Source organism: Pipistrellus kuhlii, unplaced genomic scaffold, assembly GCF_014108245.1.
Source record: "Pipistrellus kuhlii isolate mPipKuh1 unplaced genomic scaffold, mPipKuh1.p scaffold_m20_p_50, whole genome shotgun sequence".
Lineage (NCBI taxonomy): Eukaryota > Metazoa > Chordata > Mammalia > Chiroptera > Vespertilionidae > Pipistrellus > Pipistrellus kuhlii.
The window spans coordinates 1,541,793-1,682,159 of NW_023425552.1; the positions used below are offsets into that span (position 1 = coordinate 1,541,793).

Below are 140,367 nucleotides of genomic sequence, written 5' to 3' on the forward strand. Positions count from 1 at the left end.
CCAGAGCATTTGTGCGCCAGGCCTCTAATCTATCTATATATATAAAAGCCTAAGTGACCATCCGACCGTTTGCCCAGTAGCTATGACATACAATGACCACCAGGGGGCAGACACTCCGACCAGGAGACGGCACCTGATTCCTCACGGAAGTGGCGATAGGTCAGGTCCATGGTAGGCAAATTGTGGCTCGCGAGCCACATGCGGCTCTTTCACACCTTGAGTGTGGCTCTTCCACAAAATACCATTTTGAAGCAGTGGCATTAGAAGAAGTTTAAAAAATTTCTCTCTCAAAAGAAATTTCCATCGTCGTCCTGTTGATATTTAGCTCTGTTGACTAATGAATTGCCAACCATTGGGTTAGGTTGCTGCTCAGGCACTGTCGGCCCTGAATCTGCTTCACCTGCACCCTGGATCCATCGGGGGATGTCGGAGGCCTGGTGCATGGATTCGTGTACCTGTGGGGTCCCTCGGCCTGGTCTGTACCCTCTAAAAATCCGAGACCCCTTGGGCGACGTCAGAGAGCCAGTTTGGGCCCAATCCCTGCAGTCCAGGCCATGGGACCCTATGGGTGCATGAATCCTTGCACCAGGCCTCTAGGAGGATTATAAAATGCTGATAAAATCTTACCAACTGAATTATAAAGGTGGTCTAGAGGAAGCTTATGTGGACAGAAGTAGGTGGTCTCCTGGAGCCTAGAAAAAGGGAGTTAAAATGCCATAAATCATCAGGGCCCCGCATTATCCCAGGAGAGGGGTTGGTGGGATATAATGAGCCTATCCCTTGGCAGAAAGGGGAGCTCCAGATGGCCATAGCTCCCTGTCCCAGGCCCATCATTTCCTTGGCTCTGATCCCAAAATCTCAAAGTAGACTCCACATAACTGGCTCCCTATGAAATCTCCCAAAGGGACAGAATGTACTCACTAAAGCAGCGTTTTTCAACCGCTGTTCCGCGGCACACTAGTTGTTGCCTGGTGTGCCATAGGTGCAGACAAGACAAGAATTTTATAATTTTTCACTATTTTGTTTACTTAATATTTCATAATAAAGTAATTATAAAATACTTTCTTTGTGTTTATTTGATTCCTGTTCAAGAGAATTACTTTATATATAGTCAATATAGGCACAGAGTTAAATTTTTTAACATTTTCTAATGGTGGTGTGCCTCGTGATTTTTTTCATGAAACAAGTGTGCCTTTGCTCAAAAAAGGTTGAAAAACACTGCACTAAAGGATGCCAGGGCGCAGTCTCATTGGCGGGTGTGTTCTGGAATCAAGTTAATAAATCTGGCATCTGATTTAAGAAATTAGTTTCTGTCAACTGTCCAGCCCAATTCCATTTTCAAAAATGGCAACTGAAAGGGATTTCTGAACGCTGTTGGGTTAAGGGAGCCAATCGGGACCATGCAGACTCCACTGTGGCAGTGACCCTGAACTTGTGAACACACAGCTGGCCTGGGTTACCACCACACTCTGGACTAAGCCTCAGGCGTACCTCTGAGAGGATGAGATAAAAAGGATTACTGATATCAGGCTCTGCAGAAGGGATTTCCCGATAGTGCAGTTCAGTTCCTTCAAATTACGGTGACACCTCTTGGATGGAAATTGAAAATCTAGGTTCTTACATTTCTTTTTAGTCTCTAGGCCCGTTTAAAAAAAAAAAAAAAAATCTGGTCCTGCCGAAACCGGTTTGGCTCAGTGGATAGAGCGTCGGCCCGCGGACTGAAAGGTCCCAGGTTCGATTCCGGTCAAGGGCATGGACCTTGGTTGCGGGTACATCCCCGGTGGGAGGTGCGCAGGAGGCAGCTGGTCGATGTTTCTCTCTCATCAATGTTTCTAGCGCTCTATCCCTCTCCTTTCCTCTCTGTAAAAAAAATCAATGAAATATATTAAAAAATAAAAATAAAAAATAATAATAATCCGGTCCTAGCTGGTTTGGTTCAGTGGATAGAGTGCTGGCGTGCAAACTGAAGGGTCCGAGGTTTGATTCCAGTCAAGAGCACATTCCCTAGTTGCAGGCAAGGTCCCTAGCAGGGAGCATGCAGGAGGCAGCAGGTCAATGAGCCTCTCTCATTGATATTTCTCTCTCTCCCTTCCTCTTGGAAATCAATTAAAAAAAAAAAATGAAGTGGGAGTCAGGGTAGGTTCCAGAATGCATATTCTGCACTACAGTTAAAGGAACCAAATTCCTAAATTTGTAAGAGGGTCACGGTTCACAAAGACCCAGAAAAGAACTGCCTCTAAAGTTGTGAGTTTTTAACTGTTTGGAATTTGGAACAACACAACGGTGTCACTTACACGCTCTGGTTCTCTAATTCCTTGCTGGCAAAGGAGGAAAGGCTCACAGAACTACGAGTCCAGGTTTTGCTTTCTCAGGTTCTGTCAATGTAGGCAAAACAAGGTGCAGGCCATTAATTAAAAAGTCCGTTATTGCTAAAAAAACAAACAAACAAAAAAAAACAACGCTAACCATCATCGGAGTCTTCAGGGAGCCGTAATCTTTTTGCTGGTGGAGATTCTTGCTTCGGTGTTAATAGCTGCTCGCTGAGCAGGGGGGTGGTGGCTGAAGGCTGGGGCGGCTGGGGGAACTTCTTAAAATAAGACAGCAATGACCTCTGCCTCGCCGACTGACTCTTCCTTCCGTGGAGGATTTTTCTGTAGCACGCGACGCTGTTGGAGAGCATTCTGCCCGCGGTGTAACTTCTTTCGAAGTTGGGGTCGATCCTCTCCAACCCTGCGGCTGCCTCGTCCACCAAGTTGACGTAGTATTCCAAGTCCCTTGTTGTCATGTCAACGATCGTCGCGTCCTCTTCGCCGGGAGCGGCCTCCATCTCCAGAAACCGCTTTCTCTGCTCATCCACCAGCAGCAGCTCCTCGTCCGTCAGAGACCGAGCGTGAGACTGCAGCCATTCGGTCACATCCTCGGGCCCCACTTCTAACCCCAGTTCTCGCGCTAGTTCCACCGCCTCTGCGGTCACTTCCTCCGACGAAGCCCGGGACCCCCCAAATCCATCCGCGAGGGTTGGGATCAACGTCTTCCAGACTCCCGTGATGGTGGAGGCTCTGACCTCATCCCACGAATCGCGGATGTTCTTGATGGCATCGAGGATGCTGAATCCCTTCCAGAAGGTTTTCAGTTGACTCTGCCCCGATCCGTCGGAGGAGCCGCTGTCTGCGGCAGCGACAGCCTTGCGGAATATATTTCTTAAGTAGTAGGACTTGAAAGTCGACGTTACTCCTTGACCCGTGGGCTGCAGGGCGGACGCCGTGTCAGCAGGTATGAAAACGACATCGATCTCACTGTACAGCTCCTTCAGGGCTCCTGGGTGAACGGGGGTGTTGTCCACGAGCAGCAGTATTTTGAAAGGGATCTTCTTTTCTGAGCAGTAGGTCTCCACGGCGGGCTTGAAATATTCGCTGAACCAGGAGGTGAACAGATGCGCCGTCATCCGGGCTCTGGCGTGCCATCTGTAGAGCACAGGCAGAGTGGCTTTAGCGTAATTCTTGAGGGCGGCGGGGTTTTCGGAGTGATAGACGAGCATTGGCTTCAACTTCAAGTCGCCGGCTGCATTAGCCCCTAGCAAGAGAGTCAGCCTGTCCTTGGAGGGCTGGAAGCCAGGGCTGGAAGCCTTCTCCTCTCTGGCTAGGAAAGTTCTAGAGGGCATCTTCTTCCAATACAAGGCTGTTTCGTCAACGCTGAAAATCTGTTGTGCGGTGTAGCCGCCCTCGTGAATTATTCTGGCTAGATCGTCCGGGTAACTCGTCGCAGCTTCTGCGTCGGCGCCTGCTGCCTCGCCTCGCACTTTACAGAAATGGCATCGCTCCTTAAACCTCATGAACCAACCTCTGCTGGCCTCGAACTTTTCCTCTGCCGCTCCCTCACCTCGCTCGGCCTTCATAGAATTGAAAAGCATCAAGGCCTTGGCCTGGATGAGGCTCTGGCTTAGGGGAATGTTGTGGCTGGTCTGATCTCTGATCCAGACCACCAGCACTTTCTCCATGTCAGCAATCAGGCTGTTTTGCTTCCTTATCACCCGCGTGTTCATGGGAGTGGCGCTCTGCATCTCCTTCAAGAACTTTTCCTTGGCGTTCACAACCTGGCTAACCGTCTGTCGCAAGAGGCCCAGCTTTCGGCCGATCTCGGCTTTGGACATGCCTTCCTCGCTCAGTTTAATCATTTCTAGCTTTTGATTTAAAGTGAGAGACGTGCGGCTCTTCCTTTCGCTTGAACACGTCAAGGCCATTGTCAGGTTATAAACTGGCCTAATTTCACTGTTGTTGTGTCTTGGAATAGGAAGGCCTGAGGAAAGGGAGAGAGGGGAGCAGCTGGTGAGTAGTCAGAACACAGACATTTATCAATCAAGTTCACCATCTTTTTTTTTTTTTTTTAATCTTTTATTGATTTTTTTACAGAGAGGAAGAAAGATAGAAACATTGATGAGAGACATCGATCAGCTGCCTCTTGCACACCCCGTACTGAGGATGTGCCCGCAACCAATGTACATGCCCTTGACCGGAATCGAACCCGGGACCTTTCAGTACACAGGCCGACGCTCTATCCACTGGGCCACACCGGTTTCGGCTAAGTTCACCATCTTATATGAGTATGGTTTGTGGTGCCACAAAACAATTACAGTAGGATCAAAGATCAACGTTCACAGATCACCATAATATAACAATGATGAAAAAGTTTGAAATATTGAGAGAATTGCCAAAATGTGTCACAAACACACAAGGTGAGCACATACTATTGAAAGAATGGTACGGACAGACTTGCTCATCACAGGGTGGCCATAAGCCCACAATTTGAAAAAAAAAAAAAACCACACCAAAATCCTGTATCTGTGAAGTGCAATAAAACAAGGTATGCCTGGCCCTAACCAGCTTGGCTCAGTGGATAGAGCGTCAGTCTGCGGACTGAAAGGTCCCGGGTTCGATTCCGGTCAAGGGCATGTACCGTGGTTGCGGGCACATCCCCAGTAGGAGGTGTGTAGGAGGCAGCTAATCGATGTTCTCTCTCATCAATGATTCTAACCTTCTTCCTCTCTGTAAAAAAACAATAAAATATATATTTTTTAAAAAGACATGCCCGTACAAGTCTTGATTATTCTTTCTCACTTTTTCATAAAATGCTCAAGGGTTTCAAAAAGATGCAGAGGCTGGTCCGAGTGCAGTGGTATCTACAATTAATTGATCACAGCCAGTTACAGATTTCTTTGTTCCTTCTCAAAAAGATGCAGAAAACATTTCTGCATAAAGATAAGCATTTTATGATATAAAGAGTACAAAATATATTGGCAAGTTTTCCTGTCACTTGTAAACTGGATTAGAAGCAATCCCTAGCATTCCAGAAGTGTTGCAAAAATATTATCACTTTAATGGACAATCAGGACAAAGTGTATTCAAGTGGGAGTCAAGGGACCTGGGTCCTAGTTGTCATTCTGCACAGTGTGATCCTGTGTGTCTCTCAGCTCCTGGATACCAGAAGCACCATCACAAAATGAAAGGGGCTGAGGCAGGTCATCTTTTTTATTTTTATTTTTTAATATATTTTATTGATTTTTCACAGAGAGGAAGAGAGAGGGATAGAGAGTCAGAAACATTGATGAGAGTGAATCATCGATCAGCTGCCTCCTGCACACCCTCCACCGGGGATGTGCCCACAACCAAGGTACATGACCTTGACCGAAATCGAACCTGGGACCCTTGAATCCGCAGACTGACGCTCTATCCACTGAGCCACACCGGTTTCGGCTGAGTCAGGTCATCTTGAACAGCCTGCCCAGTTCTGTTGCTAGTATTCTGCCATGCCATGAAACCAAAGCAATATGTTCCAAGCAGTATTCAATGTGTAGTACCTTAAATTTTCAACTCCTTTTTGGAGACCTGTTCTTTTTTAAATACATTTATTTCTGTGCATTGAACTGCATTTTCCTGGTTAGCAGCCTCTTCATCATTAGCAATAAAAAAAAGTTTCTCGAGGATGTATTTCTTTTTCTTACTTTTATTTATTTATAATATTTATTTTAAATATATTTTATTGATTTTTGTACAGAGAGGAAGGGAGAGAGATAGTTAGAAGTATCAATGAGAGAGAGTCATCGATCAGCTGCCTCCTGCACACCCCCTACTGGGGATGTGCCCGCAACCAAGGTACATGCCCTTGACCGGAATCGAACCCGGGGCCCTTCAGTCCCCAAGCCGACGCTCTATCCACTGAGCCAAACCGGTCCCGGCTCTTACTTTTATTTTTTTTCAACTTCCTTTTCCAATTTCTCCAAGACCTCTTGTGGAGTTGTGGCGGCCAAAAGCTTGACCACTTTTTCCCGGGATTTACCGCCCTGGAGTGAAAGGAAAAGGCAGTGTCAGGATAACATGATAAACTTTCTAACACTGTTAGAAACGGACCTCAGTTGTATGCATTGCGGACATATCCTTGGGGGAGGGGGATAATGTTTGTGTTTTTTGTTTTTGTTTTTTTAATATATCTTATTGATTTATTTTAGAGAGGAAGAGAGAGGGATAGAGAGTTAGAAACATCGATGAGAGAGAGTCATCAATCAGCTGCCTCTTGCACACCCCCCACCGGGGATGTGCCCACAACCAAGGTACATGCCCTTGACTGGAATCGAACCTGGGACCCTTCAGTCCGCAGGCTGACGCTCTATCCACCGAGCCAATCCGGTTTCAGCTGCATTCCAAAATTTTTTTTAAAATATATTTTATTGATTTTTTTACAGAGAGGAAGGGAGAGGATAGAGAGCTAGAAACATCGACCAGCTGCCTCCTGCACACCCACCACCAGGGATGTGCCCGCAACCAAGGTACATGCCCTTGACCGGAATTGAACCTGGGACCTTTCAGTCCGCAGGCCGACGCTCTATCCACTGAGCCACACCGGTTAGGGCTCCTCAGGTGAGTGTTTTAAATACATATATATATAAGAGAAAGAGATCCGTACCTTATCTAAAACCACATCGCTCTTCCTGAGCCCCAGGACCTTGGAGAGGTAGCGGCAGAGCTCGGCGTTGGCCTCTCCCTCCGACGGAGGCGCTGCGATGGCCACGCTGACAGCTTCGGCCGTCACATCTGCAACGAGAGCAGCCGGGCTTTATCCGTGAGGGGCTCTCCTCTGGGGAGTCAGAGCGTTTTATAAAAGAGTTTGCATTTGGCCAAAATCGGTGTGGCTCAGTGGATAGAGCGTCGGTCTGCGGGCTGAAGGGTCCCAGGTTCGATTCCGGTCAAGGGCATGTACCTTGGTTGCGGGCACATCCCCAGTGGGGGGTGTGCAGGAGGCAGCTGATCGATGATTCTCTCTCATCGATGTTTCTAGCTCTCTTATCTCTCCCCCTTCCTCTCTGTAAAAAATCAATAATACTGTGTATATATATATATATATATATATATATATATAGAGAGAGAGAGAGAGAGAGAGAGAGAGAGAGAGAGTTTGCATTTGCCTGGCACACAGTAGCTTTTTAATTGTTTGATGCAGAAATGAAGGATTCAATTCATCAGACTTAAGGGGAACATAAACATGATAACTATGCCTCCGATAATACAGAAAACAAATTCAGAGGGGATAAATAAAATGTTTTACGCTGACCAGGCTGGGCCTAAAGAATCCTGAGCAGCCGAGACTGGTTTGGCTCAGTGGATAGAGCGTCAGCCTATGGACTGAAAGGTCCCAGGTTCGATTCCAGTCAAGGGCATGTACCTTGGTTGGGGGCACATCCTCAGTCGGGGGTGTGCAGGAGGCAGCTGATCGATATCTCTCTCTCATTGATGTTTCTAACTCTCTATCCCTCTCTCTTCTTCTCTGTAAAAAAAAAATCAATAAAAATTTTTAAAAAATGGAATGCAGTTCTTTAGAGGTGGAAAAAGGCCTTTAAGATAATTCAGATCAATGGTTTTTAAACTTTCCCTCCCCACTCATAATTCCCTGCCCCCTCCGCTCCCCATAACCACCCGCCACACACACACACACACACACACACACTGCAATTTCCCCTGAAACCCCATTTAAGACAAATGTAAACACAGCTTCTCAGAAACCTGGGCTGCTTGCCTCTCCCTTCCCACCTTATGCGCTCCAGGCAATAATTAGAAAGCTTTTTAACTTTGTCCAATCATCCTATCAAATAGATAAAAGGCCGAAACCGGTTTGGCTCAGTGGATAGAGCATCGGTCTGCAGACTGAAGGGTCCCGGGTTCGAGTCCGGTCAAGGGCATGGACCTTGGTTGTGGACACATCCCCAATGGGGGGTGTGCAGGAGGCAGCTGGTCTATATTTCTCTCTCATCGACGTTTCTGGCTCTCTGTCTCTCTCCCTTCCTCTCTGTAAAAAATCAATAAAATATATTAAAAAAAAAAAAAAAAAAAAAAAAAAGATGAAAGAACTGGACCCAGAACTGTTTTATATCATTTTGAGTTAAAACTAGTTCACAGGGGAGTTGATGGACTCTCCCTCTTAAACTCTGCCAAAACATCTTCTTTCTTTCTCTGGCCAATGTCTCTAGTTCTGGAATAGGACAAACTACTAATAAACTACACGTTTATGTATCCTTTCTGATTTTTTAAAAAATATATATTTTATTGAATTTTTTACAGACAGGAAGAGAGTCAGAAACATCACTGAGAGAAAATAATCTATCAGCTGCCTCTTGCACACCCCCTACTGGGAATGTGCCCGCAACCAAGGTACATGCCCTTGACCAGAATCGAACCTGGAACTTTTCAGTCCACAGGCTGGTGCTCTCTCTACTGAGCCACACAGGTTTCAGCTAAAATATCCTGATTTTAAAAAAGAAAATATATGCCCTAACTCCGTGGTCGGCAAACTGCAGCTCACGAGCCACATGTGGCTCTTTGGCCCCTTGAGTGTGGCTCTTCCACAAAATACCACGGCCTGGGCTGAAGAAGTGGCATTAGAAGAAGTTTAAAAAAAAATTTGGCTCTCAAAAGAAATTTCAATTGTTGTACTGTTGATATTTGGCTCTGTTGACTAATGAGTTTGCTGACCACTGCCCTAACTGGTTTGGCTCAATGGATAGAGCATCAGCCTGCGGACTGAAGGGTCCTGGGTTCGATTCTGGTCAAGGGCATATGCCCGGGTTGCAAGCTAGAACCCCAGTGGGGGACGTGCAGGAGGCAGCCAATAAATGATTCGCGCTCATCATTTGATGTTTCTGGCTCTCTCTCCCTCTTCTTTCCTCTCTGAAGTCAATAAAAATATACTTTTTTAAAAAGGAAACTATAGCCAAAACCGGTGTGGCTCAGTGGGTAGAGCGTCGGCCTGCGGACTGAAGGGCCCCGGGTTCGATTCCGGTGAAGGGCATGTACCTTGGTTGCGGGCACATCCCCAGTAGGAAGTGTGCAGGAGGCAGCTGGTCGATGATTCTCTCTCATCGATGTTTCTAACTCTCTCTCTCCCTTCCTCTCTGTAAAAATATCAATAAAAATATATTATTTTTTTAAAAAAAGGGAAATTATACCACTTTTTTTCATCGTTTACACACTGGCTTTACAACTTTACATAAGAATGTAAAACCTGAAAAACGAAAAGGCCTCTAACTGCAGATGTAAAAAACACACCTGCCTGGATGGGATAAACTTCCAACGAACCAGGGCAGAGGGAAGAGGGAGGGGACCCCTGATTCCCCCAGGGCGCCCGCCCCAGGGTCCGGAGGTACCTGTCACGGCATTTTGCTTAGAGCCCGGTTTGGCATGGATGGCTATGGTGACACAGCCTTTGGCATCCACTGCCACGGGGCCCAGGGGAGGAAGTGGTTTCTCTGGCTCCTTGCTCTGGCTTTTGTCCTAAAACGACAACAACAACCACACTACAACTTTACAGGTTACAAAGAGTTTGCCGCCGAAACCGGTGTGGCTTAGTGGATAGAGCGTCGGGGCCTGCGGACTGAAGGTCCCTGGTTCGATTCCGGTCAAGGGCATGGACCTTGGTTGCAGGCACATCCCTGGTGGGGATTGTGCAGGAGGCAGCTGGTCGATGTTTCTCTCTCATCGATGTTTCTGACTCTCTATCCCTCTCCCTGGGAGCTCGGGGTGCAGGGAGGGACCGCGCGCAGAGCGTCACTCCCGGGGGAGGAGGAGGGCTGTCCGGCCGGGGGACCCCCGGTACCTGGCCGCGGGGCCTCGGAGTCCGCCCTGCAGAGGGGACTCCCCGGACAGAAGGGGTGAGGAGGGAGGGCGCAGAAGAAAGCCTCCTGGGGGGCGCCCCCCGACACACCCGCCCGCGGCCCAGCAGACGCGGCCCAGGGAGCCCCCTGGTGGCGGCGGGCAGGGCGGCCGGAGCCCCCACCCGCGCGGCCCGCTCCTCCCCCGCGCCCGCCCACCCCTCCGCGGCCGCGGGCCTTGCTACTGGCCTTGCTCGTCGCACCGGCTTTCTTCGGCATCGCGGCGCCCGCGTGGAGCGGGGCGGAGGCCCGAGCGCCAGGTCCCGCCCCGAGTGGCCTGAGCACGCGGCGGAACCGGAGCATCCTCCCGCTGAGGCAGCGGGGCGGGCGGCGGCGCCGGAAACGCCCTCTGCGCCTGCGCACACCGCGGGGCTGGCAGCGACGCCGGAAACGCCCTCTGCGCCTGCGCACACCGCGGGCCGCAGCGGCCCCAGAGCTTCGCCTCCGCTCCGGCGCGATAGCGACACCTATCGGTCGGCGGGAGCAAGACTCCTGGGATGGGGCGCAGGAAGCACCCACCTTGTGCCAGGCGCTCAGGCTCCTGCAGTGTAAGGAGCAGAGACTAACAGGTGTAGGGAATACTTTAAAAAAATTTTTAATATGTTTTTATTGATTTCAGAGCGAGGAAGGGATACTCATCACGGTGAGAATCAACTGGCTGCCTCTAGCACGCCCCCTAGTGGGAATGGGGCCCTCAACACGGGCATGTGCCCTGACTGACCTGGTTCAGGGTCGAGGCTCAACCACTGAGCCACACTGGTGGGGCAGGGAGTAATTTGACTTCACTGTGAAGGAGTTAACTGGGATCTGGAGGGCACATGACATTGACTTTTTGAAGGAAAAAAAACCACACACACAAAATAACTGGCTGGTAGTTAACATGATAGAGATAGCCTATCAATGTTGATAGGAATGAAGCCAAGAAGTGGGAGGGGTGTAAAACAGAGGCAGAGGGTGGGGTTCTGAGAACAAGAGGAGAGAATGACTCTCCTATAGGATGCCTTAGTCAAGACACCTTTTCTTTTTATATTTATTTTTTATTGATTTTTTAAAGAGGGAGAGGGAGAGTTAGAAACATCGATGAGAGAAACATCCATCAGCTGCCTCCTGCACACGCCCTACTGGGGATGTGCCCGCAACCAAGATACATGCCCTTGACCAGAATCGAACCTGGGACCCTTGAGTCCACAGGCCAACGCTCTCTATCCACGGAGCCACACTGGTTTTGGCAAGACACTTTTTCTTCATGAATGGACAGCCTCGGTGCACAGGTACGGGTGCTTATAGGTTTGGTGGGAGGAGCTGGAGCTTCCTGCATCAGCTACAGGAGGAGAGGTGTTAGGAGGGTAAAACAGATTGAAACTCAGGAGGATGGCAAAGAGCTGACTGCTGAAACCCTCCCCTGGCTGCACCAATGATGGAGTTGAACTTGGGAGATCATAAAATCATCAGGGCACCAATCTGTACACTATCATTTTGAAGACTTTGGACCCAGCAGCCAGGAAGTTAAAGATAAGGCGGACAATTGAATTCACCCAGGTGGGTGTGAGGGGGTTCCGAGTTATTGATGTAGTTAGTGATCAAAGGTCAAAAGTGGAGAAGGAAAAATGAAGAACCAAAGGTGGAGCCTAATTGGGTAGAAAATGAAGAGGTTTAATAGAACACAGCGAGATGCCGAGACCGGTGTGGCTCAGTGGATAGAGCATCAGCCTGAGGACTCAAGGGTCCCAGGTTCAATTCTGGTCAAGGGCATGTACCTTGGTTGCGGGCACATCCCCTGTGGGAAGTTGCAGAAGGCAACCAACTGATGTGTCTCTCTCACATCAGTGTTTCTCTCTCTTTCTCCCTCTCCCTTCCACTATCTCTAAAACAATACATGGAAAAATATCCTCAGGTAAGGATTTAAAAAACAATAGTAACAAAGAAACCAATTAAATTTAATATTCATTATATTATACAAAAACATGAAAATAAAGGCCCATCCTAACAACTTTAAAAAAAAAAAAAAGGGGAAATGGGGCACAAAAGCTGAATCTGTATTAAATAAAATTAGTTAGGTCATGACAGTCTCAATTAGAGCTTTGACAGTTGTGATGGAAATAAAAGGAGCACTTGCTACGGTGAATTATAAATGGTACCTGCCAGTTGTCTGGATGATAAAGACAGAAGGTAGAGGAGTCCTATAAAGAACATGGATTAGCTGCCTCCTACACACTCCGGACTGGGGATGTGCCCACAACCAAAGTAAGTGCCCTTGACTGGAATCGAACCTGGGACCCCTCAGTCTGCAGGCCGACGCTCTATCCACTGAGCCACACCGGTCAGGGCTATACTGAACTTTTAGAAGAAAAAGACACACGTAACCAAAAAAAAATAAATGGATAATATTTATTTTTTAAAAATTCCAGGGATGCCCCCTATCAGTAAACAGTCCCATTTCTTGCGCCTCCGCTATAGCTACCTTCAGTCACAATCACTGTTCAGTGCAACATACGGGAGGCATTTGAAATGCCTCAAACATTGAAAAACATGAGCTTATCGCCAGTACACCATCCTGTTTAAGGCAGAAGTGTTTTCCACAGTGGCTGGTGCAGTGTTTGCTGGTTAACCAGAACCACTCATCCCACAGCTCCTCCAGTTAATTCAGGTTTAAAACCATTAAGGTCATGAAACGAGGGAGAGAAAAAGTTCCCTTTTTATCAGCAAAGTCAAGTGACCTCTGCCACATGCTATCTCACGACCTTCTTATAAATACACCGTGAAATACAGCGAAAGAAATGTTACACTCATTACTATGCTGTGAAAAAAATTAATCCTATGTAAGCTGATACTTTTTGACTTGTGATTTTTAACACCTTCCACAACTCACACTTAATGATACATGTTTTTATAAGATAATTGCTTTCAGAAGAAAAAAAGAATGGCATTCATATAAAAATTCTCTTTTATAAAAAAGTGTATAAATATCATTCTGCCACATAGACGTCTTATCCTTCCTACTACGGCTGTTCCTATGACATTTGTGAGATCATGAATATTAAACATGTTTGGCGTCTTAGATACAAGTGTGTAGGTGACGTTGTATGGTGTCACTTCAGCAGGAGTGACATGCTGGAGATCTTTAAAACTTCAAAGTAGTTGTTAGAAATGTTAGTATTTCATTCTGTTTCATGCTGTGTAAGCTTGTCAGCTTAAGTGCTGTGTAAGCTTGTCACCTTAAGTGTTGACCTTAAGTGTGTTTATCTACTCACCACCACCATCACCATCTCAATGAATTCTCCATACAGACAGACAGGTGTAATGGTTTGGTTCAGTGGTAAAGAATCCAATCTTAGACCTTGCTTTAGATTCTTGATTTTATCCCGTTACTGTGAATTTGTACAAACTCCATTTGTAGTTGAAAACTGTACTGTGTAGCACGTTACTATACTATTACAAAATATCGTTTTCTGTAAAAGCATTGAAAAATTTTCTTGGGCATTCGGAAGGCCTATTTCTAGCAATATTCCAAATGTTTAACAAACAGGTATTTCAAAACTCCAAATAGAAGGTCGGTTTTCGTACTGTCTGAAATGAGAGGAATACGAATTCTACAGGAAACCTGACCCATGTCATCTCATAGAACCTTAAAAAATAATTCAAACAAAACAAATCAGCTATATCACAAAAATCTTTCAATTATGAAACTCTTGAAAGATCGCGAGTCAGTTGGATTTATGAAATGATACAAGATAAAGCTGAAATAGCTGTGTGTGTTTTAAACAAATCTAGTTTTCTTTTCCTCTAAGGTTATAAGAAAATGGAAAATCTGCCTTTCAATGATGCAGAGATTTAAATAAACATTTCTCTATCTCCACTTAGAAACTTTCTCATCTTAAAATCATAAATATTCATAACACTCAAATGTTTTGTGTGGCCAGTCTTTTTTATGCCGCTGATTTAGACTGGGTAGTACAATTTAGCCAGGATGTTTTAGAATGTTAAATTAGGTGTAAAATATTATTTCCGGTATTTGTCCGTCTTCTATTGAAGTGCCATTATTATTGCCAGGTGAGCTGAAAAAGAAGAAAACAGTCTTGCTGGCAGATGTTTCATGCACGACTTTCTTCAGTCCTTTCGTGCCATAGTGGGAATCTGAACCCTAAATGAGAACAAAAGGTCCATTAGTCATTTCCCTTTAATAAACACTCAATTTAGCCAAGACCGGTTTGGCTCAATGGATAGAGCGTCGGCTTGGGGACTGTAGGGTCCCGGGTTCGATTCCAGTCAAGGGCATGTACCTTGGTTGCGGGCATATCCCCAGTAGGAGGTGTGCAGGAGGCAGCTGATCGATGACTCTCTCTCATCGATGTTTCTAACTTTCTATCTCTCTCCCTTCCTCTCTGTACAAAATCAATAAAATATATTTAAATAAATAAATAAATAAATAAATAAATAAAATAAACACTCAATTTAAGCCGAAGCCAGTTTGGCTCAGTGGATAGAGCATCAGCCTGCGGACTGAAAGGTCCCAGGTTCGATTCCGGTCAAGGGCATGTACATTGGTTGCAGGCAAATCCCCGGTAGGGGGTGTGCAAGAGGCAGCTGGTCGATGTTTCTAGCTCTCTCTCTCTCTCTCCTTTCCTCTCTGTAAAAAAATCAATAAAATCTATATTTTTTTTAAAATGACAAAAACCAATTTAAAAAAATAACAATAAAAAAATTAAAATAAACACTTAATTTAAGATAGTGTTTTAATTCGATTGATGACGTACTTACTATGTTACTTTATACCTCCTGTATAAAATTTTATGCCAAGCCATTTAATGAAAATGGTATTGTTGCTACAAAGCTAATTAATGATCAAAATGACTGAATAGAGAGCTCAGCTATTAGAGAATAGTGAAGTGGTTTTAAGAAAATAGTTCCGTAAAACTCTGGGGAAAGAGGGGATGTGTGGGAGGGAGGGAGGGGGCCACCCCGCAAAAAAAAAATCAATAAAACATGTAAAAATAAATAAAATTAAAAAAAAAGAAAAGAAAAGAAAATAGTTCCGGCCCTAGCCAGTTTGGCTCAGTGGATGGAGCATCAGGGTCCCAAGTTCGATTTCGGTCAAGGGCATGTACCTCGGTTGCAGGCCCCTCCCCACCCCAGGCCCTGGTTGGGGGTCGTGCAGGAGGCAACCAATCCATGTGTTTCTCTCCATCTTCCCCTCTCTCTTCCACTCTCTCTAAAAGTCAATAGAAAAATATCCTCAGGTGAGGATTAAAAAAAGGAAAGAGAATAGTTATGCCCTGGCCAGCACAGTGTCATACTGATACATCAAGGTTGCAGGCTCTATCTCCAGTCAAGGCACATACAAGAAGCAACCAATGAATGCATGAATAAGTGGGAGAGCCCTACCTGGTGTGGCTCAGTGGATAGAGCATCGGCCTGCAGACTCAAGGGTCCCAGGTTCGATTCCAGTCAAGGGCATGTACCTTGGTTGCGGGCACATCCCCAGGTGGAAATGTATAGGAGGCAAGTGATCAATGTTTCTCATAGATGCTTCTAACTTTCTCTCCCTCTCCCTTCTTCTGTAAAAAATCAATAAAATATATTTTAAAAAATAAGTGGAACAACAAATCAATGTCTCTGTCTCCCTTCTTCTATCTAAAAAATCAATAAAGTGCTCTATCCGGTTTTGCTCAGTGGACAGAGCATCGGCCTGCGGACTGAATGGTCCCAGTTCCAATTCCGGTCAAGGGCATGGACCTTGGGGGCTGCGGGCACATCCCCAGTGCGGGGCGTGCAGGAGGCGGCTGATAGATATTTCTTTCTCGTCGATGTTTCTAGCTCTTTATCCCTCTCCCTTCCTCTCTGTAAAAAATCAATAAAATATATTTTTTAAAAATCAATAAAGTAAAATAAAATGTCTTTAAATAGCTGTTTCACTTTATTTCTGTCAAACACCTTTTCTCCTGCCCAAAGAGCTACGTCTGACGAAGAACCGTTGCTGTCAGAGCAGAGCTGTGCTGAGAGGCACCTCATTTCCCAGAGGCTCTCCCTCCCCCGTCCTGAGAGGCTTTCCTGTCACCAGCTCCGACACACAGGAGGAACCCTGAGCCCCGCATCCCCGTCTGGGACCCTCCCGCGACTGACCTTGAGGGTGGCGCATGCGGTGTAGCACACGTTGGGCAGGATCTCGATGGGGTCCTTGAACATGACCCTGAACGTGCTCGCGCTCCCGTCACAGCTGAAGCCGGTATCGTTCTGTCCCAGGGTTTGTTTCTTTTCGTATTCAATGATCTGTAATTTCAGAAAGAGAATTCCATTGAAGCTAAACCAACTATGACAAAGTCTCTTAGGGAAGAATTTTATAAAGCCCTTGGGGACGGCAGACTAGCCCTCTACAGCTCTGTGCGGTCACTTTGCTATCCTCATCTCTAACCGCCAAAAAGATGGCGTTAGACATGCTGTCAGAAAAACGGCTGTCGCCCATGGGGCCAGGATGAGAGATGTCAGATAACGGGCGTGGCTGCAGGAGAAAGGAGCTTCTGTTGAAGACATATGGCTTAGCAGCAGTGCTTTTTTTAATGTAAGGATTTTATTTATTTATTTAATATTTTATTGATCTTTTACAGAGAGAAAGGGATAGTTAGAAACATCGATGAGAGAGAAACACCGGTCAGCTGCCTCCTGCACCCCCCTTACTGGGGATGTGCCCGCAACCAAGGCACATGCCCTTGACCGGAAACGAACCTGGGACCTTTCAGTCCGCAGGCTGACGCTCTATCCACTGAGCCAAACCGGTTTCGGCAGGAATCCCCTTTTCTGAAACCAGATTTTTTAGATCAATTGTAAAACAGGACTCTCTGGGCTTAAAATGCCACTCAGAGGCTTTCTGATTCCTTTGGTAATTATACTGAAATTTGGATTTTGTCAAAACAATATCTTACGGTAAGATAGACAGTTTACTTCAAGATGACAGATAGTGGGAGGGTGAAGTATACCTGTATGTTCACTTGATAATCCGTGGGGCCATGAATAGATCCATATAAACCGAATCCAACTATCGAGATTCTTCTGTTAACTGTGAACCTGAGAGAATGAACCAGATATAAAATAACATACATGACTCAGTACAAATCCATGTCCTAAAGCAGGGGTGGGGAACGTCTGGCCTGGGGGCCACACAAGGCCCGAGAAATCATTGGGTCCGGCCCTGCCAAGGCAACAGGGGGCGTTAATTAAATGTTTGACCAAGTAGAGTGGGCTAACTTGTAAGTTGATGATTTTATATGGTCTACGAATGATGTTATAAATATCCAAATGGCCTTGCAGAAAAAAGTTCCCCCTCCATTGCCCCTGTTCTAAAGGTTCATACATTTTTTTAAAGATATTCATTTGTTTTAATAAAAAAATTTTATTGATTTTTTTTTACAGAGAGGAAGGGAAAAGGACAGAAAGCCAGAAACATCAATGAGAGAGAAACATCCATCAGCCGCCTCCTGCACACTCCCCACTGGGGATGTGCCTGCAACCAAGGTACATGCCCTTGACCGGAATCAAACCTGGGACCTTTCAGTCTGTGGGCTGACGCACTATCCACTGAACCAAACCGGTTATGGCTGAGCTTCAGTCCTTTACATGAATTACTTCCTTTAATCATCATAACAGCTCTATAAACGAAGTAACACAGTATTACTTTATTACCCGCTGTTTTTCTAGTTGAAGAAACAGACGTTTAGAGAAACCACCTTGCCTGGGTCAGATCCAGGTGTCCACTAACGCCCCCTTCTTACTGCTATGTTATACTTCCAGGACAGATCCTCATCTACCTGGACCAACTTTTTTTTTTTTTTTTTTTTTTTTTTTTTTATGCTTGTTGTATATTTATTTATTTATTTATTTATTTATTTTTTTTTTTTAATAAGTTTTTATTGTTCATATTATTACAAATGTTCCTTTTTTTCCCCCCCACCATTGCTCTCCTCCACCAGGTTCCCACCCCACCCTCTGCCCTTTCCCCTCTCCCCATTGTCCTCATCCATAGGTGCACAGTTTATGTTCAGTCTCTTCCCACGCCCCCCTCTCCCCTTTTCCCCAAGAATCGTCAGTTCACTCCCCTTCCATACCTCTGATTCTATTATATTCAACAGTTAATATTGTTCATCAGATTTTTTTTTAATTTCCTTGGTTTTTAGATTCACTTGTTGATAGTTACGTATTTGTTGTTCATAATTTTTATCTTTGTTTACCTTCTCTTCTGAAAGAACCCCCTTCAGCAATTCATATAATTCTGGTTTGGCGGTGATGAACTCCATTAGCTTTTTTTTATTAGTGAAGCTCTTTATCTGGCCTTCGATTCTGAGTGATAGCTTTGCTGGGTAGATTATTTTTGGCTGTAGGTTCTCACTATTCATCACCTTGAATATTTCTTGCCATTCCCTTCTGGCCTGCATGGTTTCTGTTGAGAAGTCAGCTGACAATCGTATAGGTGCTCCTTTATAGGTTACTACCTTCTTTGCTCTTGCTTCTTTTAATATTCTCTCTTTGTCTTTTGCTCTTGGAATTTTAATAATGATGTGTCTCGGTGTGGTCCTCTTTGGATTCCTTTTGTTTGGAGTTCTGTGCACTTCCTGGACTTGTAAGTCTAATTCTTTCACCAGATGGGGGAAGTTTTCTATCACTATTTCTTTCAGTATGTTTTCGATATCTTGCTCTCTCTCATCTTCTGGGACCCCCATAATTCTGATGTTGGTTCGCTTGAAGTTGTCCCAGAGGTTTCTTACATTATCTTCAATTTTCTGGATTCTCTTGCCTTCTAGCTTCTGTGGAGGAGTGTCTTCTGGCTCTTTATGTTCCAAATCTTTGACTTGAATCTTGCGATCTTCCCTTCTGTTTTTAGGACTCTGTAAAATATTTTTTATTTCAGACAATGTATTCTTTATTTCTTGTTGACTCCTTATTAATTCTAGTTGATCTCTTTTCATATCCTCATAGGCCTTATCCATCTTTTCTAGGAAATTCTTGAAAAACCTTGTAAGCGTAGATTTGAACTCTATATCCAGACGCTTTTTGTCCTCCATTTCTTTCATTTGTGATCTCTTTTGTTGTCTCATTTCGCAGTTACAGATGGGACGGGGTTTCAGGGTGGAGCCTGCAGCTTTGGCTTCTGTCAGCCCCGCCCTATGCGGGTCCTTCAGTGCTCGCTGCCGGCGCCTCTGAGAGAAAGGTGCCCTCGATTTTCGCCTGCTGCCAAACAGTCTATGCTCTCCCACAATGAGCCCGGAACTGGGGTTCAGTTCAGTTGGAAGTGGAGTTGGAGGTGGCGTTCAGAGCAGTCTGGAGCCCCAGTCTCCTTCCCGTCAGGGCAATCCCGCGGCACAGCCGACCGTCCTTTCTCTGTGCGCAGTGTGCACACCGCTGGGACCTCCTTTCGCCACTTCCCCGGGGTTCTGCCTTACAGCCCGGCTCCCTATGGATGAGCCTGAGTCCCCGGGGTCTGGCTTAAAACTGGGGATCAGAGCAGTCGGGGGCCCAGCACAGTCGGAGTTTTATCTCCTTTCCGCTAGGGAACGCCCGCCAGGCACTCGGCCTCCCTCCTCTCCGGCTCTGTCCTCTCTGCGCGCCGCGTCTCCGCGTCTCCGTACCTTGGCTTTTCCAGCTCCTCCGCACCTCCTTCTGGTTTTCTCCTTGCTTCTCGCTGTAGAATTTCCAGTCAGTCAACCTTCCTGTAGTTCTGGGCAATGTCCTTTTTATATTTTAGTTGTATTTTATTGAAATTGTTGTGTGCGGCTGCGGCTAGGTGTTCACCTGGGCGCAGCCATCTTGGATCTTCCCTGGACCAACTTTTAATGTCTTATCTCTACATTGCCTTCTTATAAAAAAAAAAAAAAAAAAAAAAAAAAATCAAAGCAATATAGTCTCTTTTTCAAAAAATAGAAAATGCAGTTAAACAAGAGGAAAAATATTTAAGATCCCTGAATCCACCAGAGAGAACCCCCCATTTATCCTCTGGCACATTCCCTTTCACTCTCTTGCTAAATAGAAAAGATTCTTTTCTATGAATATGTATGTATAATACTCGAGGCCCGGTGCACAAAATGTGTGCAAGAGTAGGCCTACCCTCCGCCGGGTGCCAGCACCGGCTTCCCTCTGGCTCCCGGGACCCGGGCTTCCCTCCGGCCACCGGCCGGCATCCAGGACTGGCCGGCACCAGGGACTCGGACTTCCTCGCAGCCCCAGATTCATCCAGCAGGTTGTCTGGAAGGATGCCTGGTCTAATTAGCATATTATGCTTTTATTATTATAGGTATTATAATTTTTACAATCGTGTCACAATACACATATTTTTATATCTTCTTTTTCATATAAAGGTAAAAGTTAGAACCAATTCATTCTATTTAATAACCCTCGCTTGTTAGATAATCTAGCAGGGTATGTTATTATGTAACAATTAGAGGCCCGGTGCATGAATTTGTGCATGGCAAACTTGCCCTGATGGGGCCAATCGGGCAGGGCCAGCCGGGGGAGGGGACGCAGGTGGTTGATGGGCCAGCCCCGCCCCCAGGTCAAATTCCTGAAGGTCAAGGGGACAATTTGCATATTAGCCTTTTATTATATAGGATGCCATGAAGATCATTTTATAGTCTTAATTATGCCTGAGAATAAATTCCTGGAAATAGAAACCCTGGGGGAAATGAAAGGCATTACCTTTTTTTTCTTTTCTTTTTTTTCTTTAGGACACAAAGTTTTCTTTTTATTGATTGGCTGCCTCCTGCACACCCCTCTACTGTGGATGGAGCCCACAACCTGGGTATGTGCTCTTGACTGGAATTGAAACTGGAACCCTTAGGTTCGCAGCTGACGAAGGACTATCCACTGAGCCAAACCAGTTAGGGTGACACAAACTTTTTTTTTTTTTTTTAATATATTTCATTGATTTTTTTACAGAGAGGAAGAGAGAGAGATAGAGAGCCAGAAATATTGATGAGAGAGAAACATCGACCAGCTGCCTCCTGCACACCTCCCACCGGGGATGTGCCCGCAACCAAGGTACATGCCCTTGACCGGAATTGAACCTGGGACCCTTCAGTCCGCAGACCAACGCTCTACCACTGAGTCAAACTGGTTTCGGCACAAACTTTTTTTTTAATTATTCTTTGGGGGGGGGGGCCCACACTTCCACTCAATTAAAATAAACATTATTAGCACAGAAGTCTTTATTTTCCCCCACTTATGCCATGAATTCATAGGGAATGGGCTCCAGCAGCTCAGGCTCCTTTCCATTGGTTCTCACAGAGGATGCCTCTCTGGGTGGAGCAGGCTGGCGCTTCAATTAAACCCAGGTACCTTTCTCTCTGGCTTCCTTCTTCTTCCGATCATTGTTCCTTCACACGTTTCAGGAAGCTATCTCGGCTCGCAGAGGCTTAATATGCTCACTACGTACATTCATTCTCTAGGCAAGAATTTTGCCCTTAGCTTGCTTGTTCACCGCAATACCCACTGCATGCTGGGTGAAATCGTAGACTCTTCCAGTGTTGCCATGGTAACATTGGGGGGCGTTCCTTTGTGAACAGCGCCCATTCCCTTCATGTCCACAATATCACCTTTCTCGTAGGTTCGCATGTATGTGGCCAGAGGAACAATTCCGTGTTTTCTAAAAGGCCTAGAGAGCATATAGCGGGTGCCTCTCCTCTCTCCCTTTGTGTTAGCATTTTGGCAAATTAGTCTGTGGAACCACGGCCACTGGGAGCCACGCGCAGGGCCGACCTGGAAGATGGCAGTTCCGGCCGGAAAGGAATAAAAGGCATATTCTTAAGGCGTTAGCTGGACATTATCAAATTGATTACGACACTCTACATACACAAGAAATTACAATCATTTCTACCTCACTCCTAACAACCATGACCATTTCCATTTCTTTTTGACGCTGAGAAATTGATTAACACATTCTATTCATCTTGCTTTATTAATGAGTTGATATATTTGCTCATAAGCTTACTGTCTACTAGATTTTCTTTAATGAACTACTCACTCATGTTCTTTCCCCATTTTTCCCTGAAAGACTATGTGATATAGTTACTTATGTTTTGTCAGTAATATCCATGACAAAAAGGTTCCCATTTGTCATTTATCTTTTGACTATATGTTGGTTTTGGACATAAAAAATTTTCATTCCTTGTAGCCAAATTATGATTTATGCCAAGTTTAAAGAGGCCTATCCCTCCCTCTGTCCCTGTTCCAGCATTTTCATGGCTTTGTATTTATAATATTAAAATTTTAATTTATACAATTATTGGTCGATGGAATCAGTAAGGATCTAACTTTATTTCCCCAGTTGTTAATCTTTCCCTCAGATGCTCATTTATGTTGGGGTAGTTTCTAAACTCTGTAACACCTTCCATATAACACTAACGAATTATAGTTTTATGTTTGACCCATACCACTCGTTTTTAAAAAGAACCATTTATCTTCCAGACAACCATTTACTCTTCTGGATAACCTTTAGGATAATTTTGCCAGGTCTTCCCCGATAAAAAACATGTGACTTCTGATTACACTAGTTAGTTTGGAAAGACACTGAGTCCAGTCAAAGCTCTCCATTTCTTTATAAAGGTGCTACACTGTTCATTTCTTATAGGATTTAATCCCATTACTTTGTTATATATTACTATTTTTTAAAATATATTTTTATTGATTTCAGAGAGGAAGGGGAGGGGAGAGAGAGACAGAAATATCAGTGATGATAGAGACTTATAGATTGGCTGCCTTTTGTACAAACCCTATTGGGATGAGCCTGTAACCCAAGTATGTGCTCTGAACCAGGAATCAAACCATGACCTCCTGGACCGTAGGTCAACACTCAACCACTGAGCCACACCAGCCGGGCATTTGTTACTATTTCAAGTGGAATCTATTTTTACTTAATATTGTAACTGAAAATGTAAACATCTTAAAATTTTTTTATTGTGGCAAAATATATAACAAAATATACCACCTTAACCATTTTACTGGTAGTTGTAGGACTCAGTGTCATTAAGTACATTCACATTGTTGTCAATCAAATCAAACACCCATAACCGAATTGGGATGACATATAGGAGCATCATTGGTCTCTGCGTGCACACATCGTAAGTGGCACTATTCTTTTATTGGTTCTAACACATTTATTTTTATCGATGCCGAGGCTGTTCAGGTGGACAGGTTGTTCTCCAAAACCACAAGGCGGCCTTGGTTTTTATAAAAGGCACTGATGGCGGGGCAGGGACACCGGACTTACTTCAGTCATAGGAGTCTTCCCAAAACAGCGACCCAATCAGCGCTCAAGCGTCCTGTCAGAATTCATGTGGTGAAGCACAGGTTTATAACTACGAGACTTGAACACTGCTGAAAACAGCAAGGTTAGCGAGCATCCCTTTCTTGAGGTTTTAATAGTCTATCACCTTGCCAAAACTGGTTTGGGTCAGGGATAGAGCGTCAGCCTGGTGACTGAAGGGTCCCGGGTTCGATTCTGGTCAAGGGCATGTACCTGGTTGCGGGCACATTCCCAGTAGGGGGTGTGCAGGAGGCAGCTGATCGATGATCTCTCTCATCAATGTTTCTAACTCTCTATCCCTCTCTCTTCCTCTCTGTAAAAAATCAATAAAATATATATTTTTTAAATAGTCTATCATCTTAAAGCAGTATTCTTTAGTATTAATGATTCTATGTGGAACGAAGGTGCAATTTTATCAAAAGTCTTTTTGACAACTACTGAAATCATCAAATTGTTTTTCTTCTTTGATGTGCTATGTGGCGAGTTATATTAATATATTCCCTAATTTGAGCCATTCTTTCAATCTACGAATAAACTATATTTGCTCATACAGTATTATTTTTCCAAGGTATTAATATTTCACATAGAATTTCTTCTTCTATGTAAGTGAGACTGATCTACAAATTTTTTGTCTTGTCAGATTTTTCTGTGAGGGGTATAGTTCTTTCAATAATTAACCAAATAAGCATTTTCTTCTTTGAATGCTCAAGGAAACATTGATTTGTTCCTTGAAGTTTGGATAAAACTCACCTGTAAAAACCACCTTGTGAAGGGACAGTTCTTTGATAACTTTTAATTCCTTCCGTTGTAATGGGCTTTCTTCTCCAGTCAATTTGATAAATTATATTTGCCTATAAATAATGATCCATTCCATCAAGACGTTCAATGTATTAGCACAGAGTAAACCCAGAATTAAAGTAAAAATCTTCGCAGTATCTGATTATATTCCCATTATTTCTAAATGCAAGCTTGTTTTCTTCACTGCCTTTGCCAGAGGTTTATTTATCTTATTGGCCTTTTTAAGGAGCCAGTTTATGGTTTTCTCAATCCTATTACTTTTAATTCATTAATTTCTATATTTACCTATCTCCTTTCTCTCTTTTGCTTTTTTTTCTATTCATTTTCTAGCTACTTGAGTTGAATGCTTAAATGATTTCTACTATAATTTATTTAGTAAAAGTAATTTTTATGACTGTTTCTTTTTGTAATATTTTGTCTACTTTGGCCTTTATTATGAGTTTCAGATATAGTATTCTCATTGTGAATGATTGCTAAATAATCCACAAATGTTTTTAATTTCCATCTTATTCCAATTATTTACAAGGGTCCTCTCTCCCTGGGAGTCCCATATTCGACAAACCTGTTATGAATTCCTAGTTTTATATAAAACTGCTCTTCAGTAAGTGAAAATCCACAGGCATGTTTTAGGAAAACTGGTACTTATGTCAATTTTGACATTTAACCTAAAGAAATGCAACAAAACAAAGATAACTTTCCTAACAGGATTATACACCTGAACCTTATAAGATTATTTTCCCCTTTCAAAGCTTTTATAAATGTATACGGAGATATTTCCTGGAGATATATATATATATATATATTTTTTTTTTTTTCTATACTGAGATATTTCCCATGCAATGTCTGTGCAAAGAAAAAAAACTCACACTAAACAGAGTAAGATTAAATATTAAATAAATTGCAGCCCTAATCCACAGTGTCTGACCAATTAATGTCTCGACCTCAGCTCACCCATAGAATCAAGCCTGTGTGATTCTTTTTTTTTTAATTTTATTTTACTTTTAAAAAAAAATGCAGTGAGTTATTATAGATATCTTAAATTTCCAACAGCTATACACTCTCTCTATTCACAAAGTTCTGTATGGGAATTTGGAGGCTGGCCAGTGGTAAATTATGTCCAACGAGACAACACTAGACCAGTACTATGATCCCAACTTAATCTTTGGCTGCGTGATGTTTGTGTGGATAGCAGGATCTGAATGCAAAACACAGACAGACACGGCCATCAGACACAGATGGAGACTATGCACACATCCCATCAGCCACGTGCCTGAGTGATGCTTACGTATAGAACGAGATGCTGGTTGATAATGGGGATAGAGCCGCCCAGCCCAGCCCAGCCCCCCGTGGCGTGGGGACCAGTATGACAGATACCTGATTCGATCGCTGGTCCCACTGTAGCCCCAGCGGCTCTCCACCTGCTGGAACCGGTTGATGCAGCATTCCTTCCCGCGGAGGCAGCACCGCGGCCGGTCGATGTAGTCCACTCGGGGCTTAGGATTGACGGTAAAGTGGAGAAAGAGATTCACCACTTCACGATCTGACAGAATCCCAGACTGAGCAGGCCCTGCACAAATACAAACGTAAATCCATTTGAGGCTGACCTACTGAAACGGACAAGTTAACATCTTGAATAGCCGAAACCGGTGTGGCTAAGTGGTTAGAGCGTCGGTCTGTGGCTTGATGTGGCTCAGTGGTTAGAAAGGTCTCGGGTTCGATTCCAGTCAAGGGCATGTACCTTGGTTGAGAGCGCATCCCCAGCAGGGGGTGTGCAGGAGGCAGCTGGTCGACGTTTCTCTCTCATCGATGTTTCTAGCTCTCTATCTCTCTATCTCTATTTCTCATCATTGAAGTTTCTATCTCTCTCAATAAAATATTTTAAAAATCGTTAATAAATCAGAGCTTCGATGAAAGCCTGGGTTTTTCTATCCCCTTCCTTCCTCTGAGTACCCCAGACTTTCGTTTACCAGAAAGAGCCATTCTCTATGGCAGGAGAGGATGGGGGGGGGGAGGGATAGACACGCTCACAAGAGTAGCCAGCGCCAATGTCCCTTCTCCGTTCCCCACCTAACACCTGTCTGAGGTCATAATCTGAACAATGGAATATATTTAGAAGTGGAAACACGATAGTGCTTTCATTGTGGGGTTCAGAAATCAAGAGGGCAGGAGCTAAAATGGGAAGGGCTGGGGAAGCAGCATATCATATGTCTTAGTCTCCCCATACAATGTTTCTGAGGACAGAAAGTTCCAAACAGCTTATCCAAGAGTAAATAAAGGCCGCTCCCCAGGCTGCTTTAAAACAACCTAAATAAGCCGAAACCGGTGTGGCTCAGTAGTAGAGCATCGGTCTGCGGACTGAAAGGTCCCAGGTTCGATTCCAGTCAAGGGCAGGTACCTTGGTGTTGGGCACATCCCCAGTAGGGGGTGTGCAAGAGGCAGCTGGTCGATGTGTCTCTCTCATCGATGTTTCTAGTTCTCTATCTCTCTCCCTTCCTCTCTGTAAAAAATCAATAAAATATATTAAACAAAACAAAAAAACTAAATAAGAGACTATAAAACTAAATTATAAATTTTTAAACTACAAAAACCAATGTGACAAACTAGAAATTTGGTTTAGGAAGCCATAAATTCAGACTTTAATGAAAAACCCTGATTTTTAAACACTACTAATGTTGCCAAGGAACTAACAATAAGATTTCATAATTCAAGACTATAATAAAATTTGCTTTGTTGAGAAAAAGTCTTCAGGTCATGAAAAGCATTCTCAGACATGTAGCAGTTACCTATATACCTAAGAAAAGTTGTCAGAGAGACAGGCCAGTTAACACAAGATTAGTCAAAACAAGCAACTTAAGAAATTCTCTCCTAAAAGAACTGGTGATGAGCACTAAAAGCAAAACAACCTAGAATTATGTGTAATTGTATTATTTTAGTCTGGAGAGGGGGAGGAAGTGAGAAGGGGGAGAAAATCAGGTACCATAAAGTGGTCTGGAAAGGCTGAAGGAAGACACACCATCCTAACATTCTTGTCTTAAAATAGGGAAGGTGAATAAATACTGTTTTATTATGAAATGGAAATTTATGAAAATTAAGAATATTATCTTAAAGGGCTATTAGAATTACCATATTTTTCGGACCATAAGACGCACTTTTTCCCCCCCAGAAGTGGGGGGAAAAAGTCCCTGCGTCTTATGGTCCAAATATAGCCTACACATATACTTAAAAAAAAAAGTTTTTTTACTTGCCCGGCTCTGTGTGGTCTCTGTGTGCTTGCCCAGCTCTAAAATGGTTCTAAATGCTGCTGTTTACTTTACAGGGTTGATTACATGTGTTTATGACTGTGATGTTGGGTTTTAATGCACATAAAATATTTTAGGACACTATTTGTTTCAGAATCTTTTTTTCTTCATTTCCCTTCTCTAAAAACTGGTGCGTCTTATGGTCCAAAAAATACAGTACACCCTATATAATAAAAGCCTAATATGCAAATCAACCAACCAGTCGCTATGATGCGCACTGACCACCAGGGGGCAGACGCTCAATGCAGGAGCTGCCCCAGCCCCCAGGCCCTGATTGGAACAGGGAAGCAGTCTGCAGGGCCCTCCTGGTTGCTCCGAAAATCGGTCCTGATTGCCAGCCAGTCCTAGGGACCTTATCTGTGCACGAATTCCATGCACTGGGCCGCTAGTAAAATTATAGACACAAGCACACATACATGTATCATGTAACTAGAAGAGTGACCAGTCCTCAGTAATTAATACCTTATTTTCCTCACATAGGGAGACTGACAACTAACCATTAAAACAGTTTTTAATAGACTGTGGTCGCCCTGGCCGGTTCGGTTCAGTAGATAGAGCATCGGCCTGCGGACTTAAGGGGGCACATGCCAGGATTGCAAGCTCCATCCCCAGTGGGGGGGCACGCAGGAGGCAGCCAATCAATGATTCTCTCTCATCATGCATGTTTCTCTCTCTCCCTCTACCTTCCCCTCTGAAATCAATAAAAATATCTTTTTAAAAACAGGACTTTGCCTTACCCGCTGCGAACTCCTCAATGGTCATCAGCGGGAACCGGATTAGGGACAGCGCCTTTCCTAGGACTTTCTGTTTGTTTTCAAAACTCACAGGCAGCTGCTGTCGCTGACATTCTGCTTCTGACCATCGGACAATAGCTCCAAAGAGCCGGCTTTCTCGAATACTAAGTGTGTCTCTTTCCAGAACTGCGCACAGTGTGTCTACAGGAAATAAATAAATAAATAAATAAATAAATAAATAGCTTGCTCTTTAACAGAACAATACAAACCAACTTGCTTATTATGAAATACTAAGTGTGTCTCTTTCCAGAACTGAGCACAGTGTGTCTACAGGAAATAAATAGATAGATAGATAGATAGATAGATAGATAAGTAAATAAATAAATAGCTTGCTCTTTAACAGAACAATACAAACCAACTTGCTTCTTATGAAATTTTCAAACCTCAATAAACATAGGTGATACTTAAAACTAGACTCTATTTTTTAAAATTATACTCTGCAATGACCTTACGCGTTCACTGTAGAATCACATATTTGTTTAACATAATCTGCCTTTCCCTTCCTCTACGCGTCTTCATGTGACACTTCTTGCCTCTCCTGCCCGCCCCTCTTCCTTAGACAAAGCCATTACCGGGGCCTCCTCTGTCAAGACCTTCCTAACTCGACTCCAGTTTGAGGTAACCTCCTCACGATCTGAATTTGGATTGTAATTATTTTCTATATATCTAGTTCAGAAAAGGCAAAAAAAAAAAAAAAAAAAAAATCACTTTTTGTTCCTTGTCATCTCTTTTGTTAATGTCTTAAATCTTAACTTCCACAAATTTGTTCCCTTGATTCTCTAATTAGGTGATAGTTTTCTTAAGAAAAAGTGCATCGCCAAATCCGGTGTGGCTCAGTGGATAGAGCGTCAGCCTGCGGACTGAAGGGTCCCAGGTTCGATTCCGGTCAAGGGCATGGACCTTGGTTGCGGACACATCCCCTGTAGGGGGTGTGCAAGAGGCAGCTGATCGATGATTCTCTCTCATCAATATTTCTAACTCTCTATCCCTCTCTCTTCTTCTCTGTAAAAAAAAAAAAAAAAAAAAAAAAAAATCAATAAAATATATATTTTTTTTTTTAAAAGAAAAAGTATATCTTACCTGTCTTTGTATTTTTTTTTTTTTTTACAGGACCTAGTACATAATGCCATGCATATGTGAACAGTCAATGAATATTTATTTCCTTTGACATCTTTTAAAAGGCAATGAATTAGTTAAGACTTTTAGGAACATCTCACCAAAATAAAAAAAGTAAAATTTTTAAAGGGGTAGACATAGATCATGTGGAAAAAAACCACTAATCAAAAAACAGCTTGTCCACCAAGACTGACTGGTAACGAACTAAGTACTTACAGGGAAAATTTAATTCCATGTGAACTTACCTATATCAATATCAGTAAACCCTTCTGCACTTATCGCATCCATCGTGCTTTTATCTATCGTATCGAGACAAAGACTAGCGAGCTGAGGTTCATCAAATAGTCGAGCCTAAACATATAAAAACAATTATTTTGTTCCCATTATTTCTTCATCTTCAGGCTGTGTATATTCAAGTTAATACTATATACAGTTGTAATTGCTGATTATATAATAACGCCTACTTAGCCCTGACCAGTTTGACTCAGTGAATAGCGCGTCGGCCTGCGGACTGAAGGGTCCCAGGTTTGATTCCGGTCAAGGGCATGTACCTTGGTTGCAGACACATCCCCAGTGGGGGCTGTACAGGAGGCAGCTGATGGATGTTTCTCTCTCATTGATATTTCTGGCTCCCAATCCCTCTCCCTTCCTCTCGTAAAAAATCAATTAATTTTTTTTTTTTTTTAATTCAGCTTTCACTCTAGGGAAAACAAGTTTTTGTAAAAATTACTTTAACTAGAACAGCAATCCTTCAGTCACTCAGCTTATACAGGCAATCTCACGTTTCCTATGGAATCCATTGCTGCTACTTAAGAGTCTGGCATGCTCTCTGGTAACCATCACTGCGATCGTATCAGTTCATCAGAAGTGTTTTCCCTGTGCAAACCATGCTGGCAGGGCACACTGGCCCTTTGTGTGGAGTGAAGCTGGGTCTCTTCCAGTAAATGAACCGGCTCGGTTCAAATGACTCACTGGGCAGGAGCAAGCAGCTCACATGACAGAGTGCCGGATAAGTCACGTGACCCCACCAATGGAAAGCGTGGGTAACACTGGGCTCTCAGACCAGCGAGGCCCTGAGAAGTTCCTCCTCTGTCCTGCGGCGATCTCTGTCAGCCCTTGAAGCTCAAGGTGTGGCCAGAAACAGTAACAGAGCCGAAACTGGTTTGGCTCAGTGGATAGAGCGTCGGCTTGGGGACTGAAGGGACCCGGGTTCGATTCCGGTCAAGGGCATGTACCTTGGTTGCGGGCATATCCCCAGTAGGGGGTGTGCAAGAGGCAGCTGATTGATGACTCTCTCTCATCGGTGTTTCTAACTATCTCTCTCCCTTCCTCTCTGTACAAAATCAATAAAATATATTTAAAAAAAGAAAAAAAGAAACAGTAGCAGAATCTGGAAGCCATTAGCGACGCGGGCTCTCAGGCCCCACCTCTGAGTCTGCTGAAAATAGATGCAATGTACTTTCTATTGTACTTACTGAACTACCAAGGCTGCTGTGGGTGTTTTGTTGTTTTTTTTAAAATATATTTTACTGATTTTTTACAGAGAGGGAGGGAGAGGGATAGAGAGTTGGAAACATCAATGAGAGAGAAACATCGACCAGCTGCCTCCCGCACACCCACCACCGGGGATGTGCCCACAACCAAGGTACATGCCCTTGACCGGAATCGAACCTGGGACCCTTCAGTCTGCAGGCCGGCGCTCCATTCACTGAGCCAAACCGGTTTCGGCTATTATATAGGATTAAACAGTACATTATACATGTAGTACATATAAGAAAGATTGAAACAGGGCATCATTTGGGAGCCTGGAACGGATGAAGTCAATTTACATTACTTCTAACGGGGAAAAATTATTCCGTTTTCAAACAAATCGCTTCTCTAACAGCCTTCTGCAATGAATTCAGTTTGAGGAACAAGGTTCTGCTGTAGAGTTACACGCAGTTTTTCAAGCTGCGATGGTACATGCCTTAGTCACGTGGACTCACCTGGGTAAGCAGCATGAAGGCGTTATCTGCTCTCAGATGTTTGGTGAGAAATTCCACGCAGTGTGCCTCCAAGGCCGGCACTGCGTACTTCTTAGCCGTGTAAAGAGTGGTCATCACTGTTTCTGGGCCAATTTGAACTTCATCTGAATACAGAAATCTGGAAAGCAAGGGAAATTGCAGAGATGGTCAGTGAGGTTTCAGATATCAACGTGAAGCCTCGGAGGGACAGGTTTAAAAGACAATGAGCAGCCAAAGCTGGTGTGGCTCAGCGGATAGAGCGTGGGCCTGCGGACTGAAAGGTCCCAGGTTCGATTCTGATCAAGGGCTTGTACCTTGGTTGTGGGCACATCCCCAGTAGGAGGTGTGCAGGAGGCACCTGGTCAATGATTCTCTCTCATCGATGTTTCTAACTCTCAATCCCTCTCTCTTCCTCTCTGTAAAAAAATCAATAAAACGTCGATGAGAGAGAATCATGATCAGCTGCCTCTTGCACAACCCCCACTGGGGATGTGCACGCAACCAAGGCACATGCCCTTAACCAGAATCGAACCCGGGACCTTTCAGTCCACAGGCCAAACCAGTTTGGGCAGTAACTTTCTTTTTGTTTGTTTGTTTTGTTTGTTTTGTTTTGTTAATCCTCACCTGAGGACGTTTTTCCACTGATTTTTAGAGAGAGTGGGGGGGGGGGAGAAGAGAGAAACATGATTGGTTGCCTTAGGCACAAGCCCCAACAAGGATGGGGGTCAAACCTGCAACCCAGGTATGTGCCCTTGACTGGGAATCGAACCCGGAACCCTTCAGTCCACAGGCTGCCGATCTATCCACTGAGCCAAATCAGCTAGGGCAGTGGTCAGCAAACTCATGAGTCCACAGAGCAAAACATCAACAGTACAACGATTGGCATTTCTTTGGAGAGCCACATTTTTTACACATAAACTTCTTCTAAAGCCACTTCTTCAACGCAGACTCGCCCAGGTCGTGGTGTTTTGTGGAAGAGCCACACTCAAGGGGCCAAAGAGCCGCATGTGGCTCTCGAGCAGCAGTTTGCCGACCACAGGGTTAGGGCTATTGGGAACTTTCTTGAACTCAGGATAGCACACTCGTTCCGCTGACAGCTGTCTCTGTCTCATTTTATGCTCCTGCTCCTCTGCAGGCTGGAAACCCCAGCTCACCCTGAGCCTATGTCCTTTTTTTTTTTTTTAATATATTTTATTGATTTTTTACAGAGAGGAAGGGAGAAGGATAGAGCTAGAAACATCAATGAGAGAGAAACATCTATCAGCTGCCCCTTGCACACTCCCCACTGGGGATGTGCCCGCAAACAAGGGCCATGCCCATGACCGGAATCGAACCTGGGACCTTTCAGTCCGCAGGCCAACACTCTATCCACTGAGCCAAACCAGTTTCAGCTGCAGAAGCCTCTTCATTCAACTTCCCACTGCCCATCTGACACCTCTCCGGTCTAATTTAATTTCCAAGCAGCTGCCAGAGTGAGCTTCTAAAAATGTAAATCCGATCGGAGCACTCCCTCTCTCAGGCTTTTCACCACAGGGTACCAACCGCACACCAGATGAGGCTCAAAGGCCACACACCGGCTGGGCGGCCTGGGGTCCCGGCCAGCCTGGCCTTTTCACCTCACCTCCCACCTCTTTCCCTGTTGCTCATTCTGCTCAAATCACACTGCTGCTCTCTTAAAGCTCCTCCAACAGGAGACACTTAGGGCTTTCCCTTGCTTGGCAAGCTCCTGCCCTAGTGGCTTGGTCACTTTTTCCTTCAAAACACTTATCAGTGCCAAAACCGGTGTGGCTCAGTGGATAGAGCAGCGGCCTGCGGACCGAAAGGTCCCGAGTTCAATTCCGGTCAAGGGCACTTACTTTGGTTGTGGGCACATCCCCAGGAGGGGGTGTGCAGGAGGCAGCTGATGGATGATTCTCTTCCATTGATGTTTCTCCTAACTCTCTATCCCACTCTCTTCCTCTCTGTAAAAAAAATCAATAAAAATATATTTAAAAAAAAAACACTTATCAGTACCTGGCATGTATCTTTGCTTCTCCCTTATAGAGAATAAGCTCCAGGACTTTTGCTTGTCCACTGCTGTTTCCCACATCTAAAACAGTGACTGGCACAGTATTTCTCAAATGAAAAACCGAAAAACATCCCTGAAACAGTTTCAAGTGCTTCAAACGCAAGTACCAAAGCCTTCAACCTGAACTAATTCAAGCCGTAAACATAATCAGCAAGTGTGCCCAGGCTCACCCGCTTCTCCACTTGAGCAAGAGTGAACTAGAGACATCTCTCCGTCCCAGTCATCTGTTTCACAGCCAGCCAATACCTACATTTTTAAAAAGCGGTCCTCAGTCGAAACTGGTGTGGCTCAGTGGATAGAGCGTCAGCCTGTGGACTGAAAGGTCCCAGGTTCCATTCCGGTCAAGGGCACTTACTTTGGTTGTGGGCACATCCCCAGGAGGGGGAGTGCAGGAGGCAGCTGATTGATGTTTCTCGCTCATCGATGTTTCTGGCTCTCTATCCCTCTCCCTTCCTGACTTTAAAAAATTAGTTATAGTTAGGGGCAATCGGGCCAGCAGGGGAGCAGTTAGGTGTTAATCAGGCTGGCAGGCAGGCAAGTGGTTGGAAGCCAGCAGTCCTGAATTGTGTGAGGGATGTCCCAGATTGGAGAGCATGCAGGCTGGGCTGAGAGACACAAACACCCCCCTCTCAGTGCACAAATTTCGTGCACCGGGCCTCTACCAAATCATATAATTGTCTAACCACTACACTGTACACCCAAAAGTAAGATAATACTGAATGACAACTGTAATTGAAAAATAAAATGTTTGGAAAATTTAAAATGTGGGGGGTCTAAGAGGCAAAGAACCTCATTTCTGACTGGCACTTCTTTAATTACTAATGCAATGAAACATTCTTTGCTAATTAGTTGTATTGTTTTTACTTCCCCTAAGTCATCTATCCTGCCCTTTAACCATGGACATTGATCTTCCATGGTTAGATGTGAGCCTTTAGGACTATCCATCTGTCTTGGAAATATAAATATAATTGAAGTAGTTACAAAAAACAAAGAAAAGAAGAAAACAGAAGGAAAATCACTTCTTTTTTTTTTTCAACATATTTTATTGATTTTTTACAGAGAGGAAGGGAGAGAGACAGAGAGTTAGAAACAGGGATGAGAAAGAAGCATGGATCAGCTGCCTCCGGTACACCCCGCACCGCACCGGGGATGTGCCTGCAGCCAAGGTGCATGCCCCTGACCCGAATGGAGGAACCCAGGACCCTTCAGTCCTCAGGCCGACGCTCTATCCACTAGGCCACACCGGTTTCGGCGGGAAGGTCCCTTCTCACCACTCCATCACACGCAAGTCTCGGCCATTTATTTCATCACAACATACTGGACTCCGGCAGCCAAAGCCGGCTCGGTATCAGGGAACTCACAGGGTCCCAGACGTGAGCTCACTCTGCCACCTCGGGCCAGCCACCTGCCTCCTCTGGACCTCAGCCCCCTTTGTCAACGGTGCAAAAAGCAATCCCTCAACCTTGTCAAGAGAACACTGCCACACGAGCAGCTCCCTTCCATTCCATCAAATTAACCAGAAGTCAGTCCAACAAACCTCAAACAAGCAAAGAACAAAAAAACAAAAACAAACATCCGAGGCCGGTGTGGCTCAGTGGATAGAGCTTCAGCCTGAGGACTGAGGGGTCCCAGGTTCGATTCCGGTCAAGGGCATGTACCTTGGTTGCCGGCACATCCCCAGTGGGGGGTGTGCAGGAGGCAGCTGATTGATGATTCTCTCTCATCCATGTTTCTAACTCTCTATCCCTCTCTCTCTCCTCTCTGTAAAAAAAAAAAAAAAATCAATAAAAAATATATTTCTTTGCCGAGACCGGTTTGGCTCAATGGATAGAGCGTCGGCTTGGGGACTGAAGGGTCTCGGGTTCGATTCCGGTCAAGGGCATGTACCTTGGTTGCGGGCACATCCCCAGTAGGGGGTGTGCAAGAGGCGGCTGATCGATGACTCTCATCGATGTTTCTAACTCTGTATCTCTCTCCCTTCCTCTCTGTACAAAATCAATAAAATATATTAATATATATGTGTGTGTGTGTATATATATATATTTTTTTTAATTTTTATTTTATTTATTTATTTATTTATTTTTTTAACGGCCATGTCGTCGGGGATGCATTGAGCCTTTCCATCAGTACCTTCCCTAAAACCTAAACACGGAACTGGGCACACGCGCCATTGGAACCCCCCCACCCCCACCCCCTCGCGGCTGGAACGCGAGACGAGGGCGCCTTCCAACGGCGGGGGAGCCCCTGCCGACAGGCCCGGGCCCCCCGGAGGCCTTGATGGCGCCCATGGGGCCGGGACAGCGCCGAGTCGGGCGGGGCCGGGCGGGGCCGGGCGGGGGGCAACCCCCGGCCAAGGTCACCTCCGGGCCTCGGGCCCCGCTCACCTCAGCAGCGCCAGGAAGGCGGCGGGCTCCACGTCGGGCAGCTCGATCTCGGCGGACGTGGTGGCCATGCCGCCGTTGAACATGGCGTCGAAGACGGCGCTGCCGGCCGCCAGCACGAAGCGGTGCGCGGGGATGCGCTGGGGGCCCCCCGCGGCGGCGGCGGCGGCGGCGGAGGAGACGCCGGCGCGGCCCTTGCCCAGCACGAAGCGCACGTCGCTCAGCAGCTCCGAGTTGAAGAGGAAGGCGAAGCGCTCCTTCAGCGACGCCTTGGTCGCCTGCCAGTTGTACAGCGGCTCCCGCTGCAGGGGCAGCAGGGGGCCCAGCGCCAACGACGATGGCGGTGGCGGCGGCAGCGGCGGCGGAGGAGGAGGAAGAGGCCCCGCGGCGCCCGCCTCCGCCTCGGAGCCCAGGCCCTGCTCGCCCGGATCGGCCGGACCGAGCGAAGCCATCGTCCCGCGGCCGCGGAGACGCCGCCCGCCGCCTCCTCCTCCGACACCGCGGAGACGCCCACCAGCCCCGCCCACTGGGCCCGCCCCCGGCGCTTCCGGAAAGGCACTTCCGGGAAGGCGCTTCCGGAACGCGCAGGCCCCGCCTCCAGAGCAGCCGAGGTCTGTGCGCGCGCCGCCCGGCCTCTGCCGGGCTGTGGGCCCCCATCGCCGGCCGCGGCGCCCCGCGGGGACCCGAGACGGGTCCCTGGGCGGGTCCTCAGGGACTTTATCGCCGGAAGGGGAATTAGGAGACCAAGGCCAAGGCCAACCCCTCTGCCCCCTCGGCCCTCTCTGCCCCCTCTGCCCCGGCCCGCTGACTTCTGCTACCCCAGCGCCTTCCCTTCGCCTCTTTTTTTTTTTTTTTTTTTTTTAAATATATTTTATTGATTTTTTTACAGAGAGGAAGGGAGAGAAAGAGAGAATTAGAAACATCAATGAGAGCGTCATCGATCAGCTGCCTCCTGCACGCCCCCTACTGGGGATGTGCCCTCAACCAAAGTACATGTCCTTGTCTGGAATCGAACCCGGGACCCTTCTGTCCGCAGGCGGATGCTCTATCTACTGAGCCAAACCGGTTTCGACTTTCCTTTTTTTTTTTTTTTTTTTTTTTTAAATATGTTATAATCCATTCACCAAAAGCTTACTGTATTTTAAATCTCAAAGGAACCCCAAATGTATCAGCAAAAATAGTGTATCCCTGCCTGCAGCGGAACTCAGTGGTTGAGTGAGCGTCTATTTAGGAACCAGGAGGTCATGGGTTCCAGTCCTGGTCAAGGGCATATGCCTGGGTTGCAGGCTCCATCCCCAGGGTGGGGTATTCAGGAGGCGGCCAATCAATAATTTTCTCTCATCATTGATGTTTCTATCTCTGTCCGTCTCCCTTTCTATCTGACATCAATAACATATATTTTAAAAATTGTAATCCTATAACTAGATAGACTAAGGGGGGCGGGGAGAAGACTCAAAATGCTAGCATCAAATTTGAAGGTGTAGCCGAAACCAGTGTGGCTCAGCGGATAGAGCGTCGGCCTGCGGACTGAAAGGTCCCGGGTTCGATTCTGGTCAAGGGCATGTACCTTGGTTGCGGGCACATCCCCTGTGGGGGGGGGGGGGGTGCAAGAGGCAGCTGATCGATGTTTCTCTCTCACCAATGTTTCTAACTATCGCTCTCCTTTCTGTAAAAAAAAACAATAAAATATATATATTTTTTAAAAGTTGGCTCTCCAAAGAAATTTCAAGGTATTTGGCTCTGTTGACTAATGAGTTTACTGACCACTGACCTAGATGAAATGGACAAATTCCTAGAAACACACCACGGTATGAACATCAATCATGCCGAAACCGGTTTGGCTCAGTGGATAGAGCATTGGCCTGCGGACTGAAGGGTCCCAGGTTCAATTCCGGTCAAGGGCATGTACCTTGGTTGCAGTGGGCAGGAGGCAGCTGATCAAAACATCATTGATGTTTCTAACTCTCTATCCCTCTCCCTTACTCTGTAAAAAGTCAATAAAATATATTAAAAACAAGCTGAAACCGGTTTGGCTCAGTGGATAGAGCGTCGGCTTGGGGACTGAAAGGTCCCGGGTTTGATTCCGGTCAAGGGCATGTACCTTGGTTGCGGGCATATCCCCAGTAGGGGGTGTGCAAGAGGCAGCTGATCGATGACTCTCTCTCATCGATGTTTCTAATTCTCTATCTCTCTCCCTTCCTCTCTGTACAAAATCAATAAAATATATTTTAAAAATATATATATATTATATATATATATATATATTAAAACAAACAAACAACAACAAAAAAACACATTGATCAGCTGCCTCTTGCACACACCATATTATCTATTAACTATCCCACAGAATGCAGTTTATATCTTTTTTAATATATTTTATTGATTTTATTATAGAAGGGAAGGGAGAGGGATAGAGAGTTAGAAACATCAATGAGAGAGAAACATCGACCAGCTGCCTCCTGCACATCCCCTGTTGGGAATATGCCCGCAACCGATGTACATGCCCCTGACTGGAATCGAACCTGGGACCTTTCAGTCCACAGGCTGACGCTCTACCCACTGAGCCAAGCCGGCCTTGGCTGCAGTTATATCTTTGACTTTTTCAGCACTCATACGTGTTAAGTGCAGAGCACTAGGGTGAGATTACAAAGATCACTAGAACACATCACTCACCCCAAAGAAGCTAATAAAAAAGGGAGGAACCCATTGTGACTTGTGCAGCTAGAAATAAAAAATTTTTTTCAGGTCAAAAGAAAACGCGGCAGCCAAGGCCCTACACTAAATCCAGCTTGCTTATATGGAGTTCTCCTTTCTTTGCTTGTCATTGCTTTTTTTGAATTCAGCGTGGGAAAGTCGTGCGTGTCATCGTGTGTGCTAGTTTATAATTAGAACCTGTTGGGGGGAAAATTAAAAAAAAAGAAAAAACACATTTAGTACAACTCTAGAAAAGGCAGGCAGGAGAAAGAGCGAGAAAGAGCCTGCTTTGGGAATTATTTGAATGCCAGAGAAAGAGGAGACATTTAAAATAGGTAAAAGGCCATGATTACGTCCTTGGGATTTTTCTATCTCAGCAGCGCATGAAAAGGGAGCTGCGACTGGTTCACCATCTGCCTAGGAGATGAGTGTTGCAGGTATTAATAGAAGCCAAGGTCAAGAGGCCAAAGGCAGAAAAAAGACTCGTGTGTCCAGCGGGGCCCGATAAGCGTGTGAAATAATTCCCTCTCTGCCTAAGGCTGCGAGGATATCTCCAGGGCAGAAGGGAAGTAAAAATCTGGAGGATGCCGAAACCGGTGTGGCTCAGTGGATAGAGCGCCGGCCTGCAGATTGAAGGGTCCCAGGTTTGATTCCGGTCAAGGGCATGTACCTTGGTTGCGGGCACATCCCCGGTGGGGGGTGTGCAGGAGGCAGCTGGTCGATGTTTCTCTCTCATTGATGTTTCTCTCTCTCCTTCTCCCTTCCTCTCTGTAAAAAATCAATAAAATATATATTTTTTAAAAAATCTGGAGGAACCAAGACTTCCTCCTTGCAAATCCTAAACGAGTCCAATCCAGGCTTGGCCAGACCCCTCGGGTAGGATAAGCAGTCTTCTCTCAAAGATCTCTGAGCCCACAGGGTATTTATCCAGCTCCACACTTGACCTGTTTACAACTGAGTATTAACACTGTTCAGCGAGCGGTGATTGACCTAAGCCCTAAAAACCAACATCGCCCTCCCTCTCCTTAGGGTCAGGAGTTTCTGAGAAGCTTTTCTAGGAGCCTGGCTCCAGAAATTAAAAAAAAACAAACAGATAGCTGAAACCGGTGTGACTCAGTGGATAGAGCATCGGCCTGCAGACTCATGGGTCCCGGGTTCGATTCCGGTCAAAGGCATGTACCTTGGTTGCGTGCACATCCCCAGTGGGGGGTGTGCAGGAGGCAGCTGATCGATGTTTCTCTCTCATCGATGTTTCTAACTCTCTATCCCTCTCTCTTCCTCTCTGTAAAAAAATCAATAAAATATATATAGATATATATATTAAAAAAAAAAAAACAGATAAAAGGGCACCCAAGTGTAAAGAAGTTGGAAAACTGCTGGTGACCAGTATTAGTTAAGAGCAAGGCAAACACAGCCAGTGTGGCTCAGTGGTTGAGCGTTGACTTAGGAACTAGGAGGTCTTGGTTCCATTCCCAGTCAGGGCACACTCTTGGGTGGTGGGCTTGATCCTCAGGGTGGGGTGTGCAGGAGGCAGCCGATCCATGATTCTCTCTCATCATTGAGGTTTCTATCTCTCCCTCTCTCCCTCTCTCATCCTCCCTGAAATCAATAAAAATATATATTTTTTTAAAAATCACAAGGCAAAGAGCAGGGCTTTGCAATCTAGACCAGCTGGTTTCGAATTACATCTTGGCCACTTACTTTCTTCATGGCCTTGGGCAATTTTTAAAAATATATATTTTATTGATTTTTTTTACAAAGAGGAAGAGGGATAGAAAGTTAGAAAAATCAACGATGAGAGAGAATCATTGATCAGCTGCCTCTTGCACCCCCCCCACTGGAGATGTGCCCGCAACCAAGGTACGTGCCCTTGACCAGAATCGAAACCTGGGATCCTTCAGTCCGCAGGCTGATGCTCTATTCACTGAGCCAAACCAGTTTTGGCACTTTGGGCAATTTTTAAAAATATATATATATTTTATTGATTTTTTACAGAGAGGAAGAGAGAGGGATAGAGACTCAGAAACATCAGTGAGAAAGAAACATCCATCAGCTGCCTTTTGCACACCCCCTACCGGGGATGTGCCCACAACCAAGGTCCGTGCCCTTGACCGGAATCGAACCCTGGACCTTTCAGTCCCCAGGCCGACGCTCTATCCACTGAGCCAAAACAGTGTCGGCCAGTTATTTCCCCCCTCGCCTGCTATTTTGATGCGAACAAGCTTGAGATCAATAAGTATAATTCGCCCAGTTGGCCACACATTGTCAAGGCTATCGTTGTGTTCACAAAAATCTTCCCAGGGCCTCAAGGTCCTGAAGGAGCCAGAATCACCTGCCCCCACCCCGCGTTCCCAATCTTTGACGGGAGCCACGGAGACGGAGTTTGGTTGCTGGGATACAAGCATGTCCTTCCACGAAAAAGCGTGCCAGGGCCAGACATGAAATTCGAAGCAGCAGGTCGGGTTTCGGGGCTCACATCGCTGGGCCATGCAGCCTCTCCGGTTACGGGGGGGTAAATATAGACCAGGTGACGATGTGGACACATTGAACTTCACGTGGCCCATCCTGCTCACGTCCCTGAGACAGAAACTAGACCAACCCCGTTATAAGTAGGTCGGCTTGCTCTCCTCCCAGCCGCCTCTGAAATTTCCCTTCTTTTCTTTTTCTTTTTTTAATATTTCATTGTTTGTTTTTTTACAGAGAGGAAGGGCGAAAGATAGGGAGTAAGAAACATCGATGAGAGAGAATCATTGACCAGCTGCCTCTTGCACACTCCCCACTGGGGATGTGCCCGCAACCCAGGTACGTGCCCTTGACCGGAATCGAACCTGGGACCTTTCAGACTGCAGGCCGACGCTCTATCCACGGAGTCAAACTGGTTAGGGCTTCCCTTCTTTACAAAGCTGATTTTTTCACCTTTGCTCTTAAAAAAAAAAAAAAAAAAAGTTTGCTTGTTTATTTATTTATTTGAATATATTTTTATTGATTTCAGAAAGGAAGGGAGCAGTGGAGAGAGAAACATCGATCAGTTGCCTCCTGCACACCCCCTACTGGGGATGTGCCCACAACCAAGGTATGTGCCCTTGACTGGAATCGAACCTGGGACCCTTCAGTCCGCAGTCTGACGCTCTATCCACTCAGCCACACCGGTTTCGGCTCTGCCTCAGACATTCTAACGTTTATCTCTGGACCAACCTACAGCGCCAGAAAGACGCTCATTTGTGTGAAGTCCTTTTGACTTCGTGGAGGCACCCAGGGGTCTCTTGGCAATAAGCCAGCCTCTCGCCTTGAGGCTGTGCCGAGAGACAGCTGCTGAGAAGCAGGTTCTATATTTGGAGCCGGAAAACGGTGCTGAGGACATGCTCCCCGGCACCGTGTTCCCTGGGAGAGGGCCCCTGGGAGAAGCTGCGGAGCATCTGCTCTGCTTCCAGCTTCTGGGCTCCGCGGACGTGAGCACTGATTGTGTTTCTCTTCTGCTCTGGTTGCTAGGAAACCCAGGACCAGGGGGCAGCCCTCACTGAGCAGCAGCAGTGGACCATTGGACAGACATGCACAGGCGAACTGTACCTCCACGGTCCCTTTCTTATCACTTTCTTGCAGATTTTTTCCTTCTCTAGTTCCCTGCCCCCTCTCTTTTGTAACCCCACCTAGCTTGCTTCCTCTCTCTCTCTCTCTCTCCTCTCTCTCTCTCTCTCTCTCTCTTTCTCTTGAGTGGAGAGCATGTGCTCTATGCCTGGCACTGTGTTTTTTGTTTTGTTTTGTTTTGTTTATTGGTTTTTTACAGAGAGGAAGGGAGAGGGATAGAGAGTGAGAAACATAGATGAGAGAGAAACATCGATCAGCTGCCTCTTGCACGCCCCCCACTGGGGATGTGCCTGCAACCAAGGTACTGTACATGCCCTTGACAGGAATCAAACCTGGGACCCTTCAGTCCGTAGGCTGACGCTCTATCCACTGAGCCAAACCGGTTTCGGCTCAATAAAATATATTTTTAAAAAAAGATATTTATGAGAGAGAAACATCAATCAGCTGCCTCCTGCACACCTCCCCCCTGGGGATGTGTCCTCAACTAAGGCACATGTCCTTGACCAGAATCAAGCCTGGGACCCTTGAGTCCGCAGACTGACGCTCTACCCACTGAGCCAAATCAATCAGGGCCAATGATTCTCTCTTATCATTGATGTTTCTATCTCTCTCTCTTCCTCTCTGAAATCTTAAAAAAAAAAATAAATAAATAAAACGGAATTAGGACTCTATGCAGGAGCTGTGCTTGCTGCCCGCGGCTGGCTGCTCCCTGGAAGGGTTCCTAGGTTTTGGGGTCATCAGTTCCTTCTCCTCCTCTTTCTCTCTCTCTCTCTCTCTCTCTCTCTCTATATATATATATATATATATGTATGTATATATATATATTATTGATTTCTACAGAGAGGAAAGGAGAGGGCTAGAGAGTTAGAAACATCGATGAGATAGAATCATCGATCAGCTGCCCCCTGCACACCCCCCACTGGGGATGTGCCTGCAACCAAGGTACATGCCCTTGACCGGAATCGAATCTGGGACCCCTCAGTCCGCAGGCTCACGCTCTATCCACTGAGCCAAACTGGTTTCGGCTCTTTTTTTTTTTATATATATATTTTATTGATTTCTACAGAAAGGAAAGGAGAGGGCTAGAGAGTTGGAAACATTGATTATAGAGAAACAAACACCCATCAGCTGCCTCTTGCACACTCTCTCCTGGGGATGTGCATTAAACCAAGGTCCATGCCCTTGACTGGAATCAAACCTGGGACCCCTCAGTCCGCAGGCCAACGCTCGATCCATTGAAGTACACCGGCTGGGGCCATCACCAGCCCCTTTCTGAATCTGGGGGGCGAGGGGTTCCCACACTGGATGCCGGAGTGGGGCCAGGCCCACTTTGGCCCCGCCCCCGGCCCTGGCCCCGCCCCCCGCCGGCCCGCCTCCCCGCGGGCACCTGTCCCCGGGCAGGACGCGGTCGCCGCCCCTCGGCGGACCCGGACCCGGCGGCGCAGCGGTCTGAGTGCCCCGGGGGCCCCTGAGTAGGAGGACCGCGCCCCCCAGGTCTGCGCGGCCGCCCTGCGCCCCGATCGGAGCGGACGGACGCTCGGGCGCGCGGACGGGCGGACGGACGGCGCGCGGAGGGGGCGCTTGCCCGCGGGGCGGCCGCGGGCGGCGGCGATGAGCGCGACGGCGGCCACCGGCGTCTTCGTGCTGTCCCTCTCGGCCATCCCGGTCACCTACGTCTTCAACCACCTGGCGGCGCAGCACGAGTGAGTGCGGGGGCGGGGGGGCTCGGAGGGGGTGCGGAGGGAGCCCCCCAACTTCTCAGACTTGGTCCTGGGGCGCTCGCTGGCCTCCGGGGCCCCGCGGGCTGGATTGGGAAAGGGGAGGGCGCGCAGGGGCGCAGAGGGGGAAGGAGGAGGCGCGCCCCGGTGACCCCGATCGCTGAGACTGGGGTCCTGGCTCAGGCGCGATCCTGGGCCACCTGCTGGGGACCCGCGCGGTGCCAGGGGCGCCAGGGCCCCGGGTAACGGTGCTGGGGAAGGCGGTGCACCCCCTGCCCTTGAGGAGGGGGGGGGGAGGGCGTGGAGGCGGGAGGGCACCGCGGCCGGGTGCCCAGCGCGCCAGCCGTTGCGCGTTTCCCAGGAACGTGACCATGTATGGACACACACATACTTCTCGTCTTTTTTAAAAAATATATATATTTTATTGATTTTTTTACAGAGAGGAAGAGAGAGGGAGAGTTTGAAACATCGGTGAGAGGGAATCATCGATCAGCTGCCTCTTGCACATCCCCCACTGGGGATGTGCCCGCAACCAAGGACCATGCCCTTGACCGGAATCGAACCCGGGACCTTTCAGTCCAAAGACAAACGCTCTATCCACTGAGCCAAACCGGTTTCAGCAATTTTTTAAATATATTTTATTGATTTTTATACAGAGAGGAAGAGAGAGGGATAGAGAGTTAGAAACATCGATGAAAGAGAATCATCCATCAGCCGCCTCCTACACACCCCCCACCAGAAATGTGCCTGCAACCGAGGTCCATGCCCTTGACTGGAATCGAACTTGAGACCGCCCCAGTCTGCAGGCCGACGCTCTATCCACTGAGCCAAACCGGTCTCGGCACTCTCGTGTCTTATTCATGTTAGAAACTGTTCAAAAATGACTTAGTAGAGCTAGCAAGCCCTGAACCAGGGAGGGGGGCAAAGACCTGGGTTCCAGACCCAACGTGGGCATGGAGGGTGTGGCCTGGGCCTCAGTATTCTGCTCTGTGCAATGGCCCTGCACTTGGATTCTTTTTTTCATATATTATTGATTTATTACAGAGAGGAAGAGAAAGGGACAGAGAGTCAGAAACATCGATGAGAGAAAATCATCGATCAGCTGCCTCTTGCACACCCCCTACTGGGGATATGCCCGCAACCAAGGCACATGCCCTTGACCGGAATCGAACCCAGAACCTTTCAGTCCGCAGGCTGACGCTCTATCCACTGAGCCACACTGGTTTCGGTCCTGCACTTGCATTCTAGGTGGGATGGGGAGCAGGGAGCCAGGGGGAGAGGGGAAGGAGGTAAGAGGGGGGTGTGTCTGGCTGCTAAGGAAATGGGTGGAGCCTCAGGTGGGTTTCGTTCAGAGCCATGCCCTGGGGCTGGGGGATGCCTGGCTAAGGGACCCAGCAGCAGGGGCAGCTGGCAGCTGCAGGCCTGCCCAGTGACGGCGGGAAAGATGCCAGGGTCCTGGCCAGGCTGATGTTCCCTGTTTGCAGGAGGAGGAAGTAACCTGTTTTGTTGCCCACAGCAGTTGGCGCTAAGGAAATTGCATCAGACCTTAGGCTGCAAACCCCCTCCCGGTTTCCAGGCTGCGGAGAAGTGTCTGCCCACAGGGCCGTGACTTCCTCCTCCTCAGTCGCCGCTCCGGCCACCGCTGGCTGCCTCCTCCCGTGCCCAGATGGCGTCTGTCCATCATCCGGAGCGGTCCCCAGGCACGGGCAGCTCGGCCTGACCCAGTCTGGGGGAGCACAACTCCCGGAGCACGCAAATATACTGCATGGGGGACCCTGCGCCCCTAAAATGGCCTTTAAAACAAATCAACGAATAATTATTTTTATTTTTTAAAATATATTTTTATTGATTTGTCACAGAGAGGAAGGGAGAGGGATAGAGAGCTAGAAACATCGATGAGAGAGAATCATTGATCAGCTGCCTCCTGCACACCCCCCACTGGGGTTGTGCCCGCAACCAAGGTACATGCCCTTGACTGGAATCTAACCCAGGACCTTTCAGTCCCCAGGCCGACGCTCTATCCACTGAGCCAAACCGGTTTCGGCATCCATCTATTCTTTTTTATTTTTAATATATTTTATTGATTTTTTTTACAGAAAGGAAGCGAGAGAGATAGATTTAAAATCTTTGATCAGCTGCCTCCTGCATGCCCCACACTGGGGTTGTGCCTGCAACCAAGGTACATGGCCCTGACCGGAACCGAACCTGGGACCCTTCAGTCTGCAGGCCGACGTTCTATCCACTGAGCCAAACCGGTTTTGGCTGTTCCATCCATTCTTCCTGTTCACCTGCGGGCTGCAATCCCAATAGCCTCTGACCCCTCCCTCTTCTTTCTCCACTCCTTCCTTCCCGCCGTCCCCTGTCCAGGAAGTCAGGGGTGGGAAACCTTTTTCCTGCCAACGGCCATTTGGATATTTGTAACATCATTCACTGGCCTTACAGTTATCCACTTACACATTAGCCTGCTAGCCTTCACCGGTGTGGCTCAGTGGACAGAGCATCGGCCTTCGGACTCAAGGTTCCCGGGTTCAATTCCGGTCAAGGGCATGTGCCTTGGTTGCGGGCACATCCCCAGTATGGGGTGTACAGGAGGCAGCTGATCGATGTTTCTCTCTCATCGATATTTCTCTCTCATTGATGCTCCTGACTCTCTATCCCTCTCCCTTCCTCTCTGTAAAAAAAAAAATTAAAAAAAAATGAATAAAATGTATATATATATATTTTTAATATATTTTATTGATTTTTTACAGAGAGGAAGAGAGAGAGACAGAGAGCTAGAAACGTCGATGAGAGAGAAACATCTACCAGCTGCCCCCTGCACACCCCCTACCAGGGATGTGCCCAGAACCAATGTACATGCCCTTGACCGGAATTGAACCTGGGACCTTTCAGTCCACAGGCCGGTGTTAATTTATAAAAATTTATAAAAATTATTATTATTATTATTATTATTTTTAAAATATATTTTTAGGGCATGTATGGGGGGGCAATGGTATATGTACACACATAATAATTTAATAAAATAATTAAAAAATAAAAATAAATAAATAAAAAATATTCTTATTGCTGAGACCGGTCTGGCTCAGTGGATAGAGCATCGGCCTGCGGACTGAAGGGTCCCGGGTTCAATTCCGGTCAAGGGCATGTACCTTGGTTGCGGGCCCATCCCCGATGCGGGGTGTGCAGGAGGCAGCTGATCGATGATTCTCTCATCGACGTTTCTAACTCTCTCTCCCTCTCTCTTCCTCTCTGTGAAAAATCAATAAAATATATTAAAATTAATAAATAGTTTAACAATGAGAGACTCATCGACCAGCTGCCTCCTGCACACGCCCCCTCTTGGGGATCAAGCCTGCAACCTGGGCATGGGCCCTGACCGGGGATCGAACCTGGGACCCTTCCGTCTGCAGTCCAACGCTCTGTCCACTGAGCCACACCGGCTAGGGCCCCCTGGTACCTTTGATTACACATGTGGCCTGTGGCTCTTCGTCCCCCGGAAAGTGTGGGTAGCTGTGACTCCAGGTGGTTCCTGGGGTGTGTGTGGTCCCAGGGTTTCCCGTTCCCACTAAGGGGAGAGGGGCTGGAGGAGCAGAGGCAGCAGCCGCTGGGACACATCACCTGTGCCGGGGGCAAGAGAATGAGGAGCTGGTGGCTCTGGTCCCCCCAAGTCTCCAGGGGCGGGGGAGGAGGGGCCACGGAGCTGCAAAGAAATGTCACGCATGCTTGGGCTGCGGGCAGAGGCCGGGCCGGGACCGACTGACCATTCACCAGCCAGGAAACGCCCAGCGCCGGCTGTTTGTTTAGCTGAGTGACCACCTCCCTGTTCTGGTCCCGCAGCTTCTGGACAATTGTAGGGGTTGCTGCCCTCATCCTGCTCCTGGTGGCCCTGTTGGCTCGAATCCTCGTCAAGAGAAAGCCACCCCGGGACCCGCTGTTCTATGGTATGTCTGTCTGTCCCTCCCCGGCTCTCTCCCTTCCTGGCCAGGAAGCTGCTGTGTCTGCTGAACAGCTCAGCAAGGTGGCCTCTGTCACTGCCCTCCGTCCCTGTCCCTCTGTGGGATAGAGAGCTAGAAACATTGATGAGAGTCATCGATCAGCCGCCTCCTGCACACCCCCCACCCGGGATGTGCCCGCAACCCAGGTACATGCCCTTGACCGGAATCGAACCCGGGACCCTTCAGTCCGCAGACAGATGCTCTATCCACTGAGCCAAACCGGTTTCGGCAGGATTTCCTTCATTTTTATGGCCAAAGGCTATCAGGTGTTTTTTTGTTTTGTTTTGTTAATGTTTTCTTTTCTTTTTTAAAATCCTCATCCGAGGATATATTTTTCTTTTTAAAAAAAATATATTTTATTGATTTTTTTTCTTACAGAGACAAAGGGAGAGGGAGAGAGTTACTAGAAACATCCATGAGAGAGAATCATTGATCAGATGCCTCCTGCACACCTCCCACTGGGGATGTGCCCGCAACCAAGGTCCATGCCCTTGACCGGAATCGAACCTGGGACCCTTCAGTCCGCAGGTCGATGCTCTATCCTAGGGGTGTCGAACTCAATCAGAGAAGGGGCCAAAATCTAAAATCCAGCCTAAATCGCGGGCCGAATGGTTTACTGAACAGTCATAAACTGTCATTGTGATGGAAACGCAGTGGAGTGCAGTGATGACAGCGCGGTGCGGGCCACATTGCAAGGCCTGGCGGGACGGATTTGGCCCGCGGGCCTTGTGTTTGACACATGTGCTCTATCCACTGAGCCACACCGGTTTCGGCTTGTTTTTTTTTTTTTTTTTTTTTTTTTTTTAATGTTTTCTTTTTTTTAAATCCTCACCTGAGGATATTTTTTTTTCTTTTCTGCTCTCTCCCCAGTGTACGCGGTGTTCGGCTTCACCAGCGTGGTGAACCTCATCATCGGCCTGGAGCAGGACGGGGTCATCGACGGGTTCATGACGCACTACCTGCGGGAGGTACAGCCCTGCTTCCTTCCCATCCTGAGCCTTCGGCCCCAGGGCCAGTCCCCCCTCCTCCCAGCCTCCTTCACCTGCATGTAATGCAGAGGACAAGCTTCACATGAGTTGAGAATTTGTGTGGTCATTTTTTTTTTAATTATTTAAAAAATATATATATTTTTGATTTTGTACAGAGAGGGAGAGAGATAGTCAGAAACATCGATGAGAGAGTTTTCGATCAGCTGCCTCTTGCACACCCCCCACTGGGGATGTGCCCGCAACCAAGGCACATGCCCTTGACCGGAATCGAACCCGGGACCTCTCAGTCCCCAAGCCGACGCTCTACCCACTGAGCCACACCGGTTTCAGCTGATACTTACAGTTTCACACGCGGCGCAGGTCTGGGGTTCCGGGCGGGTGTCGGGGTGCCCTGGACAAAGCGGACCCCCTCTCCGTGCTCCCCGCAGGGCGAACCGTACCTGAACACGGCGCACGGCCACATGGTCTGCTACTGGGACGGCTCCGCCCACTACCTCATGTACCTGGTGATGGTGGCGGCCATCGCATGGGAGTAAGTCGCTTCGTCGCCTTAGCAACCGATGCTAAGGGGGTAGGTGAGGGGGACGCAGGGGAGAGCGGACAGATGGGTGTCCCCGGATGGAAGGCTGCTTGCTCCTTGGAGATGAGTCAGACAGACAGACAGACAGACCCTGCGTTCTGTGGTCCACGGCCCTTGGCTCCTGGCTCTCGGGTTACCCCTGCCAAGGTGATGGTTCGGGCAGACCTTAACTTCCTGATTTTGTTCTCTTCGGAGAGCAGGGGTTTTCAGGAATAAAAGCCCGGCACGTTCTTTTTATTTCTTATTTACCTATTTTTTAAAATCTATTTTATTGATTTTTTTTTACAGAGAGGAAGGGAGAGGGAGAGTTAGGAACATCGATGAGAGAGAGAGATCGGTTAGCTGCCTCCTGCACACCCACTGGGGATGTGCCCGCAACCCAGGTACATGCCCTTGACCGGAATTGAACCTGGGACCCTTCAGTCCACAGACTGACGCTCTATCCACTGAGCCAAGCCGGTTAAGGCCCAGCACCTTTGTTTTAAAGTGATTTCAGAGAGGAAGGGAGAGAGAGAGAAGAGAGAAGAGAGGAGAGAGAGAGAGAGAGAGAGAGAGAGAGAGAGAGAAATATCAATGATGAGAATCATTGATCGGCTGCCTCCTAAATGCCTTCTAACTGAAAGGTCCTGGGTTCGATTCCAGTCAAGGGCACGTACCTTGGCTGCCATTTCCCTGGCTGGGACCTTGGTCTGGGTGTGTGCAGGAGGCAACCAATCCATGTCTCTCTCACATCGATGTTTCCCTCTCCTTCCCTTCTACTCTCTCTCTACTAGTTAAAATCAATGGAAAAATATCCTCGGGCCCTGACCTGTTTGGCTCAGTGGATGGAGTGTCGGCCTGCAGACTCAAGGGTCCTGGGTTTGATTCCGGTCAAGGGCATGTACCTTGGTTGCGGACGAATCCCCACTGGGGGAGTGGGGGTGCAGGAGGCAGCTAATCGATGTTACTCTCTCATTGATGTTTCTGACTCTCTCCCTCTCCCTTCCTCTCTGTAAAAAAAACAAAAGGAGCAGGTTCTGTGGTTTGTCACAGAGGGAAATGGAGGGAGAGCATCAGGGGTCCCTGTGTCCGGGTTAGGAGTCTCCAGGAGGTTCCCATCCGGGTACTTTGTTAGTGAGGATAAAGGTAACATTTGTGGCTTGTCTGTGGCAGATGGCATGCTCAGCCAGGGTCTTTTTGTTACAGGGAAAGTTACAGAAACATCGGCCTGTACTGGGTCGGATCGATAATGATGAGCATGGTGGTTTTTGTACCGGGAAACATTGTAGGTAAGAAACTTGATCTTGAAACTCACTTTCCTTTTCTGAAACAATGGGGGTTGTTTTTATTTTATTTATTTTTGAAATATATATATTTTATTGATTTTCTTACAGAGAGGAAGGGAGTGAGAGTTAGAAACATCGATGAGAGAGAAACATGGACCAGCTGCCTCCTGCACACCTCCCACTGGGGATGTGCCTGCAACCAAGGTCCATGCCCTGGACCGGAATCGAACCCGGGACCCTTCAGTCCACAGGCCGGCGCTCTACCCACTGAGCCACACCGGCTTTGGCTGATCTGGCTTTTCTGGTTAGAATATTGTCTGGTCCATAGTGGAATTTTAGATGACTGGCTTGAGGTTATATATGCTTTTGGTAACCTTCTGACTTTCCCTTTCTCTCTTTTAAACAGGGAAGTTTGGGACACGCATCTGCCCTGCTTTCATCTTAAGCATCCCGTACACATGTCTCCCTGTCTGGGCCGGTGTCAGGATCTATAATCAGCAGCCGGAATATTGCCATTACCCGTCCAAGGTGATTAAAAAAAAATTATATATATATATATATATATATATATATATATATATATATATATATATATATTTGATTTTTTTACAGAGAGGAAGGGAGAGGGATAGAGAGCTAGAAACATCGATGAGAGAGAAACATCGACCAGCTGCCTCCTGCACACCCCCCACTGGGGATGTGCCCGCAACCAAGGCACATGCCCTTGACCGGAATCGAACCTGGGACTCTTCAGTCCGCAGGCCGACGCTCTATCCACTGAGCCACACTGGTTTCGGCACGATTGGAGTGTATGCTATGATTGTCCTGAAGCCCCAGCCATGAGGAGTCTTCACCTTCTCCTGTCATCCGTGTCTCAGTGGGTCCCCGGTCCCCCCCCCTCACCCCCACCTGCTCAGCGGTTGCAAACTCTGTTTTAGGTTGTTCAAGAGGTCCAAGCAAAGGACCTGCTGAGAAGACCATTGGACTTCCTGCTGGTCATATGCCTCCTCCTGGCAACTGGATTTAGCCTGTTTAGAGGCTTGGTAAGCGGAACAGATCCAAGGAACGTGTCTGCCAGGCCTCCCAGCACCCTGACCGGGCAGTCCTCCCACGAGGCCCTGGACAGAGGCGGCTGTTGGCGAATCTTGCAAAGCGCAGTGAGATGAACCCGGTGCAGAAAGGCAGGGGGGGTCCTTCCTGCGGGGAACGGGAGGCTGGCTCTTCCCTGGAGAAGCAGGCAGTGCGTGCTCTGCTGGCGGAACCTGGAACTTTATATATATATATATACATACACACACACACACATACACACACACACACGTATTTTTCGGACCATAAGACGCACTTTTTTCCCCCCAGAAGTGGGGGGAAAAAGTCCCTGCGTCTTATGGTTCAAATATAGCCTACACATATACTTTAAAAAAAAGTTTTTTTACTTGCCCGGCTCTGTGTGGTCTCTGTGTGCTTGCCCGGCTCTAAATGCTGCTGTTTACTTTACAGGGTTGATTACATGTGTTTATGACTGTGATGTTGGGTTTTAATGCACATAAAATATTTTAGGACACTATTTGTTTCAGAATCTTTTTTTCTTCATTTCCCTTCTCTAAAAACTGGTGCGTCTTATGGTCCGGTGCGTCTTATGGTCTGAAAAATACGGTGTGTGTGTGTGTGTGTGTGTATATATATATATATTTTTTTTTTTAATTGATTTTTTACAGAGAGGAAGGGAGAGAGATAGAGTTAGAAACATCGATGAGAGAGTCATCGATCAGCCGCCTCTTGCACACCCCCTACTGGGGATATGCCCGCAACCAAGGTACATGCCCTTGACCGGAATCGAACCTGGGACCCTTCAGTCCCCAAGCCGACGCTCTATCCATTGAGCCAAACCGGTTTCGGCGGAACCTGGAACTTAAAACCAAATCCGTCAGCTCCAGTTCGCCTGGGCTTCATGTGCCCCCAGGGCACCTGCAGGGTCCCTCCCCGTTCACGAAGGACCTTCTCCCACATGTTTTTGTTAAAGAGCAAAGCTGTTGTGACTAAAGCTGGTACATTTGGCCTCATCAGCCAACAGAAGAGTCAGCTGTGACTATCTTTTTTTCTTCTTCTTTTTAATATATTTTTTATTGATTTTTTACAGAGAGGAGGAGAGAGGGATAGAGAGCTAGAAACGCCGATGAGAGAGAAACATCGACCAGCTGCCTCCTGCCCACCCTGTACCGGGGATGTGCCCGCAACCAAGGTACACGCCCTTGACGGGAGTCGAACCCGGGACCTTTCAGTCCGTAGACCGACACTCTACCACTGAGCCAAACGGTTTCGGCTGTATCTTTTTTTCTTGTTTTTAAATAATTTTTATTAATTTCAGAGAAGAAGGAAGAGAGATAGAGAGAAAAAAGGATGAGAATCATTGCTCAGCTGCCTCCTGCACGCCCCTTACTGGGGTCAGGTCTGGACTCAAACCTGGGACTTTCAGTCTGTACGCCAACGCTCTAAGCACTGAACCAAACTAGCGAGGGCGGTGACTGCAATCTTTTTTTAAATTTTATTTTATTATTATTATATATTTTATTTATTTTTTTACAGAGAGGAAGGAAGAGGGATAGAGAGCTAGAAACATCAACCAGCTGCCTCTTGCACAACCCCTACCGGGGATGTGCCCGCAACCAAGGTACATGCCCCCTTGCCGGGAATCGAACCCAGGATCTTTCAGTCCGCAGGCCGACGCTCTATCCACTGAGCCACACCAGCGAGGGCTGTGACTGCATCTTGACAACGAGCTCCTTTCCGTCCCCAGATCGCTCTGGATTGCCCCGCCGAGCTCTGCCGCGTGTACACCCAGTTCCAGGAGCCTTATCTGAAGGACCCTGCCGCGTACCCCAAGATCCAGGTCAGGAGGCGGCGGATCCTGAGACTTTTCCGTCCCCCCGCGATGAGAACGGGAACGCGCGGTCGCGCCTGGGCAGCGGGAATGAACGGGCTCACCCGTGCACGTGTCCGTGTTCCGTGCTCTCCCCGGGGGGACGGGCCGGCCGGTGTGCGACACAGACGTGTCTGTCTCTGTTGACGCAGATGCTGGTGCACCTCTTCTATTCCGTCCCGTACTTCCTGGTGGCGCTCTACGGGCTGGTGGTGCCCGGATGCTCCTGGATGCCCGACCTCAGCCTGCTTCACGCGGGAGGCCTGGCGCAGGTACCCGAGGACGCGATGCGCTATGCACTCTAGGCATTTGGCTGTAACTGGACATGTCTCCTACGTGCTTTTTTTTTTTTTTTTTTTAAATTTTAATTGATTTTAGAAAGTGAGGGGAGAGAGAGAAACATCAAGAATGAGAGCATCCTTGGCAGGCTGCCTCCTGCACGCCCCCTCCTGGGGATCAAGCCCGCAACCTGGGCATGTGCCCTTGACTGGAGTTGAACCCGGGACCCTTCAGTCTGCAGGCTGATGCTCTATCCACTGAGCCAAACCCGTTAGGGCTGTCCTAATCTCTTATTTTCAGGTATTTCTTAAAGGTTCCCATAAAGGAAAAGTTTAAAAATTCACCTCCAAGTAGAGCCAGCTCTTTACAATTAAATTGTCCGCAGAGCGGCCTCCAGACGCCCCCCCCCCTCCTTTTTTTAAAAATGTATTTTATTGATTTTTCACAGAGAGGAAGGGAGAGGAATAGAGAGCTAGAAACATCGATGAGAGAGACACCGACCAGCTGCCTCTTGCACACCCCCCACTGGGGATGTGCCCGCAACCAATACATGCCCTTGACCCGACTCGAACCCGGGACCTTTCAGTCCAAAGGCCAACACTCTATCCACTGAGCCACACCGGTTTGAGCTCCAGACCCTTTGGTGAGAAAGCTGGAGGTACCTGCCTGGCCGGAGGGGGTGTCCAGAGGCCTCGGTGGGAAGGGCGTTGCCTGACGGACTGGATCCGTTCTGGCTCCCGTGGCCCTGAGTTTGTTCACTGGATGGTGTGCCGGGCTCCCTGCCAAACCCATTGTGTCCAAAACTTTCTCCCGGCTCCGATTTGTAGCTAATGAGACACAATACGCACGGCTACAGATCAGTAAAGGGACCTCCTGAGTCACACAAGGCATTTCCCTTCCAGACTCTTACTGGAACTCCTGACAATAAAAAAACAGTTATAGCACCCAAGCTGGTGTGGCTCAGTGGCTAGAGCGTCAGCCTGCAGGCCAAAGGGTCCCCGGTTCCATTCTCAAACCCAACATCTTTTCTCCTGAGGAGATCTCACAGAAGCCTTTTTCTAATACAGTTTTCCCATTCTTATTTTTCACAAAAAAAAATTTGATGCTTTTTGCATCAAAAAAGACGGCCTGGCCAAGACCGGTTTGGCTCAGTGGTAGAGCGTCGGTCTGCGGGCTGAAGGGTCCCGGGTTCGATTCCGGTCAAGGGCATGTGCCTTGGTTGCGGGCACATCCCCAGTAGGGGGTGTGCGGGAGGCAGCTGATGATGTTTCTCTCTCTGTAAAAAAAAAAATCAATAAAATATATTAAAATAAAAAAAGAAATACATGAATAAAGAAATAAGCAAAAAATACACAATCAAGGGCTTTGAGCTTTTGCTTCAGGGAGTAGGTAAAAAACTGACACATGAAACCGAGGTCCCCAGTGTTGCTTTTTAAATAGATATCTTCCCATGATTTTTAGAGGGAGGAAGAGAGAGAGAGAAACATCAATATGAGAGAGACACAAGGACTGGTTGCCTCCTGCATGCATCCTGACCAGTGCGGGGGAGCCTGTAACCAAGGTGCGAGCCCTTGACTGGAATCGAACCCAGGACTCTTCAGCCTGTGGGCCTACGCTCTATCCACTGAGCCACACTGGCTAGGGCTGCACTTTCTTCATTCTTATGGGAGCACATTTTGTGAGCCACGACCGAGTTGCATTACAGGATCCTCAGAATGCAAATCGGAAAACAAAACAAAACAAAAAAATCACCTGAGATTTTATTCAGATTTTTCTATTACGCTGACTTACTAATGTTTGCTATGGGGCCCTGGATGGGTCAACACAGCTGGTGTGATAAAGCCACGCTAAAGAAGGTATTCTTAGCTGAAACTGGTTTGGCTCAGTGGATAGAGCGTCAGCCTGCGGACTGAAGGGTCCCGGGTTCTATTCCGGTCAAGGGCATGGACCTTGGTTGAGGGCACATCCCCAGTAGGAGGTGTGCAGGAGGTGGCTGATCGATGTCACTCCCTCATCGATGTTTCTAGACTCTATCCCTCTTCTTTCCTCTCTGTAAAATAAAATATATATTATATTTTTTTTAAAAAAGGTATACTTTATTTGAACAGTTCTGTCCAGACTGGCCCTGCATTCAGTAACATAGTCAAGACTACGGATTATCCAAAAGCACTCGTCTTTGAGGGTGTAGAGACAAGGTCTGAATGAATGAGTCAGGACTCTCCCAGCTGATCCCCAAATTCACGCTTTTCCCCTTCTTTTTGCCGCCACAGGCTCAGTTCTCCCACATCGGTGCTTCTCTCCATGCCAGAACTGCTTACACCTACAGAGTGCCCGAGGAAGCCAAGATCCTCTTCCTGGCATTGAACATGGCCTACGGGGCGCTGCCCCAGCTGCTGGCCTACCGCTGCGTCTGCGCGCCCGAGTTCTTCCTGAAGGCAAGGGCGGAGGAGAAGGCCGAGTGAGGGCAGACACGACTTCCCGCGGCTCTTCTCGCGGGATCTGGAGACCCTGGTTCTGGGGTTTTGTCTCATTCCACTCCCTTCCGTTCTGCACTGAGTATGTGAGCTATCTATGGGGCTGCGTGGGTCAACTTGTTTTTATTTTTTGAAGGAAAGCTGAAGTTATTGAGAGAAACAGTTTAAAGAGATATATTCAATTTTTTTTTTTTTTGAATAAACTTGACCGTCTCAATGTTCTGTTTGCACATACTACATATGCGTGAAACATGACTGTTCAGAGTAGGTATGCATATTAAAAATTCACAATAGCCAATTGAGATTGGAAAATATCTTTGCATATAAGACGTCTGTGCTTCATTATCAACATCAATATAAAAGGCAAATGATCAGAGTATTTTACAATGTTATTTGAAAAATGTCTTCCCAGGGAAAGTATATTTTAAAGTATATGCTGTTTTAAAAACTGCTCTCACTAAAATGTTTCTGTGAGTTTAAACAGCTAAGGAGGAATCGATAACCTTATCATTATCCTTAATGGAATACTTGTCTAACTGGTGAAAGGAGAGATTTCTATTGTATTTCTGTGTATATTTTTAATAAAATTATTTTTGACCTTTTATGATGACAAATCTCATTTAATGGGAAACATTTTTTCTCATACGGTTTTGTAGTTTATTTTAAAAACCTGTCATTTATAAGTTCCAATTCAAAACGCCACCTACATTCTCATTATGTTTTAGTGTCAGCAAACCACTAAATATGATGAATCGGGTGGTGAATCAAACTTCATTAATTTTAAATTAAATTAAAACGCTCAAAGTTTAAAAGACCTTTAAAGAACTGGATTGTCATTTCTACTATCTTTTTTTAAATCCTCGCCGAAGGATATTTTCCTATTGATTTTTAAAGAGAAAAAATATCAAAGTGAGAGAGATACATTGATTGGTTGCTTCCTGCATGCCCTGACCAGGGCTGGGGAAGAGCCTGCAACCGAGGAACATGCCCTTAACGGGAATCGAACCTGGGACCCTCCCGTCTGCAGGCTGACACTATCCACTGAACCACACCGGCCAGGGCATTTCCTAGTGTCTTTTAATGAACGTTCACATTTGGAAGTGTGAGTGAGAACAGTATACGAAAGAAAAGGATTTGCTGAATGAGAGAACCGACAGCCAGCTGCCTCCTCAGAGCATTCTGAGCCTCGGCTGCCAATATTCACGGCCACCATTCTCATCACGAACAGCTCTGGGACTTTCCGGCTTCTCACATTTTATCTTCCTGTCATTGATTAGCTCTTCGCCAAAATAGGAAAGTAGAAGAGAACAGGGCCCAGAGAAAAACCCGGATCACGTCCAGTGTCTGAGCTTAGGGTCAGGGAGCTGGTAAGCATCGTAGACAGATAAGCAACCGCAGGCCATCCCTTCCCCTCCCTCAGTGTTCACAGAAGCCCCTCGCGGCCCGGAGAGAGAATGGAAATAAAACCCTCACCTGCACTGGTTCTATTGCCAACTTGCTGTCAACAGACTTCGCTTTAATATGTGAATGACATCAATACCTCACGTTACATGTATGAAGCCAAGTTACACCAACTTAGTGGTTTACAACCTCAAACCTTTACTCCCAGGACACATTCCGATAGATTTATTCTGTAAAAACAATACATTTTTTTTCCTTTTTTTTTTTTTCTCCCCTCTTCTCCTTTTTTTTTTTACAGTAAACGTTTCAACTACAAACCTCGAGTACGTGAAATATGTTCCAAAGACAAGCAGAACGGGATTGAGGCAACCCAAACGGACTAAACGTGTCCCCACGAGACAGGCTGGCATAAAAAATAAATAAAACTCTCTGTGGTCACAACGGCAACGAGAATGTACACGTAGAACGGCGGGCGTGTGCGTGGAGGGCGGCTACCCTAATCCTAGCCCCGAAAGAAAAGCTCTTTAAAAAAAGTGTGTGTTTAAAAGTCGATGCTCTGTCTGATGTGCAGCTTTAAAATGTCAAGTTCCCACCTCGCGTGGCTCGCTGGAATGGTCTCAGCAGCGGGGGAAGGAACGTGTGGCCTATTGGTTGGCGTTCACACAAAAAGACGCGCTGACCTCATCACGTACAGAGACCGGGCGCGCGTACCTAACAGCAGTGAGCCCGCAGAAGCTGTCGACGGGCTATTTCTAACACGGAATCGATATCTCACAATGTGGTTAAACTTGACACCGGCCTCAAGGGGGAAGAACCCTTTGCATTGCGTCTTCCTACGCCAGCGTTACGCATCTAGAAAATGTTTCTCGGGGCCTGGCACCCAGAAGAGGAGACACGTATCCTGTTGAGTGGTCGTTAAAAAAAAAAACACGCACACAAAAAAACACATTGATATTGAACCGAGTGTGTGGAGGAGGCGGAGCAAGGCAGGGAGCTGCCTCGGTAGAAGGATCCTAGAACATGTATACATACGTTTGTGCAAAAAATCTCGATCATCCTCAGTGGTTAAAGGGCGACTTCATGCAACCAAGTAATAAAGAAATGATATCAATAACTTTAAAAAAGGCTAAAATGTCTCTCTCCTTTTTTTTTTTCTTTCCCTTTCTCTAAACACGAACGGAGAGGAATGTGAATCAAGGACATACGAACGGGGTTCAGTCAATGACGACGAGGACCATGTGGGTTCGTAGCAAATCTGAGAACGTGGGACAACCAGGCGCTCAAGCTTCCAGGGGTTTCTGTAAATACGCAGCGCCCACCACGGTGGTTAGGTCTGGAAGAGAGGAGAGGAGACGGGCCTTTAGGAGACGGAGGACGTCGGCGACAGAAGCTGGTGTGGCTCAGTGGTTGAGCATCGACCTATGAACTAGGAGGTCACGGGTCAATTCCCGGTCAGGGCACAGGCCCAGGTTGCGGGCTCCATCCGCAGTGGGGTGTGCAGGAGGCAGCCAATCGATGATTCTATCACCACTTGATGTTTCTAACGTTCTCTCCCTCTCCTTTCCTCTTTCTGAAATCAACAGAAATATATTGTTAAAAATAAAATAAATAAAACCTGTGCCCTGCCCTCACCGGTTTAGCTCAATGGACCGCAAGGGTCCCGGGTTCAATTCCAGTCAAGGGCATGTACCTCGGCTGCAGGCTCCTCCCTGGCCTGGGCCCTGGTCAGGGCATGTACAGGAGGCAACTAATCGATGTGTTTCTCTCACATCGATGTTTCTCTCTGTCTTCCCCTCTTCCTCCCGCTCTCTCAACAGAAAAATATCCTCAGGTGAGGATTAAAAAAAAAATCAAGTCAAATCAAATCTGTGAACTTGCAAAATACAATGCCTGATGACTTCTTTTTTTCTTTTTCTTTTTTAAAAATGTATTTTATTGATTTTTTACAGAGAGGAAGAGAGAGGGATAGAGAGTTAGAAACATCGATGAGAGAGAATCATCAATCAGCTGCCTCCTGCACACCCCTTACTGGGGAGGTGGCCGCAACCAAAGTACATGCCCTTGACTGGAATCGAACCTGGGACCTTTCAGTCCGCAGGCCAACGCTCTATCCATTGAGCCAAACCGGTTTCGGCAATGCCTGATGACTTCTAACTATTCACAAATAAAAGCACGAGATACAGGATTATACTGACAGCCTTTGAGGATTTCCCTCCCTTGAGAAGGAGAAAGACACCTCTTAAAGAATAATAATAATAATAATAATAATAATAATAATAAAAACACGCCAAAACCAGTTTGGCTCAGTGGACAGAGCATTGGCCTGCGGACTGAAGGGTCCCGGGTTCGATTCGGGTCAAGGACATGTACATTGGTTGCGGGCACATCCCCGGTACGGGGTGTGCAGGAGGCAGCTGGTCGATGATTCTCTCTCATCGACGTTTCTAGCTCTCTGTCCCTCCCCCTTCCTCTCTGTAAAATAATAAAATAAAAAAATCAATAAAATATATTAAAAATAAAAATAAAAAACCTGTTAACCAAATAAACTTCTTTAATAATGTCTTTTTAAAAAAATTAACATGGCCGGGACCGGTGTGGCTCAGTGGATAGAGCGTCGGCCTGGGGACTGAAAGGTCTCGAGTTCGATTCCGGTCAAGGGCATGTACCTTGGTTGCGGGTGAATCCCCAGTAGGGGGTGTGCAAGAGGCAGCTGATCGATGATTCTCTCTCATCGATGTTTCTAGCTCTCTATCCCTCTCTCTTCCTCTCTGTGGAAAAATCAATAAAATATATTTAAAATAAATAAATAAATAAATAAAATTAAAAAATTAACATGAAAGGCAGTAGTTTCTATGTCCACATCAGTAGTAGATTCATAGCAACAACTATGCAATCCATGTTGAAGAATATTTTATTTATTTTAAAAATATATTTTATTGATTTTTTACAGAGAGGAAGGGAGAGGGATAGAGAGCTAGAAATAGCGATGAGAGAGAATCATCCATCAGCTGCCTCTTGCACACCCCATACTGGGGATGTGCCCGCGACCAAGGTCCATGCCCTTGACCCGAATCGGACCTGGGACGCTTCAGTCCGCAGGCCGACGCTCTACCCACTGAGCCACACCGGTCTCGGCTGAAGAATATTTTAGAACGCACGGTCTCACCAAAGCCCCACAAAATTATTACTGCCCCAAACCAAGTGAAGGTTCACCAGAATATGACCATGACTTTAACGACATGCTTTTTTTGGGGGGGGGGGTAGGGGGTGGGGGGGGTAGCAGGTGGGACACGCGGAAATGGAATGTGCCAGGTACTCAGGCCTTCATTCCATGAGGCTGCAGGCAGAGGGAACAGCAGAGGGCTGCGTAGGGGGGAGAGAGGCGGAGAGAATAAAGACGGGCAGGGGCGGAGCAGAGCTGAGGTGGACGGGAGGAATCAGGGAACAGCCAGAGCCCTAACAACAGGAGTAATTATGGAAACTGCATGGAGGAGGGACTCACTGAGAGGTAAACAGTACCAACAAGAATAGGCAAGAGCTCAGCTGGCACCAGAATTCAACAGAAGAGTAACAGTCAGATATTTCAGGGGTGGATGTTTGTTTGTGTCCCCCCCCCCGCCCCCAATATATTTTATTGATTTTTACAGAAAGGAACGAAGAGGGATAGAGAGCTTAAAACATTGATGAGAGAGAAACACATTGACCAGCTGCCTCCTGCACACCCCCTACCAGTGATGTGCCCGCAACCAAGGTCCATGCCCTTGACCGGAATCGAACCTGGGACCCTTCAGTCCGCAGGCCGATGCTCTATCCACTGAGACACACCGGTTTCGGCAGGGGTGGGTGTTTTTAAATGATTTGCCACTGTTCAGTCTTCACAGAGAGCAGACGCATGGAAAATGGCCAGGGGCACGCTCTGCCTTCACTAACGCTTTGGCAAAGGTGTTCTTGCCGTGACTTTGAAGTGAACAGAAGTAAACAAGACTCAAAGTGGACAAGTTTTCCTGTTGGGTCCTTTAAAAATCAGCATCCACATACTGATTAAATTTGAATATTTAAATATTTAAAGGTCCTCCCCCCACCCCTACCCCCCACCGGCACATTGAAGGACGACCACTTCTAGGACAGAGGCAGCGGTGTGAATTCCTATGCTATTTCATTCTATAATTAAAGAAATGCAACTGGCAGAGGTGGAGGCGGCCTTTCATAATTCCCGTATTTCACGCCTGCCTTTAAAAGGCTCTCCAGTTTCGGAAGTTGGTTTAGAAAAGAATAAACTGTTCGCGGAGTTCCGAGCTGACGGGCAGGTGCAGCTCCCACCTGGCTGGCCTGTTCGCAGAGTCTAAGCAGCTGCTCTTACCCAGGAGCTGTCTGTGGCAGATTCTACCAACTGGCCGACCAACCGACCGACCGACCGACCGGGCTGAGAGTACTTCTCCATTGACTAAGACAACGTCTAAGGCTGAGATATGGATCCTCACTCAGCAGCCAAGTAAACACGGGAATACGGGCTGAGAGAAACCGCCCGGGCGCGCCTCCTTACCCCTTCGCTGGTTTTCTGCAAGTCTGAGGCCGTGTTTCTCGTGTCGTTGCCGGCGTCTCCGCCCTCCGAGCTGCTTTTGTTCTCCTCTTCTTTGCAGTCCTTGTCATCGTCGTCCCCCGGGGACTTCCGGGACTGTTTGGAGGATTTCTAAATGTTTAGAGAAGTTAAAAGTTACAGCCGCATAAAAGCCCAAACGCAAGAGGGTCAGAGGTGCAGGAGGAGCCGGCCTGCACCTGCTCTTCCCGGCTTGATGCAGGGTGTAAGCCCACAGCATACAGGGTGCCAGGGCCGGGCGAGGTGACCGTGGGCCAGTCACTTCACCTCGCTGGGCCTCAGCGGAACCAGCTGCAAAAGAAGGAGAGGTGGCCCCACCGGGTTGCTCCGTGGTAAGCGTCAATCTATAAACTCAGAGATTTCACAGTTCCACTCCGATCGAGGCACACGCCTGATCAATGATTCTCTCTCAGCATGGATGTTTCTATCACTTCCTCTCCTTCCTCTCTGAAATCAATAAAGAAATATTTTTTTACAAAAAGAGGTACAGCCAAAACCGGTTTGGCTCAGTGGTAGAGCGTTGGCCTGTGGACTGAAGGGTCCCAGGTTCGATTCCGGTCAGGGGCATGTACATTGGTTGCAGGCACACCTCCATAGGGGAGTGTGCAAGAGGCAGCTGATTGATGATTCTCTCTCATCCATGTTTCTTTTTTTAAATTAAATAATCATCTGTGTACATATTTTAACACTGCCCCCTCCTCTCATCGATGTTTCTAACTCTCTGTCCCTCTCTTTTCCTCTCTGTAAAAAATCAATAAAATATATTTTTTAAAAAAAGAAGCACAAGTGGACTAAATGCCCCTTTTCTTTTAGTCCTGCCCAGCAATGAGATGGTAAAAGCAGAAAACAAACCTACACAGAATGCTGTCAATGAAAAGGCACAGCGGGGCGGACACTGCCTGGGGAAAGCTATGGAGCCAGAAGGCACCCTGCAGGATGGGGAAAATTCTGATTATTTTGTTATTTACAAACTTTATCCCCATCAAGGCAAATATCCTGGTTTTCCTTAGGTGAATGGGAAATATTATTATATGCATTCATAGAATTTTACCTTTATGCAAGTTGGGTGGATCTTATAGGCCATAAAATAAAGTGTTTGTAGTCTGATAAACGCTTGGCACCCGATTTTAAGGCGTTTCTTAAGTATTTCCGGCCACTAACCACCAGAATCTTATGGGAAGTAATTTATCCAAATATTCAATCATGTGACAGACCGATTCCAGTCCAATCTGGACCAATCTTTGTTTTTCCAAGGCCTGTTTATCTTGCTTTCAGTTTCTAAAAGGTGAACGGTTTTCACAATCTCATGGTTTTTCTTTCCCCCTTTAAAAAAAAATATATTTTTGCCGAAGCTGGTTTGGCTCAGTGATAGAGCGTCGGACTGCGGACTGAAAGGTCCCGGGTTCGATTCCGGTCAAGGGCACGTACCTTGGTTGTGGGCACATCCCCGGTGGGGGGTGTGCAAGAGGCAGCTGATCGATGTTTCTCTCTCATCGACGTTTCTGGCTCTCTCCCTTCCTCTCTGTAAAAAAATCAATTAAATATATTTTTTTAAAATATATTTTTTATTAATTTCAGAGAGGAAGAGAGGAGGAGAGAGAAACATCGATGTGAGAGAGACACATTGATTGGTCGCCTCCCACAGGAGCCTGACCTGGGCTAGGGATCTAACCTACAACCGCGGCAACACGCCCTTGACCGGAATGGAATCGGGACCCTTCATTCCGAGGGCCAATGCTCTATCTACTGAGCTGATCCACGTATAAAAAACACACACCGAAAAACAAGAATAGCCAAGACCGGTTTGGCTCAGTGGATGGAGCGTCAGCCTATGGACAGAAAGGTCCCGGGTTCGATTCCGGTCAAGGGCATGTACCTTGGTTGCGGGCACATCCCCAGTGGGGGGTGTGCAAGAGGCAGCTGGTGGATGTTTCTCTCTCATCGACGTTTTTGGCTCTCTATCCCTCTCTCTTCCACTCTGTGAAAAATCAATAAAAATATATATATTAAAAAAAGAAAGAAAAAAGAACCTCAAACTCTCAGGGACCACGCACAGAAGGGGAGTGACCACAGGAGCGGCCTCAGTAACCTTGGAGGTGTAGGCCCTTTTCCGCTTCGAGCCGGCCTTTTCGTTCTTCCTCCGGCCTTTCCCGTCCTCTTCCGCTCTGTCCCCTTCCTCCTCGCTGCTGGCGTCCGCCGTGTTGCCGCCTTCGCCCTCCGTTTCTGACGAGCTCTGCTGCTGAATGGCCTGACCAATAAAACGGTAGCCAGTTATACTTCTAAAAAGCGCAGTGGTTCTATTTCAATTTGAAAGCGTTCAGCTTGCTTTTAAATAAGGCAACCAGATGTCCCGCTTTTGGCAGGACAGTCCCGATATTTTTACAAGTTGACAAATTTGACAAAATCGGGACTGTCCCGCCAAAAGCAGGACGTCTGTTCACCTTACCTTTTAAAAGATTTTCAAAATAAAGGCTGCCAGCCTCGATTTCCCTGACTTGAACTCTCTTGGGTGACAGAATGTGCTACCAAAACCAAGAGAATTCTGGATTCAAATGAAGGGAGGGTACCTTTTAGTTCAAAGGCCATTTAGTAAAGATTCAAGAGAGAGCCGAAAACCACAGAAGCGATAACGAAGCACACCCGTACCTGGTATCCAGTGAACTTGACTCCGGGGTTATTCTCGATTTCCCACAATCCTTCATTAAATCCTTTCCGTTTGTTGGACTTTCCAAACTTGTCTTTGTATTCTTTGTATGGGAAGAGGTCCTTGGGGCCAAGAAATGCACTGCAGACACACACATGAGAAATGGAATTGATACTCTGACCTTCGAATATAAGATATTTAAAAAAAGATATGTAGATATATTTATGGGTGTCAGAGAGGAAGGGAGGGAAGGAGGGAGGAAGAGAGAAAGAGGGAGGAACATCAATGATAACAGAATCTTTGATCGGCTGCCTCCCATACACCCCACACTGGGGATCAAGCCCACAACCCAAGCATGTGCCCCGACCAGAACTTGAACCTTGACCTCCCAGTTCATAGGTTGATGCTCAACCACTGAGCTACATCAGCAGGGACAAATGTAAGGTATTTTTATTTATTTTTATTTATTTATTTATTTATTTATTTATTCATTTATTTAAATATATATTTTTTTTTCTTAAATATATTTTATTGATTTTTTACAGAGAGGAAGAGAGAGGGATAGAGAGTTAGAAACATCGATGAGAGAGAGTCATCGATCAGCTGCCTCTTGCACACTCCCTACTGGGGATGTGCCCGCAACCAAGGTACATGCCCTTGACCGGAATCGAACCCGGGACCTTTCAGTCCGCAGGCCGATGCTCTATCCACTGAGCCAAACCGGTGCCGGCAATGTAAGGTATTTTTAATATCAATATCTACTAAGGAGTCAGAGTATACTTTAGTAAACTATTAAAAATATAATAGCTCAGTTGGTTAGAGCATCGTCTTGATATACCAAGGTTGTGGGTTTGATCCCTGGTCAGGACACATACAAGAAGAGTCAACAAATGTATAACGTAAGTGAACAACAAATTTATATTTCTCTCTCTCTCTCAAATCAATACATAAAATTTTTTTTAGCCGAAACTGGTTTGGCTCAGTGGATAGAGCATCGGCCTGCGGAGTGAAAGGTCCCAGGTTCGATTCCAGTCAAGGGCATGTACCTTGGTTGCAGGCACATCCCCAGGTGGGGGGGTATGCAGGAGGCAGCTGATCAATGTTTCTCTCTCATCAGTGTTTCTAACTCTCTATCCCTCCCTCTTTCTCTCTGTAAAAAAAATCAATAAAATATATTAAAAAAATTATTTTAAAAGTATATAAGTGCCTTGATCATCTATGAACAATGCAGTCTAGCAGAGTCAAATGGGAGCTTTGAACTTGAGGCTGCTGTGCTGACTTACGTTTCATGGGTGCCAAAGAAGAAGATGGGGTACTTGTTGGCTGGAGGTTTCACTGCTCCCTCTGGGAGTTCATCGATCTGTCCGAGACAAAGGTAAGTTATTAACTATGCACTTCAATTGTGAAAAATACTACAGGCAGGATGCCAACATTGAGAATTTAATAATTTCAAAATATCATTAACCAAAATCCCAATAGTTTTTTTTTTCTTGACCCTTACAAAATTATTCTATTTTTTTCTTTAAAAAATTTTTTTAAATTTATTTTTTCAAATAAAATGATTTTAAAAGCTATAAACGGCCCAACGCACAGAAGAGTGTAACACTGTAAACTGATTATAACCATCGTAGACATTCATCATCAAGAACCACAACTGCTCACTTCCTTCCATTCAAGAGAATTACTCCTATAATTACAACGGTGTGGCTCAGTGGATAGAGCGTCGGCCTGCAGACTGAAAGGTCCCAGGTTCCATTCCGGTCAAGGGCCTTGGTTGAGGGCACATTCCCCAGTAGGGGGTGTGCAGGAGGCAGCTGATGGATGTTTCTCTCTCATCGATGTTTCTAACTGTCGATCCTTTTTCCCTTTCTCCCTGTAAAAAAAACCCCCAATATCAATAAAATATATTAAAAATATATATAAAGTGGCACCAATGATTCTCATTTCCTGGCAATCTTGGCCTTGTGCAATTCTCTCTTCCTGAGAGTGGGCTTGATCTGCTCACTTCTAAGAAATGGAATATGGCAAACATGTCCGATCCGTCTCGCTGACCTCTGCCCTTCTGCCTGCTGGCTGGGGAAGCCAGCTGCTGCTGCTGAGTTGCTCAATGAGAAGACCATGTGGCTTGAAACCAGGAAGGGCTCTGACCATGAACAAATAATGCCTTTACCCAATAGCCCAGGAGGAGCCAGATCCTGCCAACAATTGGTGTGAGCTTAGAAGCTAATTCATCCCCTTAAGATGGTCTTGTGAGAGACACAGAGGAAGAAGGTGCAGGTAAGCCATTCCCGGGTTCCCAACCCTCAGAAATGGTGAGATAATAAATGTGTGAATTGTATATGCCAGCTGAGCATTTTACCTAAAAAATTATTCGTTTGGCCCTAACCGATTTGGCTCAGTGGATAGAGCGTTGGCCAGAGGACTGAAGAAGGGTCCCGGGTTCCATTCTGATCACGGGCACGTACCGTGTTGCGGGTTCGATCCCCAAAAGGGGGCGTGCAGGAGACAGCTGATCGATGTGTCTCTCTCACTGATGTTTCTAACTTTCTACCCTTCTCCCTTCCTCTCTGTAAAAATCAATAAAGCTTATTTAAAAAATTATACTTTTGCATTATCATTTTGATGACTACCTTTTCATATCATACACACACACACACACACGCACACACGTATATGGGATATATTACAGACACTTTTACCACTTTTCTTTTAAATTGAGATGTGTGTTTATCAAGGAAGTGGGTGAGTGGAGGCTCACCTCCATCACTTCCCTCAGAGATACTTACCCAGTGACTCATTATTAATGACAAAGTATGTTTTTCTCCATGTTTATATAGACACAAGTGTTTTATCCACAGGGAGAAGTGTTTGGGAGGGAGACGACTGTGTTTTATGGGTACACACACACACACAAAATGAATCACACTTTATTATAAATTCTCTGCATTATGAAGAGTCTTAAAAGTCAAACGGCCTAGATCTAACTCCTTTATTATTTTTTTAAAAATATTTTTATTGCTGAAACTGGTTTGGCTCAGTGGATAGAGTGTCGGCCTGCGGACTCAAGGGTACTGGGTTCAATTCCGGTCAAGGGCATGTACCTTGGCTGCAGGCACATCCCCAGTGGGGGGTGTGCAGGAGGCAGCTGATCGATGATTCTCTCATCGATATTTCTAACTTTCTATCCCTCTCCCTTTCTCTCTGTAAAAATATATTAAAAAATATTTTTAATATATTAAAAAATATTTTTATTGATTTCAGAGAGGGAAAGAGAAACAGAAACATCAATGATGAGAATCATGGACTGGCTGCCTCCTGCACACCCCCTCCCCACACTGGGGATCAAACCCAAAACCGAGGCTGTGCCCTGACCAGTAATCAAACCGGGACCTCCTAGTTCAGAGGTCAGCGCTCAGCCACTTTTTAATGGCTGCACCATAATCCAGTGATTAGATTACCTATAATTTATTTAACTTTTCTCTAGGGGGTACGTGTTTATCTTATTGTTAGTGTTTTTGCCCTTAAAAAGGGGGCTACCGTAAACATATTTAGATTTTTATGCACTGGTGCTTTTATTTCCACAAGAATAGATCTGCAGGAGTGAGACTGCTGGATCCCAGAGTAGAGGTATTTTTCATTTTAACAGACGTTGCCAGACTGCTTTCAAAAGAGGCTGTAAAAATTTACATTTCCACCAAGGTATGAAAATGACCTCCTTCCAATCTCTGAACGCATGAGGTGGTAATGCTCTTTTAGATTTATTTGCATTTCCCTGATTAATGGTGAGATTAAACATCTTTTCATACGTTTATTGGCCGTTAGGATTGGCCCTACAGGCAACTGACTATTGCTATCATTTTTGCATTTCTGGACAGCGTTCTATCTTTTTACTATTCATTTGTAATATATTAACCTGATATCTATAATTTCCATAGCAAATGTCTTTCCCCGTTATAGAATATGTCCATTGAGACATTTCTTCTTGAGTTCCAGGACACTGTATTTTCCTGATATTTTTTTCCCTTTCTCACATACCGCATTTCCCCGAAAATAAGACATCCTCTGAAAATAAGACCTAGCGCAACTTTGGGAGAAAAAATTAATATAAGACACTGTCTTATTTTTGGGGAAACAGGGTAGCTCCACTTGTGATGTCTCTCTTGTGATTTCATCCAATGTCAAGGTTTCGTATGGCATCCGTGTGTCTCATTTTTCTACCCCCAAACCCCAGACCCCCAGTCTGAGCTTCAGTCTCACTGGTTGCGTGTCTGTAGGCATTTCAAACATAAGAGTTCTAAAAACAAACTCTCAGTCTTATGGCCTAGCCTGCCTGCCATTTAGTATCCCTGATCTTAGTAATTGGCATCACTGCCTGAGCAGATGCTCCCATGAGAAATCTGTGACATATACATACATACATACATATATATATATATATATATATATATATATATATTTACTAGAGGCTCAGTGCACGAATTTGTGCCGGGGGTAAGGGGTCCGGCCGGCCCCACCCCCAATCAGGGTGGGAGGGCTGATGGGGGTTGGGGCTGTGAGTGGTTGGCCACCCTGCCTCCTGGTTGAGGGGAAAATTTGCATATTAGCCTTTTATTATAGGATATTGGTTCATTTCAGAAAAGAAGGGAGAGAGAAACATCAATGATGAGAGAGAATTATTAATGGGCTGCCTCCTGCATGCCCCCTACCCAGACATGTGCCCTTGACCCTTCAGTCCGAAGGCTGATTGATGCTCTATCCACTGAGCCACACCAACTAGGGTAAAATATGTACGTTCTTATTCATTTATTTCCCATAAAGACCTATCACTAAATCTTTCAATTACACCCCCAAATACCTACATACCCAGTTCTTTCTGCACCCACTATGCTCCCTTCTGGTCTACCCCACTCTCACCTAATGTCTCAACTTCTTCTTCTTCTTCTTTTTTTAAAATATATTTTTATTGATTTTTTTACAGAGAGGAAGAGAGAGGGATAGAGAGTTAGAAACATTGACGGGAGAGAATCATTGATCAGCTGCCTCCTGCACACCCCCTACTGGGGATGTGCCCGCAATTAAGGTACATGCCCTTGACCGGAATCGAACCCGGATACTTCAGTCCGCAGGCCGACGCTCTATCCACTGAGCCAAACCGGTTTCGGCTAACGCCTCAACTTTTCCAAAAGCCTCCTAACTGGCCCCTTTGCATCCACCTCCCTGCCCCCCACACTGGCCCCAACAATGGAGTCTTCAGACCCTCAGCACAATTCAGATCAGATCATCTGCCCCAAACCCTGGACTCATGAATGTCGCTATGAGACCCCGTGGTAAGCGTTTTGCCTTTGAACTCAGCCTTGAGTTCAGCCTTGAACTCATCCCGCCTGCTCTCCCCAGTGCTAGCTCCGTCTGGACGAGCCCGTGGGAAGAGGAAACAGCAGAAAGACAGGAGGAGGGAGGAAATATGTCATGTCATCTCCATCTCCATCTCCATCTCCAGCGTCTGTTCGCATGCAGGGCTGCGGCAATGCCCCAGAATGCCCCTGAGAAGTGGGACCTCTGCCCTGGATGTCCGGGGACAGACGAAAGTTCACGCCTGAGAACGCCTCAACATTGAACTTGCAGCAGCAGGAAGAACATGCAAAGGCTTTCGGGCCATCTGCTAAACGCACCCTACTGCACTCCAGCTCTTTTTAAGGTGAAAGATGTGCAGATAGCTTCGTCTTTCTGCCAAAAGCAACAATCTGAAAATAAAAAAGCCGAGAACAAAACCCCCAAAACGAGTTGATGCATACGGGCTTCCGACAGGAATGCTAAGCAAATATTTAAAGATAGAAAGTAGACGGGAGGAAGAAAACACACCAACCTGTGCCAGTTAAGAGCAGACAACGGCAATTATTCTGATTAGGGAACTGATGGTCACTTTTTGCCGTTTCAATGTCCTTGTCAATAAAATAAGAAATAAACAAAGCACAACGAGCTAGTTGCAAGATCCACACATAGAGGGCAAGATTTAGTTCCTGGCATAAATAGTATCCAGAAAATACAGCACTTTAAAAAGTTTTTTTTATTGATTTCAGAGAGGAAGGAAGAGGGAGGGAGAGAGAGAAATATCAATGATGAGAGAGAATCATGGATCGGCTGCCTCCTGCCCTCCCCCTACTGCAATCTGGGCACGTGCCCTTGGCCAGAATCGAACCTGGCTGCTGCTTGTATGTGTCCTGCCCAGGGATCGAACCCACAACCCTGGCATATTGGGACGACGCTCTAACCAACTCAGCTAACCGGCCAGTGCCAGACCTGTGCTTTTCAAACGGTAATAGTGAAACTGATTTTATACAAAATGCAATATCTTATATAATAAAAGGCTAATATGGAAATTGTCCCCTCGACTGGAAGTTTGACCAGGGGGAGGGGCCAGTTGGGGGCAGGGCTAGCCCACCAACCTTAGGTGCCCCCCTCCCCTGTGTCCTCCCTCCCTCCCTGATGGGCCCCGATCGGTGAGGGCCGGCAGGACCCCATCCGTGTATGAATGCATGAACCGGACCTCTAGTGAATATATAAGATTATGTCATTTATGATTTGATGATAAGGTTTTTCTGGTTGTGTGCTTGAGATTAATATTTATTTCATAGTCAGAAAGCCACTGAACTAGATTTAATCAGAATCCATCAGCAGCAGTGACTCATCCCCAAGGCCTAAATACTTTAGCACAATCACTGGCTTCATCCTCACGAGGTCTAGAGAGAATCAATTTTCAATCCCTCCAGCACATGCTGACTGTAGGAAAAACCCTGTGGATTTATAAGGCTGCTCCTCTGAATGTGCATGTCCTCCTAAATTAAACCGAAGCTCTGCTTCAGTGACAAAGGAAAAGGGATCCAGAGCCACAAGTTTCCGATGTTCCTCCTTATGAAAACATTTGAATCTTCTGCAAAATGTTTCTTTATATTTGCTAACCTTTACCGAACCTCTGGCTTACTACCACCCTCCTCTTAAACATGCAGGGTGAGGCAAAGTAGGTTTTTGTTGTTCGGTGGAAAATCATACAATTATTAATAAATAACAGCCCTAGCCGGCTCGGTTCAGTGGCTAGAGTGTCGGCCTGCAGGCTGACGGGTCCTGGGTTCGATTCTGGTCAGGAGCTCATGCCCAGGTTGTGGGCTCGATTCCCAGCAAGGGGCGTGCAGGAGGCAGCCGACCCATGATTCTCCTCATTGATGATTCTCTCTTTCTCCTTCTCCCTTTCTCTCTGAGGATTAACAAAACAAACAAACATACATATGTATATGTGTGTGTCTGTCTATCTATCTATCTATCTATCTATCTATCTATCTATCTATCTATTTTTGTAACTTTATATAAAGCCAGCGACCATAATACCATAACGACACCACCTTGATTGGCCCATGGCCCATCCCCTCAGCCAGCTCTGCCTCTATCGGGCCCCCTATTCCAATCAGGGGCAGAGCCTGCCTGCCCCAGATCAGCTTCCCCCCCTCCATTTGGGGATGGGGGCGAACCACTGGCCCTCCCCCCAGCCAGCCCTATCCCTGATCAGGCCCCACCATACCAATTGGCCTGCAACCTCTCCCCAGCCAATTCCACCTCCAATCAGCCCCTCCACCCCAATAGTATCCTCCAGCCATATCCTCCTCCCGATAGGCCCAGCCCCTATCACTGATTGGGGCCGGGCCAGCCAGATCCCACCTGTGCACGAATTTGTGCACCAAGCCTCTAGGAACTACATAAATGAACGAATGAACTGTGCACTCACAAATGTAAACCTACTTTTGCCGACCCTATACTCTGCAATTGAAACTGAGCCGTTCCGCCGAAACCGGTGTGGCTCAGTGGATAGAGCATCAGCCTGCGGACTCAAGGGACCCGGGTTTGACTCCGGTCAAGGGCATGTACTCTGGTTGCGGGCACGTCCCCAGCAGGGGGTGTGCGAGAGGCGTCTGATCGATGTTTCTGACTTTCTATCCCTCTCCCTTCCTCTCTGTAAAAAAATCAAAATATATTTTTTTTTAAAAAGAAAAAAAAGAAAAGAAAGAAACTAAGACGTTCCTACTGTGCTATCGAGAGAATTTTCCAGTCCCCAGGGAGGGGATCCTGCTGTCAGCACTGGCGCCTATACTTTGGAAACTGGATCTCTGTGCGTGTGGGTGGTCCGAGAGACTCCAGAATCACGTAGACCACATGTGTCAAACACAAGGCCCGCGGGCCAAATCCGTCCCGCCAGGCCTTGCAATGTGGCCCGCACCGCGCTGTCATCACTGCACTCCGCTGCGTTTCCATCACAATGACAGTTTATGACTGTTCAGTAAACCATTCGGCCCTCGATTTAGGCTGGATTTTAGATTTTGGCCCCTTCTCTGATTGAGTTCGACACCCCTAACATAGACAATCCAGAGCCAGCACGTGGTCCAGTTTGGTTTGCTGGCATGCCACCGGGAAACTCCAGAGACGACACTCAGGAATGTGAGGGAGGGTAACGGCGGGAAGTCCCCACCATCCCCAGGGCTACAGCCAACTCACTGCCATAGAGCCACGAGGAAGCAGCTGGAAGACACGGCAACCAAAACCACAAGCGCATTTACCGCGACTTCGCGAGGTCCTGGGTATCTTATAACCACCGACCGAGTCTGGTGTCCCTGGGAGGTGATTATTAGATGCTTGGTTAGCAAACACGTCTTTCATGTCCGTCTTAGGAGAAAAAAGAAAGAAAAGAAAGGAGGGACAATCACCCTCCCTATTTCACAAAGTTGTAAACCTAACAAATCAGGACAGCAGTGTAGCCCTGGCTGGTGTGGCTCAGTGGATAGAGCGCTGGCCTGAGGACTGAAGGGTCCTGGGTTCGATTCTGGTCAAGGGCACATGCCTGGGTTGTGGGCTCCATCCCCAGTGGGGGGGGGGGGACGACGTACAAGAGGCAGCCGAACAATGATTCCCTCCCATAATTGATGTTTCTGTCTTTCTCTCCAATTAAAAAACAACAAGCACCCCTTCCACTGCTGTCTCCCTCCCCCCTTCCTTTTTTTGGGGGGGAGGAGGAGGGGAAGACAGCAGTGGAAGCAGGAGCTTGTGTGTTGTTGTTGTTTTAATTGATTTCAGAGGGGAAGGGACAGGAGCCATGTGCCCTGACCAGCAATTGAACCATCACCTCCTGGTTCATAGCTCAACACTCAACCACTGAGCCACCCTGGCCGGGGTGTGTGTGTGTGTGTGTGTGTGTGTGTGTGTGTTGTGCTTGTCTTTAAAACTTATTTTACTGAGTTTTTACAGAGAGGAAGGAAGAAGGATAGAGTCAGAAACATTGACTCGAGAGAAACACCAATCAGCTGCCTCCTGCACACCCTCCACAGGGGATGTGCCCACAACCAAGGCACATGCCCTTGACCGGATTCAAACCTGGGACCTCTCAGTCCACAGGCCGACGCTCTACCCACTGAGCCACACCGGTCAGGGCTTGTGCTTGTTTTTAACTCCGGGTCTAGCCGTCTTTCCCGGCAGCTTGGCAAGTCTTGCTTGGAAATCTGGAGAATGCCATTCTGAAGGCTCCAGCTCACTAGCCATCAGATTACTTCATTCTTTTCACCTCCGGCTGCCTGTGATGCCATATCTGATCATCTACCTGACTGACTGCGGCAGGTTCTTATCTAGGGAAGAATAAGATACAACAAAATCCCATCACCGCTTGTACTGTAATCAACTAGGAGGGGATTATGTATATGAACTGCCATGAAATAACAATTCACTGGGAAATGCTGTCACAGAGTGCAGTCAGCTGGCAAAGAACAATCACAGGCTAGTAGGCCTTCTTATGATTTAGCTCCTAGGCTCTGCTGAACTAGTAAACCTCTTAACTATCCACCGGACGTTCAAAGTACTAGTAGTTCTCTCGCCATAAAAGGTTTTGGAACCAACACCCAAACCCACCCCATGCTAGTCATTCGGAAAGATTCCTGCTTGCTCTAGATGCGTAACATTTATTTTTAAGCTGCCTGTGTCTAACGGTGCTCAAAGAGATAGCACATGTGTCAAACACAAGGCCCGCGGGCCAAATCCGTCCCGCCAGGCCTTGCAATGTGGCCCGCACCGCGCTGTCATCACTGCACTCCGCTGCGTTTCCATCACAATGACAGTTTATGACTGTTCAGTAAACCATTCGGCCCGCGATTTAGGCTGGATTTTAGATTTTGGCCCCTTCTCTGATTGAGTTCGACACCCCTAAGCTGCCTGTGTCTAACGGTGCTCAAAGAGATAGAGAAATAAAATGTCACAATTAAGATGGCAAGATCCACAGTAACCTGTAAAATATGTGTGTCTATATATGACACACACAATGTACACGTCACGCCAAATGCCTTTTCAGCCCTTTCACTTAACTCAATATCACATTTCTTATGTTTCTGTCGCATTCTTTTTTAAAAAATAAAATATATTTTATTGATTTTTATTTATTTATTTATTTATTTTACAGAGAGGAAGGGAGAATAGAGTCAGAAACATTGATCAGCTGCCTCCTGCACACCCTGCACTTGCCCGCAACCAAGGCACATGCCCTTGACCAGAATCGAACCCGGGACCTTTCGGTCCACAGGCCGACACTCTATCCACTGAGCCCAAACCGGCTTCGGGGAATCATCTACTTTTAATGAAAACGTGAGAAAACAGATATTCTCTTATTCTGCTAGCTGTGGGTAAAGATAGTCACAGCTTTCTGAAGGGCACAGTGGCCATATAAATCCAAAGCTTCAAAGCATGCATGCTTCCGGACTCAAACAGAATTTCCAAAGACTTTTCCTAAGGACATGATGATTTGGCTAAAAGCAATGTTTTTCAGAGTATTATTTCATAGTAAAAACAAACAAACCTAGAAATAACCTACATGTCCTAAACAGGAAGTGGTTACTAGTTACAATAGGTCTGTACCATACACTACCAGATGGCTATTACAAATAATGTAGAAATATATTCATTGCCATTGAAAGTCACCTAAGATATATAGTGTTTAATTTGGATGCAAAATTTTATATATTACAAAATTATGTGCTTACATATATAGATCATATTCATGATGCTAATAACTAGGCATAGGGATATTAATTGTCCAACAGCGACCATTATTATTTGTGTGATAAAATCTTTTACAAAGGTGAAATTAATATTTACAACATGAAGGTCATCCTATTCTCTCTTTTAAATAAAGATAGTTTGAGTACTTTTCAGTAGGAGCAAATTGTTTTATTATTTTATTTAAATATATTTTATTGATTTCAGAGAGGAAGGGAGAGAGAGAAACATCCATGATAAGAAAGAATCATTGATCCGCCTCCTGCATGTCTCCTACTGGGGATTGAGCTCACAACCTGAGCATGTTCCCTTGACCAGAATCGAACCCAGATCCTTCATTCCACAAGCTGACTCTCTGTCCACTGAGTCATACCAGCTAGGGCAGCAAATTGTTTTATTTTTAAAAGTTTATTTATTTAATGTATATTTTATTGCTTTTTTGCAGAGAGGAAGGGAGAGGGAGAGTTAGAAACATCCATCAGCTGCCTCCTGCACACCCCCTGCTGGGGATGTGCCCGCAACCAGTGTACATGCCCTTGACCGGAATCAAACCCGGGACCCTTCAATCCGCAGGCTGGTGCTCTATCCACTGAGCCACACTGGCCTCGGTAGAAACAGTAGTTATTACGGCATTCCAAGGGGTCGTGCCAGAAGTGCAGATTGCCTGGTTGAAAGGGGAGCCATGGGAAATGCACACATTGGTACTAAGTGTTTAAGTTGCCTGTTTGTTCCCAGGATGAAGCAGGAGACAGCGAGACACTCTGCCGGTTCCCTGGCAACAGGAACACGGTCCCTGGGGCACAGGCTGAGCGGCCTGTCACTCCACCCGAGGAATGCACCAACGATGCACCTTCTGTGGACGCAGGCCAAAGTCACAGAGATTATAAACATCTTACATCTCATTAATATTAAAAATAATGTAAGTCCCAATTGATTCCCTGAAAATACGGAGTCTGATCTCTAGGAATAAAGTCTCACCGTCCAGGAATTTATTACCAAAAGGAGAAAAAGAAAAAAAAATCAAAATGCTGTGGATCACGAATGGAGGATTTCCAATCGGGATTTATATGTCAACAAAGGATAAGGAAACACTTTCATTTTAATCATGTCACAGGAGCTGCTCAAGAAAAGTCCAGCTGTTCCCCCTGGCCGGTGTGGCTCAGTGGATAGGGCGTCGGCCTGCGGACTGAAGGGTCCTGGGTTTGATGAGAATCATTGATCGGCTGCCCCCTGCATGCCCCCCTACTGGGGATCGAGTCTGAAACTGGGCATGTGCCCTGGACTGGAATCAAATCCTGACCCTCTATTCTTCTTCTTCTTCTTCTTTTTTAAAAAATATATATTTTATTGATTTTTTACAGAGAGGAAGGGAGAGGGATAGAGAGCTAGAAACGTCGACAAGAGCGAAACATCGACCAGCTGCCTCTTGCACACCCCCTACCGGGGATGTGCCCGCAACCAAGGTACATGGCCCCTGTCCGGAATCGAACCTGGGACCTTTCAGTCCGCAGGCCGACGCTCTATCCACTGAGCCACACCGGTTTCGGCCTGACCCTCTCTTCAGTTCCCAGGCCCACACTCTATCCCCTGAGCCAACCCAGCTGGGGTCCTTTTATTTCTTTTTGGATTTTATAATGCACACAACAGCACCAAATACAAGTGTATGTAACTGTAAAGTGAATTGACACATATTTGGGATGCATGCTTGATTTTTTAAAAATGTTTTATCAACAGTGTACACAATCAAGAGGGTTCAGACACTTGTTTGACCATCAGTATTTAGCTAGGTAACCTTTATGTATAAATGAACTTCTAATTTGAAAAGCCACAGCCAATAAAATATACTCGAGTCTATTCAAAACAGCCATGTTTTGATGTTAAAATAAGAATATGTGAACAGAGAGGATCACAGGAATCAACTGGAAAGAGGTGTGAGGGAACTTCCATGGGCGTGGGTACATGTTGACAGGGGCTTCTTATTAAAAAAAATAATAATAAAATAAAAATTAAAAAATTATATATATATATATATATATATATATATATATATATATATATATATATGTATATTTTATTTACCGTGTTTCCCCGAAAATAAGACATCCTCCGAAAATAGGACCTAGTGCATGGAAAGATAAGACATCCCCTGAGCCGGGACCGGTTTGGCTCAATGGATAGAGCGTCGGCTTGGGGACTGAAGGGTCCCGGGTTCGATTCCGGTCAAGGGCATGTACCTTGGTTGCATATCCCCAGTAGGGGGTGTGCAAGAGGCAGCTGATCAATGACTCTCATCGATGTTTCTAACTCTCTATCTCTCTCCCTTCCTCTCTGTATAAAAATCAATAAAATATATTTAAAAAAAAAAGACATCCCCTGAAAATAAGACCTAGCACAACTTTGGGAGCAAAAATTAATATAAGACACTGTCTTATTTTCGGGGAAACAGGGTATATGATTCTCTCTCATCACTGATATTTCTTTTTTTTTAAAATATATTTTATTGATTTTATATAGAGAGGAAGGGAGAGAGATAGAGAGCTAGAAACATCGATGAGAGAGAGTCATCGATCAGCTGCCTCTTGCACACCCCCCACTGGGAATATGCCCACAACCAAGGTACATGCCCTTGACCGGAATCGAACCCGGGACCCTTCAGTCCCCAAGCCGACGCCCTATCCATTGAGCCAAGCCGGTCCCAGCTCATCACTGATATTTCTATCTCTCTCTCCCCCTCTTCCTTTCTGAAATAAAAAAAGTATTAAAAAGAAGTGATAATATTTGAAATCTGAATGAATAGGATTTGTTCCATTTAGTACTTTTATAATATCACCTACAAACCTACTGCTAGGTTTGTGAAATAGAAAAAAATGTTTTATATAATTGGCATGCAAAATAATAACATATGAAGCACACAGCAATGCAACTAACAAAGACTAGAGAGCAAAATTTTTCTTTTTCTAACCTTTACCTTTCCTTGAAAATTACAACATGCCACTCACTATAAACTAACACACTAAGAAGCAAACACACACACACACACACACAGGTCTTTTCCTCGAGAAGCCCAAGTTAAATGTGAAAATAGATTTTTCTTTTCTTTTCTTAAATATATTTTTATTGTTTTTTTACAGAGAAGAAGAGAGAGGGACCGAGAGCTGGAAACACCGATGAGAGAGAAACATTGGTCAGCTGCCTCTTGCACACCCCCCACTGGGGATGTGCCCCCAGCCAAGGTCCATGCCCTTGACCAGAATCGAACCCAGGACCCTTCAGTTTGCAAGCCGACGCTCTATCCACTGAGCCAAACCGGTTTTGGCAGATTTTTCTTTTACTGTATCTTCTCTAACAAGCCAGTAGATTTTATTCCTTAGTTTTCTTTCCCACTTTGTCTTAGTTTGGAATGCTAACTTCTAGGAATTTTATGTACAACCAGACATACAGCTAGGACCAGTTCTGTGGCACCATGTTTTTTTGTTTGTTTGAGATTTTAAGACTATTTTCTTTTTGACTCTGAGAATATTTCTCTTAAGATTAAAGACAGCCATTGTGGCCCTAGCTGGTGTTGCTCAGTGGATAGAGCATCAGCCTGTGGACTGAAGGGTCCCAGGTTTGATTCCAGTCAAGGGCACATGCCCAGGTTGCGGGCACATCCCCAGTGGGGGCGTGCAGGAGGCAGCCAATTGATGACTCTCTCTCATCATTGATGTTTCTCTCTCTCCTCCTTTCTTCTCTGAAATCAATGAAAACATTTTAAATAACCCAAAATCCATTGTTTTAAAAGGAAATAACAGCTGATGACAATCTTTAATTCACTTTTGACTATGTTTAAACTCATGTGCCCTATAGCTGTTTATTTGTTGTTGTTTTTTTAACATTTTATTGATTTTTTTTTTTTTTACAGAGAAGAAGGGAGAGGGATAGAGAGTTAGAAACATTGACAAGAGAGAAACATCAATCAGCTGCCTCCTGCACACTCCTTACTGGGGATGTGCCCGCAACCAACGTACTTTGATCGGAATCGAGCCTGGGACCCTTCCGTCCGCAGGCCAACGCTCTACCCACTGAGCCACACTGGTTTCGGCTAGCTGTCCATTTCATGATAAATACATTCAGGAATCCAACAACGCCTGGAGTCACAAATCTTGCCTCTTGAAAACAGCTTGGCACCACACCATGAACATCACCATGTTCCACCATGAAAACTGGGCCTTCTTTAAGCACCACCCACCGGGCAGAGATGGAGAAAAGCTATTTGCATAGCCTGATGGGACCCGAATAGAAACCCTTTTCCCGCTGGAAATCTGAGGTGGTAAGTGGTGGAGGGAATCCTAGAGATGGATAATTCTCTCTCTCTCCCTCTCTCTCTCTCTCTGCCTGTCTTTTTAAAAAATATATTTTATTGATTTCAGAGAGAGTAAGGGAGAGGCATAGAGAGCCAGAAACATGGATGAGAGAGAAACATCGACCAGCTGCCTCCTGCACTCCACCCACTGGGGATGTGCCCACATCCAAGGCACATCCCCTTGACAGGAATCGAACCTGGGACCCCTCAGTCTGCAGGCCGATGCTCTATCCACTGAGCCACACTGGCCAGGGCGATAATTCTTTTTTGCAGAAATGGATATTCAGACAGTTGAAATGAGGAGCCCAGATCAGAGATACCAGTGTCCTCCCCCCCCCCGTGTTTTTTTTTTTTTTTTTACAATCATGACAAATTAAGTCCAAAATTAAAAAAAAAATCCTCAAACAAACAAACAAAAAAAACCAAAACAACACAAAACCCCAAACCAAACCCACTTGATTATGTCCACCCATTCCTTCAACTTGACCAAACTGGCTATCTGACCACCCATATGATGTCACTTCCTCTTTTGAATGGGCTGTATTTTCTCTCTCTTTCCAAAACAAAAAGGAAGAGAGAGAAAAAAAGAGAGTGAAAACACACCCATGTTGGAGCTCACCCTCCCATGCACCCCATCTCCTGGTCTGGGTCTCGAACTCAAGGACACCCAACGCACATCCCCAAGTTGCCTTGAGACCCTCCCCTCTTCCCTGTGTCTTATTCCAAGACAACGATCACAGAACAAAATAAAATAAAATAAAATAAAATAAAATAAAATAAAATGGGTTTAGCTTAAAAAAAAAAAAGAAAACACCACAAAGCACACACACGGCCTCCTAAAAAAAATAATAAAATAAAACAAAAAGGCGGATGCCATGCCTGCATCAGAGGCTGATGCTTTCTAGGGAGGGAGCCCGTGCCGCCGAGGCCCGGGAACCCCGTGGCGGCCGAGGGCCCGGCCCGGGTCTGGGACCAACGACCTCCAACCAACATGGAGGGGACGAGGCGCTCGGGGAGTCCCGGAGCCCCCCACCCCCCGACCCCCACCCCGGCCCGAGGGCGCGAGGCCAACAGGGCGGCCCGGCCCCGGGGCGAGGCTGGGCGCGCCGAGGCCCCGGCTTCGCGCCCGGGGGCGGCTCCACAGGTCCGGATGGCGGAGGATGCTGACCGCGCTGGCCTCGCCGTGACACCGCCCGGGCCGGCGCGCGCGGACCGCCATTTGCCGCGCACGCGCGCGCGCGCGCCCCTGGCGACCCCGCCGGACGCCCCCGGGGCCGCGCCGGGTCCCCTCAGCGCGGGGCGCCCGGGCGGCGGCGGCGGCGGCGGCCTGCAGGCCAGTGAGGCGACGGGGACGAAGGGGAAAACGAAGGAGGAAAAGGGGGCGGCGGCGCGCCATCATGGAGGGGAACATGTACTCACCCGCGCCGGCCAGTGAGGGTAGCCCTTCATCTTGGCAAACACCAGGTCGCCCGCCTTGTACTCGCGGGGCCGCGGGCGCGCCATGTCGGCCGCCTCGCCTTCGCGGACGTCCTTGGGGGCCGCGTCCCCGCCGCGCGGGGGCCGACGGGGGTCTCGGGCGACCGGTCGGTTGGTCGGGCGGGCGGGGACGAGACAGCGGCGGCCCGCAAATCACGGTCCGGTCGCCGCGCGCTCACGGCCGCCGCGCCGCCTGCTTCATGCCGGTTCCCTCCCGGTTCTCCTCCCGGTTCTCCTCACAATTCTCCTCACGGATCTCCTCCCGGTTCTCCTCACGGTTCCGGGCGCGGCGGGCCGGCCTCGCGCCTCCCCGGGCGGCGGCAGCCGCGGCCGCGATCGAGGGCTGTTCTCGCGCGCGCAGCCCCCGCCCCGCCCGCCGCCCGCCCGCCGAGTCCCGGGTCCGCGGCCGCTTCCGCCCAGGCCCGGAGCGCGCCCGCCGCCGGCCGTGCTGCGCGGGGAACGGGCGGGCGGTGGGCGCGTCCTCCTCGCAGCGCCGAGCCCGCGCCGGCCGGCCGGGCGGGAGGGAGCGCCGCCGCCGCGCTCTTTTGTTCTCGGGGCCCCGAGCTGCCCGCGCGGCCCAGCCAATCACCGCCCGGCAGCCCCCCCGCCCCCCAAACCCCCGTCGGGCGGCTGGAGAGGCCACTGCGCTGCAGCTCGGCGCCCCCTGGCCGGGTCCCCGCCCCGGGCCTGCCCCTTAAACCGGACAGCAGTGGAGACCCGCCCCAGAGGGCACACAGGCGGGATTCAAACTTGGTGCATGCCCGTGACCGGAATCGAACCCGGGACCTTTCTGTCCCGCAGGCTCACGCTCTAGCCACGGAGCCAAACCGGTTTCCGCAAGGGATTCGAACTTGGTCCAATGCCCGTGACCTTGGTCCAATGCCCGTGACTGGAATAGAATCCGGGACCTTTCAGTCTGCTGAGCCGGGCAGCAGGAGAGACCCCCCCCCCCCCCCAGGGCACAGGCAGGATTCGAACTTGGTGCATGCCCTTGGCTGGAATAGAACCCGGGACCTTTCAGTCCACAGGCTGATGCTCTATCCGTTCTATCCACTGAGCCAGGCAGTGGGGACCCGCCCCCGAGGGCACAGGCGGGATTCGAAGTTGGTGCAAGGCCCTTGATGGGAATCGAACCCGGAACCCTCCAGTCCGCAGGCTGACGCTCTATCCACTGAGCCGGGCAGTGGAGACCCGTCCCCGAGGGCACACAGGAGGGATTCAAACTTGGTCCAATGCACTTGGTCGGAATCGAACCCGGGACCCTCCAGTCCGCAGGCTGACGCTGTAGCCACTGAGCCAGGCAGCAGTGGAGACCCGCACCCCGGAGAGTGCACAGGCGGAATTCGAACTTGGTCCAATGCCCTTGACCAGAATCCAGCGTCCCGCAGGCTGACGCTCTATCTAGCCACGGAGCCAAACCGGTTTCCGCGGGGGATTCGAACTTGGACCTGGCAGGACCACCAAAAGCCCATTCGTGGTGGTTGGGAGACCTCAGGTCCCTGGACGTAGAGCCGCCGGGAGGGACTGAGCTGTGCTCGGGCAGGTCACTCGCTTGCAGGCCCGGCCACCTTGTGCATGAGATGCTTTTGCATGAAGTGAGTGGCGCCTCTTGCATTCCGGAGCCCGCCGGTCAGAGGTCAGTCAGTTGGCGCAGCCCCTGGGGGAATTGGTCCTTGTTGGGGTCGGTCCTCTGTTCTAGGCTTGCCTGCCCTCCCTCCTTTAAAAAAAATTTTATAAACATATATATATATATATATATATATATATATATATATATATATATATAAAATTGATTTTTTACAGAGAGGAAGGGAGAGGGATAGAGAGCTAGAAACATGATGAGAGAGAATCATCCATCAGCTGCCTCCTGCACTCCACCCACTGGGGATGTGCCCTCATCCAAGGCACATGCCCTTGACCGGAATCGAACCTGGGACCCCTCAGTCTGCAGGCCGACGCTCTATCCACTGGGCCACACTGGCCAGGGCGATAATTCCCTCTCTTTTGCAGAATTATCGCAACCAAGAGACCACGAGGGAGGTTTCCAGGAGCCCGTGCAGAAGGAGAAAAGGGGTGGCTGAGGAATGGAGCCTGGTCGCCCCAACATCGAAGGATCAGGCAGAGAAAGAGAGAGGAGCGTAGCCCTCTTTCTGTAGGAACCGGAGGGTTAAAGAATTTCCAGAAGGAGGGATACGTCCGCGCGGATGCCACGGAGAAGTCACGTACGATGAGGAAGAAGATGGGCCCGTTGAAGCCGGGGGATTGAGAAGCCATTTGGTGAATGGCGCTGGGAAGAACCGGGATGTGAATGAGAGGGGACGTGTGAAAGCCGCAAGGGTAGACATCCCATGCCCAGAATCGAACCCGGGACCCTTCAGTCCGCAGGCTGACCCTCTATCCACTGACCTGGGGCCTGGTTGCCCCCAGCAGCGAAGGAGCAGCATGAAAGCAGGAAGGAAGAGTTGTTCTGATTGCTCAGCTGGTTTTTACTTATTATTATTATTATTATTTTAAATATATTTTATTGATTTTCCACAGAGAGGAAGGGAGAGGGATAGAGAGCTAGAAACGTCGATGAGAGAGAGAGAAACATCAACCAGCCGCCTCCTGCACATCCCCCACTGGGGATGTGCCAGCAACCAATGTACATGCCCTTGACTGGAATCGAACCCGGGACCTCTCAGTCCGCAGACTGATGCTCTATCCACTGAGCCACACCGGTTTCGGTTTATTTTTGTTTTTGTTAATCCTCACCTAAGGATATTTTCCCATTGATCCTTAGAGTGGAAGGAACAGGGAGAGACAGAGAGAAACATCGATGTGAGAGAGCTCCATGGATTGGTTGCCTCCCACATGACCGGAATCGAACCCGGGACCTTTCAGTCCACAGGCTTATGCTCCGTCCAATGAGCCAGACTGGATAGGGATAGCTGGTTTTTTAAAAATTAGAGAAATATGCCAAAACCGGTTTGGCTCAGTGGATAGAGCGTCGGCCTGCGGACTGAAGGGTCCCGGGTTCGATTCCGGTCAAGGGCATGGACCTTGGTTGCGGGCACATCCCCAGTAGGGGGTGTGCAAGAGGCAGCTCATCAATGATTCTCTCTCATCGATGTTTCTAACTCTCTGTCCCTCTCCCTTCTCTATAAAAAACCAACAAAATATATTTTTTTAAAAATTAGAGAAATATGAGCTTGCAATGAGGAGAAGGGACCACTAGAGTGGCTGAAGACAGAGACCAAAAGCAGACAACAGCTGGGGTTTGGTTATTTTGAGAACATGGACATTTCTCGCAGCCTCGGCTTTGGTGTGAGGTTTTCCGTCAAGTCTGGTCTGACTGCTCAGTACACGTCATCTGCCTGCCTCTTGTGCCCTACCCAGTTAGACCATAAAACACCAGCACAGCCCTAGCCCGTTTGGCTCAGTGGATAGAGCATCGGCCTGCTGGACTGAAGGGTCCCATATTTGATTCCGGTCAAGGACATGTACCTTGGTTGTGGGCTCAATCCCCAGTAAAGGGTGTGCAGGAGGCAGCTGATTGCTGTTTCTCTCTCCCTTCCTCTCTCTCTCTTCTTCTCTATAAAATCAATAAAAACATATATATACATATATACATACACACACACACACACACACACACACACACATATATATATTAAGGTCCTTATTGGACTCCCTCTGACTGGGCATCAGGAATCTCCTATGTGCCTGGCTAAGAGCTAAGAGTAAGGTGACCCGACATTCTGCTTTTGGCGGGACAGTCCCGATTTTTAACAATCTGTCCCACATCCCGCGGTGTTTTAAAAAAAAAGTCCCGATTTTTGGAAAGAATCTGCAGCCACCTTGTCAACACAGTTTTTCGGGAATGGAGCCTTGCCCCGTGGTCCTTGGGGCAGACAGAACTTTCAGACTCGGAACTTTTAGACTCAGAACTCTCAGGCTCATTCCTTGGCTTTTATGGGAAGGATGTTCCTGGGGCTATTCCAGAACAACGCTCTATTCCGTTATTCAACAAATAATCAGTAACCCTTTAGAGCAGCGGTTCCCAACCTTTGTTGGCCATGCCCCACCGAAGCATCTCTAAAATCCTGATGCCCTCCACTCATATAAATGTTATTATTCAAAAAGTGAGCTAGCTGCCGAAACCGGTATGGCTCAGTGGTAGAGCGTCGGTCTGCGGACTGAAAGGTCCCGGGTTCGATTCCGATCAAGGGCATATACCTGGGTTGCGGGCACATCCCCAGTAGGGGGTGTGCAAGAGGCAGCTGGTCCATGTTTCTCTCTCATCGATGTTTCTGGCTCTCTGTCCCTCTCCCTTCCTCTCTGTGAAAAAAAATCAATAAAATATATTTTTTAAAAAGTGAGCTAGCTAGTCACGTGGAAGAAGCCTTAAAGGCCTTGAATAAAAGAGAAGAGAATTCTATATTTTGAAACTTTATTTGCTACTTTTTATGTCACTTCATATTATTATTATTATCTTAACAGTTAGTGATTTCTCCCCCAGTCCTTCAACTGTCCTTTCGTGTGTTTTTTTTTTTTAATTTTTCTTTTGTGGATGCTATGTTCTTTGGAAGCTTATCTAGACCAAGTTCATGGCCTTTTAGGCTTCCTCCAGTGAATAGTAGGAGTTCACTTAAAATATATATATATATATATATATATATATATATATATATATATATATATATTTTTTTTTTTATTGATTTTTCACAGAGAGGAAGGGAGAAGGATAGAGAGCCACAAACACTGATGGGAGAGAAACACTGATCAGCTGCCTCCTGCACACTCCCCACTGGGGATGTGCCCGCAACCAAGGTACATGCCCTTGACTGGAATCGAACCTGGGACCCTTCAGTCCGCAGACGACGCTCTATCCACTGAGCCACACTGGTTTCGGCAGGAGTTCACTTTTTTGAATAGTTAGAATTATATGTCACAGGGACATCAGGATATCAGAGATGCATGGCCAAAACCAGGTTGGGAACCACTGGTCTAGATATACCACGTACTGTACTGTATAGTACTCATTATTTTCCTGGGCATAAAATGGACATTTTGTGTTTGAATGGTAAATATATTTTTTTCCATGAAAATATAAAGTTTAAAGTTAAGTAAAGCATTTTTGTTTTATATAAATAAGGCATTATATAAGTAAATGGAAAAATTGTCAAGGGCTATTTTTTCTCAAGAAGATATGCAAATAGCCAATAGGTATATGAAAAGGTCCTCAATATCACTAATTATCAGGGAATGCAAATAAAAACCACAATGAGATAGCATACTTCCAGGAAGCAGGCTTAAGAACACTCAAGAGGTCAGCCAGCGTGGCTCAGTGGTTGAGCATTGACCTATGAACCAGGAGGTCAAGGTTCGATACCCAGTAGGGGCATATGCCTGGGGTTGTGGGCCCGATTCCCAGTAGGGGGTGTACAGGAGGCAGCCAATCAATGATTCTCTCTCATCATTGGTGTTTCTCTCTCTCTCTCTCTCTCTCTCTCTCTCTCTCTCTCTCTCTCTTTCTCTCTCTCCCTTCCTCTTCGAAATCAATAAAAATATATTAAAAGAAAGAACACTCAAGAAACATGTGTGTGTGTGTTGTTTTTGTGTGTGTGTGTGTGTGTGTGTATGTGTGTGTTTTCCCAGCTAGCCTTGGAGCTGGGAGACATGCATGGTACACGAGGGGAATTTCCACACGCATTTCCTACATCTGACGTGAGTCAAGAGAAATGTACAACAGCAATCGCAATAACCAAGAAGTTCCAGCAGAGGGCACCGTTCACCAGCAATCTGAAATGGGAATCTGCAAATATGTTTGCGAATCAAGTGACTAAGAAAACAGGTGGTTCTTCAAAAAGTCAAACATCACAGTTACCCAGCAATTCCACTTCTAGGTATGTACCAAAGTGAAGTGAAAACATGCCCACACAAAGACTTGTACACAAATGTTCATAGCAGCATTATTATTATTATTATTTAAAACTAGAGGCCCGGTGCCATCATTGTGCACTGGTGGCGTCCCTCAGCCTGGCCTGCGGAAATCGGGGCCGGAAACTGGTCTGGTGCTTGGATTCGTTCGTCCAGGGCGCGTCTGGCTCATCTCACCCAATGCTGACCAGGGCCCAAGGCTCTATCCACTGAGCCGCACTGGCCAAGGGCACCACTTCCTTTCTCCGGACTTCACAAACTGCTGACGTTTCTGTCTCGAGGTGGCAGAAGTCACTGATCCGAGGGCCGGCCCTCCAGCCCACCCCTGGGTTTTCAGCGCTGTGAGATTCACGGTCTGGGTGTGCGAGCGTGTGTGTGTGTGTGTGTGTGTGTGTGTGTGACCACCAGCACCCACACAACAAGCAGCCTGTGTAAAACAAAACTGGTTTTTGCAAAATGTTCATCTTCTTAAAAAGTACGCCCTATATTTTTATTAAATTATAGAAAACTTATTTGTATACATGTTGTGTGTTTCCCCCCCCCCCCCCCCGCTACTTTGGAAAAACCTGGAATATTGAACCGCTGGCTGACACATCTTCCAGTTGAACAATTCATCTGCCAGTCTGAAGCTGTCACATTTCTTTACGTTTCAACATTGAGATAAATCAGCAACAGCTTGTTGGCTTCTTCTCACCTTGAGGCCTCAGGAACACTCTCTCTCACCATCCCCCAATTCTCTCCAAGGGAATTACTTAAAGCAACCATTGCCCTGACCTGTTTGGCTCAGTGGATAGAGCATCGGCCTGTAGACCCAGGGGTCCCAGGTTCGATTCCGGTTAAGGGCATGTGCCTTGGTTGTGGGCACATCCCCGGTGGGGAGTGTGCAGGAGGCGGCTGATCGATGTTTCTCTCTTATCAATGTTTCTAACTCTGTCCCTCTCCCTTCCTCTCTATAAAAAATCAATTAAAAATATATATATATATATTTTTTTTTAAAGCAACCACTTTCAAAGACCGTGACCTTGAAGTCTTACTATGATATTGACTTCTTTTCCCCCTACCTCAGAGAACTGTAAATGCCGAATTTCATGAGATGGGACTGATCGGGCTTCCTGTGTGCAACAGCAAAGGTGTACAACCACTGGGACGGTAGCTCATAATAAGTTAAATATTAAGACACACAGTAGGGCAGGAACATCCTACTTTCCTTTCTACCGCGTACCTCCGGGAGTTCCCCCTTCATCTTACAGTAAGGTGACCAGACGTCCCGCTTTTGGCGGGACAGCTCCGATTTTTAACAATTTGTGCCGCGGCGTTTTAAAAAAGTCCCGATTTTTGTCCAAAAATGTGCCGCGGGTCACGGACACATTGTTAAAAATCGGGACGTCTGGTCACCTTATCTTTACAGGTTTATAAAGGATGAATGACAGAGGGATCCGGGGACACTGCCGATGCACACCCACCCTCTGGACCACTCTCTACACGCCTGGGTCAAAAAATACACACACAACCGGTCCTGCCAGCCCCTCCAGAGCGGACTCTGAACCCCGCCCCCAGTGAACACGGGCAGCGGGTTTGACGTGTAGGTCATCCCTCGTCCTGCTTTCTATCGAGGACCCCCCCCACCCCAGGTCACCCCTGGGACACGTCCACATTCACCCCGTACCTCCCATCCCTCTACACACACATTAAATACCATCAGAATTAAATTAAATCGAAGACTGCTATTTTTTAAGTGCATCGTTTTAAGCCACCACCCCCCCACTCCAAAAAAAAGATCCATTTTTCAGCTCCAGATCTCAAGAGTCTGAAACCCAGATTTCAGTTCCCGTGCTTTCCCGGCACCCTCCACCGAGAGTCAAAATCCAGCAAGCCTCTCTGATTGTCCATCCGCAGGCCCGGAGATTGTGTAAACAGATCTGCGAGGGGAGGGGGTGTGGAAGTGCATTTCTGCACGTTTTTAACCGTGTCCCGGGCTGAGAAACAAACAAAAATGACAGCCAAGGCCGTCCCATGTCCACGCCCGCTCATCCCGGGGGGTAGAGGACCAGAAAGTCAAGATGCACATAACGGACCCTGGTTTTCTGCCTTCTCTCCCGGAAGCAATGCCGTGTGTGTGTGTGTGTGTGTGTGTGTGTGTGTGTGTGTGTGTGTGTGTGTTTCTTTACTGGAGGGGGCCCGGGGAGGAGGAGGCGAGGCTCCTGTGCAGGTTGGGGTTCTGGCTGTGCCGGTTGCGGCTGCGCACGGAGGAGAAGGTGGTGTCGCAGCCGGGCACCTTGCACTTGTGCAGCTGGCGGAGGTGCACCGTCTTGTAGTGCGCCCGGAAGGTGCCCTTGTTGCTGTAGGCCTTCTGGCAGAGGTGGCAGGTGATGGGCAGCCCGGGTGCGGGCGGTGGCAGGCCCAGGCCGGCCAGGCTGCGGTCCGCCTTGTCCATCAGGACGCAGATGGGGTCCTCCACCTCCTCTTCCCCCTCCCCCTCCCCCTCCCCCTCCCTGGGGGGGGACGAGGCTGGGGGCTTCCCTGTTCCCGTCGCTGTCCTCCTCGGAGTCCCAGGAGGAGTGGCTGCTGCTCTCGGACCTCAGGCTGGAGGTGGCGCTCAGGTCCAGGACGGTGGCCTCGCCGGGCGGCGGGGGGCCAGGGCGGTAGCTGTCCTGGGGGCCCACGGGGTACCCCAGGCCGCCCGTCCGGCTGGCCCCCTTGAAGATGACGGAGGTCTGGGAGGCCTGCGGCGGGAAGGCCACGTCCCGGAGGTAGGCCTCCTGGGCCATGTCCTTGAGGAGGTACGTGGCGGTGTGGCAATGGCCTTGGCCGCTGCTCTCCAGCACCTCCTGGGTCAGGACCTTCTGGTGGGGGCTGAGGTGGGAGCTGTGTCTGCAAGAGCGAGAAAGACGGTTAGATATGGGCTGAGCTGTCTGTGTGTTTGTGATTTGTTCTGTTCACCCTCACCCGAGGATATTTTTCCATTGATCATATATATCTATATATCTATATATATCTATATCTATATATCTATATATATAGATATATAGATATATATGATCAATGGGAAAATATATATTATTTTTAAAATATATATATATATTTTTTTTTTACAGAGAGGAGGGGAGAGAGAGAGTTAGAAATATCGATCAGTCGCCTCCTGCTCCCCCCTCCCTCGCCACTGGGGATGTGCCCGCAACCAAGGCACATGCCCCTGACCGGAATCAAACCTGGGACCTTTCAGTCTGCAGGCTGAGGCTCTATCCTCTGAGCCAAACCGGTCTCAAAAGTTTTTTAAATATATTATTTTATTGATTTCAGAGAGGAACAGAGGGGAGATAGAAACATCAATGATGAGAGAATGGTTGATCAGCTGCCTCTTGCACGACCCCTACTGGGGATCAAGCCCGCAACCCAGGAATGTGCCCTTGGTCAGAATCGAACCTGGGACCTTTCAGTCTGCAGGCCGACGCTCTATCCTCTGAGCCAAACCGGTCTCAAAAGTTTTTTAAATATATTATTTTATTGATTTCAGAGAGGAACAGAGGGGGGATAGAAACATCAATGATGAGAGAATGGTTGATCAGCTGCCTCTTGCACGACCCCTACTGGGGATCAAGCCCGCAACCCAGGAATGTGCCCTTGGTCAGAATCGAACCTGGGACCCTTCAGTCCGCAGGCCGACACTCTATCCACTGAGCCACGTGGGCTAGGGCTTAAAATATATATATATTTTTAATTGATTTTTAACAGAGAGGAAGAGAGAGGGATGGAGAGTTAGAAACATCGATGAGAGAGAATCATCGATCAGCTGCCTCCTGCACACCTCCCACCGGGGATGTACCCGCCACCAAGGTACATGCCCTTGACCGGAATCGAACCCGGGACCTTTCAGTCTGCAGACCACCGCCCTTTTCCACTGAGCCACACAGGTTTTGGCTTCATTGATTTTTTAGAGAGAGAGGGAAAGAGAGAGAAACATCAATGTGAGAGAAACACATCAATGGGTTGCCTCTTGCACGCACCCTGACCAGGGCCCGAGGTTTTTGAGGAGCCTGCATCCGAGGTACATGCCCTTGACCGGAATCGAACCCGGGACTCTTCGGTCCGCAGATCCACGTTCTATCCACCAAGCCAAACTTGTTAGGGCTTCTTTCTTTCTTTTTTTTTTTTTTTAATGTGGCTACTAGAAAATTAAAAATTAAAAATTTCCTATGTGGCTTGCATCAGGGTCTTGAGCATTTGGCAGGCATATCATCCTAGTTCTATAGGTATGAAAATCTGACCGGCTAGAGACAGTAGAGCTTGTGTGTATGTGTGTGTGTGTGTGTGTGTGTACGTGCATGAGTGCGAGAGAGAGAGAGAGAGAGAGAGAGAGAGAGAGAGAGAGAGAGAGAGAACCATTCAGTTGTATTTGCAACGTTTCACTGTTACCAGACAGGAGTTTCGCCAATGCAGCAGCACGGTGAGCACACCACCAATCACCCATCCGCTACCTGGTGATTACCCCTGAGGGGCAGGTAAAGAGTGCCCATTATGACATGGGCCTTGGCCTCACATGATATCATTTGGGCTGGAACTTGTCAATCACGGTCGGCCTTGCTCAGAGATTCCGTGCTAACCTGAGGAGCAAAACACATCCCTTTCCAAGGACTACAATCTTTTAAAAAAAAATTTTTTTTTAATTGATTTCAGAGAGGAAGGGAGAAGGAGAGAGAGAAACATCAATGATGAGAGAGAATCACTGATCGGCTGTCTCCTGCGCGCCCCACCCTGGGGATGGAGCCCGCAACCCGGGCATATGGCCTTCCTGGGAACCGAACCTGTGATCTTCTGGCTGCTTAACCACTGAGCCACACCAGCCTGGCAAACTAGGGCTACGGTTTTAAAGGAGAATGACGCTACACAGGGAACAGACTCCCCCAGTACAGCTCAGAACGCATGCCGGGAGAAAACAAAACACAAAATAACTAAGGATTGAATTTTCTATCCTAACTCTCCAAAGACATATGATGAGGGGAGGAGGTATAAGCCTGCCTCAGATGTACTCCTCGACGGCTCTCCTCTCTCCGCCACTTCCATGTCCTTTGTTTTTTTCTGACCATCATCAGATTCCACCCCCAGATCACCCACTTTGCAGGCGGCTCTTCTTAACTACAACTCTGACCTGTGATTATGTCAGCATTCTGGGCGGAGGGGGCAGGAACGTGTCAGCAGAAAACCAGACACGGGGATGACAGGCAGATTCCAGTACGTACAAGGGTTGAAGGAGAAAAAAAAAAAAAAAAAAAAAAAAAAAAGCCAGACAAACATTTTCAACTCGAACCTTGCATGGCAAAATCTTTGCTGCCACAGAACAAGGCCCTGGGCCCACGCTCAGCGCCCGTGTCCCACAAATGCCAGGAGCTGGCTGTGGGCTCCGCTAACTTTCCTCTTCTTCTTTAAAAAAAAAATATTAATATTTTATTGATCTTTTTTACAGAGAGGAAGGGAGAAGGATAGAGAGTTAGAAACATCGATCAGCTGCCTCCTGCACACCCCCCACTGGGGATGTGCCCGCAACCAAGGCACATGACCTTTACCGGAATTGAACCTGGGACCCTTCAGTCCGCAGGCTGATGCTCTATCCACTGAGCCACACCGGTTTTGGCTTCTTCTTTTTTAAATTTATTTATTTAAAAATATTTTATTGATATTTTTACAGAGAGGAAGGGAGAGGGATAGAGAGCTAGAGACATCGATGAGAGAGAAACATCGATCAACTGCCTCCTGCACAACCCCCACTGGGGATGTGCCCGCAACCAAGGCACGTGACCTTGACCTGAATCGAACCTGGGACCCTTCAGTCTGCAGGCTGACGCTCTATCCACTGAGCCACACCGGTTTTGGCTTTTTCTTTTTAAAAACACATTTTTATTGACTTCAGAGAGGACAGGAAAGGGAGAGAGAGAGAAACGTCAAGGTCTCGCCGGTGGAGCCGGGGCTGCCCACAGTGTCTTAGTTCACCTGGCACCATGGTAACCCCCGATTCTGTGCTGGAGCGCAGGCTACTAGAACTAGTACTTTAATTTCAGAAAGCAAGATGTTTTCCTGTGCTGGCGGAGGAGGCGTGTATGTGTGAGGAGGACAGAAAGTAAGAAAATATTAAATAAAAAAACAAAAAAAGAAATAGCCCTTAGCCAGTTTGGCTCAGTGGATAGAGCGTCAGCTTGCACACTGAAAGGTCCCAGGTTCAATTCCGGTCAAGGGCATGTACCTTGGTTGCGGGCACATCCCCAGTAGGGGTGGTGCAAGAGGCAGCTGATGGATGATTCTCTCTCATCGATCTTTCTAACACTCTATCCCTCTCTCTTCGTCTCTTCGTAAAAAATCAATAAAATATATATTTTTTAAAAAATTTAAAAAAAGAAAGAAAAGAAATAACCCTTAGCCGGTTTGGCTCAATGGATAGAGCGCCAGCCTGTGGACAGAAGGGTCCCGGGATCGATACTGATCAAGGGCACATGCCCAGGGTTGTGGGTTCACCCCCAGTGTGGGGCGTGCAGGAGGCAGCCGATCAATGATTCTCTCTCATCGTTGATGTTTCTCTCTCTCCCTCTCCTTTCCTCTCTGAAATCAATTAAAAAAATATTTTTAAAAAAGGGACAGAAAATTAAATCCTATCTGAAATTCGGCACAACTTCTGGTTTAGTAGACGTGGTAGGCCAGAACAGCATCGTCAACACGAAGAACAATCCGACTGACACACCGCTCTCTTCTTCACGATAACATCTTGTTCACAAACAGACCTTCCTCCTGGGTGATGGATGGGGAAGGCAGGGAGTCCTGGCGGTTTGGTTCAACATCTCAGCCGTGGACACAGGTATTTTAACCACTATCACCTGTGCTCTCTCCTCTGTGTGTGTGCTTCTGAGTGTGGGGAGAGGGTCTACATTTTTCTCCCTGTTCATAAAGTGCCAGGACTGACCGGCAGGCCCTGAGTGATTTTTTTTTTTTTGGACATCTGTTTGTTTTGTGTGAAAAAGAGGGCTAAGGGACTGCCTGGCTAAAGGATCCAGATAGTACCCTGTTTCCCCGGAAAAGAAGACAGTGTCTCATATTAATTTTTTTCTCCCAAAGTTATTTTCAGGGGATGTCTTATCTTTCCATGCGCTAGGTCTTATTTTCGGAGGATGTCTTATGTCTTATTTTCAGGGAAACACGGTAGTATCTGTCTTCTTAGGCTTTTTTTTAATTTAATTTTTATTTTATTTTATTTTTTTACAGAGAGGAAGAGAGAGGGATAGAGAGTTAGAAACATCGATGAGAGAGAATCATCCATCAGCTGCCTCTTGCACACCCCCTACTGGGGATGTGCCCGCAGCCAAGGTACATGCCCTTGACCGGAATCGAACCTGGGACCTTTCAGTCCGCAGGCCGATGCTCTATCCACTGAGCCACACCGGTTTTGGCCCTTCTTAGGCTTTTATCATAGTTAACTAGATGCCCCCCCTTGCAGGAAGAGACCCTACAGAGCTGCCCAGTGGGACAGACAGCGGCCTGCAGGCGCCTCACCTGTCCCTGCTCCTGCGGGAGGGGAAGGTGGCGTGGCAGCCCTCCACCGTGCACACGTGCGCCTCCTTGTGGTTCGCCTTCACACTGCACGCATCCTCGGAGGCCTTCTGACAGAGGTGGCGGTGGCGGTGGCGGCTCTGCTCCTTCTGCCTCGCCAACATGGGCCGGACCTGAGGCTCCAGGTCCTCGGGGTCTTCCAAGCAAGGGAAGGCCACGCCTCGCGTGGACAAGGCGCCCAGCAGGCCCCCGGCCAGCAGGTGCTGCTGCAGCCTGACAAAGTCGGGGAACGGGACGCAGGGCTCCAGCCCGGGAGGGATGCGCAGCTCCCGGCCGCTGTCTTCCAGCGTCAGCACCCCCGGCTTCTGCTCCAGCTCCGTCTCCCTCTCTGGGGTGCATGCACCTTGCTCGCGGTGCCTGCTGATGACCCCCCTGGCCTCGATCACTGACGAGAGGTGGCCAGCTGGTTGCCCCGGGCATCCTGAAGATGCCTGCTGCCCCTCCAGGGCCCCATCGTTGGACCCCCCAGGGCTGCAGGCCTCCAGCTCGTCCTCGCTCGCCACCTGCACCAGCGGCCGGTCTTCTGCCTCCGAGGAGCCGAGCTCCTGCCTCTTCCCGATGCCCTTCTCGGGCTCCTTCTCGATCTTGATGGGCGTGCTGGACTTGCGGGATTTCTTCTTGGGCAGGAGCGCCTCGGAGGCAAGCGCCGTGTCGCTGCACACCAGCTGCTGCTCCGAGACGGAGGAGGACAGCAGCGGGAGGGAGGGCAGCAGCATGCCCGCCGGCGTGGTGGCCAGCTCGGCGGGCGTGGCCGGGCTGCGGTAGAACGGGAGCACCGGCTGCACCGTCCTCAGGTTGGGGAACAGCACCCCGTGGTGGTGGTGGTGGTGGTGGTGGTGCCCCAAGACCGCCGCTGTGGTGCCCCTGGCATCCTCCCCTGCACCTGCCCCTGCCCCTGCACCGGGGAGAGGCCCGGGGTGGTCCGGGGACGCCCCCTGGAGGAGGCCCGAGGCCTCGGAGGAGGCCAGGCCCAGGCCCAGGCCGCCACTGCTCCGGAGGTCCTTGTCCCGGTGGTTCCGGTTCATGGGCATGTGCAGGCGCGGGTTGGGGTTGGCGCTGTGGCGGTTGCGGCTGCGCAGCGAGCTGAACACCATGTTGCAGCCCCGCACGGTGCAGCGGTGCTTGATCTTGAGGTGCACGGCGTTGTAGTGGATCTTGAGGGTGCCCTTGTCGTAGAAGGTCTTCTCGCAGGCCGTGCAGCACACGCGGCCCTTCCTGGCCGGGCCCGGCCCGGGCCTCTCGGCCTTGGCGCGGGCCTCGGGGGACGGCTGCTGCGCCCTCTGCTGGTTGGAGACGATGCTGCAGGTGCCGCCTCCGCCAGCGGCATCGCTGTCGGGGGCGTGGCTGTCCTCCTTGGGGGGCGTGGCCTCGGGGCAGCTGGGACACGCCCCCTTCCCCCCAGGAAACAGGGCGGGGCCAGAGGCCAGGAAGCTGACGTCATCTTTCCCCCCAGGAAAAGGGGCGGAGCCGGAGGCCAGGAAGCTGACATCATCGCCTTCGGGGAAGGGCCGGGGTGTGCCCTGGTCCAGCAGCGGCGGCGGCGGCCCCTGCTCCAGCACGTACCCCTCGGAGGGCAGCGGCGGCCCCAGGAGTGCGGGCAGCACGGGGTTGAAGAAGGGCAAGGGCAGCATGAAGGTCATGCCCTGGAGGAGACTCTCCGAGGGGTGCACGCTGCTGGGGCTCCCCCGGTCCGAGCTCCGCTGGCCGCAGGCTTCGAGGAACGCCCGGAGGTCCGCGTGGTCTAACCGCTGAGCCACACTGGCCGAGGAGGAGGAGGAGGAGGAGGTTGGGGCGATGATGGCGGTGGCCGCGGGATCGTCCTTCTCTTGCACGGCGGCGGCCATGAGCTCCACGATGGCCTTGGTCTCGCCGAAGCGCAGGAACTGCTGCAAGGTGGCCAGCTCCTCCTCGCCGGTCATGATGCTCCAGTGGTCCAGCACCTTCCCCGAGGCGTCCTGAAAACAAACAAACAGAAAAACAAATATGGCAAAGAGCCCAGTCGTTCGGTCGTTCGGTTGCTTGGGCTTTTATATATATAGGTTTTTTTGTGTGTGATTTTTTTTTTTTTTTTTTTTTTTTTTTTTTACAGAGAGGAAGGAAGAGGGATACAGAGTGCGAATCATCGATGAGAGAGAAAATCATCGAGCCACTGCCACCTGCACACCTCCTACTGGGGATGTGCCCGCAACCAATGTACATGCCCTCGACCGGAATCGAACCTGGGACCCTACAGTCTGCAAGCCAACGCTCCATCCACTGAGCCAAACCTGATTTTGGCATTGGGCTTTTATATATATAGTTTGTATTGTTTTTAAAAAAATATATATTTTGCCGGGACCGGTTTGGCTCAATGGATAGAGTGTCGGCTTGGGGACTGAAGGGTCCCGGGTTTGATTCCGTTCAAGGGCATGTCCCTTGGTTATGGGCACATCCCTGGTGGGGGTGTGTAAGAGGCAGCTGATCGATGACTCTCTCTCATCAATGTTTCTAACTATCTCTCTCCCTCTCTGTACAAAATCAATAAAATATATTAAAATATATATATATATATATATATATATATATATATATATTTTATTGAGTTTTATCGGGCACCACAGGGCACCTCTGGGCACATTTGAAAATGACATCCTCTCAGGATGAGCCCGGGGGCTGGTCGAGTTCAGTCCCCACTCAAGCCCCTCTCCTAGGCCAGAAACTGTACAGAACATAGACTGTAGCCCTAGCCGGTGTGGCTCAGTGGATAGAGCGTGGGGCCTGTGTACTGAAGGGTCCCAGGTTCAATTCCGGTCGAGGGCACATGCCCAGGTTGAAGGCTCCATCCCCAGTAGGGGGCCTGCAGCCGATTAATTCTTATGATTCTCTCTCTCTCTCCCCCTCTCTCTTCCTTTCTCGAATCAATATAAAAATATTAAAAAAAAAAAAAGAAAGAAAGAAAATATACTGCACAAACGTAAGTGGCAGTCCAAAAAAGCCACGCTCTAACCGCTGAGCAACACTGGCCAGGGTCACCATAGTAACTTTTAAAATATATATATATATTTTATTGATTTTGTACAGAGAGGAAGAGAGAGGGTTAGAGAGTTAGAAACATCGATGAGAGAGAGTTATCGATCAGCTGCCTCTTGCACACCCCCCCACTGGGGATGTGCCCGCAACCAAGGTACACACCCTTGCCCGGAATCGAACCCGGGACCTTTCAGTCCGCAGACCAACGCTCTATCCACTGAGCCAAACCGGCTTCGACTACCACAGTAACTTCTTTATCCCAAGACTCTAGAGTAGGGGTGTCAAACTCAATCAGAGAAGGGGCCAAAATCTAAAATCCAGCCTGAATCGCGGGCCGAATGGTTTACTGAACAGTCATAAACTGTCATTGTGATGGAAACGCAGCGGAGTGCAGGGATGACAGCGCGGTGCGGGCCACATTGCAAGGCCTGGCGGGACGGATTTGGCCCGCGGGCCTTGTGTTTGACACATGTGCTCTAGAGGGAGCCGTCGGACCTCCCTATGGCTCGAGTGGTTTATTCAAACTGCATTTTCATAACCCGCCCAAGCAACTGCCACCGGAAAACAAAGGAACCCTGATCGATCCCCGGCCCCGTGCTCGCCAAGCACGGCTGTAATTACCCCGGCCGTGCCCGAGATCTTTCAACGAGAGCGAGGCCCGGCTCTCCCCAACGCTGCCATAAATGTTTTATCACAGAGCACACCGAGATGGCCTGGCGAGGTTCCTCACGGTGCATGGTGAGCGCTCCGAAGAGGCCGAGGAATGCAGCGTCATGCATTTTTCATGCGCCGGGGGTTCGAGGTAATTGAGTCCATATTTCTTAATCCCAAAGCAAGATTATTAGGAACCATTAAATATTGATCTCTGTCGTAATGCAAGAGCATAAGGCTGCTCTGCGTCAAAGGTGGGGTTCCGACCTGCAGAGGCGGGGAGGGGGGGAGGAGGAGAGGGAGGAAGGGGGTCCTGCTAGCGAGGGGAACATGTGTTTCCAGAGGAGGATCATGGCCTTGGCCCTCAGAAAAGTGGGAGTTCAGACTCTCGGTCGGCTGCATAGGAGCAGAGGGACTCCCGCAAGACTGAGAAGCAGCGTGGAGCTATGCTGGTTTTTCCAACGGAAAAGGGGAATATCCTTCCTACTTCCTAAGATTCCCCGGGAAAGGGTCTAGGTTATAAGACCCCGGAAGCCAAAACCGGTGTGGCTCAGTGGATAGAGCGTCGGTCGGCCTGCGGACGGAAGGGTCCCAGGTTCGATTCCGGTCAAGGGCAGGTACCTTGGTTGCGGGCACATCCCCAATGCGGGGCGTGCAGGAGGCAGCTGATCGATGATTCTCTCTCATCGATGTTTCTAATTCTATATCCCTCTCCCTTCCTCTCTGTAAAAAATCAATAAACTATTTTTTTAAAATATTAAAAAAAAAAAAGATTTCCAGAAAAGGGTCAGTGGTTCCCAACTGCTTTTGGCGTACTAGGGAACTGACATGCATGAGTATGTCACCATCTATATTTATAGGCTGTCTATGAGACCCTCTCTAGAACCATAAGAAATGCAAAAAAAAAAAAAAAATTCACTGTGAATAACTCATTCTCCAGCTAAAACCGGTGTGGCTCAGTGGATAGAGCGTGGGCCTGCGGACTAAAGGGTCCCAGGTTCGATTCCGGTCAAGGGCATGGACCTTGGTTGCGGGCACATCCCCAGTGGGGGGTGTGCAAGAGGCAGCTGATGGATGTCTCTCTTTCATCCATGTTTCTAGCTCTCTATCCCTCTCTCTTCCTCTCTGTGAAAATTCAATAAAATATATATCTTTTAAAAATAATAAAAAACCAACAAAAAGTGCTCTGCACATAAAAAGAAGAAAGAAGGCATGAAAGACACAGAGAAACACGCCTTTCTTCTCTCCTTTATGAAGAGACAGAGACAAAATATGAAGAGGCCGAAAGAGAATTGTGTGTGTGTTTAGGTGCGTGCCTGTGTATGTGCACGTGTGTGCGTGTGTGCGCGCGCACAAGTGTGTGTGCTCACTGAGAATAAAAAAAGAGCATGAGCCGAAACCGGTGTGGCTCAGTGGATAGAGCGTCGGCCTGCGGACTGAAGGGTCCCGGGTTCAATTCCGGTCAAGGGCATGGACCTTGTTTGCGGACACATCCCCAGTGGGGGGTGTGCAGGAGGCAGCTGGTCGATGTCTCTCTCTCTCATTGATGTTTCTAACACTCTCTCTCTCTTCCTCTCTGTAATAAATAAATAAAATATATATTTTTTGAAAAGACGAAAGGGAAGGATGCCCGCAGGGGCTGCAGCGCTGGCAGGCGGGGGGCTGGGCTGCCTTAGGGATGCGGACAGGGACGCGGGCGGGAGGAGAGGGGGGGAGGGGCCGCACCTGCAGCACGTAGCCCCGGATGTAGTCCTGGATGGTCCAGTCCAGGGCGTGCAGGATCTGCAGCACCTCGTCGCGCTGCAGCACGCTGAAGAGCCGGTCCAGGAGGATCTTGAGGCGCACGGGGATGGCCTGGGTGCCGTACAGCATGAGGCTGCTGATGTCGAACACCACGTTGTACTGCACGATCTCCACCGGGCTGGCCGGGTACACGGCTGGGAACCGCAGCTTGCTGAGCGCTGGGGAGCCAGAGGGAGAAGGGACGTCATTAAAAAAAAAAAAAAATATATATATATATATATATATATATATATATATATATATATCGATTTTTTTACAGAGAGGAAGGGAGAGGGATAGAGAGTCAGAAACATCGATGAGAGAGAAACATTGACTAGCTGCCTCCTGCACACCTCCTACTGGGGATGTGCCCGCAACCAACATACATGCCCCTGACCGGAATCGAACCCGGGACCCTTCAGTCTGCTCTATCCACTGAGCCAAACCGGTTTAGGCGAAATGATGTGATTTCTTTAAAAAATATATGTATATTTTATTGATTTTCTACAGAGATGAAGAGAGGGATAGAGACTAAGAAACATCCATCAGCTGTCTCCTGCATGCTCCCTCCTGAAGATGTGCCCGCAACCAAGGTACGTGCCCTTGACCGGAATCGAACCTGGGACCCTTCAGTCTGCGGGCCGACGCTCTATCCACTGAGCCACACCGGTTTCAGCTGTGTCTGCCTTTAGGACGGGGCTAACAAAACACGCACCGTATGGAGTCGCTATCAAAGAGATGGCACATCTAGAGCTCTTAGCACGCAGGAGAAAGTTACACATATGCTCGCTGCCGTTCTATCCTTATAGGAATACTAGCCGAAACCGGTGTGGCTCAGTGGATAGAGCGCCGGCCTGCGGACGGAAGGGTCCCGGGTTCGATTCCCGTCATGGGCATGTGCCTGGGTTGCGGGCACATCCCCAGTGGGGGGGGGGGGCGTGCAGAAGGCAGCTAATCGATCTCTCTCTCTTCATCTCTGTAAAAACTCAATAAAAAATATATTTAAAAAAAAATAAACATAAAGGGAATACTTCCAGCCAGGAAAGGAGGGAGAGAGAAGATAAAGTTACCGTGAGCCACCCATCCGTGTCTGCACTGCTCACACCGGCGGTGGTTCGTTTTCCCTGGCTTGAAACTTTGGCAGCTGCAGTTCAGAGTACAGCCGATCGCCTGCAAGAGAGAACACAGGTACGCTTAGCATGTCCAGGTGTGTGTGTGTGTGTGTGTGTGTGTGTGTGTGTGTGACACACGGCATGTACTGAACAAAACCTCCGGTCAGCCACGTTCCTTGGGCCACGTGTGCCCACTCCGTGCCAGGCCCAGGTGGGTATGGTGGACCCTGGCCGGGGGACAGAGCACACAGATATTCTGCAGGACAGGACAGACCACAGACGTAGGGAAGATTAGGGGCTGGAAGGGAACATCTGGGTGGTTATTAAGGACGTGCAAAAGGTGAAGAGTCACATTAAAAACACACACACTTTAAAAAAAAAAATATATATATATATATATATATATATATTTCTTTATTGATTTCAGAGAGGAAGGGAGAAGGAGAGAGACAGAAACATCAATGATGAGCCGAAACCGGTTTGGCTCAGTGGATAGAGCGTTGGCCTGCGAACTGAAGGGTCCCGGGTTCGATTCCGGTCAAGGGCATGTACCTTGGTTGCGGGCACATCCCCAGTAGAGGGTGTGCAAGAGGCTGCTGATCGATGATTCTCTCTCATCGATGTTTCTAACTCTCTATCCCTCTCTTCTTCCTCTCTGTGAAAAATCAATAAAATATAATTTTAAAAAATATATTAAAATAGAAACTGTACTTCAAGGGCAACCAAATCACAGATGAGGCCAAGATCCTCTCTGCAGAAGTATTCCTGTGATAAAGCAAGAAGGAATTCGAACGTCAGCATTCCTCACCTCCTAATTAAGGAAGATGACAGCCAGCCCCTTTGCCTTGGGATGGAAGGATAGATCCATTACCCACGGGCGTTCTTGCCAAGATATGTTGAAATCTGAATTAGACAGAGCTTCTTGGTCAACTCCCAAGCCCGGAAAGCACAGAGGACAGAGGCATGTCGAAATGATACCACCAGGAAGGAAAATGCAGGGGGCCCTTCCACAGGACAAACCATCCAGCTTTTTTTTTTTTTTTTTTAATATATTTTATTGATTTTTTAAAGAGAGGAAGAGAGAGGGATGGAGAGTTAGAAACATCGACGAGAGAGAAACATCGATCCGCTGCCTCCTGCACACCCCTGACCGGGGATGTGCCCTCAACCAAGGTACATGCCCTTGACCGCAATCGAACCTGGGACCTTTCAGTCCGCAGACCGATGCTCTGTCCACTGAGCCACACCGGTTTCGGCCAGCCCAGCTTTTTCAACAGATCAATTGCAAGGAAAAAGGTAAAGTGTAGATCTTCACATTGAGGGAGGCAACATACGCAACATACGCCCTGGCTGGTGTGGCTCAGTGGATAGAGCGTTGGCCTGGGGACTGAAGGTCCCCGGGTTTGATTCCGGCCAAGGGCACGTGCCCGGGTTGCAAGCTCGGTCCCCGGTGGGGGGCGTGCAAGAGGCAACTGATGAATGATTCTCATGAGTGATGCTTCAATCTCTCTCTCCCTCTCCCTTCCTCTCTGACATCAATAAAAATAACATTAAAAAAAGGAAAAAAGAGAGAGAGATAACATATGGACCGTATTGCAGTGGCAATATCAAGTTTATGAGACAATCAAAGAAATCGGAATAGTGGAAATTGAATGGCATGAAAGAGTTGTTAATTTTTTTAAAGTGGTATATGGTGATATTGCTTTCGTCTTTTTTATAAAAGACTTTTCTTTTCGAGCTATGTATTAGAACATAAATGAATGAAATTAGATGAGGCCACACAACCCGGTTTGGCTCAGCGGATAGAGCACCGGCCTGCGGACTGAAGGGTCCCGGGTTCGATTCCGGTCAAGGGTACCTGCCCAGCTTCTGGGCTTGATCCCAGTGGGGTGTGTGTGTGTGTGTGTGTGTGTGTGCAGGAGGCAGCTGATCAATGGTTCTCTCTCATCATTAATGTTTCTATTTCTCTCTCCCTCTCCCTTCCTCTCTGAAATCAATAAAAATATATATTAAAAGCCAAAACCGGTTTGGCTCAGTGGTAGAGCGTCAGCCTGCCACTGAAAGGTCCCAGGTTCGATTCTGGTCAAGGGCATGTACCTTGGTTGCGGGCACATCCCCGGTAGGGGATGTGCAGGAGGCAGCTGATTGGTGTTTCTCTCTCATCGATGTTTCTAACTCTCTATCCCTCTCTCTTTTCTCTGTAAAAAAATCAATTATATATATATATATATATATATATATATATATATATATATATTTTTTTTTTTTTTTTTTTTTAAAGACATGTGTATTAAGCCCAGGAGGCGGGGCTGCTACAGAGCACAGGTCTGTCCCAGGCAGCGAGAGCCCACCCAGACAGGCTACCTGGGGCGAGGGGGGAGGATGAGGATAAGCCGTCCAGATGGGGGCAGCCGGGAGCCTCTTTGATGGGTTCCTGAAGCCGTCAGGCTTCTGAGAAAGGGGGAGACCTTGTATGCCCCGAGCACGAGTTGCAAGCTCGGACTTGGGGAGCCTCAGGAAGCAGGAAGGCACAGAAGGAGAACGGGCAGGTTTCGGGGTCCTCACCACGAGGGTGGGGATGGATGAAGGCATGGACAGGGCGGGCTGGCGGGCCAGGGGGCGGGGGGAGGACAGATGTCCGGCCAGGTCTACCTGCGAGCAGAAAGTGTGTGTGACACACACGTCATGTTCTCTCACTGCTTTAGTTCAAAGGAGGTGATGGGTGGGGGGGAAAGGCTGGTCCTTTGATCTCGATAAATCAAAGTCCAAACCACGTGCCAAAATAATTTAACAGCTGTGCCTTTTCCCCCCCCTTAAAAATGATTAGTCCTAATCACACAAAGGTAGGAAAACAGGCAAATGTGATCATGGACGCCGAACCCAGGTGTTTGTTTTTGAAAAACAAACTAACAACAACAACAACAGCAACAAAAACAATAGAGCAATAGGAGATCCAAATATATTGCTTTCTTTTTTAAAAATATATTTTATTGATTTTTTCACAGAGAGGAAGAGAGAGGGATAGAGAGCTAGAAACGTCGATGAGAGAGAAACATCGACCAGCTGCCTCCTGCACACCCCCTACCGGGGATGTGCCCACAACCAAGGTACATGCCCTTGGCCGGAATCGAACCCGGGACCTTTCAGTCCGCAGACCGACGCTCTACCCACTGAGCCGCACCGGCTTCGGCTATTGCTTTCTTTTGTAACCTACATTAGCGAGACTTCAGGGGTAAGCTTCAGAAACCTTTGATAACAAAAACAAAACAAAACAAACACACACACACAACAACAACAACAACAACAAACAGAAGGACGCTAACTGCCCATGTAGCAAATGTCTGAACACAATCCTCAGTTTGAGAGAAGGGGGGAGAAACAGAAACAACAACAAAAAGACATTTACACTCTATGATACATTCTTTTCTTTATCTTGAAGGGTCATTTTAACTAAGGCGGCCAGTTCTACAAGCAATGCAACCTGCCCATTGCAGCTGATGCAAAACAACAATGAAATTGTGACCATTTAAAAATATATATTTTATTGATTTTTTTACAGAGTAAAAGGGAGAGGGATAGAGAGCCAGAAACACCGATGAGAGAGAAACATTGACCAGCTGCCTCCTGCACACCTCCCGCTGGGGATGTGCCCGCAACCAAGGTGCATGCCCTTGACTGGAATCGAACCCGGGACCCTTCAGTCCGCAGGCCGATGTTCTATCCACTGAGCCACACCAGTTCTGGCAAATTGTGACCATTTCTAAGTGCCATTTTGCAAACGTTTCTTGGATGGATTTCATGAGAACTAGATTTTAAAAACGTATATATAAAAAAAAAAACACCATCACCCTAGGTTTTCAAAATAAAAAAAGTGTTTGCAAAGGAAAGCTCGGACCGTTAGCTAGGCTGTCCTGATCGCTGTCTGAAGCCAGGACGGTGTATCACGAAATATCACCCCTGCCCATATAAAAATGTTACCTTCCCCAATGAGTACGACCAGAAAGCAATCAGAAAATAAGGCCAGGGCTCCTGACAAGCTGACGGGGAGCTGGGAAAAGGGGCTTTGATGTTGGCTGGCGTGCATGGCGAGATCACAGACATCGTCCGTACGAGGAGACGATTTCATATAACTGTTCGAGGGCGGGATTGTGTGTGTGTGTGTGTGTGTGTGTGTGTGTGTGTGTGGTGGGGGCCGACGGGTTGGCAGCCTGAACTACCATTTACCGGAGGCCACTTTCCCGCCGGCATCCTCTGTGTGGCATGTAACACGAACTAACAACAACAACAACAAAACAACAACAAAAACCGATAGAGGCCTAGGAGATCCAAATACCCTGTTTCCCCGAAAACAAGACAGTGTCTTATATTAATTTTTGCTCCCAAAGATGCGCCAGGTCTTAGTTCCAGGGGATGTCTTATTTTTTTTCCATGAAGAAGAATACGGCACACATTTATTGTTAAATGAAAATAAAGGAAATCTATTACCTGTATATGGTACGGTAGTACGGTCGCTGTCAACACAAACCAGACACACTGTGGATCCTGCAGTATCAAGAATGTACTCATTGATTCAATGACAATCATGTCATCATCCTCTGGAACATCATCCTAACAATCCAATTCCTGAGTTTCCTGGTAAATTTCTTGTGACTCCATTTCTTTCAGAATCAGTGGGCCAAATCTCTCACGTGTAGCAATAGCATTCTGAGACAGAGCCTGGGGGGGGGGCTTATTTTCAGGGGGATGCCTTCTGTTTCACTCAGAAGGAAACCTGGAAGTAGGCCTTATTTTCGGAGGATGTCTTATTTTCGGGGAAATGCGGTAGATGGCTTTCTTTTGTGATCTACCGTATTTTTCAGACCATAAGACGCTCCGGACCATAAGACGCACCAGTTTTTAGAGAAGGGAAATGAAGAAAAAAAGATTCTGAAACAAATGGTGTCCTAAAATATTTTATGTGCATTAAAACCCAACATCACAGTCATAAACACATGTAATCAACCCTGAAAAGTGAACAGCAGCATTTAGAACCATTTTAGAGCCGGGCAAGCACACAGAGACCACACAGAGCCGGGCAAGTAAAAAAACTTTTTTTTTAAAGTATATGTGTAGGCTATATTTGGACCATAAGACGCAGGGACTTTTCCCCCCCACTTCTGGGGGGAAAAAAGTGTGTCTTATGGTCCCGAAAAATACGGTAAGTTTGCGAGACTGCAGGAAGTAAAGTGCGTCTGGACTTGGCCTTCTCAATGTTTTATTTCTCCGTCTCTCCTCTCTCTATCGGTGGAATTATCACCCCCGAAGGCACAGTCCTCCCAGGATACATCATTAGGGCTGGTTTATAGCCAGGAGCCGCTGGGTGGACGGCGGCAGCCATAGCGCGATTGTGTGCTTCCAACTCTGCCAAGTTTGAAAAGGCACCGACTCGGACGGACTCCGGGAAAAACAGGCCTGCTCTGTGTAGACCTACCCCCCTTTGTACTCCACCCCCCTACACACTCCCCCTCCAACCCTCCCAAAATATCCCCTTTGGGGATAAAATAGAGGCATCTGGCGGGAGGAGGGAGGAACGGGACCACACTGGAATCCTGGAATTTCCACAATTAGCAAAAAAGGGCTTCAAAGCATGACAAGATAAGAGGAAAGCAAGGTTTTTCAGGTAAAAACGGGTTGAAAAGTGGGGGGGAGGGGGGAGAGACTAAAATCCTTCCAGATGCTGCGTTCTGTGTGGAACTCAGTTATCCTGAACCTCTCTTAGGCAAGTTGTGAAAAAAAATAGAATGTTTCCACCCATGAAATCAAAACCTTAGGAGTCGAAGGAGGAAAAGAAATGGCGAGAAAATTGGGAAAGAAAACTTGTAAGAAAACCACACCCTGGTTTTTACGTATCCTCCGACACCCTCGGCAGTAAAGACTGATCTTTATTTTTATTATTATTATTTTTAAAAATATATATTGTATTGATTTTCTACAGAGAGAAAGGAAGAGAGATAGAGAGTTAGAAACATGGATGAGAGAGAATCATCCACCAGCTGCCTCCTGCACACCCCCCTCTGGGGATGTGCCCGCAACCAAAGTACATGCCCTTGACCGGAATCGAACCCGGGGCCCTTGAGTCCGCAGGCCGACGCTCTATCCACTGAGCCACACCGCTTTTGGCTGTATATGGATTTTTTTAAAAGTGATATTACCATGTACCACCAGAGCCATGCATTCTATTGTACCCGGATTTCGTCCGTGTTTTAAATACCTACGTTCATCTTTTTATTTTTGAACTACACTTTCTAAATAAAGATTTTTTTTTCCTTTTTTAAAAAAAATCTTGGAATACGGTAATGTAAAAAAATATATATATATATAAAAATGGAGCAATTCCCTAAGTGTTGATTTTAGAAAGGAAAAAGGCTGAGAATTCAGTGCTGAGTTCTTTACCTTAGCAAGGAAATCTCGAATTCTCTTTCTTTCTTTTTTTTTTTTTTTGCAATTAAAATATTTTATTATTTTATTTATTTTATTTTTTATTTATTTTTTATTTTTTAAAAATATATTTTATTGATTTTTGTTTTGCCCCCCTCCCTCCTTCCTAAAAAGAAGGAATTCTCATCATTTGCAGCAACCTGGATGGAATTGGAGAACATCATGCTGAGTGAAATAAGTCGAATTCTCTTTCAACGGGGCTGCTTTTGAGAAAAGGAACTCACTCTCGCTGACATCTGTGGAGGTGAAAACTCACCCCCGGGGGGTGAAGCCTGCTCCCTCCTGCAAGTAATTTACCTTCTGGAACCTTCCGGGCAACTCCGTCATGGCCACTGTCAACATAACTTCTTAAGCCTGTACCTCAAGCTGCAAAAAGCCTGGGGCTGCAGCCCGGACCGACAGACTGCACTTTAAAACTGGATTCCCGTGTATACGTATCCCGGAGCATCCATAAATAGAGAGAGTGGGCTTAAAGCACCATTAGGATGTACCCCACAGGGAGAATCTATAAGGCTGTTCCTGCCCCACAGATTGGAATTCCCTGCTTCCCACGCTGATGATTCTGAGGTACAGAATCTGGGCCTGTGGGCCGCGTGGGAAAGATGTAAAATAAAAAATAAAAATAACTGCAGACGGATTCCTATGCCTCTCAGCATAACGATGATTGCTTGTCTCAGTTTTGATTTTTTAAAAAAATATATATTTTATTGATTTTTTTACAGAGAGGAGGAGAGAGGGATAGAGAGCTAGAAACGTCAATGAGAGAGAAACACCGACCAGCTGCCTCTTGCACATCCCCCTACCGGGGATGTGCCCGCAACTAAGGTCCATGCCCCCTTGACCGGAATCGAACCCGGGACCTTTCAGTCCGCAGACCGACGCTCTATCCACTGAGCCAAACCGGTTTCGGCTCATTTTTGATTCTTATAAGTGTATTTCCAGTAGGACATGATCGCATGCATCTGGGGGAAACGGTGAACAACACAGACGGATGGACAAGAACAGACCCAGAGACAAGGAGCTGTGGGTCAGACTGTCGGATCTCAGAGGGAGGGTGGGGATAAAAGGGAGAGATCCGCCAAAGGACGTGTGTGCACACATATGAGCCTAACCAGAGGTCAGGGAGAACAGGGGGGTGGGGGCATGCGTGGGGTGGGGGTGGGGGATGGGAATGGGGCGGGGTTGAGGACCAATATGTGATACCTTCATCAATAAAGAAATTAATTTTAAAAAAATAAAAAGAAAATAAAAATTAAAAACCCTCTCTGCAAAGCGCACGCCTGCAAGGCCCTTAGCCCAGGCTGCCTCATCTTTCTACTGTGCATTCGGACCAGGGAAAAACTCCCGGATCATTTTTTTTTTTTCCCTCACAGCCAAACACGCATGTCAGACGCACCGATTTCTCCTTGTCTGAAGGAGCAGCATGCTGCTGAGTCCCATGCTCGGCTCTGGGGACAGGGGAATTCCAAATGAAAGGACACAGGTGATAAAAAAATAAAAAAAAATAAAAAAAAATAGGAAAGGACACAGGTGTCTGTCTGGCCATCATTACGAGTTCCCGGAGTGGCCACAGCCGTGGTGCCAAGTGAAGATTTCACCACCTCTTCCCGGCGTTCAGCTGTACCAGGATCATGCTTGACTGATCGCCGAGTGGAAATGGTATTATTATTATTATTTTTTTCTTTCTGAAAATCAAGTTGGCAGACTTTGTGGCCGAGCAATCAAATGACTCACACCTCGCTCTCTGCCCGAGAGGACAAGGTTACTTAGGAAAACCCACAGAGCGAAAGGGATGGCCATCTTTTTACACCTATTATTTATTTTTTTTAATTTATATTTTAAAATATATATTTTATTGATTTTTTTTTTACAGAGAGCAAGGGAGAGGAGAGAGATAGAGAGCTAGAAACATCCATGAGAGAGAGACATCGACCAGCTGCCTCCTGCACACCCCCACCAGGGAAGTGCCCGCAACCAAGGTCCATGCCCTTGACCGGAATCGAACCTGGGACCCTTCAGTCCGCAGGCCGACACTCTATCCACTGAGCCAAACCGGTTTCGGCTACACCTTTTATTTAAAGCAGAAATCAAATCCTGGGCAATGAATAACACCCCAAGAAATGCCCTTTTGGGTGATGTACCAAAAAAAAAAAAAAGTCACTTCGACCTATCCAATTATTATTATTATTTTTTAACATGTTTTATTGCTTATTTTTACAGAGAGGAAGGGAAAGGGATAGAGAGTTAGAAACATCGATGAGAGAGAAACATGAAACAGCTGCCTCTTGCACACCCTCACCTGGGGATGTGCCCGCAACCAAGGTACATGCCCTTGACCGGAATCGAACCCGGGACCTTTCAGTCCGCAGGCCGATGCTCTATCCACTGAGCCAAACCTGTTTCGGTGACCTATCCAATGCTAATGATGTTTTACGAACATGGAGCAACAGATGTGGGAAGGGACCCCTGAAAAGCCGGTATTGTCATCCTCGCCCCAAACGGAACTTTAAAACTGTTCTCCCGCGGATATGCATGCCAGAGCATTCAATAATTAAAGAGAGCAGACTTCAAGCACCATTACGATGTATCCCACAGGGAGAGCCCATACGGCTTTTTCTCTCCCCCTTCTTTCCACGCTGATGGTTCTGGGGTACAGAATCTGGGCCTGGGCCTGGGCCTGGGCCACGTGGAAAAGATGTAAAATAAAAATAAAAATAAAAATAAAAATAAAAAATTTTGCAAGCGAAGGGTCCGAGAAATCGCGGCGGACAAGACCCCACAAAATCCAACGGCGACTTAAAAACAATAAACAAGGCCGAAACCGGTGTGGCTCAGTGGATAGAGCGTCGGCCTGCGGACCGGAAGGTCCCAGGTTCGATCCCGGTCAGGGGCATGGGCCATGGTTGCGGGCACATCCCGAGTAGTTGGTGTGCAAGAGGCAGCTGGTCGATGATTCTCTCTCATCGATGTTTCTAACTCTCTATCCCTCTCCCTTCCTCTCTGTAAAAAATCAATAAAATATATTTTTAAAAATGAGGCAGCAGGTTTTTTGTTTTTTGTGTTTTGTTTTTTTTTTAAAAACAAACACAATACACAAGGAAGAAGAGATCAGAATGTAGATGCCTACATACTGCTTTTACAACTCACTGAAGGCAAAGCCAGCATGTCTGTCGCTTGGATGAGAAGAAATCAATTAAAACACACACACACCCCCCACATTTTTGCTACCCTGTTTCCCCGAAAATAAGACAGTGTCTTATATTAATTTTTGCTCCCAAAGATGCGCTAGGTCTTGTCTTCAGGGGATGTCTTATTTTTCCATGAAGAAGAATACGGTGCACACATTTATTGTTAAATGAAAATAAAGGAAATGTATTACCTGTATACGGTACGGTAGTACGGTAGTTGTCGACACAAACCAGACACACTGTAAATCCTACAGTATCAAGAATGTACTCATTGATTCAACGACAATCATGTCATCATCTTCTGGAACATCATCCTAACAATCCAATTCCTGAATTTCCTGGTGAGTTTCTTGTGACTCCATTTCTCTCAGAATTAGTGGACCAAATCTCTCATGTTTAGCCTAGGGGGGGCCTTATTTTCGGGGGGATGCCTTCTATTGCACTCAGAAGGAAACCTGTAAGTAGGTCTTATTTTCGGAGGATGTCTTATTTTCGGGGAAGCACGGTAGATCTGCTCGGCGGATCCAGAGCTGCAGTAACACAGGTTTCCCCTGCACACACTCACACCCTCTGACAGGGATTCCCGGGACACCAGGGATGTGTGTGTGTGTGGGGGACCCCTTAAGTGTTAACAGCAGAGGCCTGGCTGCCACCAGGCGCCTGGCCTGATTGCAGTGATTGCAAAGCCCCATCCTGCAGAGGCAATGCGCTCCCAGCTCCCAGCTCCGGCCATAAACCCGGGGACAGGCCTGAGCCTTAGGAGGGTCTGATCCCCCTCTCCTCCCCCTCCCCCTGCCTTCGACACCCCCCCACCCCCCCAAACACACGCCATGAAGGCTGTCGGCGGGCATTCCATTGCACTTGTCAATTCACAAGCAGCAGCCCCAAAGGGACTTCTCCCGAATGAGGAGAACGTGTTCCTGCAGCCGCACCGGGGAAGTTTGGCTGCGAGCGATGTGTGCGCGCTGATGGGTGTCAGATCGCCTCCCGCGATGGTGTCACCTCTGGATGGCAGATCCCAGCCTCTGGGCGCACAGAGCCGGGAGCGGGGAGAGGGGACCCTTGGGCACCCGACTCATCGCCCCAGGCTCCCCCCCCCCCCAGTCCCCCCGAGAGTCCCCCTGCAGGTGCCCCGGCCCGAGGAGAGGGGAGAGGCGCCCCGGAATCTGCCCTGCGCCCCCCTCCCCGCGCCCCCAGCTGCGTCTCGGCGCCTGGCGCGCGCGTATCCGCTGGAGATGCGCCCCGCGCGCTCCGGGGTCCCCGTTCCCCGGGGTCCCCGCTCTCCAGGGTCCCCGTTCTCCAGGGTCCCCGTCCTCCGGGGTCCCCCTTCCCCAGAGTCCCCGTTATCCCCTCTCTCCAGGGTCCCCGCGCTCCGGGGTCCCCGTTTTCCGGGGTCCCCGCTCTCCACGGTCCCGGCTCTCCGGGGTCCCCGTTCTCCCCGTTCCTCAGGGTCCCCGTTCTCCCGGTTCTCCACAATCCCCCTTCCCCAAGGTCCCCGTTATCCCCGCTCTCCAGGGTCCCTGCGCTCCGGGTTCCCCGTTCTCTGGGGTCCCCGTTCCCCCCGCTCTCCGGGGTCCCCGTTCTCCCAGTTCTCCACGATCCCCATTCTCCCGGTTCTCCACGATCCCCCTTCCCCAGAGTCCCCGTTCTCTCCGTTCTCCCGTGTCCCCGCTCTTCCTGTTCTCCGGGGTCCCCGTTCTCCACGGGAACCAGCCCCGGTACCAGCGGCCCCGGCCGAGCGCGGCGGGACGGGGCGCGGAGCGACGGGGCGCCCCGTGCGCGTCTCCGGCCCGCGCCCCCCATCCCCCCGCGCCGTCCTGCGGCCCCGGGTCCCCCCACCCCCAATCCCAGCGGGCGCCCCGCTCACCTCCGCCATCCTGCAGCCCCGGAGCCCGGCTCCCCGGCGCGCGTCCCGGCCGCGTCCGCCCCGGCTCGGCGGGCGCCGCCGCCGCCCGAGCTCCGGCCGTCGGGGCGGGCGCCGCGGCGGAGTGGGCGGCTCCGCTCCGCTCCCCGCCCCGCCATTCCCCTCCCTCCCTCCCCTCCTCTCCCCGCCCCTCCCCTCCCTCCCTCCCCTCCCCACGCCGCCCGGGGAGGGAGCCCGCCCCCCGGGCCCGCGGGGACCTCGCCGCCGCCGCCGCCGCCGCCGCCGCCGCCGCCGGGCTTGAAGGCACTTGTCCGGGAGACGCACACAGACGTGCCCGCCGCCGCCCGCCTCCCCCGGGGCGCCCCCCCCCCCGAGGCGGGGAGAGGCACCCCGGGGTCCCCCCTGCGCGCTCCCCTGGGCCCCGCGCCCTCCCCGCTGCGCCCCCGGCACCGCCGCGCGCCCCCCACTCCCCGGGGCGCCCTCCGGGGGAGGGGGTGGGGTCCCTCCCGGGAACCCCAACAAGCCCTTTCTCACCCCCCTTTCCCTTCCTTTCCCCCCTCTCCAAGCCCCCCTCTGCTGTACCCCCCAGCTGCCCCGCGCTCCCAGGGCGAGGGGCTTGGTCTCTCTCTCTGCAAACGGATGAGACTTTCGTCCAGGGATGAGATGGGATGAGATGGGATGAGATGGGATGAAAGGTGCCAAACGCCGCGGAGCACATGGCGAGCAGGGCCTGCCCCGAGGAGCCAGCCGCTGGCCTGACACCTGGGAGCTGGCGATGATGGGCCCCAGCTGCCAGCAGGACCCGGGGGGGAGGGGAGGGGAGGGGGTGCAGACAGAACCTCCTGAAAGGCAGTTAGTTCTCTGAAGGCTGGACTTGGGGTTCCTGCTGCCTCCTCCCCCGTGTGTACCACCCACCCACCTGGCTGCTGGGGAAACAGGTCCTGCCCTGGGAAACCAAAAAGCCTTCTTCTCCAGCCGAAACCAGTTTGTGGACTGAAAGGTCCCGGGTTCGATTCCGGTCAAGGGCATGGACCTTGGTGGCGGGCACATCCCCAGTTGCGGGGGTGTGTGCAGGAGGCAGCTGGTCGATGTTTCTCTCTCATTGATGTTTCTGGCTCTCTCTCCCTCTCCCTTTCTCTCTGTGGAAAATCAAATATATATATATATATATATATATAGATAGATAGATAGATAGATAGATAGATATCTGAACAGCTCGCAGTAACTTTTTGATTTCGTGTCTTCTCAACTTTCCCCCTCTTTTCATAAAGATTTAAAAAAAAAAAAATACCCTCGGTGTTGCTGAAACCGGTTTGGGTCAGTGGATAGAGCATCAGCCTGTGGACTGAAGGGTCCCGGGTTCGATTCCGGTCAAGGGCATGGACCTTGGTTGTGGGCACATCCCCAGTGAGGGGTGTGCAGGAGGCAGCTGGTCGACGTTTCTAGCACTCTATCCCTCTCTCTTCCTCTCTGTAAAAAATCAATAAAATATATATTTTTTAAAAAAGGGTGGGGGGTGGGGGGAGAGGGCACAAATGCTGCAGATCCAGGTCAGCCACCTGGCCCCAACGTCCTGCACGTGTCCTGCCTGGGTAAAGGCCAGCAGGGCCCAGCGCGGGACCTCACCTAGGCCGCCCCCTGTCCTACCCCTCCCCCGCAGATAGCCACCCCCTCCCACAGGCACCCTTTCTCTCCTTTTCCTCCTCTTCCTCTCAGAGCCCGAACCCACTGCCTCTCCCTTCTCCTTCCCTCTGCCATCATCCCCTCCATCTCAGCTGGTGGAGAAAGATTTTTGGTTTTGTTTTTTAAATATATTGTATTGATTTTTTTAATTTTTATTTTTTAAATTAATTAATTAATTTATTTATTTATTTTGGTAGAGAAGAAGAGAGAGGGATAGAAAATTAGAAACGTTGACCAGCTGCCTCCTGCACACCCCTTACTAGGGATGTGCCCGCGCAAGCAACCAAGGTCCATGCCCTTGACCGGAATCGAACCCGGGACCTTTCGGTCTGCAGGCCGACGCTCTATCCACTGAAATAGCTTGTCTGAGAGGACAGGCTTGCTTAGTGAAGGCTTGGGCAGGGCCGGGGTGCCCTGACTGCCCCCTCCCCGCCCTGAGGACCGAGGCAGCTGCGGAGGGGCTGGGCGGGGAGGTGGGGGTGGATGGGAGGGGGGAGGCGTGCGAACGGCGAGCTGCTGCTTAGAGCCGAAGTGGGGAGTTGTTACTCATCAGCTCATCTGGGCTCCGTTTCGCCAGATTCCCAGAGTTTTCCAAAGAAGCAGATAAAAACATTCCGATATGTAAAAAGCTGGCAACTCATTCGGATCTTTGATAAATACGGTGTGTGTGTGTGTGTGTGTGTGTGTGTGTCTGACGCAGTATGTTCTGAGGTGGAATCTGGCTGGCCTGCTGTTCGTGTACACCCTCTATTCTATAGAGCAATATCGCCAAAAACCAGTGTGGCTCAGTGGGTAGAGCGTCGGCCTGCGGACTGGAGGGTCCCAGGTTCGATTCCGGTCAAGGGCATGGACCTTGGTTGCGGGCACATCCCCAGTAAGGGGGGTGCAGAAGGCAGCTGATCAATGTTTCTCTCTCATCATGGACGTTTCTCTCTCTCCCTCTCTCCCTTCCACTCTGAAACCAATAAAAATATACTTTAAAAAAAATAAAAAGAAAAGATAACTTCTGGCTGTAGAGGTCTGAGCAGGAACGCTGGGAAGAGCATATTAATCAGGGCAGGTGGATAGCTCTGGCCTGCAGGAGCAAGCCCTGGGGCTGCTGGCGGGAGGGCAGTTAGGGGTAATCAGGCTGGCAGGGGAGTGGTTAGGGGGCGATCAGGCTGGCAGGGGAGCGGTTAGGGGGCGATCAGGCTGGCAGGGGAGCGGTTAGGGGGCGATCAGGCTGGCGGGGGAGTGGTTAGGGGGCGATCAGGCTGGCAGGGGAGCAGTTTAGGGGGTGATCAGGCTGGCAGGGGAGCGGTTAAGGAATGATCAGGCTGGCAGGGGAGCAGTTTAGGGGGTGATCAGGCTGGCAGGGGACAGTTAAGGAATGATCAGGCTGGCAGGGGAGCAGTTTAGGGGGTGATCAGGCTGGCAGGGGAGTGGTTAGGGGGTGATCAGGCTGGCAGGGGAGCAGTTAGGCATCGATCAGGCTGGCAGGGGAGCGGTTAGGGGGTGATCAGGCTGGCAGGCAGGGGAGTGGTTAGGGGCCATCAGGAAGGCAGTCAGGCAGGTGAGAGCCAACCGGGCAGGACTTTGGTCAGGACAGGGCGGGTAAGGAGCGGCTGCTCTGTCCTCTGAGGCGGCCTCCCGGAGTCCCTGCATTCCTCTGGTGACTGGACAGACCAGGAGACCAGAGTCCCGTTCGCCCCGTCACCTCCCGGCGCAGACACAGACACAGACAGACACCTGGCGGTGGTGGTGGTGGTGGTGGCAGGTCTGGGCACATCGGCGGCTCGGCGAGGCACTGGAGCCTGACTAAGCAGCATTGGGGCCACGCTGCAACCCGCACACCCTCCCTTCCTCCCTCCCCCTGACACACGCACGTGCACCCGTACCTCTGCCTGCTGGGGGGCAGCCTGCGTGCCCCAGGCCTGGCTCAGGGGTCCCCGTTTCTTCCCTCCAGCCCCAGGGCTGTTCCCTGTGGAGAGAGAGAGAAAGAGAAAGAGAGAGGGAGAGAGAGGGAGAGAGAGAGAGAGAGAGAGAGAGAGAGAGAGAGAGAGAGAGAGAGAGAGAGAGAGAGAGAGAAGAGGAGAGATGAGGCCATTCCAGGCACCGAAGAGACCAGAATGCCCGCAGATCCTGCTCCGGGGAAGGCAGTAGGTCTCGCCTCTTCGGTTTTGGCATCCAGGGTGACCACCACCAAGGAGGGGGTGTCTGGGGAAGACCGATCGTAAATTCCGCACCAAAGACAAACCCAGGCCTGATTCTGAACGTCTCTCCCCACCCCCCCCTTCCCCGAATACGCCTGCCTGCGATGCAACCAAGAATACCTTTTCCCCCAAAATGGACAGGATGGTTGAAAGCTGAGGATGGTCCTTTCAGAGGCAGCAGGTGGAAGAAACATGGCAAATGTGACTAACATTTTTTAAAAATATATATAGTTTATTGATTTTTTATTTTATTTTTTTTACAGGGAGGAAGAGAGAGGGATAGAGAGTTAGGAACACTGATGAGAGAGAGAATCATCCATCGGCTGCCTCCTGCACACCTCCTACCGGGGATGTGCCCGCAACGGAGGTACGAGCCCTTGACAGGAGTCGAACCCAGGACCCTTCCGTCCGCAGGCCGACGCTCTATCCACTGAGCTAATCTGGTCTCTGCAGAATTATAGAACATTTTAATAAAAATTGATATTTTAAAATATATTTTATTTATTTTTACAGAGAGAAAGGGAGAGGGATAGAGAGTTAGAAACATCGATGAGAGAGAATCAGATCAGCTGCCTCCTGCACACCTCCTATTGGGGATGTGCCTGCAACCAAGGTACATGCCCTTGACCGGAACCAAACCCGGGACCCTTCCGTCTGCAGGCCGACGCTCTATCCACTGAGCAACACCGGCTTTGGCAAATGTGGCCACCATGGTTTCATGGCTGTGGTGTATGGAGCTAGCTCCTCATATAGTCTGCCCTTCATGGCCTTGACACAATCAACGACAGCACGCATGTCAAACTCACAGGCTCACGTGGGCCCGATAAACAGGGTTTAAATGTATGTGGGCCACAAAAAAAAAAAAAAAAGCACAAAAGCTTCAGTTTTCATAGAAACGTAGTTTTATTTCGAGAGAGACACGCTGACTGAAAAGGGCTGAGATAAATGAGTCATCGTTAGCATGAAAACCATAGAACATTTTAATAAAAAGTAATATTTTTAAATATATTTTATTGATTTTTTTACAGAGAGGGAGGGAGAGGGAGAGGCAGTTAGAAACATCGATGAGAGAGAGAATCACCGACTGGCTGCCTCCTGCATCCTCCCCACCGGGGATGTGCCCGCAACCAAGGCACGTGCCCTTGACCGGAATCGAACCCGGGACCTTTCCGTCCGCAGGCCGACGCTCTATCCACTGAGCCACACTGGTTGCGGCCCCAGCGACGTCCTTCACGTCTATTCTAGAATCACACCCCTTGGAATCCCTTTCCCAGCTGGTGGCTATTTTGCAACAACAGCCTCTGCCACACACACACACACACACACACACACACACACACACACACATTCATAAAAGCTAGTGGTTTCCTCAGGAGTCTGGGCCGGGGCCCATCCCTGCCGTTGAGGAACCTGCAAGTCAGGGCCGCGGTGCCAGCTCGGCTTGGTTCTGGGGAGGCTGAGAAGCCGCATGGGGACCCGGGTCACTCTCTCCAGGGATGTCCGGGGAAGGGGAAGGCCAGATCCTTCAAAGACGAGAATGATGTTCTCTGTAGCAGAGGCGCCTGCCAAGACTTAAACAGGAAAACGTGTAGGTGTGCGTGAGCCTGGGGAGGGCCCTGACATGGCAGAGAGAACGCACGGAGGAGAGAAAGAAGGGGAACGGGGTTATCTGGCAGAGGGGGGTGTGTGTGTATGCCCCTGGAATCTCGGGGTCCTCAGATTCTGATGGGAGGGGTCCTCAGATTCTGATGGGAGGGTCCCCACCCCACCCCCCCGCCCCCTCAACACTTGCATTTTTTTCTCCTCAACCCTCCCCTCTCACTTTCTCTCGTCTGGACACCCCCTAATGGGTTGCAGCTGCCCGGCTGGGTGAGAGGCATGTTCCAGACTGGCTTTATTTTTTTTTTATGCGAAAAACACCTGCAAATCTTTATCTCCCGGCCGGAGTTGCCGTGCATTCGGAGCTTTGAAACGCTGGTCCGGCTGAAACCGGTGTGGCTCAGTGGATAGAGCGTCGGCCTGCTGCGGACGGAAGGGTCCCGGGTTCGGTTCCGGTCAAGGGCATGTGCCTTGGTTGCGGGCACATCCCCAGTAGGAGGTGTGCAAGAGGCAGCTGGTCAATGATTCCCTCATCGATGTTTCTAATTCTCAATTCCTCTCTGTGTAAAATCAATAAAAAAAAATATTTAAGAAAAGAAATGCTGGTCTGGTGGGAAAGAGGAGGGTGTCACCATCCTTTTTCTTCTTCAGTCAGATTCCATCACGGACAATGGCCTTTTTGGGGGTGGGGGGATGTTTTTGTTTGTTTGTTTGCTTTTTAAACAAATCTTTATTGTTCAGGTTATTACAAGTGTTCCTCTTTTATTGCGCCTCCATTGCTCCCCTCCAGAGGTTTTCATTGTGGTTTCGGGATAATAAAGCCGGGGACACTGCTTTCCCAGGCTCAGACCTACCCATACGGAGGCTCCTTCCTCCCTTCCTTCCTTCCTTCCTTTCTTTCTTGATTTTTTTTTTTTTAATAGAGAGGAAGGGAGAGGGATAGAGAGTTAGAAACGTCGATGAGAGAGAAACATCAACCAGCCACCTCCTGCACACCCCTCACCGGGGATGTGCCCGCAACCAATGTACATGCCCTTGATCGGAATGGAGCCCAGGACCTTTCAGTCCGCAGGCCAATGCTCTATCCATTGAGCCAAACCAGCCTCGGCTAATTTCCTGAGTCTTAACGAGGATGAGGCCACAGCACCGGGAGAGCAGAGAAGATGACACATTGGCATCCTGGCTGGGGCCTGGTGACAGGACCGGCTCCTTTGGCTGCGCCGTTCGGAGCGGCAGCCACCTGATGCGTTTCCTGTAAGCTGAGTCAACCCCTCGGGGCCACAAAGAAAAGGTTTTGTCGCCACTCCCTTTATTCATTCATTCGATTTTGGGATCTCCCACCCCAGCTCGCAAGGAATGGCAAACGCCACCTGAATAGTTTTGAGATAATGCAATCATGAAATCATCAGCTGCCGCTGACACAGTCCGGGCGGTTGCATAAGGAGGTGGGAAGCCTTGGCGAGCTGAATGCCGGCAGTGTGACACTGAGCGATCCGTTCCATCCTCGGAGTTTCCATCTTCTCCTCTGTAAGGCGACGGAGACGGGTGAAAGCCATTTGTGTATCCCACAAATAATTCTTCTTTTAAATCATTTTTAAAAATATCTATATATTTTATTGATTTTTTTTTTTTTTTTTTTTTTACAGAGAGGAAGAGAGAGGGATAGAGAGCTAGAAACATCGATGAGAGAGAAACACCGACCAGCTGCGTCTTGCACACCCCCTAACTAGGAATGTGCCCGCAACCAAGGTCCATGCCCTTGATCGGGATCGAACCCGGGACCTTTCAGTCCTCAGACGGACGCTCCACCACTGAGCCAAACCGGTTTCGGCAATTAGAGGAAATATTTTAAGATGGCTGTTTGCCCTTCCTCTATCATAGAAGTGTCAGAGATGAAAGGAAATTTCAAAATGTATATGAAAATCTTCCTCCCGTCAGAGTCTGGGGTGCACCGTGGGACCCAGAGTCACGTTCCCGCCCACCTGGGGCACCTCAAAATCACATGAGACCCAGACCCAGCTGTCCCCACTCCCATTGGGCGAGACCCAGCCCCACCCAGCCCCACCCTTGTCAAGCCTCGCTGGGTGGGGGGGCAGGGCAGGTGGTGAAGCCTGAAGTCCCCTGTCAAGCTCCCACCCTCCCCCACCCCCGGGCAGGGGGCCCAGCACCACACAACCTCAGGTCCCTGCTGATGGCTCATTAAGTCTCATTGTGGGAACTCAGCCACCGCTGGGGGTGCCACCATTTTGTGATGGCGTGACGGTCAATTTGCATATTCCCGCTTTACTAGATAGGATGCGCCCATAATTCCAAACAGTGTCGGGTTTGAAGGGGACCCCAACCTGTGCACTGGGCCACTCCCTGACCACAAACCTGGGTACACCCCAGCTCCCATGCTGAGTATTTTTTTCTTTTCTTTCAATCCTCACCCAAGGATATTTTCCCCCTGGATTTCAGAGAGAGGGACAGACAGAAATATCTATGTGAGAGAATCGGTGGCCTCCTGCATGAGACCCAACCAGGGCCTGGGCTGCCGAGGTTACCTGCCTTTGACCGGAATCAAACCCGGGACCCCATTGGTTCGCAGGCCGACGCTCTACCCACTGAGCCACCTGGCTAAGGCCACGCCTAGCTCTTCCTTTTAAAAAAATATATATTCTATTTTTTAAAAATATTTCTTTTATTGATTTTTTTTGCCCCCCTCCCTCCCATACATACCCTTCCTCCCCAGAGTTTTATGTCCATTGGTTGTACTTATATGCATGTATACAAGTCCTTCGGTTGATCTATTATCTCTCCCAGATCTCCCTCCCCTCCCCGCTGTCATTGGACAGTCTGCTTGTTGCTTTACTGTCTCTATATCTATCTTTTGGTTCATCGGTTTATAATGTTCTTTAATGTCCATAAATGAGTGAGGTCATGTGGTGTTTCTCTTTCGTTGATTGGCTTATTTCACTCAGCATGATGTTCTCCAATTCCATCCAGGTTGCTGCAAATATATTCTATTGATTTTTTTTTACAGAGAGGAAGGGAGAGAGACAGAGAGTCAGAAACATCGATGCGAGAAAATCATTGATCAGCTGCCTCTTGCACACCCCATACTGGGGATGTGCCCGCAACCAAGGCACATGCCCCCGACCGGAACCGAACCTGGGACCCTTCAGTCTGCAGGCCCGTGCTCTGCCCACTGAGCCACACCGGCTAAGGCCACACCTAGCTCTTCTTACATCCCACCGTGTCCTTTGTGAGTCTGATCATCGAGCTCCTGTACCCCCTCTCTCTCTCTCTCTCTCTCTCTCTGCAGGTGGGGTTCCTGGTGCCCCACATGATGGGTGAGGAGGGTGAGTGCCCGTCCCTCCCCTCCCCTCCCCCAGGAAGGTGACAGGAAAAGAGCAGCCGGAACCCGGGCTCCTGGCCCAACCCCGGCTTCTCCCCTGCGGCCAGTGCTGGTCCCCAACACAGAGTCAGGCTCCTGCCTGGAAAGGGAGTGTCTGGCCAGCCCAGCCCCGACGTCCCGGCTCCTCCAGCACGTTCCTGGCCCCGAGGCAGGCTTAGTCACTTCCTCCTCCAGCTGCCACAGCCTGGGCACAGTCCGGGCACAGCCCTCCAGGAGGGCGGCAGGCACAGGAGGCCTCTCACAGCACCCACTCCCCCGGGTCTCCCCGAGGGCAGAGACTGACTGGTCTTTAAATTTGAAAAAAAATTTAAAAAATATATATATATTTTATTGATTTTTTACAGTGAGGAAGGGAGAGGGATAGAGAGTTAGAAACATCGATGAGAGAGAGTCATCGATCAGCTGCCTCTTGCATGTCCCCTACTGGGGATGTGCCCACAACCAAGGTACATGCCCTTGACCAGAATCGAACCTGGGACCTTTCAGTCCACAGGCTGACGCTCTATCCATTGAGCCAAACCAGTTTTGGCTCTACCTATATAGTTTCAAGTTTTAAAAATTTGGTTCTCAGAAGAAATTTCAGCCCTGACCGGTGTGGCTCAATGGATAGAGCGTCCGCCTGCAGACTCAAGGGTCTCATGTTCAATCCCAGTCAAGGGCATGTACCTTGGTTGCGGGCACATCCCCAGTGGGGGGTGTGCAGGAGGCAGCTGATCGATGACTCTCTCTCATCGGTGTTTCTAACTCTCTGTCCCTCTCAATTCCTCTCTGTAAAAAAGCAACAAAATATATTAAAAAAAAAAAGAAAAAAAAGAAATGTCAATCGTTGTGCTGTTGATAGTTGGCTCTGTTGACTAATGAGTTTGCCGACCCCTGGTCTAGGATGACAGTCATTTATTCATTCATTCATTCATTCATTCATCCCACGTAGGCCCGTTTATCCTTACGCCATTATCATCAAGGCGGGCGTTTTCTTTGCTGTCATTGATCTCAAGCCCTTCCATTCGTGAAAGATGCTAAATGGCACAGCCAACAGAGAAATAGCCATTCAGCACAAAATGGGTACATTTCTGGAAATCCAGACACTAGGGATTAGAAATAACAGGTGCTGCCGAAACCGGTGCGGCTCAGTGGATAGAGCGTCGGCCTGCAGACTGAAGGGTCCCAGGTTTGATTCTGGTCAAGGGCATGTACCTTGGTTGCAGGCACATCCCCAGTAGGGGGCGTGCAGGAGGCAGCCGATCCGTGATTCTCTCTCCCCTCCCCCTCCCTTTCTCTCTGAAATCAATAAAAATATAGGTGTACTAGAGGCCCAGTGCACGAAATTCCTGCACTGAGTGGGGGTGGGGTCCCCTCAGCCTGGCCTGCACCCTCTCACAATCAGGAGACGTCCAGCTGACAGCCATCCATGGGACATCCTCAGCACTGCCACGGAGGTGGGAGAGGGTCTGTGTCGAACTGCCCCCTGGTGGTCAGAGAGTGTCCTAGCGGCCCGTCATTCCACCATCCTGTCGATTTGCATATTAGCCTTTTATTCTATAGAATTTTATTTTTTATTTTTATTTTTTTTTAAAATATATTTTATTGATTTTTGTACAGAGAGGAAGGGAGAGAGATAGAGAGCTAGAAACATCAATGAGAGAGAGTCATCGATCAGCCGCCTCTTGCACACCCCCTACTGGGGATATGCCCGCAACCAAGGTACATGCCCTTGACTGGAATCGAACCCGGGGCCCTTCAGTCCCCAAGCCGACGCTCTATCCATTGAGCCAAACCAGTCCTGGCTTATTTTTTATTTAAAAAAAATATATATATTTTATTGATTTTTTACAGAGAGGAAGAGAGAGGGATAGAGAGTTAGAAACATCCATGAGAGAGAAAATTATCGATCAGCTGCCTCTTGCACACCCCCCACCGGGGATGTGCCCGCAACCAACGCACATGCCCCTGACCGGAATCGAACCTGGGACCTTTCAGTCCGCAGACCGACGCTCTATCGACTGAGCCAAACGGGTTTCGGCTTATTCTATAGGATTTTAGAAGAAATAACAGGGGCTACGGTTCATTTGCTCTGTGGTGACTACAGAGACCCCCAGGAGGAATGGTGGGGGGGGAATAGAGAGTTTGGGTTCGTCTCCGGGGAGGGAGGGGGCACATAGGTTTGGAAGGGTACCTGGCGTCCCACCCAAGGCCACTCAGCCGCCCGGTGAGGGAATCACTTACTAATAACGGGTGCGGGTGAGCTGGGGAGGAAAATGTTACCGGGCTTGTTCGGCCTCGCCCAGGCCACACCCAGCTTAGTCATCATCGACTTCTGAACCCAGGCAGCGGCGAAGGGAGTGCAGGGCAGGTTGTATCCGGGCTGAGACATGAGGACGCCCTCCTGCTCCTGCAGGGACAGTCAGCTCCATCCTCCACTGGGACAGACACGCCTCCCCGGCCAGGATGCTCTCGTCCTGAAGAGCATCAGGGAGGGTGGTTAGGGGCAATCGGGCGGGCAGGGGAGTGGTTAGGGGGCGACCAGGCTGGCAGGGGAGTGGTTAGGGGGTGATCAGGCTGGCAGGGGAGCGGTTAGGGGTGATCAGTCTGGCAGGAGAGTGGTTAGGGGGCGACCAGGCTGGCAGGGGAGCGGTTAGGTGGTGATCAGGCTGGCAGGGGAGTGGTTAGGGGGTGATCAGGCTGGCAGGGGAGCAGTTAGGCATCGATGAGGCTGGCAGGGGAGCGGTTAGGGGTTGATCAGGCTGGCAGGGGAGTGGTTAGGGGGCGACCAGGCTGGCAGGGGAGTGGTTAGGGGGTGATCAGGCTGGCAGGAGAGTGGTTAGGGGGCGATCAGGCTGGCAGGGGAGTGGTTAGGGGCGATCAGGCTGGCAGGGAAGCAGTTAGGGGGCGACCAGGCTGGCAGGGGAGTGGTTAGGGGGTGATCAGGCTGGCAGGGGAGCAGTTAGGCATCGATGAGGCTGGCAGGGGAGCGGTTAGGGGTTGATCAGGCTGGCAGGGGAGTGGTTAGGGGGTGATCAGGCTGGCAGGGGAGCGGTTAGGGGGTGATCAGGCTGGCAGGGGAGCGGTTAGGGGCAATCAGGCTGGCAGGGGGGCGGTTAGGGGTTGATCAGGCTGGCAGGGGAGTGGTTAGGGGTGATCAGGCTGGCAGGGGAGCATTTGGGAGCCAGCAGTCCTGGATTGTGAGAGGGATGTCCCACTGCCTGGTGGGATCAGGTCTACACAGGCAGTCGTACATGCCCTGAGGGGTCCCAGATTGGAGAGGGTGCAGGCTGGGCTGAGGGACACCACCACCACCCCCCCAACCCTGTGCATGAATTTCGTGCACCAGGCCTCTAGTAATAAAACAAAAAGGCACGCAATGAACCCGATCGACTTCCTCCCCTTTAAACAGAAGAACCTAGCCGAAACCGGTGTGGCTCAGTGGATAGAGCATCTGCTTGGGGACTGAAAGGTCCCAGGTTCCATTCCGGTCAAGGGCATGTACCTTGGTTGCGGGCACATCCCCGGAAGGGGTGTGCAGGAGGCAGCTGATCGATGTTTCTCTCTCATCGATGTTTCTAACTCGCTATCTCTCTCCCTTCCTCTCTGTACAAAATCAATAAAATATATATATTTTTTAAAATGAAAAAGAAAAATAAACAGAAGAACCTGGATAATCGCTTCAATACGAGCCGTGTCAGCAGCCATCACGGCGACACGGCTCTGTCAGACGGATGCAATTCCACCTCCGCGGGCCTGCGCAGTGCACAGCATCTTTTTTTTTTTTAATCTATTTTCGAGGCACCTGAGATGGAAACGCGTGTAAAACAAATAAAAGCCAGTTAGCCGTGGCCCCCGGGGAGCGGCGGCCTGGGGGACGGGGCGGGGAGTGCAGGGGAAATCCTGGGGAAGCATGAGCCTCGGCTGCAGCAGCGCCTCCTGAGGCCGGGCTCGGACCCGCGCTGACGGGACACACACACACACACACACACACACACACACACACACAGACACCAAAGGCCGGTGATCCCAGGGCCAGGTCCGGCACACGGCTGTGTTTCATTTGGCTGGAGCCGTGTGTGCGGTTTTTGTTTTGTTTTTAAAATGATACCATGTGGTTTTTTAAATTTATATTTTATTGATTTATTTTTATTTTTTTTTTTTTTAAACAGAGGAAGGGAGAGGGATAGAGAGTTAGAAACATCGATGAGAGAGAATCATCGACCAGCTGCCTCTCCTGCACACCTCCTACCGGGGATGTGCTCGCAACCAAGGTACATGCCCTTGACCGGAATCGAACCCGGGACCCTTCAGTCCCCAAGCCGATGCTCTATCCATTGAGCCAAACCGGTCTCGGCAAGTTACAAATTTTTAATTTATTTTATTTATATATATATATATATTTTTTAAAACATATTTTATTGATTTTGTACAGAGAGGAAGAGAGAGAGATAGAGAGTTAGAAACATCGATGAGAGAGAGTCATTGATCAGTTGCCTCCTGCATGCCCCCCCACTGGGGATGTACCCGCAACCAAGGCACATGCCCTTGACCGGAATCGAACCCGGGACCCTTCAGTCCCCAAGCCGATGCTCTATCCATTGAGCCAAACCGGTTTCAGCTAATATATTTTATTGATTTTTTTTTTTTTTTACAGAGAGGTAGAGAGAGGGACAGAGAGCCAGAAACATCGACCAGCCGCCTCCTGCACACCCCCTACCTGGGGATGTACCCGCAACCAAGGCACATGCTCTTGACCGGAATCGAACCCGGGACCCTCCAGTCCGCAGGCCAAACGACGCTCTATCCACTGGGCCACACCGGTTTGGGCGATTTCTTACTGTAGATGCCCCAAGTATCCCCTCGGAAGTCCACTTTGCCAGCTCATCTCGGGACATAAACCTGACGACGGCCCATGCCCATGGGAGGACACCCCCACACACACACCCTTCCCTCTAGAGAGAATAAACAAATTCCATGACACTAGCCAGCTGGGGGGAAGCCACAATGAAAACCCAGTACATCCCAGCATCCCCTCGCTTCATTCATCAGTCTGGGGGACCCGGCCTTCATTAATTCATGCTGACAGCCCTTTCATACGCGCGTTCTGGCTCGGTAATGGAGGTCTTGGCCCTTTAAGACATATTCCAGCTTCTCTGCTATTAAATCTCCCCTGAGCAGTGGAGGGGTGAGGTGGGGGGGAGAGCTGGACCAGGGTTTGCATGGAAATGCTATGAGCTGTGATCGAGGCAGAGTCATCAGACTTTACTGTTCTGCAGACACTTTCATCCTCAGGATCTCAAAAGCGCTTTATGGGCCGTCATTAGCGTCAGAAAACCACTCCCCCCCCCCCCCCCCCCCGCCCTGCCCCCCGAGGGCACGGGAGTTTTCCCGGCTCTGTTTTACAGGCAGAGGAAGAAGGGCCTTGTCCAAGGTCACCGGACAAATCAGCAGGAGGGGACAGGGGCAGGCAGGTTTGGGTGGGGACCGTTTTTTCCCTAGCCTTCCGGAAAGCATGTGCATATCTTTTTTATCCCCTCATTTTTTTTTTAATTAAGGTATTATCTGTGTACATATCGTACCAATCCCCACGCCCGCCCCACTCCCATACATGCCCTCCCTCCCCAGAGTTTTGCGTCCATTGGTTGTGCGTATATGCATGCACACAAGTCCTTTGGTTGATCTCTTCTCTCCCCCAGCTCTCCCTCCCCTCCCCGCTGTCATTGGACAGTCTGCTTGTTGCTTGACTGTCTCTGCATCTGTCTTTTTGTTCATCGCTTATAATGTTCTTTATTATCCATAAATGAGTGGGGTCCTGTGGTGTTTCCCTTTCACCGACTGGCTTGTTTCACTCAGCATGATGTTCTCCAGTTCCATCCAGGTGGCTGCCAAGGATGAGAATTCCTTCTTTTTTTTATGGCAGCCTAGTATTCCATGGTGTAGATGTACCATGGTTTTCTGATCCAGTCATCTGCTGAAGGGGCACCTCGGCTGCTTCCAAATCCTAGCGATGGTAGATTGTGCTGCTATGATCATGTGCCTATCTTTAAAAAAAAAAAAATTAAAAGGGAGAGATCAACCAAAGGACTTGTGTGCACACATATGAGCCTAACCAGTGGTCAGGGACAATAGGGGGGTGGGGGCATGAGAGGGGTGGGGGGTGGGGAATAGGAATGGGGGGGAGGGGGATGAGGACAAATATGTGATCCCTTAATCAATAAAGAAATTTTAAAAAATAATAAATAAACAAATAAGATGCAAAAAAAAAAAATTATACTGCCAAAAGCGGTTTAGCTCAGTGGATAGAGCATCGGCTTGCGGACTGGAGGGTCTTGGGTTCGATTCCAGTCAAGGGCATGTGCCTTGGTTGCGGGCACATCCCCAGTGGGGGGTGTGCAGGAGGCAGCTGATGGATGATTCTCATTGATGTTTCTAACTCCCTATCCCTCTCTCTTCCTCTCCGTAAAAAATCAATAATATATATATATATATATATATTTAAAATAAAATAAAATAAAAATAAAAATAAATAATAATAATAATAAAAAGTAAAAGGCAGTGGGGAAAATAACCTCGGGTGAGGATGAGAGAGAGAGAGAGAGAGAGAGAGAGAGAGAGAGAGAGAGAGAGAGGAAAAAATGCTCTTTAAAAAAAAATTTTTTTTTTTTAATCGCATCTGTAAGATGGGTCCCACACTGAGGGTGAGTGGATGGGGGAGGACGTCTCTGGCAGTGTGTTTGGCTTTCCATGCGTGCATCTGACCCCAGCCCAGACGGACCCTGCAAATGCCGTAACAGTGCCCGCCCCCCCATACCTCCCCGCCCCCCTTACGGGGGTGTGGGCCGCCAGGAAGCTTGCCCGCTGGGCCAGGCCGGAGAGAGCTTCGCTGTCCGGGTGACAGATTCCAGAGCGTGTCTCCCCCGGGGCGGGCCGGTCACCGGGCCGCTCCCCTGACCCTCCCTAACCTGTACCAGGCTGCCCGCGAGCACCGCTGTCAGCTCTGTTTACTCTGGCAAGACGGATGGCATCCAGGTGGATCTCCCGGCCCTGCCTCCTCCTCTCTCCTCTCTCCTCCTCCCTCCACCCCCACAGCTCCCCGGCCAGGCGGCCCAGGCTGCTGGCTGCCGCCTCTGCCAGCCCAATAGTTAGGCGGTGAGCTGATGTGCAGAACTCCCTTCGAGAAAGAGGCTTTTTTTAAACAGAGACTTTAAAAAAAAATTAAAAAAAAAAAAAAAATATATATATATATATATATATATATATATATATATATATATATATATAAATATATATATTATTGATTTTTTTAAAGAGAGGAAGAGGGAGAGATAGAGAGTTAGAAACATCGATGAGAGAGAGACATCCATCAGCTGCCTCCTGCACACCCCTCACTGGGGATGTGCCCACAACCAAGGTACATGCCCTTGACCGGAATCGAACCCGGGACCCTTCAGTCTGCAGGCCGACGCTCTATCCACTGAGCCACACCAACGAGGGTTCCTTTCGCTTTTATTTTATTTTATTTTTAACATATTTTATTGATATTTTTTTTACAGAGAGGAAGAGAGAGTTAGAAACATCGATGATAGAGAAACATCCATCAGCTGCCTCCTGCACTCCCCCTACTGGGATGTGCTTGCAACAAAAGGTCCATGCCCTTGACCGGAATCGAACCCAGGACCCTTCAGTCCACAGGCCGACGCTCTATCCACTGAGCCACATCGGTTTCGGCCGGAGAAAGAGGCTTCGGCTCCAAGCTCCTCACGGGTGCAAGGTCACCAAGCTCACCGTCTGATTCCTCCTCCGTCCCCCCCATCACCGCCCTGTCTGTGGGTCCCCCTCGGGCGTCTCTGCACATGTATGTGCCTCTGGCTCCTGCCTGCCCTCGCCTCCCGTCCCCCGGTGAAGTCACCCCGGCGAGGGCTGTGTCGGGGCAGATAATCCTGGTGAGCATCTGGAGGGCCTGGTCCAGGGATGCTCGGCTCAGGAATGTCAGGAGCAGAGGGAGGGGTGGCGGGAGGTGGGCTGCAGGCCGGGGACTGAGGGAAAACAGGCGACTGCCCTGGTCCCCATCAGCCCCGGGCCTGCCTGAGGGTGGTGATAAGCTGCCCAGCGTAAGGACCAGGGCGCTGAGGGTGCGGGGATGCGGGCCTGAGCATCACGGAGCGTGTGAGCCCCTGGGACGGGGCAGCGAGCACCGGGGACAGGAGTCCTGTCCGGGGCTGTGTTTGTGGTGATGGGTGCGGGGGGGGGGGGGGGGAGGCAGGCAGGGGTGGTGTCGGAGGGCAGGAGGGCAGACACTGGGTAACGTGGTACAAAACCTGGGAAAGGGGGACCCCGGAGGGCGGAAGGAGTCAGGGGGCAGGTGAAGGGACTGAAGGGGCCAAGTCAGGGGGGCCCAAAAGGCAGGGTGTTTTGTTTTTGTTTTTTTTTCTTCAAATATTTTTAAAAATATATATTTTATTGACTTTTTACAGAGAGGAAGAGAGAGGGATAGAGAGTCAGAAACCTCGATGAGAGAGCATCATCGATCAGCTGCCTCCTGCACGGCCCCCACTGGGGATGTGCCCGCAACCAAGGTACACGCCCTTGACGGGAATCGAACCTGGGACCTTTCAGTCCGCAGGCCGACGCTCTATCCACTGAGCCACACCGGTTTCGGCCATCTTAACCATTTCTAAGTACTCAGCTCAGTCGTGTTGGGTATATTCACATTTCTGTGCCGTCTTCCTGGTCTCCATCCGTCTCCAAAATCCTTGCATCTTGCAAAACTGAAACGTTTTCCCCCACCTCCCCCACTGAACAGCATCTCCCCCTCCCCCCCCCTACCGCCGGGAACTACTCTCCTACTTTCCCTCTCTCTATAAATTGGACCACTCTTAGGCGCCTCAAATAATAAATGGGGCCTGAGAGGAGATGTCTTTTTCTGGTTGGCTATTTCATTTTAGCATAAATTACCCAAGGGTCATCCATGGGGTAGCACACGACAGGCGTTCTAACAAGAGTGTTAAAGGTGCAATGGCCCACTGAAGCTGGTTTGGCTCAGTGGATAGAGCGTCGGTCTGCGGACTGAAAGGTCCCAGGTTCGATTCCGGTCAAGGGCATGTACCTTGGTTGCGGGCACATCCCCAGTCGGGGGTGTGCAGGAGGCAGCTGATCGATGTTTCTCTCTCATCGATGTTTCTGTCTCTCCCTTCCTCTCTGTTAAAAATCAATAATATATATATATATATATATATATATATATATAATATATATATAATATATCTATATCTATATAGTGTGTGGGTGTGTGTTGTGTGTGTGTGTGTGTGTGTGTGTGTATATATATATATATATTTTTTTTTTAAAGATGCAATGGCCCATTTTTTATGTACAACACAGATATGTCAGGCCATGTTTAAGTTATCCAGTCATCTGCTGATGACCACTTGCAGACTTAAAAAAAAAAAAAAATACAGCCTAGCTGGTTGGACTCAGTGGATGGAGCATCGGCCTGCAGACTGAAGGGTCCCGGGTTCAATTCTAGTCAAGGGCATGGACCTTGGTTGCATCCCCAGTAGGGGGTGTGCAGGAGGCAGCTGATCGATGATTCTCTCTCATCGATGTTCCTAACTCTCTATCCTTCTATCTTCCTCTCTGTAAAAAATCAATAAAATATATATATATATATTTTTAAAAGTCCCCGTTTTTGGAAAGAATGCACGACAAGCTAGGGAACGGCGGGAGAACGCGAAGGGAACAGACGGTGTTTGGCTGCCATGTGGCTGTGCAGCCAGGATATGAGTTTTATATTATTTTTTGTTAATTTTATAACGTTACACTTTAATCATAACAAATAATTGTTGAGAACTGATTATCGAGAACTGCTTATCAAAGTTCGCAACGACGAAAACATTTTGTAACTACCTCTCAGACAATACACATCGCACTGTGTGCTAGCATGCTAGTTCAACGGGTGATATCATCACAAATCAGCCATTCAGATAATTTAGGTAAGCAATATATTTATTTATCTCACACATACATACATGTTCTTGAAGTTAGCAGACAGTCGTCACATTGTTTATATTTTATCACGACGGCAAAAAGTCTAGCGCCGGCCTTGAAAGTGACACTTACAACTCTACATAATTTTATTTAATTTATTTATTATATTTGTAAACTGTACTTACGTTGACATTTAAAAAAATATATATATATATTGCCGAAACTGGTTTGGCTCAGTGGTAGAGCGTCGGTCTGCGGACTGAAAGGTCCCGGGTTCGATTCTGGTCAAGGGCATGGACCTTGGTTGTGGGCACATCCCCGGTAGGGGGTGTGCAAGAGGCAGCTGGTCGATGATTCTCTCTCATCGATGTTTCTAACTCTCTATCCCTCTCTCTTCCTCTCTCGTGAAAAATCAATAAAAATATATATGTAGGGGTTGTCCAAGAGGCAGCTGATGGATGTGTCTCTCTCATCGATGTTTCTCTCTTCCTCTCTCGTGAAAAATCAATAAAATAAAATATATATATATATATATATATATATATATATATTTAAAAATAAATAAATAAATAAAAGGCGTGGATATATGGCCATGTTTCCCTCCAGTAGAGAAAGCTCACTAGGGTGCCGCTTTCTTTCCAACCAAAGCTTATCTTACTTAAAGATGAGAACGTCTGACCCGGAGACTTGGTTGAAATGAAAAGATGCCACGGAAGCCGAAACCGGTGTGGCTCAGTGGATAGAGCGTCGGCCTGCGGACTGAAAGGTCCCGGGTTCGATTCCGGTCAAGGGCATGTACCTTGGTTGTGAGCATATACCCAGTAGGGGGTGTGCAAGAGGCAGCTGATCGATGACTCTCTCTCATCGACATTTCTAACTCTCTATCCCTCTTCCTCTCTGTAAAAAATCAATAAAATATATTTAAAAAAAAAAAACACAACCAAAAACGTACATTAAAAAAAAAAAGTTTAATAATAATAATAAAAAAAGATGCTACTGAAGCTGTCCACCCATCACTGAGCGTCTCTTGTCTGTGTGGGACGCACAGGAATGACAGGCACCCGGAGACCAGCCCATTCCCAGTAATCTTTTTTTTTAAATTATTATATATTATTGATTTTACAGAGAGAGGAAGGGAGAGGGATAGAGAGCTAGAAACGCCGATGAGAGAGAAACATCGACCAGCTGCCTCCTGCACACCCCCCACTGGGGATGTGCCTGCCACCAAGGTCCATGCCCTTGACGGGAATCGAACCCGGGACCCTTCAGTCCGCAGGCCGACGCTCTATCCACTGAGCCACACCGGCTTCGGCCTAATTCCCGGGAGGTGATCTTAACGCATCCTCGGTCTAGGGGCAGCGGCTGAGGGTTTAGATCCAGCCCCGGGCCGAGCCGGCCTCCCTCCCTCCCTCCCGAGGCCTCTCCCCTGGTATTTCCTGAGGACGGCGCGGGGCCTGCAGGGACTCGCCCCGGGTCTGACTCAGCGTTTTCCCTGGAGAGGAGCAAGCCGGGACCAGGCCTCACTCCTGGCCAAGCGGCCGAGGGAGGACGTGGGCGGGCGGGCGGGCGGGCTCCGGGCCGGGCTGGGTGTGCTTCAGAGGAGAAGGGAGGGCCCGGGGCGCGGGGATGGGCCCCTGCAGACGCGTGAACTTGGCCGAGAGATACCCACAGGCTTGGGAGGAACAAGAAAAAAAATCAGAATTCTCCCCCAGGGATCAGGACCGGGAGTGTTCCCCCAGGAATGGGGTCCCCTTTAAGTGTGACATCTGCGGCCTACGAGTCATCATTAGCCGGAGCCGGTGTGGCTCAGTGGATAGAGCGTCGGCCTGCGGACTGAGGGGTCCCCGGTTCGATTCCGGTCAAGGGCATGGACCTTGGTGGCGGGCACATCCCCAGTGGGGGGTGTGCAAGAGGCCGCTGATCGATCGTTCTCTCTCATCGATGTTTCTGCCTCTCTATCCCTCTCCCTTCCTCTCTGTGAACAATCAATAAAATATATTTTTATTTATTTTTATATATTTTATTGATTTTTTTACAGAGAGGAAGGGAGAGAGATAGAGAGCTAGAAACGTCGATGAGAGAGAGTCATCGATCAGCTGCCTCTTGCACACCCCGCACTGGGGATGTGCCCACAACGAAGGCACATGCCCTTGACCGGAATCGAACCCGGGACCTTTCAGTCTGCAGGCCGACGCGCTATCCACTGAGCCACACCGGTTTCGGCTCAAATTGCCCTCCTTAAACATCAAATGGCCCTCCTTTGGGGAGGGGGTGCCCCACATTGGGAACCACTGCCCTCAGTGAAGCCAGAAGCCTCAGGGGAGGGCCCTCCTGTGCATGCACCCCTCCCCTGTCTGCCCCCCCCCCCCACGCCCTCCCCAGCTGGCACCCAGCAGCCCACACGTCTGGGAGCCGGAGGTCCCGGCGTGCGGTCCTCGTGGGGGAAGGAGCCGGGCAGACGGAGGAACATTGCTCAACGGTTTGTTCCCACGGTTACTCAGAAGGCGGGCTTCCTGGGGCTCTGCCCCCCCCCCAACTAACACCCCCCAAGGCCCCCCCCAGGCCCCCCATGCTCCCCTCTGCAGACCTCCCAGCCTCTGGAATTCACGGAGGCCGCACACGCACCCCGCTCTCCGGCTGGCCGTCGGGGGAAGGCTGTCATTGTTGGCAAAGGCGCACACCTGCTCTCTTCCCACCCAGACAGCTTCAATCATCACCTCAGCTCATCAAACACACACACACACACACACAAACACACACACACAAACACCCCCCACAACAACAAGGACTGCCTCCCACCCACAGGAAGGTCTCGATTTGTTTTTGTTTTTATTTTTTAAATCTTTATTGTTGAAAGTAGCACTGCACAGGCCCTAACCGGTGTGGCTCAATGGATAGAGCCGTCGGCCTGCGGACGGAGGGGTCCCAGGTTCGATTCTGGTCAAGGGCATGGTTGCAGGCACATCCCCGGTGGGGGGGGGGGGTGCAGGAGGCAGCTGGTCGATGATTCTCTCTCATCGATGTTTCTAGCTCTCTATCCCTCTCTCTTCCTCTCTGTGAAACATCAATAAAATATATTAAAAAATTAAAAAAAAGAAAGTATTGTACAGGTTCTCTTTTTCCCCCCACTAACCTCTGCCAGCCTGCTCCCACCCTCCCCCCACCCCACCTCCACCCAGGCCCTCACCAGCCAGCCCATTGTGTGTCCACGGGTCATGCGTCAATGCACACAAGTTCATTGGTTGCAAAGATCTCGCTTTATAATAATCTTTATCTTGACCGGAATCGAACCTGGGACCCTTCAGTCTGCAGGCCGACGCTCTATCCACTGAGCCACACCTGCTAGGGCCAAAGATCATACGTTATAATCGTGTCTCTGGTTGCTTCAAAGCTGATCCTCTGTATGGCAAGGGCACAGGAGGTCTCTCTCTCTCTCTCTTTTACATTTTGATTCTTTTTATAGTTTTCTTTTTTTAAAAATATATTTTATTGATTTTTTTTTTTTTTTACAGAGAGGAAGGGAGAGGGAGAGAGAGTTAGAAACATCGATGAGAGAGAAACATCGATCAGCTGCCTCCTGCACACCTCCTACTGGGGATGTGCCCGCAACCAAGGTCCGTGCCCTCGACCGGAATCGAACCCGGGACCCTTCCGTCCGCAGGCCGACGCTCTACCCAGTGAGCCACACCGGTTTGGGCAGGAAGGCTCTCTCTCTTGCCCCCCATCGGGGCATCGGCAGGACAAGCCGGGACGGGCCAGGTTGGCCTAGCCTCGCCCTCCTCTCGCAGAGAGAATTCCGGGGAGAAGCCGGGGTTTGGGGGCCAGGACATACCTGTGGCTCATCGCCCCGCACTTCCTCGGCTGCAGAAGGTGTTTTTGTGCTGAGGTCGGACTCCGGGGCCGCCCCGGGCGGCGGGAAAACACAGCACCTGAGACAAACCACAGGCCCTTCCCCCGAAGGCCTGACTCAGGCGGACCCGGAGGAGGTGGCTCCGTGGCTGCTGCCTCTCCCCGGAGGTCCTGTCTGGCTGCCCGTGGGGGTGACAGGGCTCTGTCCCCACCCGCCCCTGCGGCCCCTCTGACACCCAGTCTCCCCTAAGCTGCTGCTGCTGCTTCTGCTTCTGCTTCTTCTTCTCCTTCACCTTCTCCTTCTCCTTCTCCTTCTCCTTCTCCTTCTCCTTCTCCTTCTCCTTCTCCTTCTCCTTCTCCTTCTCCTTCTCCTTCTCCTTCTCCTTCTCCTTCTCCTTCTCCTTCTCCTTCTCCTTCTCCTCCTCCTCCTTCTCCTTCTTCCTCTCCCTCTCCCTCTCCCTCTCCCTCTCCCTCCTTTCCCTATCCCTCTCTACTCCCTTCTCATTCTCCCTCTCCCCTCTCCCTCTCCTTTCCTTCTCCTTCTCCCCTTCTTCCCTCTCCCTCTCCTTCTCCTTCTCCTTCTCCCTCTCCCTCTCCCTCTCCTTCTCCCTTTCCCTCTCCCCTTCCCCCTCCCCCTCCCCTTCCTCTCCTTCTCACTCTCCTTCTTCCTCTACCTCTTCCTCTTCCTCTTCCTCTTCCTCTCCCTCTCCCTCTTCCCCTTCCCCTTCCCCTTCCCCTTCCTCTCCTTCTCCTTCTCCTTCTCCTTCTTCCTCTTCCTCGTCCTCTCCCTCTCCTCTCCCTCTCCCCTCCCCTTCCCCTTCCCCTTCCCCTTCCTCTCCTTCTCCTCCTTCTTCCTCTACCTCTTCCTCTTCCTCTTCCTCTCCCTCTCCCTCTTACCCTTCCCCTTCCCCTTCCCCTTCCTCTCCTTCTCCTTCTCCTTCTCCTTCTTCCGCTTCTCTCCCTCTGCTCCCGCCTCCCCCTCTCCCCCTTCCCCTTCTCCTTCTCCTTCCTCTCCTTCTCCTTCTCCTTCTCCTCCTTCTCCTTCTTCCTCTTCCTCTTCCTCTCCTTCTTCCTCTTCCTCTTCCTCTTCCTCTCATCTTCTCTTCCTCCTTCTCCTCTCCCTCTCACTCTCTCCCCCCTCCCTCTCCCCTCCTCGCCCTCCTCCCCCTCCCTTCCCTTCCTTCTTCTTCTTCTCCCTTCTTCTTCTTCTTTCTTTCTTCTTCTTCTTCTTCTTCTTTCTTCTTCTCTTCTTCTTTCTTCCTCTTCTTCTTCTTTATATATAATATTTTATTGATTTTTTTTAACAGAGATGAAGAGGATAGAGCTGCCTCCTGCACACCTCCTACTGGGAATGGAGTCCACACCAGCGTACAAGCCCTTGAAGGGAATCGAACCCCGGACCTTTCAGTCCCCAAGCCCGATGCTCTATCCACTGAGCCAAACCAGCCAGGGCTGGGATATTGTTTTAAGACAACAAACAAATAAACACACACACACACTCAAAGCATTAACTCTTGGTTTTCTTTAAAATATATTTTAGTGATTTTTTTTTGTACAGAGAGGAATTGAGAGGGACAGAGAATTAGACACATCGATGAGAGAGAATCATCGACCAGCTGCCTCCTGCACACCCCCTGCTGGGGATGCGCCCGCAACCAAGGTACATGCCCTTGACCGGAATCGAACCTGGGACCTTACAGTTGGCAGGCCGATGCTCTATCCACTGAGCCACACTGATTTCTGCTAACTCCTGATTTTCTGAGCAAGTGGTAAGGAAGGTCTTCTTGCTCGGCTGGCATGGCTCTGTGGTTCAGTGTCGACCTGTGAACCAGGAGGTCACGGTTCGATTCCTGGTCAGGGCACAGGCCCGCGGGGGGGGGGGGGGGGGGGGGATGGGGAGGGTGTGTGCTGGAAGGCAGCCGATCCATGATTCTCTCTCATCATGGATGTGTCTATCTTCCTCTCTCTCTTCCTCTCTGAAACCAATAATAAAAATATTAAAAACAAAATACAAAACTAAAAAAACAACAACAAGGTCTTGCCGAGAAACCGGTGTAGCTCAGTGGTTAGAGCGTCGGCCTGCAGACTGAAAGGTCCCGGGTTCAATTCCGGTCAAGGGCATGGACCTTGGTTGCGGGCACATCCCCAGTGGGGGGTGTGCAAGAGGCAGCTGGTCGATGACTCTCTCTCATTGATGTTTCTAACTGTCTATCCCTCTCTCTGTAAAAAATCAATAATATATATATATATATTTTTTTTTTTTTAAAGAAGAAGGTCTTGGGTTTATTATTTGCTCCGCATACGTGTCTGACGCTCCGGTCCCGGGCCACGTGCTGGGCCTGAAGCTGATGAGAGAGGGACCTGGCCCAGCCCTCAGGGAGCGCCCTGTGCGACCGCAGACAGACCAGGTGGCACAATGCGAGGTGTGTTCTCCGGGGGCTGGGGGGGGGGCTCGAGCAGGGGAGTGAGTGACTAACTTCGGACTTGGCCCCCGGCCGCGGGGAAGGCCGGGGCACGCCTGGCAGCGGGCAGAGCGAGGGAAAGACTCCAGGTTCTCCCCCGGGACCTCGATTCCAGCAGATCACACACACACACACACACTCACACACACACACTCACACACACACACACACACACTCACACACTCACACACACACTCACACACACACACACACAGAGACACACACACACTCACACTCACACACACACACTCACACACACAGACACACACACACACTCACACACACTCACACACACACACAGACACTCACACACTCACTCACACACACACACACTCACACCACACAGACACACACACACACAGACACACACACACTCACTCACACACACACACTCACACACACAAACACACACACACTCACACACACTCACACACACACACACTCACACACACCAGGGCTGCTGACCGGGAGCCAAATGAACGGGCAAACGCTGGCTCCCTCCCCTCTCCTCCCAGGAGAGATGCTGGTGAGCAAGAGTGGCACAGCCCTGGCCAGTGTGGCTCAGTGGATAGAGCGTCGGCCTGCAGACTGAAGGGTCCCGGGTTCGATTCCGGTCAAGGGCATGGACCTTGGTTGCGGGCATATCCCCAGTACGGGGTGTGCAGGAGGCAGTTGATCGATAATTCTCTCTCATAGATGTTTCTAACTCTCTATCCCTCTCTCTTCCTCTCTGTAAAAAATCAATAAAATATATATATTCTTTAAAAAACAACAAAAACACCTTTGGCTTCTCATATAAGTTAATTTATATGAGATCTTGATTTTATTAAAAAAGAAGAAGAAGAAGAAGAACAAGAAGAAGACTTGCTGAAACCGGTGTGGCTCAGTGGATGGAGCGTCGGCCTGTGGACTGAGGGGTCCCGGGTTCGATTCCGGTCAAGGGCATGGACCTTGGTTGCGGGCACATCCCCAGTGGGGGGTGTGCAGGAGGCAGCTGATGGATGTTTCTCTCTCATCGATGTTTCTAACTCTCTATCCCTCTCTCTTCCTCCCTGTAAAAAAAAGTCAATAAAATACATATTTTAAAAATTAAAAAAAAATGTGTTTTTTTTAAAGAAGAAGAAGAAGAAGAAGAAGAAGAAGAAGAAGAAGAAGAAGAAGAAGAAGAAGAAGACTCGATAACTCGACAGGCAGGGGTTCCTGAGGCGCAGGGGAGCTGCCGGAGAGGGGAGCGTGGGCGCTGCTAACAGCCCGCATGGCCCGCTAATTGCCGGGGCGGGGACGGTGCCAAGGTATCTTCATGCGAATCTTACCTCACCGGCCCTGGGGATGATTTTTTTGTTGCTGCAAGCGAGGCCGGCCCTGGGTTCCAGGAGAGAAAATTAAAGACCTGCTCCCGGGACCAGCACCGTCATTGGGATGAAAGGGAAGCGCGCACACACACACACACACACACACACACAAGCACACACGGCTGCGAGGAGAGATCAGATCTGGACAAGACGGGGCACCACCGCCTGCCCAGATGGTGCAGAACGGAGCTCTCCTGTGAGAGGACCTCACCCCTGTGACAGCGCCTCCCGCCCGGGACCCCAACACACAACTCAGGCGCCCATTAGTTCTTAAAAAAAAAAAAAAAAAAAAAAAAAAGGT

General features: G+C 48.8%; 6 protein-coding genes, 1 long non-coding RNA gene, 1 other non-coding gene and 1 pseudogene across 12 annotated transcripts; 1 reads left to right on the top strand and 8 right to left on the bottom strand.

Moving 5' to 3' along the window:
* Positions 1-1,922: 1,922 nt before the first annotated feature.
* LOC118706325 (tigger transposable element-derived protein 1) lies at positions 1,923-4,240 on the bottom strand. Its single transcript, XM_036415577.2, has 2 exons — positions 2,467-4,240; positions 1,923-2,375 (listed from the first exon to the last, which is right to left on the bottom strand). The coding sequence occupies exons 1-2, from the start codon at positions 4,238-4,240 to the stop codon at positions 2,338-2,340; spliced, it is 1,812 nt and encodes a 603-aa protein (XP_036271470.2). The 3' UTR covers positions 1,923-2,337.
* Positions 4,184-10,537, bottom strand: CUNH15orf40 (chromosome unknown C15orf40 homolog). 2 transcript variants are annotated; one of them, XM_045573419.1, is made up of 4 exons: positions 10,382-10,537; positions 9,689-9,815; positions 6,958-7,085; positions 4,184-4,296 (listed from the first exon to the last, which is right to left on the bottom strand). In XM_045573419.1, the coding sequence occupies exons 1-4, from the start codon at positions 10,493-10,495 to the stop codon at positions 4,243-4,245; spliced, it is 423 nt and encodes a 140-aa protein (XP_045429375.1). In that variant the 5' UTR covers positions 10,496-10,537; the 3' UTR covers positions 4,184-4,242. The 2 variants fall into 2 exon arrangements, with proteins under 2 accessions (XP_045429375.1, XP_036271564.1); XM_036415671.2 differs by lacking the exon at positions 4,184-4,296 and adding an exon at positions 6,234-6,337 and having other exon boundaries at positions 10,382-10,533.
* A 2,029-nt stretch (positions 10,538-12,566) lies between these two features.
* BTBD1 (BTB domain containing 1) lies at positions 12,567-36,443 on the bottom strand. 2 transcript variants are annotated; one of them, XM_036415653.2, is made up of 8 exons: positions 35,937-36,441; positions 31,467-31,623; positions 29,727-29,832; positions 28,309-28,506; positions 25,647-25,839; positions 17,164-17,251; positions 16,313-16,459; positions 12,567-14,333 (listed from the first exon to the last, which is right to left on the bottom strand). In XM_036415653.2, the coding sequence occupies exons 1-8, from the start codon at positions 36,383-36,385 to the stop codon at positions 14,178-14,180; spliced, it is 1,494 nt and encodes a 497-aa protein (XP_036271546.1). In that variant the 5' UTR covers positions 36,386-36,441; the 3' UTR covers positions 12,567-14,177. The 2 variants fall into 2 exon arrangements, with proteins under 2 accessions (XP_036271546.1, XP_036271547.1); XM_036415654.2 differs by lacking the exon at positions 17,164-17,251 and having other exon boundaries at positions 14,099-14,333; positions 35,937-36,443.
* Positions 20,894-22,064, bottom strand: LOC118706389 (annotated as a pseudogene).
* LOC118706392 lies at positions 25,348-25,532 on the bottom strand. Its single transcript, XR_004984015.1, has one exon. It is a non-coding gene; the product is annotated as a small nucleolar RNA SNORA23 (small nucleolar RNA).
* Positions 36,444-43,643: 7,200 nt separating the features above from the next.
* Positions 43,644-56,695, top strand: TM6SF1 (transmembrane 6 superfamily member 1). 2 transcript variants are annotated; one of them, XM_036415661.2, is made up of 10 exons: positions 43,644-43,915; positions 47,768-47,871; positions 48,796-48,893; positions 49,343-49,446; positions 50,680-50,762; positions 51,166-51,287; positions 51,698-51,802; positions 53,557-53,649; positions 53,832-53,951; positions 56,229-56,695. In XM_036415661.2, the coding sequence occupies exons 1-10, from the start codon at positions 43,824-43,826 to the stop codon at positions 56,418-56,420; spliced, it is 1,113 nt and encodes a 370-aa protein (XP_036271554.1). In that variant the 5' UTR covers positions 43,644-43,823; the 3' UTR covers positions 56,421-56,695. The 2 variants fall into 2 exon arrangements, with proteins under 2 accessions (XP_036271554.1, XP_036271556.1); XM_036415663.2 differs by lacking the exons at positions 43,644-43,915; positions 47,768-47,871; positions 49,343-49,446 and having other exon boundaries at positions 48,801-48,893.
* Positions 56,696-58,110: 1,415 nt separating this feature from the next.
* Positions 58,111-82,496, bottom strand: HDGFL3 (HDGF like 3). 2 transcript variants are annotated; one of them, XM_045573423.1, is made up of 6 exons: positions 81,912-82,496; positions 66,358-66,434; positions 65,077-65,215; positions 64,485-64,678; positions 62,377-62,523; positions 58,111-59,166 (listed from the first exon to the last, which is right to left on the bottom strand). In XM_045573423.1, exons 1-6 carry the CDS (start codon positions 81,993-81,995, stop codon positions 59,052-59,054), a joined length of 756 nt encoding a protein of 251 aa, XP_045429379.1. In that variant the 5' UTR covers positions 81,996-82,496; the 3' UTR covers positions 58,111-59,051. The 2 variants fall into 2 exon arrangements, with proteins under 2 accessions (XP_045429379.1, XP_036271557.1); XM_036415664.2 differs by having other exon boundaries at positions 64,520-64,678; positions 81,912-82,490.
* Positions 82,497-88,945: 6,449 nt separating this feature from the next.
* LOC118706381 lies at positions 88,946-89,422 on the bottom strand. Its single transcript, XR_004984004.1, has 2 exons — positions 89,286-89,422; positions 88,946-89,127 (listed from the first exon to the last, which is right to left on the bottom strand). It is a non-coding gene; the product is annotated as an uncharacterized LOC118706381 (long non-coding RNA).
* Positions 89,423-90,026: 604 nt separating this feature from the next.
* BNC1 (basonuclin 1) lies at positions 90,027-113,706 on the bottom strand. The gene is made up of 6 exons (XM_036415637.2): positions 113,567-113,706; positions 101,993-102,092; positions 100,866-101,101; positions 95,424-97,435; positions 90,389-90,761; positions 90,027-90,354 (listed from the first exon to the last, which is right to left on the bottom strand). Exons 1-6 carry the CDS (start codon positions 113,573-113,575, stop codon positions 90,055-90,057), a joined length of 3,030 nt encoding a protein of 1,009 aa, XP_036271530.1. The 5' UTR covers positions 113,576-113,706; the 3' UTR covers positions 90,027-90,054.
* Positions 113,707-140,367: the final 26,661 nt, after the last annotated feature.

What these genes read in the sequence shown, in the direction of transcription:
- LOC118706325 (XM_036415577.2), bottom strand. Translation starts at nt 4,240, where the DNA reads ATGGCCTTGACGTGTTCAAGCGAAAGGAAGAGCCGCACGTCTCTCACT. An exon ending in CCCTGAAGACTCCGATGATG is followed by an intron (nt 2,376 to 2,466) that starts GTTAGCGTTGTT and finishes CTACATTGACAG; the next exon opens with AACCTGAGAAAGCAAAACCT.
- CUNH15orf40 (XM_036415671.2), bottom strand. Translation starts at nt 10,495, where the DNA reads ATGCTCCGGTTCCGCCGCGTGCTCAGGCCACTCGGGGCGGGACCTGGC. An exon ending in AAGCCGGTGCGACGAGCAAG is followed by an intron (nt 9,816 to 10,381) that starts GCCAGTAGCAAG and finishes TTGTCGTTTTAG; the next exon opens with GACAAAAGCCAGAGCAAGGA. An exon ending in TAAGCAAAATGCCGTGACAG is followed by an intron (nt 7,086 to 9,688) that starts GTACCTCCGGAC and finishes CTCTCGTTGCAG; the next exon opens with ATGTGACGGCCGAAGCTGTC.
- BTBD1 (XM_036415653.2), bottom strand. Translation starts at nt 36,385, where the DNA reads ATGGCTTCGCTCGGTCCGGCCGATCCGGGCGAGCAGGGCCTGGGCTCC. An exon ending in CCTTCATGCTGCTTACCCAG is followed by an intron (nt 29,833 to 31,466) that starts GTGAGTCCACGT and finishes TTATATGTTTAG; the next exon opens with GCTCGACTATTTGATGAACC. An exon ending in GTTTACTGATATTGATATAG is followed by an intron (nt 28,507 to 29,726) that starts GTAAGTTCACAT and finishes TATTTCCTGTAG; the next exon opens with ACACACTGTGCGCAGTTCTG.
- TM6SF1 (XM_036415661.2), top strand. Translation starts at nt 43,824, where the DNA reads ATGAGCGCGACGGCGGCCACCGGCGTCTTCGTGCTGTCCCTCTCGGCC. An exon ending in TGACGCACTACCTGCGGGAG is followed by an intron (nt 48,894 to 49,342) that starts GTACAGCCCTGC and finishes TGCTCCCCGCAG; the next exon opens with GGCGAACCGTACCTGAACAC. An exon ending in ATTGCCATTACCCGTCCAAG is followed by an intron (nt 51,288 to 51,697) that starts GTGATTAAAAAA and finishes ACTCTGTTTTAG; the next exon opens with GTTGTTCAAGAGGTCCAAGC.
- HDGFL3 (XM_045573423.1), bottom strand. Translation starts at nt 81,995, where the DNA reads ATGGCGCGCCCGCGGCCCCGCGAGTACAAGGCGGGCGACCTGGTGTTT. An exon ending in TTCTTTGGCACCCATGAAAC is followed by an intron (nt 65,216 to 66,357) that starts GTAAGTCAGCAC and finishes GTGTGTCTGCAG; the next exon opens with TGCATTTCTTGGCCCCAAGG. An exon ending in TGCAGAAAACCAGCGAAGGG is followed by an intron (nt 59,167 to 62,376) that starts GTAAGGAGGCGC and finishes CCTCTCTTCCAG; the next exon opens with ACCTAACCACCGTGGTGGGC.
- BNC1 (XM_036415637.2), bottom strand. An exon ending in ACACGGATGGGTGGCTCACG is followed by an intron (nt 101,102 to 101,992) that starts GTAACTTTATCT and finishes CTGGCTCCCCAG; the next exon opens with CGCTCAGCAAGCTGCGGTTC. An exon ending in TCCGGGGCTACGTGCTGCAG is followed by an intron (nt 97,436 to 100,865) that starts GTGCGGCCCCTC and finishes GTTTGTTTTCAG; the next exon opens with GACGCCTCGGGGAAGGTGCT.